The 111403-nt window shown below is 46.4% G+C and overlaps 6 protein-coding genes and 3 long non-coding RNA genes across 15 annotated transcripts; 3 read left to right on the top strand and 6 right to left on the bottom strand.

Moving 5' to 3' along the window:
* Positions 1-7593: 7593 nt before the first annotated feature.
* Positions 7594-9989, top strand: LOC111856305 (forkhead box protein D2-like). The gene has a single exon (XM_023836149.2). It carries the CDS (start codon positions 7991-7993, stop codon positions 8924-8926), a length of 936 nt encoding a protein of 311 aa, XP_023691917.1. The 5' UTR covers positions 7594-7990; the 3' UTR covers positions 8927-9989.
* Positions 9990-22484: 12495 nt separating this feature from the next.
* LOC111856304 (GTPase IMAP family member 1-like) lies at positions 22485-24830 on the bottom strand. The gene is made up of 3 exons (XM_023836148.2): positions 24479-24830; positions 23628-23833; positions 22485-23493 (listed from the first exon to the last, which is right to left on the bottom strand). Exons 1-3 carry the CDS (start codon positions 24501-24503, stop codon positions 22681-22683), a joined length of 1044 nt encoding a protein of 347 aa, XP_023691916.1. The 5' UTR covers positions 24504-24830; the 3' UTR covers positions 22485-22680.
* Positions 24688-34312, top strand: LOC111856308 (uncharacterized). Of its 2 annotated transcripts, none has more exons than XR_002841095.2 (3): positions 24688-24826; positions 25756-25824; positions 32144-34312. It is a non-coding gene; the product is annotated as an uncharacterized lncRNA (long non-coding RNA). The 2 variants fall into 2 exon arrangements; XR_011984664.1 differs by having other exon boundaries at positions 24808-24891.
* On the bottom strand, positions 30795-33604 carry tmem205 (transmembrane protein 205). 3 transcript variants are annotated; one of them, XM_023836150.2, is made up of 4 exons: positions 33464-33604; positions 32749-32849; positions 32190-32353; positions 30795-31414 (listed from the first exon to the last, which is right to left on the bottom strand). In XM_023836150.2, exons 2-4 carry the CDS (start codon positions 32846-32848, stop codon positions 31112-31114), a joined length of 567 nt encoding a protein of 188 aa, XP_023691918.1. In that variant the 5' UTR covers position 32849; positions 33464-33604; the 3' UTR covers positions 30795-31111. The 3 variants fall into 3 exon arrangements, with proteins under 3 accessions (XP_023691918.1, XP_023691922.1, XP_023691921.1); XM_023836154.2 differs by lacking the exon at positions 33464-33604 and adding an exon at positions 33372-33428; XM_023836153.2 differs by lacking the exon at positions 33464-33604 and adding an exon at positions 33271-33401.
* Positions 34313-36956: 2644 nt separating the features above from the next.
* On the bottom strand, positions 36957-44618 carry LOC111856340 (calponin-1-like). Of its 2 annotated transcripts, XR_002841102.2 has the most exons (8): positions 44350-44618; positions 41715-41836; positions 41515-41581; positions 40820-40957; positions 40346-40462; positions 39748-39894; positions 38395-38715; positions 36957-38120 (listed from the first exon to the last, which is right to left on the bottom strand). XR_002841102.2 is itself a non-coding variant. In XM_023836216.2 (7 exons), the coding sequence occupies exons 1-7, from the start codon at positions 44407-44409 to the stop codon at positions 38464-38466; spliced, it is 903 nt and encodes a 300-aa protein (XP_023691984.1). In that variant the 5' UTR covers positions 44410-44618; the 3' UTR covers positions 36957-38463. The 2 variants fall into 2 exon arrangements, 1 of the variants encoding a protein (XP_023691984.1); XM_023836216.2 differs by having other exon boundaries at positions 36957-38715.
* Positions 44619-48867: 4249 nt separating this feature from the next.
* LOC111856349 (TLC domain-containing protein 4-B-like) lies at positions 48868-68696 on the bottom strand. Of its 2 annotated transcripts, XM_023836242.2 has the most exons (8): positions 68641-68696; positions 63920-64162; positions 55766-55915; positions 54266-54355; positions 52580-52638; positions 52340-52434; positions 51803-51876; positions 48868-51545 (listed from the first exon to the last, which is right to left on the bottom strand). In XM_023836242.2, the coding sequence occupies exons 3-8, from the start codon at positions 55909-55911 to the stop codon at positions 51236-51238; spliced, it is 774 nt and encodes a 257-aa protein (XP_023692010.1). In that variant the 5' UTR covers positions 55912-55915; positions 63920-64162; positions 68641-68696; the 3' UTR covers positions 48868-51235. The 2 variants fall into 2 exon arrangements, with proteins under 2 accessions (XP_023692010.1, XP_023692011.1); XM_023836243.2 differs by lacking the exons at positions 63920-64162; positions 68641-68696 and adding an exon at positions 57916-58752.
* A 534-nt stretch (positions 68697-69230) lies between these two features.
* On the bottom strand, positions 69231-70489 carry LOC111856297 (uncharacterized). Its single transcript, XR_002841092.2, has 3 exons — positions 70350-70489; positions 69939-70047; positions 69231-69827 (listed from the first exon to the last, which is right to left on the bottom strand). It is a non-coding gene; the product is annotated as an uncharacterized lncRNA (long non-coding RNA).
* A 221-nt stretch (positions 70490-70710) lies between these two features.
* On the top strand, positions 70711-73263 carry LOC111856296 (uncharacterized). Its single transcript, XR_002841091.2, has 3 exons — positions 70711-70867; positions 72686-72781; positions 73224-73263. It is a non-coding gene; the product is annotated as an uncharacterized lncRNA (long non-coding RNA).
* A 1722-nt stretch (positions 73264-74985) lies between these two features.
* Positions 74986-100891, bottom strand: LOC111856338 (phospholipid phosphatase-related protein type 5-like). 2 transcript variants are annotated; one of them, XM_023836213.2, is made up of 9 exons: positions 100784-100891; positions 99139-99223; positions 88043-88231; positions 80486-80606; positions 80137-80387; positions 78735-78911; positions 78342-78485; positions 77767-77893; positions 74986-77259 (listed from the first exon to the last, which is right to left on the bottom strand). In XM_023836213.2, exons 2-9 carry the CDS (start codon positions 99202-99204, stop codon positions 77003-77005), a joined length of 1332 nt encoding a protein of 443 aa, XP_023691981.1. In that variant the 5' UTR covers positions 99205-99223; positions 100784-100891; the 3' UTR covers positions 74986-77002. The 2 variants fall into 2 exon arrangements, with proteins under 2 accessions (XP_023691981.1, XP_023691980.1); XM_023836212.2 differs by lacking the exon at positions 100784-100891 and adding an exon at positions 99345-99547 and having other exon boundaries at positions 74987-77259.
* Between the last annotated feature and the right edge of the window lie 10512 nt (positions 100892-111403).

Here is a 111403-nt window from a genome sequence, read left to right on the forward strand (position 1 = left end):
TCTTGATGTATCTCTAAAATAGATATATACTATATACACACACATATATGTAGGCATTGGCATGGATACAGCTATAGCTCATCCCTATGACCCTGTAAGGAGCGCCCACTGGTACAGTGCGTTGGCACCCCCCCCTCAGGCATGAGACCCCGAGGTCAGCTGTGCAATGGGTGATACCTCAGCACTGCACTAGTTTTAATGGAAGGGAAGAGCACTACAGGCACTAACAGGCACCAAACACACTTTTCTGGAAGAAGCTTTAATGCACAACAGCGCCTCCTAGTGTCGGGGGAGTCTGAAAGGCCCATGATGGCTCAGCATGGTCATATAAAGGGATAGCAGGCTGATTTACAGGCCCAGCTCCTCCCAGTGCTGCTCCCTGATGACGTCCCTACATTCCAGTATGGGGTGCCAGTGTGTGACTGTGATTTGGAACCTGTACCTGTGTCTAGACAGTCACCAGCTCCAACACTTTGGCCGCTAGATTCATATTATCACCGCTGGGCCCCTGGTCCTTACAAAGGTGCTTACTCCAAATAAAGGGGTGATCATGTGCTCAGAACCAAGGCTTCGCCTGTGTGCTTGAACCAAAAAAAAGAGCATCTTATCTTGATAATGCCCCCATGCGCACTGATAAACAAATTTAAAACTTGTTTCGTGGACACGAGAGTGACGTCAAAAGCTTTCCATGGCCTGTAGAATCAGCCGATCTGGACATCGGCGAACCTTCGGGGGGCGTTTCGGAGCTGTGCACCTACGTCATATTCGGTTCATAATACTAATATATTTTTGTACCAATGAGAACGAAAGTTCCTAAGGCAGAAATTAAATCAAAGCCCACCATCCTTAGCTCATATTAGACTCTAATGACACAATTTAAATGCTACTGTGTGGTTTACATTTTACGTGGCAAACATATTTCAGTACATTCTTCCTTTTAAGGAATTCTAAGGAACCTCTGGCAAAATGTATCTGTTTTACGAGAGCTCCCTCTGCTGTTAAAAAGAGCATTTGCATAGCAAGGTATGGTTTGATAATGAATATAATCGGGTTTTAACTTAATCCAATTTAAAAGAAAACATTTTATTTCAACTATGCTGGTGATAAATTATATTTAGTTGTTAAGGAACTAATAATTTGTAGCTGTAACACTATTCATGGTCAAGGTCGCGGGGGACAAGACATTCCCGTCCATTGCAGGAAACTCTATGCGCTTTTTCATTGGCAACGAGTGCAAGACTGCCAACTGTCCGGCATCTGGCGTGACGCTCAGGCTTTCAGAATCTCACGCAAGAAATCTTACGGCAAATCTACATTATTCCATCATAAACCTAAAATTATCCACATCAAAAGCGTTGGGGTAGTTTGCAAATCCTACAGACAATTTACGATGTAGTAAAACTCTTACATGAATGTGAATGTGTGCGCGTGTGTGCAGACATGTTTTAATTGAAAATTTCACTCCAGCCAAATGGCCGAAATTGGCGACCCCGCATGTGTCTGGGCGGTGAGAGGGAACATGCATAACACGGGGGGGGGTCTTTAAAACCCCACACAAACACACGTGGCTATTCGAACCGATATCCGCAGGAAGCAGCAGTAGCCCGTTCAGGTGAACTGCGCCGGGGAATATGGTGAATATTCTGAGCGGTCCTGTGCCCCGAGGACAGTAAGTATTTCTATTATGATGATATGAATGAGCGTTTAGAATAGTTTTTTTTCCAAATACATATAGGCTATATATGTTTTCTTTGCGCAGCCAATATTTTAGCCGTTTATCCTTTACAAACGTTTTTAATCACGTTAAAATAACCTAGGTTAGACCGACAGTATTTTTATTTGTTTCTTGTTGTGTACAATTATCATGGAGGCAGGGGATTCCGGTCAATTCGGGAGATTACGTTTTAAGTTAAAGTTTATCATCTCATCCAAACAACAGGCTATAAAATCCCGATCGTGCGCCTCCTTCTCGCTTGTTGTTACTATTTTAATTATATTTCCTCTTGTTTCATTTTGGCTTGTTGTACAGTTGTTCTCAATGAATCATACGTAATATTACCTTTCTAATTATGCGTATCAGAGCGGTATAACCTTATACTTTAATCTATAAAATTAAGTCATTATGGTGAAATGCTGTAATATCCCGTCATATCATCAAATGTGTAGGCCTGTAGTTTAAAATGGCAACGTTGTCTGTAGAAGACTACCTGTTTGCACGCGGCAAGTAACGGCCTAAGCTTCCGGACATACTTTACATATCCTTTGGCCATGACGTAGCCTACTTTTGGCGGGTGAAGGTAGGCACGAGCTTAAAGTGTGTTACCATTAGGTGTTACACGGGGAAACATGTTATGTACATTAATTTAAAGTGGCATGAACTACTAGAAATACTATTAAAACCAGCAACTTTCTGATGCTACTTGCCAAACATCCACCTCACACTCATGTACCCAGACCACAATATGCTTATCGCATCTGCCATGTCATATGAGATATCTTGGTTGAGTCTGTGCTATAGCTGGCATTGAGATGACTCTACCAAAGCTGATTTCAGCTGTGTGGGATGCCGTTTGCCCATTCAGCATTGGGGAGGTGGTATAGAATGAGGGTGGGGGTGGAACTTGGTGGATGTTACACTGTCAGAAAAAAAGTACCAATTTGTACCTTTGAGGGTACAATTACTTGTCACTGGGGCTGTACTCTCAAGGGTCTGCCAACTGTACCCTAGGCAAAGGTAAATGTACCTTTAAATGTACAGAAATGGACTGTGAGGAACATTTTTGCACGATTGGGGGTACATTAATGCTGTTTGCATCTTGGGGAACAAAATTGTACCATGGCTGTGCCCTTTTATCTGGCAGTGTGTGCCTTTTGGTAACATGTAAATCCTGTAATGCAATGAACCCACTAGCCCTGGAGGACTGGGAAGGACTGAGACATATTCTCACAGTAATAATGCGGTCTATGTCCGTGAAATGTTCCAGGTCTCATATGAGTCCATATGAGGGGAGGAGAAAGATGAAAGCTGAGCTTGGGGAATGATTCCTCTTGGGTGCGTTAACATCCGCTCATGGCCAGCCTGAACAATTCATCACATGGCTTGGATTGGGGATCATTTCCTCCTTTGTTTGAGGGTGTTTGAGGGGGGGGGGGGGCACTGGACTTCCTGAGGAATGGGAGTAAGGGACAGACCATCTTCAGCCAACAAAGAGTCGCCCACACAGTAGGAGATCAGCCGTCCGGTACCTGTTCCATGAGGTGGAGCTAGAGGAGATGAGGAGATGTGTAACTTTGAGGTCCTGCTTGGGGGGGGGGGTGCTCGGTTCTGGATCCTTCTATGGTCTGATACTGCTTTGAGTATGCATATGAGAATAATAATAATAATAATAACACTTTCTTGATCCCCATGGGGAAATTCTCTTTTCACCTATACAGCCGTGTGTGTGTGTGTGTTGCGGGGGGGGGGGGGGGTTAGCATCCCCCTCGCTAAATTCTGCCAGCCCGCAAACTGGAAAGATGCCCGGCGCCCGCGGGCTGGTCCGGCTCTGCCCAGGGTCTCTTTATGGAGGCTGCTCATATCCTTTATTTGTTCTGCAAATATCAATAACCCCCCCCCCTTGTTTTCTTCTGCTGCATCACAGCCACCTTAAGTCTATCCTCTGTTTTGGAAAGTTCCAAAGCACAAAGTCTCTCTGAACGTTAACTCTTCCCGCACGTCAGAGTCACTCTCTGAGTCGAGTTGCTCAGAAGTGTCACGCGAGGAAAAAGTGAATTCCTTACAAATGGAGAAACTTGACTCTGACTCCTGTTTAGTTATATATAGCTAAATGAGGATAAATTATAACCAGTACAGGGCAAAGCCCGTGTGCCCCCTAGGGGAAGCTTCACCGCCAGCCCCCCCTATCTTAGAAGTAAAATTGGCTTTGTTGAACCCCCCAAGAGGATGGCTCCCAAAGCGATCACCTTTGGGGTTGACTGGTACTGATTATAACTTAGTTATCTTTACTTTTTTCAGATAGTCATCGTTATCATAATGTAAATAGACGTATTACGACATTAAGCCCAGTATAGTAGTTTACTTCAGTCAGCTAATTATAACGTTATACACAGAACTGCCCTTCATATGTAGTTTCGAGTTGATGTACCAAGCGAATCCACTCGTAATGTTTATTACCGCTAGGTGGCGGAGTTTTCTCTTTTGGACCTTATGTTGGTGAAAATTCAATCGACCAAACGAAGTTGTTTAATATCAGTTAATTTATAATACAAGGTTACATATAATCCAGTGATTGCCACGATGTGTGGTATCAGAGAGAGAATCTGAAACGTAAAAAACGCTAAAAAGCCTAATAAGCCGAATTTTCGTGGATGACACACTGTTTAAACAATTAAAAAGAACAGAAAGTTCTGGGGGTCGGCTGAGGTCTTGTTGAGATCGTGCCTGAATTTGAAGCTGTTTTGGTAACTGTACTCTGACCACATGTACTTATGTCTTTCCCGAATTGCCAATAGGGGAGGCCGGCCCTTACATGGTCCTACGATAGGCCTGAATTTTGCTGATAACTGTGCCTAGTGATGCATTTCCCCGACGGGGGGGGGATCCCGCGATAAATTTTGACGGCGCCCCCCGAAAAAATACCTGCTATGCCAAATGACCAGTCCAGCCCGACACCCACCGTTTTTTTCCACTCCTCGTCGATCTTGTACTGGGTATGCTTGATGGATGGACGGTGGTATGCTAGGTATAGTAGGATGGATGCATTTATTTTGTCTTGCTACCTTAAAGAAAAAAATACAAAAATGGTTCTTAACATCCATAATATATATTTAAGATGTTAATGATTAAAGTAAAGCGCTATAAAAAGTTTGTGGACTGTCGTCAGCATTCCTTGAATGTGCACGATTAAAGTACTTTTGGACCAGCTAATGTTCCGTAAAATAACACTTTTTTATTAAACATATTAAACTGATAGACCTAATTGCTAGATTATAATAAAATTTTACCAAATAGTAATAGCTCTTGTATAATGAGCGGTATCGCGTTGGAGATGCAGTACGTAACTAACGTATATTAACCAGTTTCCGAGTCAGCTGCTGCATCCTGTTTCATGGGGATTATTATTCAGCGCCATTTGCGGGGTCTCACACCCGCTGCGACGTGCCAGAATCAGACATCCGTATGATAGATTGTCGCCTTCGACAGCGACATATGGATATATTTTTATAAATCTAGCAATAAGCTCAGTCATAATTTAATACGATCAGTTGTGCCATCACGGAAAATGTATGACGTTGTTACATCTACTTATAAGCTGATTTTAAACCCAAGTTTTACGTAAGTCACTATTACGCACAAATCCGCTCGCGGGATAGGCCTATATGAATTATGTAGTCAACTTGATGTTAAATTGTGAAAATTTAAGACCAAGGTTCTGACATTTTGTAGAACCATTACCCAAGTTAATGAAAAATACATAATTATACGTCTCCGTGTTTTCCGTTGCTGCCAAACTATACGTCACAATAGCTCATCAATACATTTTTATTGCCCATTTTCATTAGCGAAAACGTATCTTTCGATAACGTGCAGCTGTACTCGTCTGTAATGCGTCTGTGGATGTTTCCAATCAGGGACTGCACATGTTAAATTTGGGTAAATCATCTGCTGCTTTTCCAGCATGGGAGGCCACCCACGCGACCCTCGCAGCACGCGCGGCCCACGGGCATCAGCATGATAGCTTGCAGGAAATTTGGGGATTCCCTAAAAATAATTTTGACTTAAACGACCATGCGCTGTGCACAGTGAAAACGGCATTCTCTACCCGCCTATCTGTTTTACCTCTTGGTACCCCGAAAATCCCAAATCCTGCTTTTCCTGTAGTATGACAAGAAAAACATTCTGCACCCTGACGTTTGAGGTAATTTTCTCCGAATTCACGAGCTAACCAAATATCCGGGATAACTGAGTCTTTTGATGTAAAAATAGATGCTATAAAATGCATTTTCCGTAGCATTTGACTGATCTGCACCTATAGAATCTGTTCTGTTCTGCAGTGATTTAACGTGCCTGATGGTTAATGTATCTTGCTTCGTATCTATATAATTCAAAGTTATTTGGGTCAATGCTTTCTAGCGTTTATTGTTTAGGTTTTCTGGAAAACTATATTGTTTTCCACAAAGAGATCGCAATCATTTTAGTATTTCAATTGAATGTAATTGTTAAGTTGTCTTGCTTATTCGGCTGCCAGTTACATACATTTCAAATTATTTTATTTAAATAATATAACTAAATGTATTGCTCGTTTCTTTTAAAATATTTTATATCCCCCTTAATTTATTGTATGTCTAATAAGAAATGTTTATTGTATTTCAAGTTTCAATGCAATTGTCAGTTCATTCTTACATTTGGATCAGCTTTAGCTGCTGTCGATTTAAACGACACAGAAACAAGACCGAAGATGTTTATTTTGGCATCGATTTATATGTGTTTAAAGTACCCCAGCAGTAGGGTTCCAGACTGCAAGCAAAAGACAACAATCACCAATAGCCATAGTTGCTCATCTGTATATGAGGCTAATGCGTCATTAATTACTCTGAGAAGTTATTGTTAATTTTCATTACCCATAATACAGTTTGCGAGATGTGGGATTTTGGCTGAAGAATAATCAAAAAGTAACACGTGAATGTTCTAAAATAGAGAAACCAGGATGTGTGTCTGTATAGACCTATGAATACAGTAGGTATGTAGGGATTAAATATGTGGAAGGGATTAATGGTTCTGTAATTTGAACCAAAACATACAGAATTTGTGTCATAATATCATCACACAATTAAAAAAAAACTAAAATTGTTTCGGCCCAAAAGAATATAGCTGTGTAGCCTGGCTGTGTTGATATTTTAATTAACGTCGAAACATAGTATAGTTTTGGGTAAAGTAAATACCTTATTACCTACGCCTACGTATGTAACACTTTGATCTTAATAAGTATAATTACATTCACTTGGTCTAAGGTTGATAAAGCATATAATTTAAACATTTATGCTGCAGAACTAGTTGTTTTTATCCAAACCATCTTTAACTGATTTGGACAGCTGCATATTTTACCGTGACAAGTTGTAAGTTGTAAGGACGTGTAACTATATGGTGTGAGTCGAACACGGATTTATAATCAAAATGTCTTCCAACAGTGTGTCGGGAAAATGTCAAAATATACCCGAATACGATAGAGTGCTCCCTTGTGAAACGGTGGATGTAGGTTGCTGGTCTTAAGCGGGGTGTGCTTTTGAAGGGGGCTGCTTGCCTTCCAGATGACTATTCGGCTTCCTGCTGACTATTCGGGCACAGCGTGTGCGCGTGACTTTCACCCCGATACTGTGCGACTCAATAGCCAACAAACTGCTCACTTATTGTATATAAATGCAGTAATGTTTCTTCAATTACACATTGAAAATGCGATTGCCAATTTCTATAGTTTTAAACCCATTTTTAAAACATTTTAGAGATTCACGGGACCATATTTATGAAGTGCTTGTCTAAGTTACTTTGCTTTCCTATTGTAGTTTGTACGTGAAAAGGAGTAACATCCTTCTGCACTGCGTGAAATTAATTGGATAATATATTCTCTCTGTGAACTGTACTGTGACATCACGGTCACCTGATCGCATTACAGTTACAGTTGCAAGACAGAAACCGTATTTTTTCCAAGTAGCTGTCCTAGAAGGCGCACTGGTAGACGTATGTCGTGTTTTCTTTTCGCGTGCATTTTTCCTTTTAGGTCTTGTTAAAAACTGGGTTCCCTTCAAGTTTTTGTAAAGTAAAGCTTTTTCTTAACGACGGTGTTTTGGGTGCAGATGAGAAAGTACATTTTTCGTTCTTGGTTTTTGTGAATGGAGATTACAGCTGCTCGCGCTTGAGTGTAAGATTTTTTTCTGCTCCGTATCGCTTCCATCAACCTTTTATTTAAGTACTGTTGAACCACCGTGGATCACTATGACTTGGGACGGGGAATGCATGGAGGATATCCCGATTGACGTGATTTGTGACAAAAGTAGGAACTCCAGAAAACTTCTGTCTTCCACAGAGTCAGGGGTGGGACCTGAGCCTGAACTGGGCCAAGATGGCCCACTGTCCTCAGATATAAATTCCCAGGAGACAAACCAAGATAGGGGCATGTCTGCGTATCTGGAAAAAGCGAGCAAAGGTACATCTTCATCGAAGCCGCCCTATTCATACATCGCCTTAATCACCATGGCCATCCTGCAGAGCCCGAAGAAGCGCCTGACGCTCAGCGAGATCTGCGACTTCATCAGTCACCGATTCGCTTACTATCGGCAGAAGTTCCCGGCTTGGCAGAACTCCATCCGACACAACTTATCGCTGAACGACTGCTTCATCAAAATCCCCCGGGAGCCGGGCAATCCGGGGAAAGGTAACTACTGGACGCTGGACCCCAATTCCGCTGACATGTTCGAAAACGGCAGCTTTTTGCGGCGCCGGAAGCGTTTTAAGCGACAGCATATTAAAACGAGTACAATGAAAGATGTGGAAATGAACAGAATGTCGACTTTTTCTTACGGCTCCTACGGTTTAGGGGCGGCGTGCTTACCGCTGCCAAATCTGGAGCTTTACGGTTTAGGGAACCCGTATTATCCCAATTCCCCATGCGCCGTACCACCTGTTGGCAGCATCCTGCCGGCTCTCTCCACGCTCTTTACCAGGACCTCCTTCCTCGCCAAGGCTCTTTTCCCTTCCCATTCCCTCGTCTTTGAATCCCCCACCGCTAGCAACTGCGAAACCGTCTCTTCGGCCGCAGATCTGAACCCCAGGTTTGTCTGCGGCGCCGCCATCCTTCCATCCGCGTCTCCTCATCTCTTCGGTTTGCAGCAGGAGTATCAGAAACTGCAGACGCTGCCGCCTGGACAGTGAACTGTGATCCAGGCCCGGACCCAGCAGCGCTTGGGCTTCTCACGCAAAATATTCGGGTTGTGTCTCAGGTAACAGACTGTTCCGGATTTAAAATGAGAAAGTGTATTTTGTCGGCGATTTCCTAAATGCTTACCGTATGGTAGGCTATGTAGTTTATGATAATTTTTATAGTATACGTTTTAATATATTACAAATGCTTGCAGGAATATATTTCTTACATGTTTTTTAACCGGACTAAAATTTTACTTTTTTTAAGCTAGTTTAACGGAATATTTAAATGACGAATTTCTTTGGGGCGTTGGAAAGAAATAAACTTTTCAAGATGCATAAATTAGCAGGTATTTTGTTCGTTAAAATAGTAGTTGTGTAATTTCATTCTAAACCTAAATTATTCTTGTATTCATCGTACATAATTTCGTATTAATTTGTTGACTTGGATCTAAACGCTAACTTTGGATTTCTTTTTTGCGTTTTTTTGTCTTTATCTGCCATAGAAAAGCAAAAAAAAAATCAGGATTTTGTATTTGAGATTTTTTATTTCTATTTCACTTAAGGATTTAATTTCTTATTCAAATAAGCCTAAATGTAATATTGCCTTTCGTAATAAATCCTTGCTATTTCATTTGTATCTTTGATTTTGAATGCACCCCGCATTAGCCTAGCCTACATTACAGCGAGCGTATAAGACACGTTATAACGCACGAGGGCAAAATATAGGCCGCTTCTCAGATCTCTTGCATGCTTCGTTTTAAAATGACTCCTCTTTACTAACACGCAAACCGTCCATATTTGTGATAACTAATTATACTTAATCAGAGGTTTGAGATGCTTAATTCTCTAAATAAGATCTCGGTATCATGATAAACTATAATTTTGTATTACATTAACGGGAACGGAGCTTTGTTAAATGGCTAATTAATTAGGGCGTGATTTCTCCTCGTATACAAATGGAAGTGAATATTCGAAATTTAAGTGGTGTCTGCTGTCTTTATGCTGATGTAGGTTATACGTGTAAATGTTGTAATATTTAAATTGCGCGACGTATTTCCCATGTAACCTAATATTTTACTAAGACAATCAAGGTCAACTATTGAAATATATTGCTTACCCGTTTTACAAATTCAATTACTCTGGATTCTTGTTTATAAGTATAAAGTGTAATATTAATATTGTTACAGTGGGAAGATGGATTCTTGCATAATAACAATAACGTTTTGCTATGATACCGGCATCCCGTCCTGGGTTTGCCCCGCCTCCTGCCCTGTCCTGCCTTTGATTGGCTCCTGGTTCCCGCCACCATGTCCAGGTTAGGTTCAGGTTCAGGTTCAAGTTACTTAACTTGTAACTCTTGGTAAATTTGGTGTATAGGAGATGAATCAGCATCCACATAGCCAGCAAACAAACATGCACACCCACCCAAACAAACAAATAAAAAGATGACGTAAGAAGTATTATCATTTAATCACAGGTATCAAATAATACTTGATAAAAAAAAATAACAGGAGGTAAGCACCATCCCTCTATCCCTTGGCCAGTTATAATGTCCTGTTCAGCTGAATGGCTGCTTCTGGAACAAAGCTACTTTTGTATTTCTTAGTTCTGCACTTTGCATCTATAAACCTTCATCCTGAGGGAAGGAACTGGAACTCAATGTGTAAAGGATGGAAAACTGAGCAGTTTATCCGCTGTACCTGTCTAGTATACAGGGATGGAATGTAAAGTTGTTGCTCACCAGTTACTCTGCTTGACCATTTAATAATTTGAATCACTGAGTTTTTGTTTTTTGAGGACAGGTTTTCAAACCATGACGCCAAAGAAAGAGATAAAACCAGTTCTCTAAAAGCACAATGAAATAAGGTCATCATGGTTTTGTCGATGTGTAAGTCAGACAGTTTCCTCAGACGAACGTTGGTGTCCCTGCTAACACGTGGCCTCACAGATTTCTTCCAAACTCAACTTTGAGTGTATAGTTGTCCTTGGGCATTTATAAGCTTCTGCCAGACCTTTGACAGATGTAACTTCTAAGCCGTCTTCTAAGATCAACTATCATATGTTGTACACGGGGTGATGAGTGAATTATGTCACGATTAAATTCACAGTCAGGTCATTTCTGATATTTCATTTTCTCTCTGTGTACCATACTTCGCCATTTTATATGCTTTTTGATGACTGTTTCAGGACCACAGTAAAAGATTTTGATTCTAAAAGAGAATTGGGGATTGTCCAGGAACAGCACTGAGATGTATGAAAGGGGAGGCTATGCCGTTACTTGGGGGGGGTCTGATTTTAATGAAAATAAATGAGAAACCACTATTTAAACTAACTAATTAGTGGACGTTTATTTGGATGGACTAAAGAACAGAAGGACAAAATATTAATATATTGTCTGTAGCAGTTTCCCTTATGGTGCCAAATTCACCTCATAGGGTGAGGGGGGGGGGGGCATTATTTGGCATTAGACAAGGAAGCCCTTTTTGTTGCCAAAACCTTGTTTGGGTGTAAGAGGTGCATCCTGAGATATCCTACTCTTACCATGTGTGTCACGGATTTACAGATGTGCCTTTGCTACTGTATCGCGAAATCCTATTAAATCCATTACGTGAAATCCGAGCTGAGAGTGACAGTGTTACTGTAAGATCTGCCGTATGAACAAATTTCCGAGTGCTGCACTGAATCATTACTGTACGGGATGAAAAATTTTGAAATCGTTCCGCTCCATGGAGCCGGATCACAGAGCTCTTGTCCCACTTTGAAGGCCGGTCTCTGCGCTGAGCCCTTTGCCAGTTTCGCCGTTCCAGGCAGGCCCCTCCCCTTTTGGGGGGGGTTTCCTCCACCATAAATCTTCTCGCTGCTCTTTAGCCTCTGACTCACACATCACCCCCAGGGTCCAGTCAAACACACCGTGTCAGAGCAGCGTTTTGTAAGTCACCGCCAAGGACTCGCTCGGGCTGGAGGTGGGAGGGGCACTGTGCGGGACCCCCCCGGAGCCGGCAGGCAGGCTGGGGTGGGGGTAATAAGGACGAAGAAGGTGGGAAATGAAAGATTGTGATGGATAGAGACTGTTAGAGGAGCCGAGAGAGAGGCGATTAGGGAAAGACGGGGAATCAGTATGTCTGAGACGTCATGAAAGGACGCCAGGAAATAGATGTTTGAACAGAAACTCCTCGTGGGAGAAGCGGGAAGATGGTAGAGGATGAGATATGGGGGTGTGTGTGGATCCACCGAATCCCCCAGGCATTCGCCTGAACCCTCGGTTGCTCCTCTCGCCGCCACACTGTCGGTCGTTAATTCTGCCTCATCTTCCTCTTCTGGTCTCAAAATGTGAAACCAGTACAGACAGACACTGAGGCATGATGCTGAGTGAGGATTTATGCTTTTTGGGTGTGGGGGGTGATTTGGGTTGGGGTTGGGATCTCCCCAGTTCAGAAGCTCAGAGTGCAGAGATCGTGCTGTAAAGCCTCATTCCGCCTGGACATCCTCACTACAGGCTCCTGTTTGCTTGCGTGATGGTTGGAACCCATCAGATACTGGCAGGTTGAGACAATGTGTGGCTCAGCAGGTTAGGTTATACTCAGAAGGTTGCTGGTTCAAATCCCGTGGTCAGCAGAGTGATGTCGCTGTTGAGCCCTTGAGCGAGACCCTTAACCCCCAAGTGCTCCAGCCACTGGGTGACCCTGATCTCTCAGTTGTGTCTCATTTTTGATAAAAATTATCAGTTGGGGGAGGGAGTGTGTGATGAGATAGCAGTGACCACCCCGCTGGACCCATGACCAAACGAGGGGGGGGGGGTCTGAACTGGCTCATGGACCCACAGCAGCCTCTGTGAATGTGCAGCTGTGTAAATGGTGACTGAACTCCGCAGCGTGGTGGCCCCTTGCAGCCTGAAGGGGGCGCCGTACTCTGGCCCGGCCTTCACCCTTCCGAAGGTCCGATACCGATCTACCCTTTGGCCCGAATTCTTGATGAGCAAGCTTACTCTCCTCATCTCCCTTGGTGGTCTTTGGTAGAAATAATGCTTCCCTCTTGTTTTTTCCTTTAATTTTTAATAGCAAATCTTGTTCCCTAATTCTTTGCTACCAAGGGGGTGATTTGTGGCTTTTGGCTGGATGTTGCAGGCTCCAGATTTAAAATTAAAAAAAAAAAAATCTGCTTTTATTGAAGTGTGCTTTTCTGTACAACTTAACTCTACGGTCAAGGTTAGGAATAAAATTTATCACTCTTTAATATATCGAAATGAGGTCAGTTTTATTTTTTCCCTGTATTCAGTGTCTGAAATACAGAGATTTGCACGGACGGAAAGTTATACTCTGCTAAAAGGATCCCATCCATTTTGAAATAAGTTGAACGAAACATCGGAGGTGTTGACATGGATGTCTGCTGTTTGCTTTGTGATAGTGCTAAGATGCACTGGAAGGTGTGCATTTCACTTTTATTAGAAAACCCACCACCTTCCCTGTTGGTGTGACTCACTAATCCCTCCTGTCTGTTTCTCCGCTTTCCACAGCACTACATCATTAGTCAAGTGTTTAAGCACTTAAATACAGTATTTCAAGGATGGGTGGGGGGGGGGGGGGTGGATAGCGATTTGTGTCGTTTCACGAACATAGCACACATGGGGGAGCTGTATGCTAGTCACTCCAGGAGAGTGTATATAATAAGCTAGTCACTCCAGGAGAGTGTATATAATAAGCTAGTCACTCCGGGAGAGTGTATATAATAAGCTAGTCACTCTGGGAGAGTGTATATAATAAGCTAGTCACTCCAGGAGAGTGTATATAATAAGCTAGTCACTCCGGGAGAGTGTATATAATAAGCTAGTCACTCCGGGAGAGTGTATATAATAAGCTAGTCACTCCGGGAGAGTGTATATAATAAGCTAGTCACTCCGGGAGAGTGTATATAATAAGCTAGTCACTCCGGGAGAGTGTATATAATAAGCTAGTCACTCCGGGAGAGTGTATATAATCAATCCCATGGCTGTCGGACGCTTGGCTCAGCCTGGGAAGAGAGAACGGGAGATGTAACAGGAAACGATCTTGTGCTGACGGTAACAGTGACGTGGGGGCGCTTGGCCGCAGGAAAATGGAAATCCCACATATTTCGCATTAAGTGCTAAACGAGCCGACCATTCCCGGGGAAAAGGACAATTTTTTAAAAAATTTAATAGGGATTGACTGGGCATCTGGATGTCTGTTTGTCAGCAGGATGATGGTGACTGGATGTGATGGTCTGAAGAGGTAAATCCAGCCGATGTACGAGGGGCTGCTGTTCCGCCAACTCGCCGCTGCCGTTAACGCAGTGTCCTCTCTCCGGGGCTCAGAAAGCGGGCCAGACGGCACAGAATGCTTTAATGTCGTTCCTCTAAGCTTTTCCCCGATTGCCGCCCCCTTTTCCATTTCCCCATATCCTCTCTGTCCCTGAAAGGAGAACCGACGTAACACTTCATAATTTCACACCAAGCTTTGCTGGTTTTTTTTTTTTCCCTCCCTTTGGCCGCCCAGAAGTTCCATAATTTCTTGACGTGGCTGTGCTCTTCTAGGAGGCTCTCTGGACGAGCTGGGGCTCAGTTGGACCGCCGGTCCTGTAGAAATGATGATGGCAGAGGTGATGCTCCTGGGGGCGGGGGGGGGGGGCAAGGAAAATAGAGTTAGAGAAAAACCCAGACGCTTACAAAGCTCTCCAAGAAAGGCCACTTCATAAATCTCCCCCAACGTTCTGTGACGCTCTGACTTTTGCCCGTGGGGCTCATAAGATGAGATGCAGGTGCTGGATGTAAAAATAGAAAAAGAGGAAAAAGTACATTAAAAAGAAACGAAAAATGGCGGCTGTGATTGGTCCCAGTGTGACACATTTATTTAAATAGACATGCGGTCCTGCCATCGCTGGGGATCCCCAAGATACTTTGTCAGCTGTAGGTAACAGGAGCCATACGGAGGAGCACAAATGGCACCATAACCACAAAGGGAGACTGAAAACGTGAGGCGGAGGAGACGATCAGAGGAAGATTGATGCAACCGAAGCTAATTCATAGCCCTGATGACCAATGTGAACCTGGATGGTATCTGGAGTCTGTGTGTCTGGCGGAGAGCGAACTCTGTTCCCTGTTTGCTCAGACCCTCGGCCACGGCCTTGCCCATGCGGTGAGACTGGTTTGCCTTTCATTTTAGGGTGGGGGCCGGGTCGGTCAGTCCCACACACCGTGCCGGACATGAGACCACCCTGGGTGCCCCCCCGCTGTTCAGCCCAGCTGCCTGCAGATAAAATGGGAAAGTATCCAGTGTGAGGGAGGCCCGACACGTTCTAACAATCCGGAACAATCCATTGGCAACGCTGCAGAATGTAGTAACGCCATAGTAACACCAGGCCGTAGGAGTATGGCAGCCGGTGAGTATTCTCAGATGAGTAACACTCAAGGGGCTTTTCGCTCTGTAGTCCTCTTCCCTCTGATCTGACTCTTTCAAAGCTCAGTACAGTGACTGCGAAGCTGTCAGCACCCTGGGCGGGGGGGCGGGGGGGGGGGGGGGGGGCGGTGCTCGTCTGGCAAACACAGATTTATTAGAAGAGGAAAAACAGCCAAATTTATACGTGCAGAAAAGCCAGATTCTTTCCAAACAAAAAGACAGCAGCAGATCAAAGAAGAGACCTAAGACAGCCATATGGCGGCCATGTTGGTCACAGATTAAGCATCGCGCAGTGCGCGGCTTGTGTGTGTGTGTCTGTGTGTGTGTGGTGTGAGGCTGCGGGGCTGGTTTATTGAGGAGAATCTCCTTTTATTGGAGTCCCATCACCTTGGCGTGGGGGGGGGGGTGGATTCAGCAGACTGAGGTCGACTCTTCTGTCCGACACTGTCTGACTAACCCCCACAGACACTCGTGTTTTTCCGTGTTTATTTTGGACAGAATCTATTCATAGATTCAGGAGCCTCCTGAAGCGCTTCGGAGAGGCTGTGGTCCGTCATCCTCCTCTGGTTTCCTCCTTCCTGTGGAGGCTGCAGCTCGTAGCAGATGAATGACTGTTGCTCTCGCAGACGCATCCATGCCGCGTGTGTTGGAATGTGACACTGGCGAGACTGAACATTCGTTTTCGCTGTCATCACGCAGTCTGTGCCCCAAAGCTTGGGGCTCTTTATGGGGCAGTTTACTGCTCACAGGCTGATTTATTACTTTTATGATTGTATGATTGTGTTTTTTTTATTTTTTATGGGCGTGTAGTGATAACGAGTCAAGCCTTTGTGAGTCGCCAATTCTCTCATTTTGTTATGTCACCGGAAGCAATATCTCACAAGTAAGAAGATCCATCATGTCAAATCCACTCCTTGATCGCCTCCTGCTGGTCAGCTGTGGGTAGTGATGTTTACTGTTCCTGGACCTCAACCTTTGACCTGTATACTTTGCCCCCCCCCCCCCCCGCGCACCCGCCACAACGTTCTCGGGGATCCATGCTACCAAAAGAACCACAGATCGAATCGGGGGGCGGGGGGGGGTGTTTTTTTCCAAGCTCCGGAACATTCCCTTTCATGTTAAGCGCTGGATCTTTTGGGCTTTGCTGTGGCGTCGCTCCGGTGCTGATTCCACCAGTCGGGCCATGGTGAGAGTGAAATGCGAGAGTGTGCCCCAGCTGCCGGAAAATCCGCCGCACCGAGTCCCCCGTTAGCTGAAGGTCGAGCGCACGTCCTTCATCCTGTCCCTCACTCTATATCCAGAGCCGCACGTGGCGGGGCTGTTTCTGCACAGAAAATCTTACGCACTCAGCAAACTGCCGCCATTCTCACTAGTTAATCACAGACATGAGACTCTCCCTAAGAATCCCGGTTTGACTCCGTCGTCGCTGCCGTCTGAGGCTCTGAGAGGCTCCTAAGCTGTTGGATCATGTTCAACCCAATTTTTAATTAAAGTTATATGAATACATTGAAAATAAAATGAGTGGATTTTCTGATTTGCTTTTTCTTCTCTCCTGTGGATTTTTGATACCTTTGTTATTGCTTTGCATTTATTTTATTTAATAATAAACATGATTATGATAAAATATTAAATGGTTTATTTTAGATTGTAATAATGCTGTATATTTTACATATTCGCACATTAAGCTGTTTTGCTTAGCCAGGTTAGCAGGGTTTACCAGGAGGTTACCACGCCCATACCACTCCTGCTTATGACGTCCCAGTGGTGTCCAGATGGTTAAGAACTACCCAGGTGGAAGCCTCCCACCCTGCTGCCTGTCTGGTCCTGCTTCAGCTCACATGACTTCCTCTTAGGGCAGAGTCCCCGGCGAACCTTCAGCTGCTGCGGAAGGCTTTCCAGACACACCCCCCCCCCATCAGGCACTCGGCAAATGTCAGTCCCTGCCAGCTGCACGATTAATCACTGATGGACACTGTATTACCCCCCCCCCCCCACCGCCCCGTAAGTTATTTCAGAGCAATTAGTGTCCAAATTAAACTCCTTTTAATTATGCCAACTCCTTAATGGCTGCCTGTTGCACACGGTACAGCAAGGAGCCACAATCCACTTGGATATGTTTCAAAGTTCATTGCCGCCACCTCCGCCCCCCCCCCCCCCCAAAATTCCCATCTCTGCTCCCCCGACCCCTGAAATTCCTACCACAACTCATAGCTGCGATGTAAATGCACTCTTCCAAAGCTCAGGAGCCATTAATCTGCATCTTCGTGTCCTACATGATGGCTTGGCCCTCACCCTCCTCTGTAATTGCCTCCCATCTGTCAACACCTGAGTCCCCCCCCCCCTCCCCGCCAGCGCCGCGGTAGCTTGCCGATCTCATACCGCATTTTTACGTTTTGCCAAAAGTTCCCTCCCGCCTTCGCCTTTCTGAGTGATGGAGGTAGAATCGTCTGTCTTTGCCTCCATCTTTAGTTCTCTGTTTCTGTTTAATTCCGCTCACCACGCCTAATTAGCGAGATGTGGTGCCCGTCTAGGCGGCCCGGCTTTCCGGGGTAAAGTTTCAGCCCAAAGCCGGAGTTTCAGGGATATCGAATAACAAACAATGGAGGGAAATAAATCTGAAGAACGCAAAACATCAGCAGTAGTAATTAAGACCACGTCCATTAAGATGGAAAGTCCGTCTCTGTGTCCAGGCTGCTGCTCCCTCTGCCACCATGTACCACACACACACACACACACACACACACACACACACAACCATAACCATAACCATAAGTAACCTAACAAAATACAAGAGTTTTTGGATTTTTAGTTTTTTCATAGCAGTCACCGATTTTTATAAAATAGAGTTAACCGGTCCCCATAAGGGAAGAAAAACGGATATTTATCACGTTATGGGGACATTATGTCCCTATAAGGATAGGTAAACCCGCTCACACACACACACACACACACTCTCTCTCTCTCTCTCTCTCTCTCTCTCACTCTTCACAACCCTCATGTGGTTGTTTCAGTCAATTTCCTACCAGCCAGCTTTGAGCTGGAGGAGATGATCTCATCTCTACCCTTAGTCACCAATAGCTGGAACCAAACAGCTGAAACATCATGTGTGAGTGTAACTGGCAATTGGTGATGTGGTAAAAGCTCCTTCCATTTACTTACTGATCCCTAAAACAATGCATTTTATGTCTTTACCTGTCATGCTACCTGCAGACCAGCCTGAGGATGTATCCATGTTCCGTGGCTGTTTCCTGTTCCTCTCGTCTCGCCCTTCTCACAGACCACCCTGAGGATGTATCCATGTTCCGTGGCCGTTTCCTCTTCCTCTCTTTTCTCCCTTCTCACAGACCACCCTGAGGATGTATCCATGTTCCGTGGCCGTTTCCTCTTCCTCTCTTCTCGCCCTTCTCACAGACCACCCTGAGGATGTATTCATGTTCCGTGGCCGTTTCCTCTTCCTCTCTTCTCTCCCTTCTCACAGACCTTCCTGAGGATGTATCCATGTTCCGTGGCCGTTTCCTCTTACTCTCTTCTCGCCCTTCTCACAGACCACCCTGAGGATGTATCCATGTTCCGTGGCCGTTTCCTCTTACTCTCTTCTCGCCCTTCTCACAGACCACCCTGAGGATGTATCCATGTTCCGTGGCCGTTTCCTCTTCCTCTCTTCTCTCCCTTCTCACAGACCACCCTGAGGATGTATCCATGTTCCGTGGCCGTTTCCTCTTCCTCTCTTCTCTCCCTTCTCACAGACCACCCTGAGGATGTATCCATGTTCCGTGGCTGTTTCCTCTTCCTCTCTTCTCTCCTTTCTCACAGACCACCCTGAGGATGTATCCATGTTCCGTGGCTGTTTCCTCTTCCTCTCTTCTCTCCTTTCTCACAGACCACCCTGAGGATGTATCCATGTTCCATGACTGTTTCCTGTTCCTCTCTTCTCGCCCTTCTCACAGCCTACCCTGAACCGGACATCAGGTGACCTCAGCTTCTGCCCATGAAAACACTACTCTGCAATTCCTTGACTTGACACTTTTGTTTTCATCATCTTAATGCTAAGACTTTTGTTTATTTCTTCTTGTTTTGTTTTTTTGCGGCAGAAGTTGTTTTCAGTGAGGGAAGCTTTCACCTGTGAGGTCACACGTGCTCTCTGTAGACCGCAGCACCACACACATGATGATAAAATGTTGGCGTCCATCTTAACGGGCTCCCCCCTTTTGTGTTCACGCGGGTGCCCAGAGCAGCGCCTTGTTTAGAGGAAATTTCTTGACGTGACCATTTTCAAGGAATTTCCCTCACGAGCCTGCAGTTGTGAACTAGAATTTGCGCTGCTCGTCCTGCGTCTCTCAAGAAGGTCGCAATCAGCACTGGACTGGGAATCCAAATGCTTAATCAGCCGCTACTCCCACAGTTGTCTGAACTTGTTCCCTCTTATTAAAATTCAGGGACACTTTATTGGAATGACAGATGCTTGCATCGCCTAAGCACTGAACACTTGAAAAGTGCTGGATCTGTGTCTCTCTCCCTGTCGGCCCTGATCTCCATCCACTCCCCGCATACGTCGGTCGCCCGTCTGCCTCCGCCTGCGCACATGCCCACTGATTCGCAGCAGTATCTGCGCAGGTGCTCTTCTGTGATAGATCGCGTTCAAGATGACGGAAAAACCACCAGAGACAGGAGATTAGGTGTCATCGCTCCACGTGCCCTTATAAAGACTGCCGTGTCGTCTGCTACACCATGACTGCTGTCAACTATAATCTGCAATAAAAATGTCCGGATTATATAGTAATTTATCCTTTTCTGCTTTACTCTTATGAGGACACATCTGGAAGGCAGATGTTTATCCCAGAACAAGTTCTCCGTCTCTGTTTTCCTCTCTGTCTCTTTTTCTCTGTTGCTTCCTTCTCTCTTTCTTTAAAAAAAAAAAAAAAAAAGCCCAACAGCACCACTTATCCTAACTCCCCCCCATCTCTTCTTCTAAGGGGGGGGGACCACCCACATTCGGAAACGCCTCACCACCCTGCCAGCGGGAGCCGTGCCAGTCCTGGGCAGAGGACTGGGGGGAGCGAGGAGCTCTCTGTGTACAGGGATACCAGGAGAAACAGGAGGAGAAAGCACACAGGAGGGAAGGAGGGAGGGAGGGAGGCAGGCAGAGAGATTCCATTTAATGGTATCCCCCCCCCCTTTTTTTTGCTTTTTAAATAGTGAATTCAGAATCGACATTTCAGGACACTTTGTAAAAGTCTGTTTAAAGTTCATGTTCCACTTCGCGTTCCCCCTAAAATTGCCCCCATTAATTCAGCTTTTGCTAGTTATCTTTTAGGCTATAATTTGCCAGGGCTTTTTATAGACCTTACAGTAAGTGGACAGGACTTAAGCTTGGGCAGAACAAGCTTGCCGACGGTGGCACAGCGGGTTTGCAGTGAGACACCTCAGGGGGGGCTGTTTATGACACGCAGCCCCGCCGGGTTATATGCAGTGAGAGAGAGCTTTTGCATGCATTGGATGGATATATGCTTACAGTTAGCCAGAAACCAAAACCATTCAGTTTTTCAATATTTATTCCATCCATCCATCCATCCATTTTCCATACCAGGCGGAATCAGTGGTTCATGATGAGCCTGAATCTGAGCCTGAATTGACATTAGAAATAATCACTTATTTCTATGAATTTACAGTTGCATGAATTATATTAATATGATGAAGTAGCCTTTGCATAATCTTAAGATCTGTCATGTTTTTAATGTGCGAATGCATTTATTCGCGGAAACCTCCGTACTGTCCGTTGTGATTCTCAAATGATTCTCAACCCATGGGTCGCGAACCAAATTTGGGCCGCGGCAAGTTCTGAAAGGATCACGAGGCAAAGTTGGCATTTTTTAAGCATTTTAAAACCAGCAAGATCCACGATCAGATTTCTCAGTCCCAATCCTCGAATTACCCCTATATAAACGGGCAAATGCTTAGTGCAAAACTAGTGAACGCTCAACCAATCCAAGAAGCCAAACCACAGATGCTTAATTTAAAATTCACTGGCACATCCAATCGGATTTGTGCAATAGGCATTGATTGGCGTAAACTGCATAGTGCACTGTGTGTTTGATCATAGCGTTAATTTAAACCTATACTTGATATCGGGTCGCGACTGAAAAGGCATGGTAAAAATTAGGTCGTGGTGCAAAAAGGTTGAGAACCACTGTTATGGAAGTTTACTACCACCTAGTGGAAATTTACACGTATTGCAGAAGGTTTTTTTTAATTCGGTCAGTCTTTGTACGACATGGTCAAAAGCTGTTGATTTTGACGTTTAGTGTACGTGGGCTCCAAAGTCTACGGTAATGCTTTTTACCTCAATATTAATCGCCAGTAGTAGGAGTGTCATCGTCTTTGTCATTGACGCAAGAGAGTAGTTGATTGTGCATCGGCCAGACAGACTGGAAGTCGCTGCCATTGTGGTTTCTGATTGTAGAACGTGTTTGCAGATTGTAAAACTAGGTATTAATTAAAACCACAAAACTGGCTTATCTAAGTAATAATGTTGATAAGAATGTTTTACCATTTTCAAAAAACAAAAGATTAATGTTAATGCAAAGGTATATAAAAATGGCTTATGAATGTAGTTATTGTAGATTCCTTTTGTAAGTAAAATACTTTATGTGACAAGACCATTCTGTTCCTCCAGAGCCATGTCGCAGGAACACTACTAGCCTTTGCACATCACGTTCCCCGAATGCTCTGATTTTGCAATCTGCTGATTTGAACAAATGCCCTAGTTAGTTCTTGCTTTGCTTGGAAAATATTATTTGACTCCTAACCCACGGCTGGGGGCTTCTTATTTGATAAGAAACAGAAGTCGACGTGAAAGTGCGCTCACACCCTGCTTAATATTTAGATGTTTAACTGGTGATGTTCTCCGGTTGGGTTGCAGTGCACGCAGGCCATCTGGCATTCGGGGCGGGCCGATGGGTAGGAATTATGGGGGCATCCCCCCCCCCCAGGTCGGAAAAAATTAGCGTGGAGCCATGCAGGAACCCTGAAGTCCATGTGAAGCGGACGGGACTGAATGCCGGCCTGCTCTTGGAGCGCTTTTATACATGCAGTCACACGGTCTGTCTTTGGTCTGTCTTTGGTGACTCATTACAAGGAGATTACACGATGACGACAGCTGGCTTTTGAAATTGTTTAATCTCTCATATATTACATGTCATATATGCAAACCCATTTTTTTAGCAGCCTGGTAGCACTGGTCACACTTCAGACAATCTGTTCGTGTGGAATAATTTGTTTGAATAACTAAAAAAAAAACACACACAGACAATTCTACATGAGCCTGCTTTTAACCTGCGATTCCTGGGACGAGAATCATTTTTGTTTAGTGTTCTTGCGTTTTCCGACCTCTGTTGCCACGGAGCCCACGGTGGTCCCCAGCATGGAGCCAAAGGGCCCCCCCACGAAAAGGCCGACCAGTCCTCCTAGCAGAGCTTCTCTCCTCACCAGCCCTGGGATGCTCTTCAGGAACCCAAGCAGCGTCTCCCAGAGGAAGCGGATGAACGACACGTCGCGGGAAGTCATGGTGGATGGAGAGATCTCATCCCCACTTTCGTCGTCTTTTTCGCTGGATTTCACCCACTCCTCCTCTTCATCGTCGCCTTCCTCTGTCTTCGCCTCAAGTTCGTCCTTTTTGCCTCCTCTCATCCTCACTGCCTTCTCCTCCTCCCCCTGCGCCTTCGTCTCCCGAGAGGGGGGCCAGGGGTAAAACGTCCCCCCTGCCTTCCTCACCATGTCCTCTATCTTTTCCAGCAGTTCACGTACGCTTGCCCCCCCAGCCTCACCCCCCCTCTCTAGCAGGTGGTGCCGGCCGCCGCAGCGCTCTGTTACCGCCAGCAGGTCTTCACGGCGGGAGACGATATGCTCCTCCACTGCCTCGCTCGTACCCAGCCTGTCACCATGAGTGAAAAGCACCAGCGTGTGACTCTCCACCGCGCCGGCGCCGAAGGCGTGAGCGACGGCCTCCAGCGCCTGCAGCTCAGAGGCCACCGGGCGGTCCACAGGCACACACAGGAGCATGGCGTGGGGCCCTGGAGACGACAGCAACTTGCAGGTGGATATCTGATCCTGAACATCCTCTAGGGGGCGCTCTGAGAAGAACCAGTCCGGTGTGTCAACCACAGACACCTGCAAATGGAATCAAAATACCTTTATTATCCTGGAGAAAATTATTTAAAGGATGGGCAAACTTTGTTTATGGTATGGATAATGACAGCATAGCAGAATAACTATGTGACAAATGATTAAATGGTGACATTTACCTGTCTACCAGCCACTGTGGCTGCTTTTATCTCACATTCCTGAGTGACGGCTGTCCTGCTGTGGTTTAGGGACAGGAATTCCTCCCTGCCAAGGATGATGTTTCCTGCCGAGCTTTTACCTGAGCCTGACAGCCCCAGCAACACTAATCTTAGTTCTGGGGACACAGAGGGGGCAGAGGGGAACAGGGAAGGGGCGTCCTCCTCAGCTGAGGACATACGGTGGCCAATTAGTGAAATAACTGCATTTAAAAAATACAATTAAAGCATGATGAGAAACGAGGATGTAAAAATACGTTTACATGACTATTTTTAATTAACGTTCCCTCACGTGAGACCAGAGGATGCGAGGACCCGGGGAGCTGCTGCCATCCAGTGGCACAAAATGCAATCGCACAAAACATTCTGTAGACTAAGTTCCTCCGCATTTCGTTTGGCAAAAAAAACACGACCGCCGCATCGAACACGTATGATGAAACTACGACACCGTACAAGTATCTAACTTTAGACAAGACAAATTTCAGGATACATACGTATGACATACGTAATACAGATATCTTCAAATTCAGAAAATAAGCAATGCAGTAATTATCATGGGCGTGTTGTAGCCCAATGCAGCTAGTTGTTAGCACGGAAGTACAGAGACGTAAATAAGACCGACGAGCTAAATCTGCCAAAACCTAAAACTAAGAGAGAGAAAATAAAACCGAGCAGTATCTAGTGGTGGAGATAAAAAAACATTAACCCTGATCACCGGATTTCAACTGCAAAAACGACACATTTATATGTAAGAGCCTTTCAAATAATGGTAAATTTATAGCCTTGAACGTACAGATAATACGATACAAATGTACCTGTTTGGATGTTATTTGACGTCATGTTGCTCCTTATTTAGATGCCTTTGCGACTTTTCTGCAGTACAGCTTCGTCCAGCCCGTCTCTCCAGACGAACGCGCCGCAGACTGCCGCTAGGGGGCGTGTCAGCGCTGGGTGTGCCGGAGCCGCCTGGCTCACTCTTCCCTGCCTTCCCGTTTTCGTTTCCCCCCCACTGCGATTTTATTTAAAATGTCTTCGACATTTTTCTCCCTGTGTAAAAACGGCCCTGTGCCATGATTACAGAAACACGCGTAATTTCGTCTTTTATTCTCCAGGTCATACGGATGCAATGCTTTTGTTTATAAACAGGAACTTTCTGGAACGAGGTGAGGTGCACACTGGAACAAGATAAGTTCCTCATTCCACTGCCAGGCTCTCTAGGGTGTATAAGGTGAACTTTTGTCGTGCGAATCCAGATTGGCGTCTTTAGTGAACAGCCGGGTTTTGTAGGTTGTTATTATAGTGCTGGTACATTTAAACCAGATGAATCTGCGTGCACATTCACGTGTATAGATGAGTCAGCGCAAATGTATTTCGGTGTATTGTGATTTATTATGTGTTTCTATGCCTGTAACTATAATAATATAGCCATGGTATAACTCGTGATCATTACTTTGACTCTGTTAGAGAAGATGGACGGCTGGATAGTGAAATTCTATGGTAAATATATATCCTATGGTCCTACTAGATATGTTTCACCGCAGCCCCCTTCTGATGGTCGGGTCCGAGACAAATGCTTACTTTGCCCATGCCAGTGTGGACTGAATGTTTTTTTTTTTTGTCATTTCTAAGTCCATTTCCTAAGTCTTAAAAATTATCCAGCAATTTTACTATGCAGACGACAGACGTGCTGCAGTAACGTTTCAGACTGTGTGGTAGTCTTAAATCCGGCAAACACAAAGAATAAATGTAGAACCTTGTGGTTTGACATTGTTTACATGCCACACCATGAATTTCGGTGTCTTGGATTTTGATTGGCTGTATTAAACATAACTGCAAACCAAAGTACCAATCACAGGACCTTCTGGTCTGTTAAATTGCTGCAGCTGATTGTCCCGTATCTTGTGATCAGCTATGAAGGCAAAATGGAGTGTTGTGATCCTGCTGGGTAATTTTAACTCTGTCTTGTGTACTTGTGGTCATCTGATCTCCCCCAGTGACAGAGCGGTTCTGTTAGAGGGTATTTCCCCAAGGAGAAGGATTTGGCTGTTATCAGACTGGGTGTGACTCACTGCCTTGTTTTGCTGTTTACCAGTGAGGCAAAGCAAATTGGGCTGAGACACAAAGATCATTGGAGAGGTGGTGAGTCACAGAAGCGTTCCAGGTGAGTAAGAGGCAATGCAGCTGAAGAAGGAGAAAGGAGAATCCAGGGTTCGAGGGTTTGTGTACACTGTCAGAAAAAAAGTACCAATTTGTACCTATGAGGGTACAATCACTTATCACTGGGGCTGTACCCTCATGGGTCTGCCAATTGTACCCTAGCTGTAGGTAAATGTACCTTTTCAGGTACAGAATGCTGTCTGACACTCGCAGGCCTGGGCTTGTGTGAAAGTGCACATTCTGCACGGACGTCCTCCCACGGCTCAGTAAGAGGCACACAGGCTGGCCGCGCCCCTGAATGGCGTTTGTCCGGTATGGGGCTGTGCAGGATCTGGAGCCTGTCGCAGGCAGCACAGGGCGGGGGGCACTTTGGATGGATACCAGTCCATCGCAGGGATCTTATTTAAAAATATACATTTTTCTCAATTAGTTCAGTTAAATTATTAATTACAGTTAAATTGGCGTCAGAATAGGGTAAGATACTTTAATACGACATAGCCTGCCTGGAGGCGGGGGGGGGGCAGGTCTTGGTTCCTCTCCTCTCATCTGGCTTTCCTTCCTTCCTTTCATCCTTTCCCTTTCCTTGTTATTGAATCATTCTGCATAAATAATGCAGGAATGTATCACAACACACCCATATAAATCGCCTTGGGGCGACACTGAATGAATATTTCCTCAAAGGATAGGTTCCTCTATTAAAACATTAGAAGTAAATACCACCAGCCACATGATGGCAGTGTTGCAAATTCCAACTGATCAGCAAGAATGTTTTGTCTCGCCAGTGTCCAAAGTATTCATTTGCATATTTGTTTTTTTCTTGTGATGCGTGAAAGTATATATTTCTGCTTTCTGTTGAGTAGAAAAGATGTCAATAATTGGTTTCCCTAAAGCATTCTTACAGTGTGTGTCTGTACCCATGCAAATGCAAGACTGTGGAGAAGAAATTTCTGCAGTTAAGATGTGTCCAAAATGAGCCCCTGCTCTGTGCGATCCTACGTACGTCGCTAAACTGTGATTCAAGGGTGGATTTTGCTGAGCCCATAATATACAGTTAGGAAAAAACAGATTGCCACACTTAGGGCTCCCACCTTATTATTAAAAAAGTGTGAGAGCAGCAAGACTTATAATAATAATACTCAACCCTTAACCGCATCTTTTCCTATAAACCAACAGGCTGCACACACCTGGGCTTGAACCCATGACCTTCTGATCACAAGCACAGACACTTAGCCAGTAAGCCACACAAGCCAGCACAAACACTCCAGAACTTGGTCTCCTAGTTTACCTGAAACAGCACCAGTGCATAACTAATGGTGAGGAAGGAACATCCAGGTAAAATCCAAAACAAAGGACGGGGGTGGCTTGGTAGGGTAGTGGTTAGCAACATTGCCTCACACTCCCAGGACCAGGGTTCAAGCCTCACCATCATGCACAACCACCACCCCAACACCATGTGGTGACCAAGACAGATGACCATCACCCTCAGGAACCCCCCCCCCCCAAATATACAGTTAGGAAGAAACAGATTGCCACACTTAGGGCCCCCACCTTATTATTAAAAAAGTGTGAGAGCAGCAAGACTTATAATAATAATACTCAACCCATAACCACATCTTTTCCTATAAACCAACAGGTTGTCCACACCTGGGCTTGAACCCATGACCTTCTGATCACAAGCACAGACACTTAGCCAGTAAGCCACACAAGCCAGCACAAACACTCCACAACTTGGTCTCCTAGTTTACCTGAAACGGCACCGGTGCAAAACTAATGGTGAGGAAGGAACATCCAGGCAAAATCCAAAATAGAGGAGGGGGTGGCTTGGTAGGGTAGTGGTTATCAACATTGCCTCACACTCCCAGGACCAGGGTTCAAGCCTCACCATCATGCACAACCACCACCCCAACACCATGTGGAGACCAAGACAGATGACCATCACCCTCAGGGATCCCCCCCCCAAATATACAGTTAGGAAGAAACAGATTGCCACACTTAGGGCCCCCACCTTATTATTAAAAAAGTGTGAGAGCAGCAAGACTTATAATAATAATACTCAACCCATAACCACATCTTTTCCTATAAACCAACAGGTTGTCCACACCTGGGCTTGAACCCATGACCTTCTGATCACAAGCACAGACACTTAGCCCAGTAAGCCACACAAGCCAGCACAAACACTCCACAACTTGGTCTCCTAGTTTACCTGAAACGGCACCGGTGCAAAACTAATGGTGAGGAAGGAACATCCAGGCAAAATCCAAAATAGAGGCGGGGGTGGCTTGGTAGGGTAGTGGTTATCAACATTGCCTCACACTCCCAGGACCAGGGTTCAAGCCTCACCATCATGCACAACCACCACCCCAACACCATGTGGAGACCAAGACAGATGACCATCACCCTCAGGGATCCCCCCCCCCAAATATACAGTTAGGAAGAAACAGATTGCCACACTTAGGGCCCCCACCTTATTATTAAAAAAGTGTGAGAGCAGCAAGACTTAAAATAATAATACTCAACCCATAAGCACATCTTTTCCTATAAACCAACAGGCTGTCCACACCTGGGCTTGAACCCATAACCCTCTGATCACAAGCACAGACACTTAGCCCAGTAAGCCACACAAGCCTGCACAAACACTCTACAACTTGGTCTCCTAGTTTACCTGAAACGGCACCGGTGCATAACTAATGGTGAGGAAGGAACATCCAGGCAAAATCCAAAATAGAGGCGGGGGTGGCTTGGTAGGGTAGTGGTTAGCAACATTGCCTCACACTCCCAGGACCAGGGTTCAAGCCTCACCATCATGCACAACCACCACCCCAACACCATGTGGAGACCAAGACAGATGACCATCACCCTCAGGGATCCCCCCCCCAAATATACAGTTAGGAAGAAACAGATTGCCACACTTAGGGCCCCCACCTTATTATTAAAAAAGTGTGAGAGCAGCAAGACTTACAATAATAATACTCAACCCATAACCACATCTTTTCCTATAAACCAACAGGTTGTCCACACCTGGGCTTGAACCCATGACCTTCTGATCACAAGCACAGACACTTAGCCCAGTAAGCCACACAAGCCAGCACAAACACTCCACAACTTGGTCTCCTAGTTTACCTGAAACGGCACCGGTGCAAAACTAATGGTGAGGAAGGAACATCCAGGCAAAATCCAAAATAGAGGCAGGGGTGGCTTGGTAGGGTAGTGGTTATCAACATTGCCTCACACTCCCAGGACCAGGGTTCAAGCCTCACCATCATGCACAACCACCACCCCAACACCATGTGGAGACCAAGACAGATGACCATCACCCTCAGGGATCCCCCCCCCAAATATACAGTTAGGAAGAAACAGATTGCCACACTTAGGGCCCCCACCTTATTATTAAAAAAGTGTGAGAGCAGCAAGACTTAAAATAATAATACTCAACCCATAACCACATCTTTTCCTATAAACCAACAGGCTGTCCACACCTGGGCTTGAACCCATGACCTTCTGATCACAAGTACAGACACTTAGCCAGTAAGCCACACAAGCCAGCACAAACACTCCACAACTTGGTCTCCTAGTTTACCTGAAACGGCACCGGTGCAAAACTAATGGTGAGGAAGGAACATCCAGGTAAAATCCAAAATAAAGGAGGGGGTGGCTTGGTAGGGTAGTGGTTAGCAACATTGCCTCACACTCCCAGGACCAGGGTTCAAGCCTCACCATCATGCACAACCACCAATAAAGGAGGGGGCATCATGCACAACCACCACCCCAACACCATGTGGAGACCAAGACAGATGACCATCACCCTCAGGAACCCCCCCCCAAATATACAGTTAGGAAGAAACAGATTGCCACACTTAGGGCCCCCACCTTCTTATTAAAAAAGAGCAGCAACTTAGCCCAGTAAACCACACAAGCCAGCACAAACACTCTACAACTTGGTCTCCTAGTTTACCTGAAACGGCACCGGTGCATAACTAATGGTGAGGAAGGAACATCCAGGCAAAATCCAAAACAGAGGCAGGGGTGGCTTGGTAGGGTAGTGGTTAGAAACATTGCCTCACACTCCCAGGACCAGGGTTCAAGCCTCACCATCATGCACAACCACCACCCCAACACCATGTGGAGACCAAGACAGATGACCATCACCCTCAGCAACCCCCCCCCCCCCCCAAATATACAGTTAGGAAGAAACAGATTGTCACACTTAGGGCCCCCACCTTATTATTAAAAAAGTGTGAGAGCAGCAAGACTTATAATAATAATATATATATAATAATGTCTTGTAACCCTTATAATGTGCTTATAAATAATGTAAATAATATAAATATAAATGTAAATATAAAATGTAATGTAATGTAATGTAAATATAAAAATATAAATAATTATTTATACATGTGGTATAAATAATGTGCTTATAACCCTTAACCACATCTTTTCCTATAAACCAAGATACAGGTCACTCAGCCCAATAAGCCACACAAGCCAGTACAGATATTCAACAACTTGGTCTCCTAGTTTACCTGAAATAGCAGATGGTAGGAGGGCAAGGAACCCTTAATGAGGCCTTAAAGCAAAGCACCTGGATCTTCACAGACCAACAACCCAACTGGTCTCCCAACAATGCTTAGCCTCACACAAACTACCTGGCCAGAACTACAGGTGCTATGGCTGCTGATAACTCAGCACTACGATCAATGACAATGTGACCATCAGTTAGATGTGTATTTCTCAACCCCCCCCAAAGCCTGAGAAAACAGATGACAAAATTTTAGTTCCCCTTTTTTTCAAAAATATCAACATATCATTTAATATATATATTTTTTACATTCATCAGTTTTAATAGGTTTTGTCTTCTAACATGATTGGCAATATAGACAGCAAGTTAATGTAGGTATTTCTGGTCAGTCTCATTAATTCATGTATGTTTCACACCATCACTGCACTGAACTGTGGCAATAAAATAAAAGCTGAGGCTCACAGCTTACTAATTTATTAAAAACAAGAAATTCAAGAAATCTGTGAAATCACATGGAAATTCCATTTGTAAAAATTAAATAATATTCTTGCCTCTGCTGGAACAATGAAAATCAGCCATTTTAGAAAACATTTTTATCAACGTTGCTGTGTAACACAATCTTTGCTCTTTAACACCATGTAGGGTTTGCACCCTGAACGAAGTGTACGTTTTTTAAGGAAAATTCATGATTAATGACTATATTCACATCTCCATAACGAAACATCTAAAATAAAAAACAGACTTGGAATGATACCCAACACACATCTGTGGTCTGTTAGATGGTGCTGAGATGCAGGGCCGTGTAGACCATGTTCACAGTGGTACACAGGAGGGCCAGAAGATTGCAGAGCGAGGACAGGCCGTGGTACCGGAAGAAGCTGGCTCTGAGGGCCTTGTACTTGGGGTCCTTCTCTCGCAGCTTGGTGTACTCCTCCTTCTTGGTCTTCAGCCCAACCTCACCCCCCAAACTGTGCTCCCGCTCCACCTCCTGCATCTGCAGCATTAATTCTGTGGTGGACGGGCTGAACCATTGTGCGTTCAGGCCCACCAGTAGCAGGGCGCTGAAATACAGGCATACCTGTCACAGGAGACGGCGAGACAATGCAGGCGTGAGCTCCTATCGCACGTGCAGCGTCAACACTTCAGCTTAATTTTATATACTGATGGAATCATATTCCTTTGCCTGCTGCAGCTAAAATATTGTATCAATCAGACAGATAGTACGTGAGTCTTCTTTACAAACTTGTACAGTCAGAAAGAGAGTACAGCCCTGGTACAAACAACATTAATGCACCCCCAATGGTACAAAAATGTTCCTCAGTCCATTTCTGTACCTACAGCTAAGGTACAATTGGCAGACCTTAGAGCAGGGGTGTCAAACTCCAGTCCTGGGGGGCCAAGCCCTACATATTTTTGGGTTCCCCCTCATTTAACACATCCGATTTTCTTTGCAAGTGCTAATTACTACACAGCTCTTGAGCTGAATCATCTGCAGTGGAGCAGGGAAAGAACTAAGCTACACAGGGCTCAGGCCCCCCAGGACTGGAGTTTGACACCCCTGCCTTAAAGGGTGCATCTCCAGTGACAAGTGAGTATACCCACCAAGACACAAAATTAGTACTTTTTTTTCTGACAGTGTAGATGCAGATCATAAAGCTGATGGTCTCTCCACAAATGCTTAAGTACTAAACTAAAAGCAAACAGTAAACATGGGCAGAAAACACAGGAAGAGTGTAGTTACATCACAGTTATTCTGTACTTTAACCAACTTTTCTTTCTTTTTAACCAACCCCTTGCCTAATAAAAGAAAACAATTTTAAAGGAAACAGCTGCCGTCTGATGTCTGCCCCGACCTGCAGCGCCTCGTGCCAGTCCAGCAGCTCGCGGGGGTGGTACACGGCAAACACCGCGAGGCTGAAGAAGTTACTGGCCAGGAGGCTGTAGAAGTAAAAGGGGAAGAGGACTCCCTGCACCTGGCCGAAGGTGTGCCGAGGAACTCGGGCCACCAGCACAAACCCTGTGGCAAAGAGAAACACGCCATGACGAAGAGAAACACATGTGGTAATAATAAATGGGAGCCATCACGGTCCACTACAAAAAGATCGGTTTAATATCGCAGTCTAACCACGGCTGCTGACTCTCCGTCATCTGGCATGATGCTCACGCAAAAAATCTTCTGACAAATCTACATTGTTCAATTATAAGCCTACATCAAACGCGCTATAGGGTAGTTCGCAAACAACAGTCTATTTACAAGGTAATAAAACTCTTACATAGCTACATGTAAACGTTTCTGCAGACTTAACTCGAATTTAAAATCTCACTCCAGCCAGCTGTCCAAAGTTGGCAGCCCTGCTTAAAGCTATTTAATATTGCACCTTAACGTGGTATTAGAGAGAAGCCCCCACTCACCCGCTATGAAGGTAACCCACACCTGTGTGCCCCAGACGAAGGACATCGCCAGCAGGTGCAGCACCTTCACGAAATCCGTAGGCTGCCCCTCCGTAGCCATGCTGACCGTTTGGAAACAATCAATACAGAAATTTCGCAAAATACCACTTCAAGACAAGACTGTTATGCAGAAAATGAACCGACAGCTATCGGGAGCGGCCATCTGTCCTGCCAAATAACCGAAGGGGGTAGTGCGCGGAGATAAGGGCAGCGCTGTGCTGGTCCCGCTAAACCCCTTTGGCCTTGTTGGCGCTCGGCTGTTTAACCTGAGGATTAGTTAAAGCCACCGTTAGCTTATCACAATCGTGCACTGAAAACAGAAAGAGGCTTGATTGTTATGCAGATAGCGGCAGAACTTTTGGTAGCTGAACTGCACCCGTTCTCTTTTTGACATAATTAATGCATTTAATGTTTCCCGAGAAATACCAGATCAGTGAACGACCGACCAGTCAATGTAAGTTATTCCATGACGGCTTCACTCACAGCTCCAACCATGTTGGCTAACTCAATAGCCGGACAGTTTGATAGTTAGCGGATGGTAAATCACGAGATCAGCCATGCCGTTACACAACATGACAACTAACCTTATTCATTTCTTGGTTGTTATGTGTGAATAACTAACGATTTCAGACTGAAGCAATCAAAACACAGATATCGTCAGACCGACCCAACTTACCTGATACAAAATAACAAAGTTCAGAGGCGATCTGCCGTAAACTCGCCGCCTGCCTGAATGATCGGACTACGTGCAATCAGCCCCACCTCCTAAAATAAAGCGCCAGAAACCCGCCTCATTTCCTAAAACATCGGCTTTCTGTTTATTTCATAATCGTTTTTTCTTGTAGTAGTCCTCTATTGTGGGGGCACCGCCCCGCTGTGTGACACGTGATGTTTCCCCTCCGCCAAACGACGACAGAAGAGGTCGCGCGCTGCTTCATACGGTTTTATTCAAGGTCTCCGCACAGAGGCGTCTCGGCGTGATGCCTTCTTCGGTGTCTTACTGACAATGTGCACTTCAGCGTTAGAAAAGACACGTCCCTGCTGGACGACCAGTGATGACACAACAATTGTCATACAGGGCATCACCAGACCCCAAAATAAGCGGCATTACACTAGATTACCGTAATAATATACAAAGCAGGCGCGTAGCCAGTGATGGGCCAGGGCGGCACTGGCCCGCCCACATTACTCCCTGGCCCACCCAGGCAAGTTTGATCAAAATACATTTTTAGTTTATTTTTATTATTCAAATGTATTAAAAAATATATATTCATATAAACCTGATTTATTTCAAACCGTTCTCTGCTGAGAGTTTTCATTATTTTAATTTCTTTTACTTTTAGCCTACTTTATTTTCGGGTGAACTGTCTGCTCTGCACTGCTGACTAACCTGAATAAAATAGACAGGTTATTGTCTATGCTGGTGGTTTGTCCAGCCTTTATTGAGCACTGTTGAACATGATGGTTAGACGGTGTTTTGTTATTGCCTTTGCCGAATATTGCAAAATAAAGGTGTGTTTTTGCAGTTTGTTTGTCTATTATTTTTTCTACTCTCTAAGGTTTAATTATTATTTAAGTAATATTTTTTCTAGGAAAAAATATAGGCCCGCTCACTTTTTCAATGGCCCGCCCAAAATACAATTTCTGCCTATGCCACTGATACAAAGTATAGTATAATCGATCATACGTATACCATGTGACGTATTACAAAAAGCAGACACAGGAGAAGGTCGTTTTGCGGTCCAGCACTATGACACGGTGTTGTGTCATTAGGAGCGAAGCTCGTTTTTCTTTGCTTTGTGTCGCCTCTACCCAAATGGATACAGTATGTCTGGCCCAACCGGCCATAGCCATAGGTAACAGTTCATATTAATAATGCCTTCTTCTAGTATGGGTCATAATATGGTCTTGGTGAATTTGCATTTTTAAAAAAATACTTCTCATTTACCCCTGTGGGAAAATTCTCTTTACACCTTTTCCAGGCTTGGCCATGGAGGGCTGTCACTTGTAGTGGTGCCCATTGTCTTAAAGGGAAAATGTCAGAGCACTTACTGGTTTCAAAGTGAAAGAAACCTTTAGCGGGGCTGTTGCCGTCCATACAGGAGGCATGTGGGAACTAACTGCTATGTTTTCTATGTGTATCTACAGTATATATGTCATTCGTGAATTATATACATATATATGTGGCATTGAGCCAGCGAACTTCATTACACTACATGCTCAGTACAGAGCTGTGCTCTCAACAGCTTGCCCACTAGAAGGGCAACTGAACCCAGAAGGGGAGCTGCAGACACACGTGCCCAATTCAAGACCGCCATTGGCCTCATGGGATATGTAGTCTCATTAACACGCAACAGGCTACATCTGAAAACTTTTTTTTTTTTTTTGTGACCGCTTCCTCGCTTCGTCCCTCGGTGACTTGCTGTCTAAATCTGAAAGTTCATGAAGCTAACTAGGGATGGAACGAGTGAGTGAGTGAGTGAGTGAGGAAGGTGGTGCGGACAAAAAGTGGTATCGGGACACACTTGCATCCTCTATGACACATCGCGCTCTGCCTGTACACCAATTAACTCAGCATGTTTCTAGACTATGGGGGGAATCCCAACAATGACAATATGAATAAATGAATGTTACATTTATGTAGTGCTTTACAGAACCAATGGAGAGCCACTTCAGCCACCCCCACTGTGTGGCCCCCACCTGCATGAGGCGACGGCAGCCGTTCTACTGGCCACACCTATGGTGGCAGTGACCCGGCTTTGTGAGCTGGTCTCCCATCCAAGCACTGGCCAGGCCCAGACCTGCTTCGGATGGATTACCTAGTCTCAGCTGCAGCTGGTATGGTGGCAAGCATGCAGACTCCACACACAAGGAGCCATGGCTGATACTCGAACCCTGGTTCCAGAAGTGTGAGTCGACAGTGCCAACTACTTTTTGGGAACCTCTCATCTTATTCAGGGTTTGGGGGGGGGGTCCAGAGCCTATCCTGGAGGCTACAGGTGCAAGGCAGGGAACAACCCAGGAGGGGGCGCTGACCCATCGCAGGGTACAGTCACCTATCAGTCAGTCACCCACACACACCTATGGGTAATTTGGTAACTGATTAACCTCAGCGTGTTTTTGGACCGGGGGGTGGGGGGACTGGAGTCCCCAGAGGAAATCCCACAATGACACATGGAGCCATGGCGGGGACTCGAACCCTGGTCCCTGAGGTGAGGTGAGAGTGCCCTGCTACAGGCTGATTGGACATTAATCTCTGAGTTATTTTAATATTTACTTTATTGGTCTGTAATTTAAAATACATTACCACGGGTGATTGTAAATACATATAAAATTCATTTTGATTGAAGAGTTTACAGGTATCTGGGATCATGATCACCTGACATTTTTATAGAGTATTATTGGATACTGGGCCTTATAAAATTGATTTTGTAGAATAATCTTGCAATGTGTTGCCATAGCAACAGCAGGTGCCTAATCCAACTTCTCTGAAGAACCCAAATCCAAACATGGGTACAAAGTTCGCATGACCTTTTTGGAACCATGCAAAGTTGTGTGAATGTGTGCGTAATAATGGCCAAGTCACCTAAAGAGTTGGGCCAGAACTGATTGTTCGTAAAAGTGTATAAACTTAGTGGATGTTTATATTAACTCGTGCAGCACTGAGTAATTTCAACTCAACCGAGGAAAATGAAGTGAATCTATTCGTTCTTTTGATGGCTTTGTGCATTTTGACATTGTCATATATATGTCACAGCAGGATGTGACTCAGTGTCAAAATACATGGAAACATAGCTTCTGATCAGTGTTATTGTAAGATTAAAAGGGGTTTGGGTAGACAAATGTTTTCCTTTTGGAGCAGATTAGTACAGATAAGTAGGTATATTCCAGTACTTGTTGCCAGTCAGGTTTTTTTTGGCTTTAGATTTTGTTTGCCAGCCTAAATAAAGGCTTCGTATCTTCCGATTTTGTTCTCGTTCACTAGCAGAATAACGTCTGGGTCCTGGATTTCTGTAACTGTACGGCTCTCGTCACACGTGAGCCTGACAAGCTTCCCCTGCAGACTGCATTACTCTCCAGTGCGCCATTTATGTTCTAAAATTAGACACGTTTAAATATTTTCATTATTAAGGCATCACCCAAAGTAAAAGCTGGAAGGAAATCAATGGTGGCTTCTGCTTCCTTGTTTTATTGGTATTGCACAGTTTTATTCCAAAATACAGACATAATGGAAATGCTTTGCTTTGTCGAGGCCAAGCACAGTTGGCTTTATCCAACCTTTGAAATAATGTGGCCATGATTGTCATTAAAACAAACCCAGCAAATGTAACTGAAGCACACACACCTTGGGTCCAATGTCAAGCAACATTTCACTAGCAGAGAAAAAGCGTTTATATCAGTTGAAAGGGGCTTGAGCTCACATGACCCACACATGCCTGTTTGGCCATTGAAGCATTAGGAAACTGAACATTTCGTGTCCAGCGCAGGTGACTCAGACTAAGGGCACCTTCGGGATTCTGCAGGGTTTACAGAAAGAATTTTTCCCCATTTTGGCAAGACGGTGGACGGATTCTCCCATGAACAAGAAGAGTCTTAGTGTCGAATTCAGTGTAAAACATCCTATATTATTGGTTCCTTTAGTGCAATCATTTCCTCAGTAGCAATAATCATCACTGAAAAGGTATCTGGTGTACCTTGACCTCCAACATACTGTCCCTTTGATGCTGCATACAACATTTCTTGCCCGAAATGTTCACAATCTTAAGTAATTCCACCCACAGGGACCATTAAACCCTTGGTAATGTAGAATTTCTGTAGTTACACATAGACTTACAAGTCTAAAAAAATACAGTGTTAAAAAAGTATTTAAAAGTGAGTCCTTATTTAGGCTGGTAAATTTTGGTATATGGATCCTGTTGCTTTTTTAAATATAGGATCTGACTTTGGAAGAAAAATGGTTTCTGATTTACAATTATAAAACATCTTTTTTGGCACAGATCCAGATAGCTGATATATTGAAAAATAAACACTAGATGGCACACTAACATAGATACATATAAAAGTTATAAACTGGGCTACGTGAGCAGCCCAAAACATTTCTTCATAAATACTTTACAAGATCCAATTTAAATATCTTCTGTCCTGCGAGGCAGAGTAGAAAACTAAGGTCTCCTAGCTGAAAAGATCAAAGGTCACAGGTGAACTACAGCGCAGTGGTGAAGAGCTTCCCGCAGATTAACACTCAAGCTCATTAATGCATGTCATCCCGGGGGTCAAAGGTCAACAATGAGGGAAATGGGGACAAACTGTCATGCACACAAGGGTTTTTCCACCTGTTAAAAAAAAATAATATATATGAGGTTTTGTACCATTAAACTAGGATGAATCTGTTATCTCAATAAATACAAAACCTACATTTAAATAGAGACTTTAAAGACTCCACATGCAGCACCTGGTATCGTTCCTAATAAGAGGCATAACAATTGCTTTTTTATTATATTAAAAGTGTTTGATGATGAATTAAGAAAAAAAGACCCAAAAGATATTTGGAACCAACTGTAAGATGAGGTGCAGATGAGGGACTGGGGGGGGGAATCAAAATCTTACCCCAACTATTAGAGAAGTGAATGAAGTTAGAATGAGAGCAGAGCTGGCTTTGCATGCCGACGGTCTGCCTTAGTCAGAGTAATTCTGGTAGTTGTCGTAGGCGTACTGTCCTCCCCCCTCGCCGTTGTTGAACAGGGTGTCAGGGTTGACGCAGTACTTGCTGTCGTAGACCTGGCGGGGCAGTCCGTACACAGTCATGCCCATCTGAGATGCCACCTTGTTGGTGCCCATCTGCAAGGACACGGTGGACGTGTCACACGGCTCCAGGTCCAGCTTCTTATCGAAGATCTGCCGCTTGGTGCCGGGGGCGGTCATGCCGGACTTTCGGGGCGAGAGCAAACGACAGGAAACCGTTATTAAACATGACCTGGGAAAAACACAAATTGAGCTAAAATGTAACGACGCAACTTGACCGTCTTTTGTTTTTATTTGGCAAAAACTGAACGTAACCCTGCTCAGTTGCAGGTTTACCAAGAAACATGGAGATCCAGCACACAGCTGTAGCAACAAGATGGACGTGCCTTACCAGCAGACCGGAATGTACCGTCGAAATGTATCGTGGGGGGCACCCTGCCCCCCCCCCCTTGGCAAAACTCATTGTACCCATCTCAGAAATTCAGTCCATGGTCAATATTTTTATGTGTGAAGCCCAGCAACCTTTCAAGTCAGGGTTGGAAAAGGGTACTTTTGCCAGCTGGGGGGGGGGGGGCGTGGAGTAATATCCCCACTGGAAATTTTGCAAGATTGTTGGTTATTGCAAATGACCCAGTCCTCTGCACGTGCCTGAACAATGTCAGGACTGAACCAAAGCGTTCCTGCATTCAAAATGGGGTCCAACAGCCATGAGGGCAAGAAACACCCATAATATATTAATATAATAGTACAGAATTATACAGGGTGTCCATAAAGTCTCTTTACAAATTTTAAAAATTTATTACAAAGGCAAATGAAAAGCCATATGTGGAAATTATTACAAAATGTATATATTTAAGTTTTTTTTGCCTCATACACCTCTATATGGGCACCATTAGTTGCACGAAGCACATCAAGATGGTACTGGATTTCCTGCCATGTTCGCTGCGGCCCACCCTCATCAGTGGTGCGAATGGCATCAGTGATCCTCTGCTTTAGATTAGTCATGCCCCGTACCTTTGTTTGCAATGTGATTAAAAACTTTGATAACCACTGAGTACATAGAACAAATCTGATGACGATCTCTCATCAATTGCCTTTGTAATACATTTTTGAAATTGTAAAGAGACTTTATGGACACCCTGTATAAAAAAAAAGTAGAAGAGAGGAAATGTCAGAAAGAGCAGGAAAATGCAGCACAGCAATGCAGCCCCCTCCCACCTGATTGGCTCCCTTGTTGGTGCCCATCTGCAAGCTGATTGTGGATTGGTCCATCGGGCTTTCCATGCCCGTCTTGGGGTCGTAGAGGTGGCGCCGTGTGCCGTACGAGGTCATGCCCTTCTGGCTGGCAAACTTGTTGGTGCCCATCTGAGACAGAGGGGCAGCGGTTTGAGGTGTTCATTACGTCTCTTAGAAATGTCAGGACAGTCAAAGTGTTCTTTCAGGAATGTAAACAATGAATTATACAGTGAAACAGCTGACAAGTGTTTCACTGTATAACTTCCTGTGTACACTGGGTCTCATTCTATGCGACTATAAAGTAACACTGTAAGAATATCTTTCAGTCAATCAGATTAGCACAGATTATGTGATTGTTGCCAATCTAATTATTAAAAAAATTACAATATATAAAAATGCAAATATGGGCATGACTCCAGAATGAGTCAGCATAGGTTGTTAATCCTTCCTATCAAATTTAACCTTAAATTTAATTTTTAAACTTTAAATATTTTATAATGGGTTAGCCTGGCATTGATGAATGAGCTTAGAGTGGATTTGGTGGGCGGCGCCTTTCACTGGGCGCTCCTCGAACCCTGACCTGCAGGCCAATGATGTTGCGACCCTCTTTCAGCTTCTCGGGGTTAAAGCGGCGCTGCTGTTTTTCAGCGTATTTAACTCCAATGTCGTACTTGCACTGAAAACCTTTGGATTTAGCCTGTGGGGGCGGGGGGGGGGGGGGGGAAGGAATGGAAAGAGAAACTCCCTTAGGACTTAGGAAGGAGTGAAAAACTGAAATGGCTGTGGAGAGCCACCATACGCAGGCGTCAAGAAGCAACAGTGCACAGAGGAATCCGCATTATCTGCAGAGTTGCATGCGGGTCACACACACAGACAGACAGACAGACACACATATACTGTATACATGCAGGCACACACGCACACATACACACATGCGCACGCATACACACACAGACAGACACATACATACACACATATACACACACGCGCATTATACACACACGCGCATTATACACACACGCGCACACAGACACCACGATTCGCAGCCGCTCACCATTCCGGCCAGCGTAATGAGTGTGCTCTGAACTTGCGTGTGGTTGACGTTCTCAAACAGGTCGTTGGCTTCAAAGACATCGTGCGGCTTTAGGCCATAATCGGTGATGGCCTTGACAAAGTTGCCGATGTTTTCCAGCTAAACGGAGTATAAAGGAAACAGGCTTAGGGCCCATTTCAGCCAGGAGCTGCTGGAGAGACTCATTCCACTAAAACCACTAACACTTGAAATCCACAGGTGCAGTTTAAGTGCTTGATTGCGTTTGCCGATCTGGAGACTGTCCAAACACTGTACTGGGGGTACATTAGTGCAGCATTTCTCAATGCCGGCCCCAGAGACCCCCACACAGTCCACGTCTTTGGTCCCTCCCAGCTTCCAACACACCTGCACCAGGTTTTCGGTGTTCTTGATTGGCTGGGAGCCGGGAGAAACTAAAACTGTGGACTGTCCGGGGGTCCTGGAGGACTGGGTTGAGAAACACTGCATTAGGGGCTTCTCACTTTGCACCTGAGCTGCAGCCCGATTCTAACCTGGAACCTTTGAATTCTGAGGGGAGCTAATATTCACTTTTTAAAAGATTGATCAGAACAAGTGCTGGATTTAAAGGGGTTAACATACTTAAAAGGAAGAACATATAAGTTTGTCTGCAGAACTGACTGTAGGGCACTGTAGGGCACTGGGCTTTCTTCTCCTACCTGATGCCAGTTCTGTGGCGAGTTGTTGATCTTTTTCACAGATCCAGGCTGGAGCTTGTTGATCAACCTACATGACATAGACATCAAGCAGGAAGTCTGGGTTAAGCTCAATGTAAACAGGTACTCTTCTGGTGTGGGTCCTGAATTTTAGACTCTCCTTCTGTCCACATGAGCAGCTCCCAGTGTGATGTCATACTCACTCGCAGAGGATGACACCGTCTTTCAGCCCCTCCATGAAGTTGTCCGGCACTTTCCGACCAATAACTTCATGGATCCACAGCCTCAGTTCCTCCTCCTTCTGGGGGTCATATTTATGGGCCAGCTGAGGGGGGGAGAATGTCAAAGTTTACACCAAATCAGATCTGCAAACACCATAACTAAATACTTCTTCTTTTAGTATGAGCTATTGGCTGCTGTTTTTGTTTCATACTTCGATGACTGTTGGCATTGACCTGTGCATTCGTGAGTAACAAACATAGATACTAGTTGCGTACTTTTTTTTAAATACTGATTACATTAATACATGATTTAATACAGTGGGAAAGACAAAAATAACAGGAAGAAAACAGAAACACTCCAAGGCATTCCTCTGCAAAGCCGCTTCCTCGTGGACACGAGGCCCCATTCCCGATCCTCAGATGGGAACTGCTCCTCTGCTGGCTACAAAAGGGAAGGAGATGCGGAGCCAAGACAAATAGGTATTCCAAAATGCCGGGCCTCTGCCATTCCAAACTTGGGAGAAACAGCGATCCTCTCCTCCCCTTCCCCATCTGTCCTACTCCTCCTCCCCTCCTGAGACCTGTCCCTTATCCACACACCCCCATCCGCCTTGCTCTTCCTATCCCTGGGATCACTTCTGCTAAATATCTAAAGCTGTCAAACACTACGCTCCCCATCCATGCGCATGTTTTTAAAATGTAGATAGTTTGTGCAGTGTTGCTTGTGCAGTGTTGTTTGTGCAGTGTTGTTTGTGCAGTGTTGTCTCTTTCACTTTTTCTTCCAAGTCATCAAAAATTTGCTTTTAAGACCTACAAGAGCCATGATACATCTGCCAGTCCCACCCCACCCCCAAAGGATAATACTCATATTTAAAACAAAAAAGTAACTTCAGAAAGGGATAACTTGAAAAGCTGTGAGGGGGGGGGGGCGATCTATAATATGTAGGGTTACAGCATAAGGCAAGATTGGAGGATATGATTTATATGATTTGTTTGAGGTGGAAGATTGTTCAAGAACTCCAGAATACAAAGCTAAATATTCCAGTATACTGATTTGCCCATCAAGCAAGAAATAATCCAGAACTTTGTGAGCATACTAAAGCATTCAATTCTGCAGGTTTCCTATTGTATAGTAACATACCACACAGGCACCCCTACTGCCTTCATTAGTGACGGTAACTCTATAAATGTCCCTTCCACTCTGAAATATTTATCAAAGGTTTCCTCCTAAAGCTTCGGGACACGGGTAGTGATTCCTTAAAAGGAGGTTGGCGACGTTTGCTAACCTGTCCTTGTGGTTATCAGATTTGGCAGCATCTGATTTGCCGCTCAGTGAGAGAGAAGCACGACAGGTCCCCAGCTAGCCTTCACAGCATAGGAAACGTCACCGGCACAGATCGTTTGGATAGTGCAGTGACTGTCAGTAACTCAAAGTCAGGCATGAAGGCATGTAAGGAATTAAAACGCAATTCTTCCATGTGTTTTTAATAACAGTGAGTTCCGTGAATACAAACTGCAAAAAAAGAGACACAAACAGCGAAGAAAGCCTGAAACAATGCAGACTGAAAAGTTGATAATAATCCCAGTCCAGTTTGGTTAAAAAGTGTCCTCACATGGGATAAGACCCTTCACTCTTAGCTGACACACGACAGAGAAAGGACCATCACATCACCATAAGGTCCTCTTAGTGTGTCATTGTTCTTAATTCCCTCTCCAGTTAGACAAAAAAAATATGCTTTTATATGATCTGTGTTACACACACTTTTCTGCTCTCAATTTAAAATTCCCATACACATCGGACCCTTCGATAACACTTTCACTGAACAAAGTTCACCTTATTTCTGTGACCTGTGTTCAGATTCTTAAATCACCAAGCTAGTAACTGCAAGCAATTAAAAGAATCAGGCAGGACAGCAGGTTACTGAATGACATTTGGATGCGCGAGTACATCCTGTAAGCCAAGTCTGTGAACTTGAATACTGAACTATGAGTAATTTGTTGAAAACTATTTAAGTCTTTTTCAGGCAGGAAAAAAATGTGCTCAAGTACCTCAAGGTCGATCCTATGTTTATATGCAGTGTTAAGCTTTAACATCATTTCTGATTAAATTGACAAAACATAAATGAGGATTTACAACTATGTATTTACATTACATTAAACTGTTTGGACTTCCTGTGGAAGATGAAAGGGATAGATGTCAGAACCTCATATTAAGGCAGCTCTCCTTACTTGGACAACATCACAGCTTCACTATGCTGTGATCATCAGCTTTTATGCAGAACTGTCACTAGAGTAGGTGCGTCTGTCGAGACTCAAGTCCTCGCTCTTATAAACAGCACCGCTACTTATTACGTACTTCACGCTGACTGGCAAGTCGCGGTTTAACACAGTCGTATCCTATAGTCAAATCTGATAAGCATCTGTGTAAAAAAAATGTCTTGTCACAAATAATATTCCTCACAAAACGCAAAGCCTGTAAATGATAAACCAACAAAGAAGCCGCCTAAAATCCTTTTACCTGCATTTTATTTAAGCAGTTTATTAAAGCGACTGGGACAGCAACAGATGCACAACAGCTTATACAGTTTTCGACGTAAAGAGCGTTTCAGGATCCTACCTTGCTCTTCACCTCGGCTGACAGTCCGAAAGCAGGTCCGCTCCTGAAATGGGTTGTCATTGTGATCTTCGCTAATTCACAGCAGATTTTACGTATTTAAACCAATGAAGAAAAGCGTCGTGGGGAGAAAGGCGAACGTGGTCTATGTGGCTCCTGCGGAGAGCAGCGGAAATTTAAGCGGTACTATAACTGTATTGTTTTGCTGTCTGTTTTTACTCCCCTTGGCGTCGGATTTGAGCACTTCGTAAGGCTTTTCTCAATCTTTTTTAAACTCTTCCCATCTGTGCAGGTCGAAAATCGGTCGCGATTGGCCAGGGACGCCATCCAATCACGACGTTGCCTCTTCCTCTAAGTGATATCACCAGCAAGGCATTAGGCTGTGACCGTGTCAGTTTTTCCACCTTGAATTGAATTACAGGATGCTTTTCATTTCTGTCACGTTTTTATTTCATTCTTACATACAGTAAGACCAACGCGATAAATACTACACCCCGTTTATTATTGCATATAATGTGCATTACATATATTGCAATTTTATTCCGAACTTGGTTATTTATTTTCACTATGTGAAATAAAAGTCACCAAATATGAATAAATGAAAGGCGTTTGTGTGTCACAGGTCATTTGAGAAACTGTATCTTACTCAGTGTGGGATTTTAGTGCCTGTGTGATACCAATGTGTCCTTTTTCACAGGCTGGTCATTACCCCTGTGATAAAAGAGAGTGTAATAATATACTCTGCTGTTCAGTACCTTATAGAGAACATAAATATTAATTTGCAGACTAAATATGTAATAAATACCTATAAAACACCCACTGATTTTTGTATGCAGGGTCACATGGGTCTGGAGTGGATCCCAGAGGCTATGGGCAAAAGGCAGGGAACAACCCAGGATGGGGCGCCAACCCATCACAGGGCACAAGGCAGGGTACAACCCAGGATGGGGCGCCAACCCATCGCAGGGCACAAGGCAGGGAACAACCCGGGATGGGGCGCCAACCCATCGCAGGGCACAAGGCAGGGAACAACCCAGGAAGGGGCGCCAACCCATCGCAGGGCACAAGGCAGGGAACAACCCAGGATGGGGCGCCAACCCATCGCAGGGCACAAGGCAGGGAACAACCCAGGATGGGGCGCCAACCCATCGCAGGGCACAAGGCAGGGAACAACCCAGGATGGGGCGCCAACCCATCGCAGGGCACAAGGCAGGGAACAACCCGGGATGGGGTGCCAACCCATCGCAGGGCACACTCACACCATTCACACCTATGGACAATTTGCTGACTCTAATTAGCCTCAGTATGTTTTGGGACTGTGGGTGGGGGGTGAAGCTGGAGAACCTGTAGGAAACCCCATGACGATGCAGAGAGAACATGCAAACGTAATACATGTCGAGACACGAACCCGGGTCCCAGGGAAGTGAGGCAGAAATGCTGAACACTGCACCACCATTCCACCTCACCATTAAAGAATTTTAATTTAACACAGGAATTTATTGATTGGAATATTATCGGTGTACTTATAATGTTTGGTGAAGGTGTGATTCTGTCCACATGGATTGTCTTATTGCTCCTGTTCAGAAAACCAAAATGTAGCTAACCAGACCACCAGCATCGCTGTGGCATTTCTGTGAGCTCCAGACTGGGGGGCTGATGTCATTGGCGTGGGTGGGGCACTTATGACAATGAGGCCACTTTCCAATTCCACCCCCATGAGCAGCGGTGCCCCCAGGGCCGTGGAATGCGGCACTTCAGGGACAGTGGCCTTCACAGTGGCCTTCACGGGCCCATGGAGCCGATGATTCACGCTCTGAGGGACTCGCTGGACCACAAATGGCAGCAGCAGAGCATCAGATTATGGTTCCTTTGTCCACACAGGGGCCTTTAATCCTGCCTCATCAGAGGCTTCATTGCTGCCATCTTTGCTGATTACCTTTGTCACTTTCATACAGTAAGTGCGCTTAGTGTTACGATTACGGTCTCTGCCTGCCTATCAGCTGCCTTTATTCAAAGCCACCTGCATACTTCATCCCCCCCCCCCCCCCCGCCCTTGGAGTGCAGTGCTAGGCCGCTGAAGATCATTTTCCCGCAGAGCTGGTACTCCAGCTCGCAGCTTGGTGAGCAGGCCCAGACTCTAAAAAGAAAGTTTCTAAAAGAACGAGTGGGAATGAGCGAATGCACACCCACTGTGAGATTCACTAGAGGTTCATTAAATCCATTCCTGGCACAATTTCTACTCTATAAACATTACAGCGGATTACACCGCTGTATTTACTTCACTATCACGTCTAGTGCATTTTCACAGAAGTAAAATTAGAATCAGTTTGCGTTTTATCGTTCACCAGCTGTAACCTTGACAGATCAATCGAAATGAAAGACATTAATAAATGCATCTGGAATCAAATATGAAAATACTGTTTCAAAGATGGCAGTCTGTAATGCTTGGATAAATTGCTTTTAATTGAAGGTATGGAAAGGTGCTTTTTGGCGGTAGAGGTCATGCACACTGAGGGTCACAGCAGTCTGTGTGGCTGAAGGGACGAAGAATCAGCTTTGATTGGAGGAATTTCACAAAAGCAACGAATGCAGCAACGGGGACAGGATTAGGTAATGACCTCGATCGTGGCAATTCAGTAGCGGATGGGGCAGCGCGAGGTAGTCTGCCTGAAAAAAAGCATCGTAGAATGGGGGAGTGGTTCAGCAAAGGTCTTATAAACATCTTAAGGGAGAGAAATGAGGAGGAATGCAAGGGCTTTATTTGGGCATGGTGGAGGCACAAGAAAAGCCGTAGTTGGCTGGAACGGAAACCCCGGCCGTACTGTAGCTTGTTGTTAAAGCTGCACCTACTCCAATGGACCAGCGTGGGAGGAAGTTGGACTAAGCGCCACCTACAGGCCACCGGTGGGCCTGCAACGTATATCACTGCATATGCGAAGAGCGCAAGTCGTAAACCAGCTTATATTTGAGAGAGAGAGACAGAGTGATGTGGGAAATAAAAACTATCTGAAATACTTCATGCTGCCCCTTCTCTAAATCTGCGGCGTAACAATGTCATTTGTGACACTGAAATGCTGAGTGAAGTAACAGTTGTTCACTTTAAAGGATTACTGAATTCTCTTCGCGGAAGACATCCGGCAAAGATGGCACGGTTACAGAAGGTGACGGGTGAAGGAGCCGCGTTTGAGGGCTATGCTGGAAGGGGAGGGCCCGAGAGCCGAAGAATAAGGAAGGAATGGAGGAGCACGAGAGAGGAAAGCCACCCCCCCCCCCCCCCAAACATTCACTGAGCCGCCTGGCTATTTATGGAAGGTTTTCCTGATCTACGCGCCTAGGATCTGGTCTTTGCCGAAGGATTCAGAGTACGGGGCAGTGCTGTCATCCAACGCTCTGTATTTTAATAATACAGGAAGTAGATGTTATAATACATGCATCATATAATATATGGTTTACATGGCTTGCTGCAGACTATTACAAATAAAATGATACTTAAAATCTACTTTGAAAATCTGTTCTCGTACAGCTCTGAAGTGATTTTTAAAAAGTATTTTTTTTAACGTACAGAAACGTTTTTAACAGCCGCCCTGCAGTGTCCATGTCCGTGTACCATCTTCCTTCTAGTTAAAAAAAAATGTCTCGCTTGTCCCAAGAGCGCATAAATGGCAGCGCGGATGGAGGGACAGGCTGTCGGCTCATTAGACGGGTGGAGATGATGGAGTTCCCAGCCCCCTGCATCAGAAGCCGTCTGCAGTGCTTTCAAGTAACAAGCAGCTAGAAGCGTTAGTCAGATCGTACTGCTGCCCCCCCCTCCCCCCACGTTTGATGACCATAAAAAGTTAAACGCCAAAGAGCACCTTATATTAGTTACTGTAAACTACTGTAGCGTGCATGCATAATTCTGCAAAGCGAGCAATCGGGGGCCAGTCATGGCTGACCGCCTGTGGGAGCTTACGGCATGGGGGTGCAGGGGCGGGGGGGGATGGTGGGTTTCGCCTGGACTTAACTTACGTGACCATGTTTAGTCAAAATCACTTTTGGGCACGGTCGCTGAGCCAGACGCTTGTTCGCGAGGCACGGGAGAAAGCGCTGGAATCAATCAGCGAGAGAACAGGAGCTGGCTGCCTTTTAACCCCCCCCCACCACCCACAAGCAGGAGTTGTAGCGTCACTGGTGTCTCCTTAAAGATGAAGCGTAAAACTTAACGATACAAAAAATGCCAAGTGCATTTTGTGACCCTTCTTGTACAAAGCGGGGCTATACTGCCCAATTTATCATTACTTCAGGCATTCTGGACGGCCGTGGTTTTTTGTACATTAATACAGAAGAATAGTTAACGGTGCTGATTTATGGTAAACATCAAACTGCAGATTACAAGAGCAGCTCTCTTCCTCACTTTTCACCAAACGCTTGCAGGTTTGTGTGCCTTAGATTATATAGAGACCCGCTGTTTCCGCAAAGTGCCTATATCAAAACACCGCATCATCCTTAAAACCGCCAGCACGCGTAAGAGAATTCAAAAACTTAACAGAAAATCCTTTATTATAGAAGAAAAAGTTTAATTTACCATCATAGTTAACTATTGAATAACCTGAACTATTTTGCTTTTTCCGCATGAATACCTTCCGTTCTGCTCAGTTGTCGCACACTGTCACGACAGTCTCGCCCGTAGAATAAGACATACCTTAAAAGTGCCAAACACAAACATACATTTGATTTTTCACAAATTTTAATTCATTCTATCATTATACGACTCTGCAAGTCTAAAATGCCACAAAGGGTCACTTGCTGTCCAGATATTGAACTTGACTAGGAGAGTAAGAGCAGAGATGCAGTAAAAAAGCAGTGCATGCTGCATCCCCTGGAAATGACAGATGCAGCACTGCAGCACAAATGCTGCTTCAGACAGTCCCAGATGGGTCTGGATCCCAGACCAACTGGGTCCCACTTTTACTATTTTTGGAAACTGCATCTTCATAATGTCTGCAAGCAACGTTCTATATGAATGTGTTATAAATGTATTACAAAGGTGCAGTTAATATAAAATCTTAGCAGGTCGGCCTGTCTATGTGTTTACAGTTGGAGAAATGCGACCACAAACGGCAAGAGAGGAGAGGAAGAAGCAAACTGGATTCAGACACAGCTGCGTGACACAGTGCGTCATACCCCTGAAGGGGTTCACCTGTCACTGTATTTTTATGCACAGTGTACAAGTAAAACCATGCACCTCTTACCCACACACTGTAATAAGTCATCTGTCATGATCTGTACTGGGCAAAGACACGGGACCTTTGTGTAACAGAAAAAAGAAGACCCAAGATGTTTATACATTAAGTACATTTGAGGTGATGTCACATAACAGACATTTAGTGCTCACAGTGAAGTCAACTTCAGCTTTTTTTTCCCACAAATAATACCAAAGAAGTTTTCATTAAAACTAGCTGAGCTGATTCCTTAGTAAAAACTACCATAATGACAGAAGATTATTGCATAAGAGTTTGAATCCACTTCGAGCCACAAAACTTGTTTGATATTCGCCACAAAGGATATTAAGACGATATAATGAACGATAAATTGAAAGTAATGGAGCAGCATAGAGGTCTGAGTGGATGATGTGGAATCTGTTATTCGTGCACATCTCCAGCATATTCTCCTGTCTTTTCTAGGGCTTGGGAGGAACCATAAGAACCATCAGAACCATCGGCTTCAAGCAGCAAGAACCAGGAAAGTCCCAATATACACCTACAAAGACAAAATATGAGAACAGCAGCCAAGACCCCTGATCTGAAACAGTGTCAGTGCCAGATGAAATCTGATGGCGGGACCCAAGGTATTTATGGGAGGATATGGGGGGTTAAAAGGGAGAGGGGGGAGGACAGACAAGCGCTTTTCCCTGTGGCTCCATAAAGAGAGGAAGCTACCGTACCACAGAAACCCTACTGGTCAAATTAAAAATTACAGTCAAGACTGTCACCAATTTACAGAGATGAAGCAGTTTAGAACAGACAAATATTACACGCCTGTAGGCATGGTGCCCATTACAAAACCACAGCCAGGCTCCCTGCAGCTGACTCTGTCCACATGTCACTGAACTCACAGGTCAAGAGCCCTGGGAACATGCAAAGGTGCCACGACATCCATGTAACCTCAGCCTTTACGTGCTCACAGACACGTCTGGTACCGTGTGTCATAGAAAATTTTCAGGTTTTCTGACAGCTTAAGAACACAACTGCAAAGAAGTGCTTTAGAGAAATCCCAAACTGAACACTTTCCTGCAGGAATGGGGATTAATGGACCATTATAAGAGCAAACCCATTCTGTATCAGCCAATACTGAGCTGTGAAGTCTGAGTTAGACACTCCTAGAACATGACAGGAACTGTCAAGAAACTTTTTGCCAACAAATGCTGGTTGTTCCCAGTTCTGAGGTAAGGGATCACAGACCGTGGAGAGAATCCAAGTCTTCAAAGGAAGCGCCGCTTCACTCGAGGCAGTCAGGCCGCGTTCTCGAGATCCTCACGGGGTCTGGCCCGGGTCCAGACCTCCCAAAACATGTGTGTTGTCCTCAGGGAAAACTGCTCCATCCGATGGCCCCTCCCAGGCAGCCGGGGGACAGGGGCGTCCCCGCAAGGTTCTCCTCCTGCTGACGGGTGACATGGGGTGGCTGTCACTAAGTCCTGCTGGCTTCTTTATGGGGGGGTGCAGAGGTCAGAGGCAAAAAGTCTCGGAACATTATTTTATCTGATGGGGGGGGGGGGGGGGGGGCAGTAATTTACTGGTCATATAATTACCGTCCCGTTAACAATTCCCCTGACGATTAAATCCAGGTTTAACGACACAATATGTCGGCTCTGATTAAAACAGACACCCTAGAGAGACCCCCGCTTCCTCCCTCAGTCATTGTGGTTGTTGGCCTGGTTTCTCTTTGTCTTGTGGGCGGTCAGGACCCGGTAGCAGCCTCGGGCGATTTTGTACATCCAGACGGTGTTGAGGACATCCAGGCAGATGCAGGACAGGATCCAGGCCGTCTGAGCGCCCAGGCCGAGCCGGTGGAACGCCGGAGTGCCGAACGTGGCCACCACCCGCAAATAGTAAGGAGGCATGACGGCGATGCGGACCAGGAAGAAGACCACCGCCATGGCAACGCCGTTGGCCACCACCAGGGTGTCCGAGCGGGGGAAGGACAGAGCCTCGAAGAACCACCTGAAAGAGGAAAAGGGCAGGCTTTTAATGGGGGGGGGGGGGGGGTGATCCATCATCAGAGGTGAATGAGTGGATTACTGAAGAAGTGTTAGGGTTACGAGAGATAAGAAGCGAGAGAGAGACGTGCTTTTAGATTGCTGGGACTGCGCTGCCATCCATCTAATCCAAACATCTACACGTTTCACACAGCAGACAAGACGGTGACAGAGCGAGTGGGGGGGGGGGGGGCACACGGAAACCAGAAAACGAGGTCTTACCTCTGATTCACGAAGGGGGTGGAGAGTTCCGAAATGAGGCGGAAATTGGCGAAATATGGAAGCACCCCCCGCGTCTGCAAAGGCATTGGGGAGGGAAAAGGCAACAGCAACACAGAGGTTAAAACAAATTCAGCAGAAAGACTGATGAGGAAGCTTCCGGAATGACCTATCGAGGTGAACCTACATAAAACACGTGACAGGCAGATACAGTCTGCAGAGAGACTTAAATGGATGCAGACGGCCTGCACAGGGATCTTCGCATCTGTAATTACTTGCAGTAATTATGTAATACGTGTGTTCATTTTAGAACAATAATTACCAAACATGCTACCTGTGCCTTTGAGGGCAGAAACATGTACACGTGTAACAGGCTTTACCTACGAGAAACAGCAGGCAAAAAAAGGACATAATTCATACTTCAAAAGTGCACAACCTCATTGTTTTTATGCATTAGTGTGACCTACATTCCGGCATTAAAACCCTAAAAAATCTCGAATGTTTTGCAATGCAGCTTTCGGGATCGTTCCAGCTTCCTACCAGAACGTATCCATATGCGTAGAGCGCAGCCAAGTGGTGACACACGAAAAATCCATCCCCCAGCGTACTCCAGTAGCACGTCACCGTTACCAGGTCTGCGTTGGACAGAGTGAAGTGGCGTAAGTGCGCCCCCTGCTGCTCAGTCGCAGCAATGACAAGTCACAGCAAACAAGTTTCTATTCATGCCTACAGAGGTATTATAAGGAATGAGAGCCACAGTCTGCATTAGGCAGGACTCACCGTAAAGTAGGTAACCGCAGGCTATAGCTACGTTAATCTGCACCAGCTTGGGGTCTCCCCTGTGTGGCAACGACAACACAGATATTAAAACAAGTAAGACAGCAACTGTGAAAAAAAATCAGGGGCCCCGTTTCACGAAGCAGCACTTCCTGTTCAGCCAGATAACTTGGCAGATTTAAGGTGGTCTGGGCTAAATTAACTTTATCTTCATTCACTTACATCTAGCCCAGACTTCCTTAAATCCAACATAGTTAATTATCTTAATTTTGTAGGTGCTGTATGCTGCTGCGTAGGGATCCGGTGACCCATTGGCTCTGGCTGTCTGTTAGCAGCAGCTGCAATTTCAAATGCAGGTGGACACATGTGTTTGCGCAGGTGTGTAAGCAGACGGAGCGTGACGCTGGTCCTGTCATGACCTCGGGGGACCTCGGCGTCACAGACCAGGCCGCTGATGCGTCGACAGTCCAGTATGCAACACACGCTGCATTCCCAGTTCCCATTTCCACAGTGTCCTGACACAGAAACACACACACACACACACACACATTTGTATTCATATCTTTATGGGGACTCTCCATTAATTTCTATGGGAAAAACCCTAATCCTTAAAATGTCAACCTTAACCCCTACTCAGCCCTAACCTTAAGTAACCAAACAGAATACAAGACTTTTGGACTTTTGGCATTTTTAGTTTTCTGATTGCTCACAGATTTTTATAAAATTGAGTTGCTAAAAAGAGTCAGGTTTGGTCCCCATAATGTAGTGTATACAACCCCCCCCCCCCCCCCCCACACACACACACACACACCCCCCAAATGAACCTATCCAATAAAAGATTATCTTCTCAAAGGAATTGTTCAAATAAACTGTAATTCTGCATGTTTACCTCAATAACCCACAATTATTCTGATAAATCCATTAACAAACATGAGATTAGTCGGAAACAATCCTTGAGGCAGGAAATGCACAGATCAGCGTGATGCTTAGGCGGGTAAATCTGTCACACGGAAAGTTTTAATTTATTAATGCCGTAAATCCCCCAGCTCTCCGAGCTGCTTCCCGCGATGTGACACTTGGCGATGGCAGAGCGGAAACTAACCTTCCAGCCACGTGAGAAGAGAAAGACGACAAAGAAGGAGAGAAGGAGGAGGGAGGAGGGACCTGGGAGAGAAACGCAAATGGGCAGGGGGGGGGGGAGGAAATGCTGAATGGTGATTGGAGGAGCCTGAGAGAGAAACACGAATGGGTGGGCAGAGTGTGGAAATGCTGAATGGTGATTGGAGGAGCCTGAGAGAGAAACACGAATGGGTGGGCATGGTGCAGAATTGCTGAATAGTGACTGGAGAAATCTGGGAGAGAACCACGAATGGGTGGGCAGAGTGAGGAAATGCTGAATGGTGATTGGAGGAGCCTGGAAGAGAAACACAAATGGGTGGGCAGGGTGCGGAAATGCTGAATGGTGTTTGGAGGAGCCTGGGAGAGAACCACGAATGGTTGGGCAGGGAGTGGAAATGCTGAATGGGGATTGGATGAGCCTGTGGAGTTTATTATTCGACTTTCACTAATGATGGTGCATCGGGAAGGGGGGGTCACAGAATGTGCCAACTGTACAGACTGACCACAAAAAGGGGCTGATTCACCCATGACACCCCCTAACCCCCGCCAGTCCTGCCCGGCTGCACTCACCACACTGGATCCACGTTGACGGCGTCATCAAACCACAGGATGTACAGGCAGAAGAAGCCGACGATGAGGGCGTGGATGGTGGACACCACCCTGGAAGGAGAGTGGGACCACCTCTGTTTTTAGTGCTGTATCATATCCCGTTAGCCTGCCGCTAAAGCTGTATCATATCCCGTTAGCCTGCCGCTAAAGCTGTATCATATCCCGTTAGCCTGCCGCTAAAGCTGTATCATATCCCGTTAGCCTGCCGCTAAACCGGCAATGACCCTCTTAAGCAATATGCCCACTATAAATAACCAAGGTGCAGTGACAATTTCACTAGCCTACTTTAACCCGCATAAAATAAACAGATTACCCAGGGCAAAACAATCAGATATTGCATCTACACACTCTCTCACACTTCCTGCAGATTTTGCAATGATTGGTTCCCTTTCCATCGAGGCCCTGCCATTGGGCAGCGCGGGCCAGTCAGGCTGACACTCTGACTTCCCAGATCAGTACCTGAGGTAACTGGAAGCTGTGGGCCCTGATCTCCCTCCCTGTTAGATTGTGTTACACTATCCGACCAGTAAGGGGAAAATATGTATGTTTTATGAGTAAGACGATAAGCCAGCTACACGTCTGCAATATCTAATATCGCTTTTCCGTGAATAATGTATAGTAATAACAACATAGACATTAAGGGGGATGATTAACTTATATAAATGAAGGTAACCCTTACACTCGCCGTCCAGAGACGATGCAAGAACACATTAACCTTTAATATTCAAAGTGTGAGTCTCAGACTCTCTGCGAACGTGGGTGAGGCCTTATTACAGAGTCAGTCATTCAAGAATTAATTAGGGTACGGAGCATGAGCACAGAGTCGTATCAGTCAGTTTCCTCTAACCCCCAAATTAATATGGCAGCTCTGACCTTTACACACTGGCCAGGGTAAGGCCATGTTAAGTGTGAGGTACTATTTACACGGCACTTTAAAATGGTACTGCCAATATTACTTTATTGCTGTTTGTATTAGTGAGAGTTCAAGTACACAGGAATTCTTCAGTCTTCAAATATCCCATCTCACTCTCCTATGAGACACATATAGAGGTGATGGTGGAAGCTCAGCCATTTATTAAGGGCCTTGCTGAAGAGGTCAAAGGTGATACAAGCTGATATATCTGCTGGCCAGGGGATTCAAACCAGTGACCTTCCGGTAACTGGCACAGAGCCACACAAAAGTGTGTATAAAACTCAATAAAGAACTTAAAGTTTTTACATTCAAATGTAACAATGTGACACATTGATTTAGAATTTTTAAATCGTATCTAATTGTCAACCATATGTTTAATTTGCCATTAAAGTGCAGACAGTTAAATAAAAAAAATAAAAAAAAGACCATGCAGGGAAATGTTGTGCATTATGTGACATCATGACGGGAGTCCTGTCGAAGTGCAAAGCCTGCTGAGAGGCGGGCAGACAGGGGCTGCAGCCGTGCTGCCGGGACCGACACGTCCTCACCTGGAGTTCCACTCGGTGAGCTTGCTGGGGGGCAGGCGCCTGTAGGCGGGGGTGACGGCCGAGGAGAGCAGCGGACTGACCACAAAGAAGAGCAGGTGGAAAGACAGGAAGCTGCCGCCCACCACTGCCAGCTCTCTCATCTCCATCCCTCTGCCGGGAGACGGGGGGCGGGGGGGCAGAGGGTAAGGGGTGGGCGTCCCCTTTAACACAACTATCAAATAAAGGCCAGCCTTTCCTCCTCATTTCTCCTCATTTCATTTCCCTGGACATAAAGGGACTGAGGTGTTCAGCTTGGGCTTTTCTTCAAATTTTAGCTTAAATTCATTCATATCTTTGGAGAGGAACAAACAGATTTAAGGAGTCCGAGGGCCCCCTGTCATGCAGTCGCAGCGAGACCCTACAGAGAAAAGCTACGGCTAAACAGCCAAAAGCAGACAAACACGCTGGCGATGTTTCAAACGACAGGCGAAAACAGCGTGTCAGGCAAGTTCTCCTCCTCTGACTCTACTGCCTGTTTTCCAACGAACTCTAACTCTTACCTTCTAACGCCCCCCCCCCTTCTGCTGCAGGTAATTTTATCTTCCCCCCCATCACAGTAAGTGAGAAGCGAAAGTTAATTAAAATTGCATTAATACAGCCAGATGGTCAGAAGCATTTTTAATGATGAATCTGTTTCACAATCTATAACTATAATATCTGCAGTAGCATGTTTGAAACTTATGTCTGATTGAATGCTGGATGCTGATATTCTGAAACCCACTCAGCGCCCAGATTATTAACAAACAGCCAGTGACGGAGGCCGCATAAATGCAGCACATAAACAGGCTCTGTAGGGTCACCGCTTTTTGGCTAAGCATTAGATGCCTGGTGGTTGATTTTGAATCCGGTGTGATTGCTTTGTGCCAGACGAGGTGGTCCCGGTATCTCAGAGTGGGCCACCTACCTGGATTTTCAAATAATAAGGTGTCGGGAGTTTAAAGAGAATACGGTAGCATCCAATCGGGGCAGTTCGGTTGCTGAAAACACCTTGCTAATGACCGAGCTCAAAGGAGAATTACTGCACTGGTTAAAGGTGACTGAAAGGCCACCATCCCCCCTTTAAATATACAGACAATAACTTAATTGCATCTTTGAAATGGGAGCCCCGGCCTCCAGTTACCCGACTCCAGTTCAGCCATTAAGAGTCAGGGTGAGGAGAGAAGCTACGGCAGCGCAGGCGATCCCGTAATGGGAAATCTCACTGGATTATTTACGGCATATTTCCGGAAAAGCGGAGGCTAGATCGGCGTAGCGCTACGTGCAGGTGATCCAGAATCGGGGACGGGTCAGCGACACAGCGCCCTGCGATAACTTCAGAACGCTTGCCAGTGAACGTCTGCTAATTGTACAATTTTACACAGACGAATAACGCCTCGGTGCTCGCGGTCCCCTGAAGGCTGGGATTTAGCCCTAGAAGGGTGTGGGGAATCAGGGTGTGCACTGACAGTCTCCCAAGGGAGGGTCGGGTGTCCACAATTATTAGTAACAGATTCAGTCTCACTTTTCCCTTTACGCTTACAGTTCTGGCTTTTCCGTTTCGTTTGTCTTTACTTGTGTCGCGGCAGCTCAGATCCCCGCTGCTCCCCAAGAAGTAAAAAGCCAATAATCTTGGCCCCAATAAAGCCGTCAATCGCCACACAGATCTCTGTTACGTGGTTCAGATCCAAATCCCAAACCCATGAACTAAAATCACAATCATATGGCCCGACTGCTCACAAGTCGGATTACTGCAAAGTCCCAATGCTTATCGCTCCTACTGCACAATTTGCAATGTTGCAAAACTCACAATGACCCCAATTATGGCTGCACTGTATCTAATCTTCGGTATAAACAGCTGTCAGCGAAGGACAAACACAAAGCTCTGCTGTCAGAGGACAGACGGTAAGTGTTTTCCCGACTGGAGCAAAGAGCGGTCAGTAGATCGACTGACTGAAATCCATTCTTTTTTTGGGACCGCCAAACACAACAAATACAGCACTTTGCAAACGTCTTAGGTAGTCAAAAGAAATGCTGAAAGCTGATTATCTGGATAGTAAGTGTATATTTGCACAGAAGAACACATTTTGACATTAGAATATATGCAAATTGAGAGTAACACAATAAAAACTAACAGGGATTCCTTCTGTCCGCCAAACAGTTACTGATGTAGTTGGACGGCTAGATGAACACCGATTCGGTTCCCAAACACCTCCTCAGGGGCACCTCAGCCATTCCATTTCACCACCTGCAAAGAACCTCAACAGGAGTCCAACAATTCTTATGAGAAACACTAGAAAAGCATTTGGATAAGGGAGGGAGATACTTCATGGTTAAACTTATACTTTGGGCAGAATTTTCACTAAACTTGTGATTTTATCCATTACCGTACATTTAGAAATCGCTGCCTGCCGCACAGTCAGGTTACCACGGACGCCCGCTCCATTCACAATGATAGCTGAACATCTGGTTGCACCAGCTACTAACGTATGTAATTCAAGAGTACAACAGCAGAACCCCTGGCAGGACCAAAGCTGAGAACCTTCAGGTCCATATCCTTCACTACTGTAAGGTGACCAACGAGGAATGGGAGGTGTACTTTGCACGAAGCTCGATTTCCTTCTCTTCGATTTCTGACAGCTTATGTTAATGAGGAAACACTTAATTAAAGAGAATACACAGGCATCCTTATACATGTCACCTCCCAAAGGTCCATAGGACAACTCAGCTCCCAGAAAAACTGCATTTTCAGGGCCAGAAGAACTCAAAGAAAACTTCAGTGAGATGGAAATTTAACAGCAAACATTATCGCCGACATAATAAAGTCCATTTAATGACATATAATATTATCAAGGTCTGATTTTAATTTTAAATCATTCGCGTAATGAAATTAAATGCAGGTAGTGAAAGGTAATGAACGCGTCGTAGCTGTGTTGTACAGCCAAAAACAACAGTAATGGGACCTCCGCCCCCCCCCCCCCCCCCACCCACATACACACACACACACACCAAAAAAAAAAAAAAAAACAACAACAACACAGTATTCATTACTTACAATCGCTTCCTTACTGAAATCAATATGTCGATGAGCATATTAAATAACACAACAGTCTTCTGGTGAATGTTTCCACAGCGAAATTTAGTAGAGTTAGTTTGTAAGTTTCCATTGCGTGCATAGCTACCTGACAATCCAGTCTTAGTCTACGTGTCAACTGCTTTAGTGCATAACAAAGTTACCGAGTCTCCTACAAAGCTTAAGTCCCTGTCTCTAAAAAGAATATTTGCACTCTGCAATCATAACTTCTAAATGCTCTCCTTAAGGTAATTTTAACTGCAAAAAGGAAAAAAATGCCAAATATTTTAAAAATACCTGATGACAGTAGCATAGGTCTATCGATGAGTGTGCTGTCGTCCTTCGACGCCTACAAACTAGCCCTAACTTCGTATAAAACGTACTTTTTCGGATATTTTCTAGCGGTTTTGCAAGATCTTTATATCCGCAGGTTGCCACAGCAGCAGAAGTTGGACACAGAGCAGCGATCGCGGCTCACCGCTCAGAAAGTTCATTGCGCCGTTTTATATTTCGGCACTTTACAAATGAATGGAATTCTGCGTCACGCCGCAGGCTCCGCCCACCGACGTCCCTCCAGATCTCCGCGCCTGCCAAAGCGAAGCTTGAGAAACAGTCAGGTCCCATTCAGCTGCTCTTTGGGTGGCCTCAATCCCACACACAAATGAAACCCGACTTCACTGCAGACTGAAATGCGGGGCACATTTCCCATCCCCATTTTTCTAAGCGGAAGGCATGACATCCATTCCTGTAGGCATCAACCCTGGAAAAAAGGAAAAGATCGTATAGCTGAACACAATTATTTGCTGGAGAGAGAGAAAGAAGGAAAAAAGACAGAACGAGAGAGAAAGACAGCCAAACGTTTTCTTGATAATGCAGTACGTTACCGAAACCTAAATTTCTCACAATATGTTGTTCTACACGAAAGATGATATGGCCCGGGAAGACGTTAGTCAACCTTTAATACCAAACGACAAATTAACATTTTTAAAGCCATTATATTTATTTCTATTGATATACACGTATTTACCACATATTCAACTATTTATACGCTTAAAGTGAATATATGCAGCATAAATTTTAAGATAATATTTAAATGTAATTTAGAAAACTGCAAATAACTCCTGCCACTTACAAAGCAAGTTAAATTGATGCTGAATTTAATTCCTGGTATTTTTAGCGTAATTGTAGATGTCTTGACACATCGAAATCATTTACTGTTCATTATTAGCGACCAGGGGTGTACCTAGAAATTCTGGGGCCCCTGACAAAATGTCGCGTGCTCCCCCGTCCAATTTCATGTATTCCAGGTCCCCTGTCAAACGCTGGGGGCCCTGAATCTGCCTGGGTACCCATGTCCCCTTCGACGCCCCTGTTAGCGACATCCATAGAGGGCATTTTGACTTGTCAAAAATCTTACTGAAATCTAGACGTAAAATGTGCATTTAAAGCCAGCATGTGTAATACCACGGCTGGACAGAAGATGGCAACATTGTCTCGTTGCTGCATTACAGTAGTTTAATATTGATCTTTATTCTAATTGGATATATCACGGACGCGCTCAACGTTCCGATGTAATACACTTAACAGGTATCTAAAAGGGAGTTACCCTACCCTCTCTAACTGCATCCATCTACTGTTCATTAGCATACTGAACACGAAGAATAAAATTATGTTTAGAAGGAAAACAGAGGAGAACTCAGATTTAAAAAGGTAATAGATTTTGACAACAAATAACGTGGAAAAATATTGCCTTATCTCTTTAGGAACATTAAAATAAACGGCAGTGTTACTCTGTAGCGGGAATGAATCACATCAGTAAATATCTATCTAGGCCTATATGAATGGTTGCAATATTAATTTACAAACCACGTTCGTCTGTGGCACAACAGAAAGCACAAAAATGTTCTTTCAGTGTGTTGAACGCCTCCATTCAGTGCTCCTTTCTCTGCACCATTGAGATATCGCTTTAGCGTAGCCTTGCTGCGGTTTAAGCGTGCATGTGCTTGTGTTGGAAAACGGAGCTTTTGACTAGGGCTGGGAAATAGGATTATTTTTATTGAAGACTTTTAAAAAACTAAAGTTAGAGTTAAAAAAAAAACTTTCCCGAACTAGCGCAGCAGACACGACAAACGCACACGTTTTAAAACGAGATTATTGCACCTTTTGCTTGTTACATCCGCAGCCAGATACTGCAGAGGGACCGCGTGCTGCTTATTACCTCCGGCATAGTGATTTTATTTTTCTTTACTCAGATTGAATTTCTACATTGGGTTGGAAAAAACGTGGGCGGCTTTAAATTTCACACAGAAACACACTCACGAAAACAGTTTGGTCACAGAAGAGTAATATGATTTGAACACTTTAAACGACGAATAAGAATGCCCGACTCACACTTTGTGACAACTATTATACATCTGTCAAACGGCAGCATGACACGCCACGCTATCTGAATGGCTGTACGCTATTTTTGACAGCACTGACACATCTGTTGAAAATTGCAACAAGCGATTTAATACTCAGAAGCGCTGCATGATGTCGATGTTGGGAAAAAAAATCTGAAAAAATTGTTACAAGGCAGTTAGATGCTCAGTTGCGTATGAATGTCAACAGCGTTAAAGGTTAACCAGCCGGGACCCGGCAGCCAGCGATCGCTGCGGGAATACTGACACAACCTGGCAGATAAGAGCACTGAAAACAATTATATCCCCATTGTGTGGACAGTCTGTGTATTTCTGTATAGTGCGGACGGAGAGAGAATTATACTGAATGTTTAGTAATGAGATAAATGAATACATTATGAGAATAGTAAGCGCGTTTCATCGAAGTGTTGCATATAATTAAATATACATTTCCGTATTCTGTACCTATCCATGTGGCCCATATTTGGAAATCACCCGCCACCCGCTCCTGCAGTGTCGTTCTTTATCAAATCACGCGGCTAATTAACAAAAGATTACGCAGCAATTAGCGGTCCATTAATTATACACTTATTAATTTAGACCTGCAGAGTGAGGGAGTGGGAATGGATAGAAGAAAGACGTTTTTGTTTGTGTGGCCAGAAGCTGACAAGGTAGTTTCATTTGATAAATTTGAGAATAGACTAAGATGCCAAATGAACATAGCATGTTCATCTTGTGTTTAAGTGTGTGTGTGTGTGTGTGTGTGTCTTTGAGAGACGAAACATCTGACAATTAAAGCTCTTTGCAGAAGAATCAGGAGAGTGATGATTAATATTAAAGTTAATATTAATTAGTTTCCCTCTGTCTTTCCCAATCACCCCACTTTCCATTCCCCCTACTACCCTTTTGTCAAAAACCAGGGTCAAATGTCATTCCTCCTTGTTGTCAGGGTAGCCAATCACCTCATATTCTGCAGCAACCGTTGTCCAGGCAACCAAGGGATTTGGTTGCTAGGTACCAGGAGCTATGCACAGGATTGTTATTTATTTATTTATAATCTTTATTAGTTTATCTATTCTAAATGCGCACAGACCCTGACACACGAAGACACACACACACACACACAATGTGCAGCAATACGTTGTTGCTCCAGCTGTTTACGGGATTGTTAAACCAGCACTACTACACACATAACCCTGGGCTACCAAACGTGTGTAAAAGCACCAGACAGTCAATACTGGTGGCCCTCTAACACTTTAGTCGCTTCTGTTTTTCTGTGCTTATGTGGCCTGTCTCCAGGGACGGACACATATCTTTCGGGTGTTTGGATTCGCATTAACCTAATGAGGGTAGTTTCTTTACAGAGTTAATTACACATCTCTAACTGGCTGAACATGAGCTTTTGTCTGGAAGAAAAAAACGTACGACATAATCATAGCGGAAGACAAAATCAACGGCGATTACTACAACAGCTAGCTAGCGGCCCCCCAAGTCGAATTTCACTGTTATTTTCACATTTTAATGCTAGTTGTAACACTGACAAACGTGGAGGCCAGAAATATCGGACGACACATTTCCTTCGAGTGAAGTTCACCAGATATCGGCGTGTCAGTAGGGTGATTCCTCACTGCCTATACGGTCAAGTGACGTCCATGTGGCTGCAAGCAGCCTTTAGTCACTGTGAAATGCAGTGACACTGAAACAGGCAGAGCGCCATTTCAGCCCTGGAATACTCCATTCTGTTTGAAATGCAGTGCGGAGGGCTGGCCAAAGAGCATTATTAAATTTTCATTTGGGGAGAGTCTTGCGTCATGGATACAATCACCTTTGGAGGTCCTGTGGGTTTACAAACTGGGGACCCTCCCACCCCTGCCCAAATACTATCACCCCATCAGTGCCCCACCCAACGTCTTTGCTAGTGGCAGAGTTCTTTGACTCATGGGGGGTCGAGGAGAAGCTGTCGCCGTGAAAACATGGGATTTACATAATCTTGTTAAATCCCATTTCAAAAGTGCTAAATTATGAACGCTGAAAAAATGAAACGGCGAAGCTGATAAATAATTCGATACCCGCCTTGGGATTTTTCACTCACGCCTACTCTTTGTTCCCTGTAATGCCATGCTGCTTCTTATCCCATAATACTCTGCCACGCACAGTACTGCAAGCTGGCGAGTAACTTACAGCAGCTCGACAGGCGCACGCACACACACACACATACTCACACACACACACTTACACAATCTCACACATACACATACTCACACACACACACCCACACACACATACACACTCACACACACATACTGATACACACACACATACTCACACACACATACTCACACACACATACTCACACACACGGCTCCGCTCTGGCTGCCTGTACATTTCCCCATGCGCGACTCTTCAAGTGAAAGTTTCCTAATTAAACTCTGCAGGTGTTGCAGACTGTGCTCCATGCTGCTGAATTTTAGCAATATGTGACATTTCTTTAGTTTTATTATATTTTCCTTTGTTGGATGTTGAACATTTCGAAGATTAATTAATTTACACAATCCATCCATCCATCCAGTTGTTTATCTATAGATACGAGATAAACAAACAACGATCGACAAGAACATAATTTCAGAAGAGTAATTACAATTTGCTACATTAAACTCAGGTGCTTACCCTGGCAGGGGGGAGGGGGGTCAGTGTTGGAGCCTCTTCCCTACCTTCCAACACCCAAAATGGCAGCTGCAGTTTGCACTGAAGTGCGGGGCCCTTGGAGCCGATGGCTTCCACTCAGCTACGTGTATTCTCAAGCAATAACATCCAAATCCGTATTATCGGCCTAAGAATACCCGTGGTCGAGCCTGGAGCTCTGGGCCGCTACCCCTGCTGCCATCCTCCTCTTCACGGCACACAGAGCGTCTGCGAAGGACCAAAAAAACAGAATAAGAGCATGTTGGGGAAACAGCATTTCTACGAGGCGTGAGAGACCCAAGGAGGCAGACATGTTGGATAACCAGATGCCTGCAGGGAGAGTGATGTTCAAGGACAGGAAGCAGAAAACTACAAAATCCAGACCTTCACCATACCACCAGAAAAGGTGCTTAGACCAAACTGGTGTCCCACTGAGGGCATACCCTGCCTAGTGGGATAGGACCCAGGCCTCTTCCTGGAGAAGCAGGAGGAAGATGGATGGCAGTAATAGTACTGCATTAGCTTCAGCGGCAGACTGTGAGTAGTAATAGTACTGCATTAGCTTCAGAGCCAGACTGAGTATTAATAGTATACTGCATTAGCTTCAGAGGCAAACTGTGAATATTAATAGTACTGCATTAGTTTCAGAGGCAGACTGTGAGTTGTAACAAATACTGCATTAGCTTCAGAGGCAGACTGTGAATATTAATAGTACTGCATTAGCTTCAGAGGCAGACTGTGAGTTGTAACAAGTACTGCATTAGCTTCAGAGGCAGACTGTGAATAGTAATAGTACTGCATTAGTTTCAGAGGCAGACTGAGTTGTAACAAGTACTGCATTAGCTTCAGATGCAGACTGTGAATAGTAATAGTACTGCATTAGCTTCAGAGGCAGACTGAGTTGTAACAAGTACTGCATTAGCTTCAGATGCAGACTGTGAATAGTAATAGTACTGCATTAGTTTCAGAGGCAGACTGAGTTGTAATAAGTACTGCATTAGCTTCAGATGCAGACTGTGAGTAGTAATAGTACTGCATTAGCTTCAGAGGCAGACTGTGAGTAGTAATAGTACTGCATTAGCTTCAGAGGCAGACAGCGTGTAGTAATAGTACTGCTTTAGCTTCAGTGGCAGACTGTGATTAGTAATAGTACTGCATTAGCTACAGTGAGTAGCAGTTGCAAGAATAAATACTAAATACTGTGTAATGTACAAGGTACGCTAGATGGCTCAACATGCAGTGAGGTGCAGAAGGTGGTGGGTGGGTCACAAACAGAGCCATTTAAAGATGCGTTCAATAACTAACACCCATGTTTGGGAGCTCAGTGTAGCGGCTGTCAGGAAGCACAGCCAGAGGCAGAGGGGAGGGCAGCACTGCTGGGGGGCAGCTGGGATCGTTATCACACTGCTTGGCCTCCCAGCACCTCCACAAGCCAATCACGGGGAAGACGGTGAGAGTGTTTAGGGAAGGGGGAGGCGACAGGGCGGGGGTGTTTAGGGAAGGGGGAGGCGACAGGGCGGGGGTGTTTAGGGAAGGGGGAGGCGACAGGGCGGGGGTGTTTAGGGAAAGGGGGGGCGACAGGGCGGGGGTGTTTAGGGAAGGGGGAGGCGACAGGGCGGGGGTGTTTAGGGAAGGGGGAGGCGACAGGGCGGGGGTGTTTAGGGAAGGGGGAGGCGACAGGGCGGGGGTGTTTAGGGAAGGGGGAGGCGACAGGGCGGGGGTGTTTAAGGAAGGGGGGGGCGACAGGGCGGGGGTGTTTAGGGAAAGGGGGGGCGACAGGGCGGGGGTGTTTAGGGAAAGGGGGGGCCACAGGGCGGGGGTGTTTAGGGAAGGGGGGGGCGACAGGGCGAGGGTGTTTAGGGAAAGGGGGGGCGACAGGGCGGGGGTGTTTAGGGAAGGGGGGGGCCACAGGGCAGGGTAGTTTAGGGAAAGGGGGGGCGACAGGGCGGGGTAGTTTAGGGAAAGGGGGGGCCACAGGGCGGGGGTGTTTAGGGAAGGGGGGGTGGGGAGCTAAGGGGCCCCAAACAGTCAGGCACAGGCAGTGCAGTCGGCCGGATAATGACTCCTGTGGAAACCTGGTGCTGATGCCACATTCCAAGCTGAAGATGGACGACACCTCAGAGCGACACGGGAGAGCAAAACGGCAAAGTGAAACGGGAAGAAACGGTTACATCGGGAGCGGGAGGGGTGGGGGGGGGCACAGGCACAACCCCCCCCCCCCACTGAGGAGCCTGAGTGCTGCCCTATGGCTTCATATAATCTGCCCTCACCGTTCATCTAATCAATGCTAATCAGGGACAGTCACCCAATCAGAGCCCATGCTACCTAACCGTATGGCCTCAGAGTGACGCACCAGCCGGACTGACCAGACCCGGCTAATTATGAAAGGGACATCAGCACAGGCGTCCGGCAGCCTGGGATTAATGATCATGGTCCTGTCCTCCAGCTCCCTCGCGGGCGTGGCCTCCTGACCTGTGCGGGGCACTGATCGCCAGGCAGGCCGGGACGGGGGCTGCCTTCTGCACCGTGGACAGCTCTCAGCAGACCCACCCCCCCAGGCTACACCTCCTTCCCAAACAGAAGCCTCCTGGTGTCTCTCACTGCCTACAGCTGGCCATCCACCTCTCCTGTCTCCGTCTCCCCATGCCTTTCAGTCTCCTGTTCCCATTACCACTCACTGCAACATTCTTACTGTCTGTCTTCCTCCATCTGTTTGCTGACTTCTCCCTCCCCTCCTCTCTCTCTCTGTTGCCCCCCCCCCCCTTCAGTTTCTGCTGGTTTGGACTCCATGTCCCACCCCATTTCCTGACTGGGACCATTATAAGCACACACACACACACACACACACACACACACACACACACACACACACAGAAATACTCATCCCCAGTCAACACAAAACAGATGGGATGAAACTTTTCCATTTTTTATGCAGTGTCTCACTCTTGATCAATAAGAATTTCGCCGACAAAAAAATGAGGTGAGCAAGTTCAGCTCCCAGCCCACATGAAATGCGGCGCAAAAGCGCACGAAATCGCTGCAGCAGCTCATAAGGCGTATGCGCACTCACACACACACGCGCACTCACACACACGCCCTGCTCCACATCCAACATGCTGCCACACATAATAAATCTAGGACTATCGTCTCAGCTTTAAGAAACAAAAGCACGCTTGAGAATATGCATTAAAATAAAAGAAAAACAGCGAAAGTGAGGTAAAGCTGTTCTTAGTTAATTAGAGAATTAGATATATGTAACTCCACAACACGGCCGTTGTCAAACTAGCGTTCATTAAACAGAATGCCAGAGAAGTTGTACAATGAGGTTTAAAGGGAAAATGTTCCTCTCGGTCAGTTTCACTGGTTTTACTGGCGTTTTTTTCTTAATGATATTAATGAGAGGAGATGCACGTGCTGCTTACGGTGAGGCCCCGTTTCACGTGCGCGGCGGTGTGTAAACGCGCTGTCAGCGCGTGACTGCAAAAGGGGCCCTTATTTAAAAAGCGCAGATCGGCCTCGAGGGAAGCTAGCATTCCATTCATATAAATATCTAAAGTGCATTAAGTCTGAAATATAATTATATTATCATTTAAGCAACAATTAAAATTTATCAAGTATTAACTTTTTATTTATGGATCTACAGGCCTGTTAAAATTTAAACAACTATATCTTATTTGAAGAATGTGCCGTTTTTGATGAAGGCAAATAATCTTAAACTGTACGCATATTCAATGGCGTTTCGAGCACGGTATTCAGTCATGTTACAGGCCTACTACAATGTTAAGTTATATAGGCTATTATGTATTTGAAATTCGCGTCAAAGCATTACAGATGTTATCTAATCCTATTAAATACAATAAAGCAATGTAACAAGGATATCGCTCTTTGAAAGCTAGGACTAGGCAATTCATTTATATTTTATGCAGCACACACAGTTCATAAAACAACACACGGTTTATTACTTTTTTAACCACAAAACCTAGTCGTGGGTTTTGTCTACGACTTAAAATGTTTATTTCTGCCCTTACCTTCCAGGCTACGTAAGCTTGAAAATGTACACTTCGGAAACACAAAGGTCAGGATTTGCATCAACTCTTTTAACACATAAACGCAACACTGCAATATCGGTAGAAAAGTAACTTGTCAATTAAACGGAAACAGAAAAAAACGTGATATTTTTTCTTTTACACGCGTCACAGTAAAATTGAGGCTTTCTTTATAATTATATAATTTAATTGTACGTTCATCGCAATCATTTAACATTAGCCTACGCTGTCGTGAAACGCAGGCTAATGAAAGTTGCACAAGTTACCAGTATATTATATATTAGGTAAAATAACCAATGAAAGTACACTTTTGTCAGAATTGCTCGCCGTGATGATAAAGCAGCGACACAACGCGCCGACAAACGGAGAGGGACTCGGGCGGCGTGTAGTAACGTGTTTAAAACACCGAAATCGTGACATACTGCAAGGCTCCGGTCGCCGTGGACTTTGAATATTTACGATTTACTCTGGATCCGATTATAAACCCGAAGCGACAACAAAGCCGATTCATGCATAAAGTATAAAGCTTTAAAGCTGTAGCGTATTGCACAAATTAAAGTGGAGCGTCTTCCGTCTCAAGTTATCGGCTGCGTGTTACGGAGCAGCGCATGAAAAGCAGACAGCCTCTTAGTATTTGTATGGTTTATTTTAAGAACTCACCCGTTACCTGCCCTGCCATTGTCTTCAATCACTCAAGCCGGCTCAAAATACTGACCGTGTATTAGAAAAAAATGTAGCAATTATGGCAAAGGGAAACGCCCCCCATCCCGGCAGCTCATCCGACACACACTCAAACACAGACACACACACGCTCCCCCCTCCCATTGCTCATTCAATCGTTCCTTTTAGCAGCAAAAACACAGGTGTGGTGAGCTGCACGCTTACAGGCGCTTATCCAGGGCGAGAATCTGCTCATTCCTTGTTGTTGTCCCTCCTTCCTTTTTCAAATACACAGACACACACGCGTAGACGCGCCCGGTCACGCAGACACGCATGGACACACCGCCTCTAACCTTCTTACATTTGCGTCTGTCCGTCATGGAGAGTCTACGGCGGACGTGGGGCGCGGTGCGATCGATTTGCTTCTATTTGCATATGGAGGGAGGCGTACGAAGGCGACGCAGAAATTGTGGCCCGCTCATTACGATGATGCTCTTCCTACAGATACATCAGTCTCTAATGAAAAGTGATACTAATACAGGCTCATGAAAAAGTTTATCAGTAGAAATAAATGGGGCTCAAAACAAATATTTATACTAGGTTTTAGGCTTTTATTAAGAAGCAATGAATTAGGCTGGTGTTTAAAGTGTTTGCGATCTTCAATCATTCACGATTTACGTGCGTATTTTTTTTTCAACTCATAAAAGACACCAAAGACGATGTTAGTGTCACTCGCCCCAGAAATAATTTATCATTCAGGAAATTCATCATGCTATTTAAACCGATGATAATAGAGGCAGACCTATTTAAAGGCCACCCCAGAAGCCATGGCAGGCAGCAGCAGGAGAGCTGTGGTCCATTTGGGACCGAGATGTTAATTAATGGACCTACTGCATTCAAAATTCATAACGGGAACAGGCCTATTAGCAATTAACGATCAGCCGCACTGCTTCTCAAACAAAGCAAATAAGAATATAACTAAGCCCCCTCCCTTTCCCAGAGCCTGCGAACCGTTCATTTTTCCTGCTGTTATTTTGCCTTGAAGGTCATGGTCATCAATTCCCCAGGAGGCTAGCAGCCTGGGCGGGGCCCCGCATCCATCCCAGGGAAACAGAACCAGGCAGAACCCTCGGCCAGAATCAGGCTGACTTCACCTGCCGTTCCGCATCTGTGCCCAGATCCTTCACCTGGAAGGACGAAATAGCTCAATCATTTACATGACATGCTGTCACCTACCCAGTGCTCTAATCTCTCTCTATCTAGCAATTCACGTTAAGTACTTTGCTCCAGGCACTTACCCACGGTGTCGCCTGGGGCGGAGTGATGCTTGCTGATTCAAGTCCCTGGAAGGGTCCTCCACTGAGATTATTAGCTTGAACAGCTCTGGAAACATTTCCAGGTGTATGACTGAGCAAGACAGTAAGCTGCTTAGCACAATGGAATCATAGGTGGGCTGACAAACACTACAACCACTATGCCTCCTTTTTGTATAATAGAACAGTGTTTCCCAATCCAGTCCTTGGGGACCTGCAGACAGTCCACATTTTTGCTCCCTCCCAACTCCTGGTAGGGAGCAAAAATGTGTACTATCTGGCAGGGAGCTGGGAGGGATCAAAACATGGACCGCCAGATAACACTGCTATTGAGGGTATTATTTGCATAATGCCATAAAACAATCCGTATCAAAGACAGGCTCTGTATATTCTGACCTTAAATTATTAAAGTTCACCGTCTCTGCCCTGTTTCAAATCACCAAAAGCGGACTGCAATACATGCAGTTCCTCAGCTCGTTCTTAAGGCGGCCTCATCGGCATTAAGAATCCACACATCATCCCATCGACTAGAAAAATATATCAGTTATTAATTGGAGGAAAATTGAACTTTTGAAGTGCGTTTTTATTCTGACATCTATCTGTTTTTTTTCACCCAAACTGATTGCTCTCAGTAACATATTAGACAGCTACATCTGAAAGCAATCCAACCGCAATGCAATCTGGGAAATGCAGCATTCAGTCGATTGATTTTCCTCATCTGTCCTCCTTTCTCTCTTCTTTTACTCTAATCCCCACTCATCTCGGCTGTGCCGTACATTCATCCCTGCTGGCTTTTCATTTTGCCGTTTTATGAAGCTCCTGCCTTCTTTGCCTTTGTCTTTTTAATCGTGCGCGCGCACGCACACACCACGCACGCGCGGGCGCTGGAGAAGCAGCACAGCGGTAGAGCGGCAGTAAGTCCCATTGATTCTCTTCATGTTCCTTACTTTTAATTCCCACCCTTCCAATTGACCAGTCCTGAGTCGACTGCGAAATTACTGCGTTGTGCAGCTGGTTAAACTTCACCTCCCTGAATTTGATTATTTCCCTCCCTTATCTGTTTTTTTTTTTTTCCTTGGGGGGGATTTACTTAACCTATTTAATGCTGCTCCAGTTTATCCTGTTGGGACTCGAACCTGTAACCTAACCTTCTGCTTACAGTTACCTAACCAGTGGTTTTATCTGCTGGAAAATATGCATTACGGTGTCTTCATGTATTAAAAATACACAAAAGCGTACTTCATCGTATCACTCGTAGCTGGAATGTTGGCGCTATAAGTTGCAGGAAAGCTACAGGTGTCACTCATTTGAGCAGGACACTCGAACTGAATTCCTCCAGCAAAATATGAAGCTGCACAAATGAGTAAGAATATATGTGTCTTCGGATGAAACTGTCGGCGGAGCAAATGGGGCTGTAAAATGCACAGGAGTGAGACGGCAGGGCTGCTTCGGTACGGCGTCCAGCTGCGTGGCGATTATGTAACCCGCGAGTGTAAATGACTCTGCGTAAATGTGTCGCCCGGGCTCCTCGCCTAGCTGAGTCATTACGGAGTGCCGTGCTGACAGAGAAGCTGTTGCTGCTGCGTAACCGGCTTTCTGAGTTGGGTTTGGTTATTTGCTACCTGTCTGTTAGCCCGAATTACAAAAAAACAACATGATGCGGATAAACTCACACGCCTTTCCTATCCCCCAATGACTTCCGTATGCTGTCATCCATCGTCGCTAGGTGACAGTCGTCTGAAGATTCCAAAATGATGTCACAGATCTGGTCCACCACTGTGTGCTTGGGGTGTGATGTCACGTTTTGGAAAGAAATGCGGTGAAGGGAAGCGGGAGGGCAGGGAGGGACATCATCGGGGTCTAAGAGCGCTAAAAGCCCTTCAGCGTACAAATGAGCCCCCTGGGATGTGAATGAGACAAGACAGCGCGGAGCGGAGCTGGCCTGCTGGGCGATGGCGCAATGTATGATGGGAAGTGAGCAAGAGGAGACGCCAAAGCGCCAAAGCAATTTCAGAAGGATGGCTTTCGATTTCAGTTCCGGGATTTAATGAGCGGTTTTATTTAGGTTGTCACGTTTAGTGTCTTTACATGGTTTCTTAAGTGTGTGGCCTTTAATTTATCATGTGGTTGAGTACTGATGATTTTCGGAGGCTGCATATTTTAACGGAAAAAAAATAAAAACAGACGCCTCTTGAAAGCGGTGGGCAGCATTAAGTAAGAGGTCTGTTAGGGAAGCAGAGGCAATGACGATGTACCTCTGAGTCCAGTACAGGAACAATCCAGCGAGAGGAGGAGGGACCCAAGGTGAGCGGAGGGACAGCAGGTTCTGACCCAGAGATGTCTCTGAGCCTTCCTCTTGCTCAGCATCTTCAGATTTGTCCAGCAACAGCCCCCCCCCCAACCCTTGCAATTGAATTTCATGCCCCCATCCCCCCGCCTGATTGTCTGGCTAGCTCTCATTTCCTTTCCTACATTTCTCCGTAAATTTTGTCTCTTTCTTCCTGTTAACACCCCATAGGCTAAAAATGGCATCCTGTAAGGAGGGGGTAAACCTTTTCGCACGTAAACAGCGGATGTGGCGTTTAGCAGACTGCCTGGAACACCTGAGAAATGCCACATCTGTTGTTTACGTGTGGAGCAGTATACCCGGCCCTTATTATGGGCTGTTGATGACAGATTCCGAGGTGCTGATTACTGGGGTTTTACTGGGGACTATTTTATTTCTCTGGAAGGTGAGATATGGAGTGAAGCAATGACTGGGCTTTGGACTGGGACTGGTCCTCGGCCAGTACTGGTAGACTGTACTGCCATCACCTGACCACTAGAGGGTAAGAGTTCCACCCCCACCATGCACACGCATAAACACATACACACACAGTCACAGATTTTCATTAAATTGAATTTACCCTTGTGGGGACCAAAAAATGGTCCCCACAACATCAAAATAACAGATTTTTATCACATTGTGGGGACATTTGGTCCCCACAATGTAATGTATACCTGGACCACGCTCACACAAACGTGCTCACACACATGTGTGACACACATACACACACACACACTCCTGAGCAAGTCAGCAGGAGAGGAGGCATTTGTGGATAGCAGGGTAATTGGTGTAAAATGCAAATAACATTACAGGGCTTTTAGAGGGGGAGGGGTGAGCGGCTGGGGGCAGGTGCATCACTAATAGCTTTTTAAAAAGGTTACAGCATGTTGCTCCTCTTTTATAACGGGACCCCGGCTGGGCTGGAAATGCAATTTCCGGAAAAGATAAAGCAAGAACGAAGAGGGGCTGTGCATGTTCCTGAAGGTGTGTTTCAGGGTCGCGTGGCCGCTTATTGTCAGTGCGTATTTGTGCATGAATTGCTATGAATGCGTTTGTATGTGTGAATGTATATGTACGTGTTGGTATGTGTGTGTGTTTGTAATTGTTACATTGTGAGGACCAGATTTCCCCCCATTGTGATAAAACCCTGTAATATTTTTTCAGTCCCCACAAGGATAACCTCAAGTTCATAGAAATCTGTGACTGCAATTAAAAACCTAAAAATGCAAAAAAAAAAAGTCTTTATTTTGTATGGTTACTTGTGGTTAGGGCTGGGTAGGTGTTATGGTTGTCCTAGTTGGGATTAGGGTTGTGCCCATAGAAATGAATGGAGAGTCCTCACAAAGACTGTGGACTCTGTGTTCGTGTGTGTGTGTGTATGTGTGTGTGTGTGTGAGAGAGAGAGAGAGAGAGAGAGAGCGCGTGTTCAGCTGCATTGCTGTGGCCATTTAAAGACTCCCGCTCACTGGAACGCATGTCCCCTCATAAATAATGAATGATAGGGTTCCTGTGGACAATTTGCTCAGATGGTGATTAGCGACACTTTTCAAAATAGTGTCGTAACTGAATTAATATGCTTCATACGCGACATACTGTTCTAGTTATTTTAAAGAAACAAATACAGCTTTGTACACCTAATTTTTTTATGACATCGGCCATAAAGGATCATCAGTGACCCACTGGTTCTTTGAGCAACTTGAAAAATACAAACAAAAGATGCATTAAATACGTTTCTGTAAATTTCAAAATGACAGCAGACGTAATTAAATAATTATAGATGAACAAATCTTAGTATATTCTACCACCTAAATGAAACAAGATGATTTTGAATAATGTAACAAATGTTAGGAAAATTAATACAATAGGTGAAATGATTGTCCCAGTGGCCATCTCAAATTTGTGGATAAATATTGTTTAAAGACGCGAGTTGTCCTGTTTCCGTCCCTGTAAGGTCTGCTCTTGGGTAAGATACCCCCGGCGCTACCTGACTGTAGTGTTATTTGGTTGCTAAATCCAGTGTAATCACTGTTATTATGTAACGGTTTTTCATTCAGAGATAAGTCATAACTTACTTGCATATGAAATAAAAGTAGTTTGTTATCATTGGTGGGGGGCGGGAGAAAATGGGGAAAAAATAACGTAGCGATGTCTCCACCTTGTGGACAAAATGCGTTCTATCCTGAAAAAGCGGCTGCAAGTTGGTCATCATTCAGAAAGGTGCCGACTACAAATAAGTAAAACGTTGTGCTAAATTGTGTGCGTGTAACTCATATACACATAAATACACATAAAGTAGACATAGAGTACTAGGTAAATGTTAAATGCATCATCACTTTGACATGAAACATCAGCTGTATCCAAATTTCATGATAATAACACGTATTACATGTTGTTATTACAGCACGTTTGACTCAACAGTACGTTGTTTTACCAACGTTAGTACAGGCCACCGTACCAAATATTACAGAACTGGCGTTAGCACAGGTCTGTTTTCTGTAGTATGGCATGTAGATTGTTGTCTTCTGAGCAGAAAGGGCCGAAGCTTGATATTAGTGGGTGCGTAAGCGTTTAGCTAAGTTTTTAGAGTTATTAGACATTTTTGATCGATATTTAAGCGTCAGCAGACTCATAATAAATCCACCCGCATGGCAAGATATTCTGCATGTGGCCACCAGGGGGAAGTATAAATTCGCTCTATTGCAAAGTAAAACAAATAAGCCATTTTTTATTGCAATATTTATTTTCTTGTCAGACAAATTGTTACAAAAAGAAGGTATATAGGAAGGAAAATAGTGCCTCCGTCAGATCACTTCAAATGACACGGCGCATCAGTCGGTTTTTCCGCTTTAGTGTCATATTTATTCTCATTTTTAAAAAGGACTGGCTGAATAAAAACAGCCAAAAACAGCACCATCATGAGCTACTGATTTGGCACTACCAAATTAAATTCAGTATACCCGCTGAGTTCCCGAGTATGTCAGTTATAGTAAATCAGAAGTTGTCTTGTGGTAAGGCTGTCCTACAGTGCCTCACCAATATTGCCATCTGCTGGTCAAACATATCCACTGCACTTCTTACAACCCAATTAAAGAAGATGCATAGAACCCCTCTTGAACCAAGCCTGATGCGTTTGTTGAACAAGATACCCTTGCAGCTGCTATCCATTTGAATGTTATCAAACTTGATGGAAAATTTAAGAAACCTATTTCAAAAGTAATCCACTTTCAGAGCTCAAGAGATAGTGCTGTATGAAAAAATGTAAACATTTCAATGTAATTTAGGTTATTGAGTAAAAAAAATTGGTCAAACCCACAACGACGTGACCAGCTGTAGAGACCAGTAAAGTAAAAATCTGCTTTAGTCATCTGACTGTAATGTCAGTACACAGCCAGTGTACCAGTGACCATGTCAGTGTATCTTTCAGCCATGATGAGGGTGACACTCTGTGGGGATTACGGCATGTACACGGGTTCGCTTCACCAAACACGACACTTAAGTGAAACGGCTGGTGCTCCTGGTGATCGGAAACAGTGCGCGGTGATCCGGAATGTCTCTCTCGAGTCGCACCTTAATACCACAACAAGGAAAAAAAAAACACCTATGTACAAAAGATGGATTTTGGGAACAAAAACAAGGTCACCCAAAGTTGTAGGGGTGAGATAAAGGAACGTCCAATAAGACAGTTAGCGAGAGATGAATGGAACCCAAGGGGAGAGTGTAGAAGATGGAGAGACAGGCCTTCACGTATGACTAATGTCCATCCATATGTAAGGTATTCATACATAGCATACCAATAAATACCTTCAAAAATAAAATATAATCATGTTACAAATATCACATCTGGGCAGAAGGCAACAGCAAATAAATCTCTCCTGTGCTGTGTGGTTCTATTAAAGCATATTGAGGAGTTTCAGAGGTGGGCAGGTCGATTCCAGACAGTAAAAGCCCAGACCAAGATTTTGTTGAGTACTCTGTGACTCAACTGGTTGGTTGAAACGAAATCTTGGTCTGGACTTTTACTCTCTGGACCCGAGTTATCCACCTCTGACCAGTTTTTGCTGTTCGGTGTTTGATTCCGCTTCTTCATTGCTCTGCCAGAGGGAGGCGGCAGCAGGAGCAGAGGGAAAATCAGACAGCAGCTGCCGTGCGCCCGTGTGCCGTCGCCTGGCGTCCGAAGGCTGTCCGCATACAGAAGCTGAACATCAGTTCCCGTAATTGATATTCCACTAGAAACACAAACCGATTAAAATGCCCTCGAGTGTGAGAACGTGTTCTGCGCAGTGTTCTGTCTGTCTAGGGTAGGGGAGGGGTGGAAGGGGGGGGGCTTCTCCAGCTGGTTACCAGACTTATGGCAAATTTAATTCCATTGGCAGTGTTCACTGGGTCAGGACAGTGGTTTCGCAGTTCTATGATACAGCTCAGCACAGGAGGTCACTGCTGGAGGTCCCTATGCCCACATGTAGCTAGAAAATTGTTAATTTCATAGGTTTAGCCGAAGAATGGATTTATGGTCTAAAATAACAGTAAAAAACTGTAATAAGTGTGGAGAGAACATAGATAGAACATGGACAGAACATTTACAGTACAAAAGAGCAGTGAGGGAATATTTTCTCTATCGAGTCTTTGTTCTTGTTCTTACACAATATAAAAGAAAGCGGGAGAAAAACACAACGTTTCTGTCAGCAGGAATGAGAGCTGAGCAAACCAAGGGAGAAAGTGACGCTCAGCTCAGCATCCAGTGAGGAGGGCGGTTTGGGGGTCTGAGGGGTGTTTGCTGGTGGGGCGAGCGGTTTACACTTGTGTCGAATAGGAGCGTTGGAGGGGTTGGCGTCCGGAGTGGGCGGGGCATCGGTGAGAATGGCCGGGAGGGAGGTCTAGACTTCGCTGGAGATGGAGGGAGAGGGTATGAGAACGTCTGGGGGCATGGGGAACCGGTATGGCTGATGGTCATGTGATCTCGCTGAACGGGGATCCCGGAGCCTGGGGAGGAAGGAGGGAGAGAAGGAGAGGGGTGAGACAGAAAGAGGAGGCGAGGGAGTCAAAGCTGAGGACAGAGGAGAGAGGAGAGGCTAACAGCCAGAAGGAGGAGAATGTGGAGGATGAGGAGAGAATAAGCATATGGAGGAAGAACGGAGGGGCAGACAGAGTGGAAGACGATCTCAGCGAGATATTATCATCCCATAACTGCTCTTCCTACCACAGCCCCTCTATTGCACAACCCCATCTTCCACGTCGTCTCAAATCTTTAATAAAGTTCAGTGACGTTTCCTTGACCTTCTGGGAGTCTCGCTAATGGTTTCCCATATGAGGCCCTGAGGAATTTTGGCAGCCAGTGTTCTATGAGCGTTAAGCCCGTATATCTGAGACGTTCATTATGGCCCTGGATCGACGGCTGGCCTCCTGATGCTTACATCAGAGTGTCAGCCGATGATGGATTAAAAATCAGCCCTGGACTGTCGCCCATACAGGTCCACCACACATACATACCTACGATAAAATTTGACGATCGAGGGGGGGTCCCCCACGACAAATTTTGCCGGCCCACAAGCCCATCGGCACCCCGGGAACATGCCCGGTTTACCGGATGGCCAGACCAGCTCTGATGGTCGGAAATCTGTTTCAAAACAACAAAGACCTTACAGATATGGAGCACTTATTATTGCAGAAAGGCAGCAGACTTCCAGTTCGCTTTATGAAGCACACGGCAAACGGTGACCCAGAGGACTGAGTTAATGACTCACTGGGTCAGTGACTCGGCTACTAGTCACTGGGGGAGCTTCATGGGTTAACCTGCTGCCAGGATTTCCCAGTTTGATATCAACGCAGACCACAAGGCAGGGCTGAGATCGTGGGGAGATGCGTGGCTGTGTCTATGAGCATGCGTGTAGGGATGAGTGCGTCAAGACACATGCATGCGTGTGGAGATCCATTCAGCACTGCAGCGAGAGGAAGTGGTCTCCCGACCACAGTCACGTGAGTGCAGGAATGGGCGTCGGTGCGTGAAGGGGACACATGAGTGGCCTCCCCCAACCCCCAACCCCCGACCCAGCGCCACCTCTTACCTGAGAGCCACTTAGCTTTTCCAGTGGATTCTCCACGCAGGGCAGCACCACCACGGGCATGCCTGGTGCAGAGTCAGGGCGCGGCGGCCGCGAGGGAAGCGCAGCCGGCCTGGTCTGCTGGAAATTGTTGACGACGCAGGTAACCTGGGAGAGGAGGAAGGTCAGACAGACGTGACGCATCGATGGAGACGTGACTGGGACTCCTTTGGGCAGCTCTGCTCTCATAGAGGAACAGCACACCTATAAATGGTGCTCCTACTGGACTGGCCCATGTTTGACCTCTCCTCTAATGGAGGAGGAACATTTTTGAGCTGAACCTAAGACTATTCCACAGAGAGTATCCAAAGTAAAACGTCATTCCAGAAGTCACAGGACCTACTTCCCTGTTCTCACCAGGAAGACGGCGATGGCTCCGCCCGTGAAGTAGCCAGCCAGCACATCTCCCCAGTGGTTTCGGTACTCGGTCACGCGCACCACGCCCACCAGCACGGCCAGTGAGAGCAGCGTGAGGCACACAGTGGGCTTGGCCAGTCTGGTGCCCTTGGTCCGGAACACCACTGTAACATACATCTGACAGACAGACATGCACAGTCTCTGTGAGACATCTGTTGCTGGTTCAGGGTTAATGTGGACATGCACTTTGGTTCCTCAAAGATCAGCAAAGCATGTTGACCCTAAAGGAAAGGAAAGTGATCGCAAGAGCTACTCACTCGCAGACAGATGAGGATAGGCTTACAACTATAGGGTAGTAATTAAGACTGAATGAGAAAGCTAGACAGACAGGCAGGCAGAGAGACAGACAGACAGGCGGAGAGAGAGACAGACTTTATTAATCCTTGAGGGGGAAATAAAACTAAAAACAGTTACACAGATGGGGAAAATGTCCATTCAATGAGTGTGTGAGAATGCATTAGCTGGTAATGCTTCAGAGTGTCACAGAGCACAAAATCATTATCCAGCTGTGCAGGGGAATGAAGGCCGGAACTCTGCTATAGGCTGAGCAAGGAAGGGCAGCACTCTGCTATAGGCTGAGCAAGGAAGGGCAGCACTCTGCTATAGGCTGAGCAAGGAAGGGCAGCACTCTGCTATAGGCTGAGCAGGGAATGGCGGCACTCTGCTATAGGCTGAGCAGGGAATGGCGGCACTCTGCTATAGGCTGAGCAGGGAATGGTGGCACTCTGCTATAGGCTGAGCAGGGGAATGAAGGCCGGAACTCTGCTATAGGCTGAGCAGGGAATGGCGGCACTCTGCTATAGGCTGAGCAGGGAATGGCAGCACTCTGCTATAGGTTGAGCAGGGGAATGAAGGGCGGCACTCTGCTATAGGCTGAGCAGGGGAATGAAGGGCGGCACTCTGCTATAGGCTGAGCAGGGGAATGAAGGGCGGCACTCTGCTATAGGCTGAGCAGGGAATGGCGGCACTCTGCTATAGGCTGAGCAGGGGAATGAAGGGCGGCACTCTGCTATAGGCTGAGCAGGGAATGGCGGCACTCTGCTATAGGCTGAGCAGGGGAATGAAGGGCGGCACTCTGCTATAGGCTGAGCAGGGAATGGCGGCACTCTGCTATAGGCTGAGCAGGGGAATGAAGGGCGGCACTCTGCTATAGGCTGAGCAGGGGAATGAAGGGCGGCACTCTGCTATAGGCTGAGCAGGGGAATGAAGGGCGGCACTCTGCTATAGGCTGAGCAGGGGAATGAAGGGCGGCACTCTGCTATAGGCTGAGCAGGGGAATGAAGGGCGGCACTCTGCTATAGGCTGAGCAGCGGGCTTTGGGCTGTGCATCTGCGATTCATACCACTATGTAGACAGCAGCGTAGAAGCTGAGCGCAGCGTCCTTTGAGGGGAAGGACTTGCGAGCAGAGGCAACGATGAGTGGGTTGCCAGTGCAGGCACGGCGATCCGTGATGTACTGCGTCACTAAATGGCACCCCAGCGCTGTGTAGTTGGGCCGGCAGGCGGACAAGAAGTGGGGAGTCTGGTTTCCTGTTACCACCTGGCCTGCGTTGGCGAAGATCGTGGTGGTGAACAGGCCGAAGGAGTAGACCCCTGGGAGCGAGAAACGTAAAGGGTTTATAACCGGATTAAGTGATTGGATGCTTAAGAGATCATGTGAGTTATTAATCAGCCAGGACTGAAGCGGTTACCGAGAAAGCGGACGATTCTGCGCAGCAGCGGGTTGAAGTAGCAGCAGTCTGCCGTGACGATGGTCTTCTCTTGAGTACCCTCTGGCTTCAGGAAGAAGGATGTCAGCTCTCCGGCCAAGATCTGCAAGCAGCAACGTCCGTAATACATGTATAATCCTGAAGGCTTCATTGTGGATACATCTGCCATCTCATTGCATAAATCATAATCCTTGATCTCTGCTCACATTTTTAAAGCATGAGTAAGACAGAGTCGAAGCCACCTGCTGATCCACCACCACATCAGCCTGACTCTAGATGTTCCTTGCATGGTTCCTCAGTGCTGGACTGAGCTATTCGTAAGTCAGCAGAATCCCTCTCAACCTACCAGAAACATCTCAGGACCCACCATATCCAGGAATACTTCAAACCGCCTCATTCAACCATTGACCTGCTCTGTCTTCATATCTCTTCGTTATGGTCTTTTGCAAAACACTAAATGCTCTTTGCTTTGCATCACGTTCCACGTTCCGGAGCCGAACCAAAAGCAACCAATCAAATCAGTACCACTTGCACATGCTCAGAGTGCTACTTCGCTGTCACACAGCGAGCCATGTCGTCACTACACTTCTCAGTGTTGACTTTCCTCTCCAGGATGGCAGTTCTCAGCGTAACCTGTGCCTCTAGCAGCCCTTCCTGCTGCACCCACGCACCTGTTGGTACCCTGTTCTGTCCTCATCCTGGAAGGTGCGTTTAAAGCTGCAGTGCCATGGATCATGAAGCACTGTCCGTACGCGCGCTGCGGTCACATGACCGGGAGCTCGCTGTCACGGTGGGAAGATGTGGGATACACATTGATAAAATATACATGACAAATTCCAGGTCACCAGGTGACACAAAAGGGACATCACATGGGCACAGAGGAACGTGGGTAAATTTATGGAAGATGGCATTTTCAGCTACACAGACATACAGGACCAGTCAGAAGTCTGGACACGCCAAGCCGCCTAAAAAGGAGAGTGATAGATTGCCGCATCACATGACCTAGTCACCTGACCATGCCGCATCACATGACTTAGTCACCTGACCTAAACAGCAGAAATAGCTTTGGACATCAAACTGCAGCGTGTGTCTGTCGCGCAGCACGAGGGGGGGGCATGCATCAAACTGCAGCGTGTGGCTGTCGCGCAGCACGGGGGGGGCATGCATCAAATTGCAGCGTGTGGCTTTCGCGCAGCACGGGGGGGGGGGCATGCATCAAACTGCAGCATGTGTCTGTCACGCAGCACGGGGGGGGGGGCATGCATCAAACTGCAGCGTGTGTCTGTTGCGCAGCACGGGGGGGGGGCATGCATCAAACTGCAGCGTGTGGCTGTCGCGCAGCACAGGGCAGGGGGGGGGGGGGCGCTCCTGCTTTCAGTACTGCTGACTGCGATTTTAATAAGACCAGACAACAGACATGTCAACAAGAACAAAGATCCCCACAGAAATGGGCTGGGGGGGGTTTAGATGGTTTTACCGGAAGCATTTATGGAAAAGTCTCGCGCTTTAGTCATTTTTCCACACCGTAACCAACACTTTTATCCATGCCTAAGAAGTCCAGCCATCAGGTTTCAGAGCTGCTCTTTTACAAGCCAGTGCAGTCCGTAAGCTCCATAACCGCTCCCACCAGTGTTAGCCTGATACTGTAGGGGGGGCAGGTGCTCGAAGAAGGAACCCCGCATCCTTTCACAGATGAGTGATTAGCGTGTTAATATTTATAACATGATTCGAAAATCAACGATGCAAGTCAGCACGCAGATAAATAATGCAATGGCCCCCAAATGCGAAAATCAAACGGCACAGTGAAATTCACAGGGCAGGTAATCAATCGACTGTTTAAAAAAAAAAGAAGCATTTAAAATGTGCGGCATTTAAACCTATAAAATATATATGTCATTTGAATCGATTTGAAACCCCTTTCCCTTATTTTTCATACTTAATGTACAGAAAAACAGCGACTGATTCTGATCAGCAGTCAGGACGGTGCTAAGGCACAACATGCTGCACACGATGGCGCTGTGAGGCTCGGCAAGATAGGGCTCAGTGCCTGCGATCGGAAGGTCACTGGTTTGAATCCCGGGGTCGGCACACTGGCGACACCACTGGGTACTTGAGCAAGGACCTTAACCCCCCCGCATTACTCAAGGGGTGCTGGATAATTGGCCCCACCCTGCCCTCGAACACCACGCTATACTCTTGGCAGTATGAGTGCGTGTCTCAAAGGAGCAGCCATACCTGCACTCATACTTCTGCAAATGGCAAATACAGCATCATGTCAATGGAGCTTCACATAGACATAAAAACGCACAGACCCAGCCAATGTACTTACCCACGGAAACAAACGCTCGCGATTCGGGATGATGCGTTAATAGGAGTTCAGGTGGCGTGAGCTGTGAGGTCATGTCACTGTAACGCCGACAGCATACAGAACAACAGGGCATTTCATAAACAGAGTGATGGAGCGGGTGGCACCGAGGGGCGGGGGCACAGAAAAGGCAGAACGAGCAGCATAGGCAATAAAAAGAGGAATCAGTGAAAGGAAATTAAAGAAAGAAGGGAAAGGCAAAGGGAGAGGAATCAGGGCACACGGGAGGGAGATCAGGGAGGAAATGGAGGCAGATTCCAGTCACATGACCACTTCCTGTCAAGATGTTGGCTGCTCCTGGGGGCATCACCTACCAGGGGCAGCAAAAGGTCACACAGGACCCCACTTCCTTTCATGCCTTCTGCCTACACTCCTCCTCTAGTGCTCTTTTTCCTTCCCTCCATCTTCCCTCCTCTTCTCACTTTCAGACTGACGAGAACACCTTGGCCGACCATGTGTGAACTGTGGGGGGGCTCTCACAAGGTCCCCCAGCCCCTGTCAAACACCATTTCATGCCCATCCAGTTACCTCCCCACTGCTCTCTCTCTGTGGTGAAAATCCCTCCCGATCCTCTCCCATCATGCACTGGGAGCGGCATGCGGCGTGGTCCTCTCGCTGAGTCCATCTGTCCCTTATCCCGCCGTCTTCCCCCAACCCCATCTTGCCCTCCGTCTCTCTCCTAGCCTCTCCCTCTCCCCCCAGGAAGAATCAAAGGGGCGGCCGGCATATTCTCGGGGAGTGCGGCTGAAAAGGGGCAGCAGGCTGGAGGCAGTGAGAGCAGGTAAATGAGGTAATCGACTGCATCCTCAGTCCCTTTACACTCGTGTTCTGGGAAAGCAGCTCAGAAACTCTCATACAAAGGGCCTTAATCTCATTATGCATCCGTGTCGCATATATTTCAACAACAGCTGTCCTAAGCAGGAGACACACACTGGCATCCTCACACCCTCACCCTCACATATCAATGTCAACCTGAGACTAAATGCTAATCACTAATTTCTAACTGCTAATGGCACATGTGTGTCCCAGTGACCCTGAATTGGCTGGAAGCAGGGATCGTCAACCTGGCCGTACATGGACAAAGCCAACTAGGAGAATTCACTCTCGTCTTCATTCAGAATCAAAAGAACTCATGATACTCATTAGACAGCTCACCAGTTTATTGACAGCACTGGGATTACTACAGACACGTACACTCACCTAAAGGATTATTAGGAACACCTTTTCAATTTCTCATTAATGCAATTATCTAATCAACCAATCACATGGCAGTTGCTTCAATGCATTTAGGGGTGTGGTCCTGGTCAAGACAATCTCCTGAACTCCAAACTGAATGTCAGAATGGGAAAGAAAGGTGATTTAAGCAATTTTGAGCGTGGCATGGTTGTTGGTGCCAGACGGGCCGGTCTGAGTATTTCACAATCTGCTCAGTTACTGGGATTTTCACGAACAACCATTTCTAGGGTTTACAAAGAATGGTGTGCAAAGGGAAAAACATCCAGTATGCGGCAGTCCTGTGGGCGAAAATGCCTTGTTGATGCTAGAGGTCAGAGGAGAATGGGCCGACTGATTCAAGCTGATACACGAGCAACTTTGACTGAAATAACCACTCGTTACAACCGAGGTATACAGCAAAGCATTTGTGAAGCCACAACACGCACAACCTTGAGGCGGATGGGCTACAACAGCAGAAGACCCCACCGGGTACCACTCATCTCCACTACAAATAGGAAAAAGAGGCTACAATTTGCACGAGCTCACCAAAATCGGACAGTTGAAGACTGGAAAAATGTTGCCTGGTCTGATGAGTCTCGATTTCTGTTGAGACATTCAAATGTTAGAGTCAGAATTTGGCGTAAACAGAATGAGAACATGGATCCATCATGCCTTGTTACCACTGTGCAGGCTGGTGGTGGTGGTGTAATGGTGTGGGGTATGTTTTCTTGGCACACTTTAGGCCCCTTAGTGCCAATTGGGCATTGTTTAAATGCCACGGCCTACCTGAGCATTGTTTCTGACCATGTCCATCCCTTTATGACCACCATGTACCCATCCTCTGATGGCTACTTCCAGCAGGATAATGCACCATGTCACAAAGCTCGAATCATTTCAAATTGGTTTCTTGAACATTACAATGAGTTCACTGTACTAAAATGGCCCCCACAGTCACCAGATCTCAACCCAATAGAGCATCCTTGGGATGTGGTGGAACGGGAGCTTCGTGCCCTGGATGTGCATCCCACAAATCTCCATCAGCTGCAAGATGCTATCCTATCAATATGGGCCAACATTTCTAAAGAATGCTTTCAGCACCTTGTTGAATGAATGCCACATAGAATTAAGGCAGTTCTGAAGGTGAAAGGGGGTCAAACACCGTATTAGTATGGTGTTCCTAATAATCCTTTAGGTGAGTGTATAACCGAGTATGATCAGCATAGCTGTGGAAGCCGACTCCAGGATCTGAGATCATTTTACCCAATGGCAGCGTATACAGGGAGCACAGAAGGGGCCCAGCACAGAACCCTGTGGTACACCAGAATGAACATCATATTTTTGATACATGGTCTCCAAAACTAATGAAGTACTACCTTCCATTTACCAACCAGTTAAGCATTCAGGGCGCTGTGAAGACTGACACTCTCTTTTTTGTGTCTCTGCATCTTCCTTGTCCTTTAACCACGGAGAGCACATCTGATACTCATTCATAATCTGCATCTAAGGCCGTACGTCTTCATGTTTACCCACGGCCGACCCTCACTGGGGAAAATGTCAAAGCCGGCTCGAGAAAGTATCACTAAAAAAGAGGAAATGTAGCGTAAATACCAAAGGCTGTCATCTGTGCAGTGTTTAGTCACACAGCGTCAATGAGGGCTCTAATTAAGAGGAGGGAGATTAGGGAACTGATGTAGCGACGATGCGGGCACCGTGGGACCTCTTTCCATGCCGTATCTCATGGCTGTATTGCATCCATTACAGGCCTTTCACCGGCAGCTTCTGCAACTCCATCTGCTAATCAGCTGGTTGTTCATTGAGGTGGAAGCTCAGGTCTTAAGGCAAAGCAAACACGCGAACCCCACCAGCGCGCAAACGCTGTCCCTACCCTGCTCCATTTCCGCGAGTCTCTATGGAAACAGCCTCGGTAATGACTCGATATATTCCAACTGACACAAGACAAGGAAAAAGCAACAAGCAATAAACATGTGGCAAATGGCAAATGTAGCAAAAAATGCGGGAATTAGAATGAATCAAAGCCTTTCTTAAGCAGATAGCGATTTATGTTTGGTTATATTGAGACTGGGTGTGAATGGCGTCCACAAATCTATGAGTCACATGACAACAGAGGTGGACATTTCAGGTCCAGAAAGTGAAAATCCAGACCAAGATTTTGTTTCAACCAACCAGTTGAGCGTAAAGAGCCACAGTCACAGAGTACTCAACTGGTTGGTTGAAACAAAATCTTGGTCTGGATTTTCACTTTCTGGACTAGAAATGTTCACCTCTGATTGAGACAGACTCACAGCCAGAACCACGACTCAAGGAGTCTCTGTTTACAGCCACACCCCTAAAAAAGATGATTAAACGGCTGTTCATACTTCCTGTGCTTTCAGGTGCTGCAATAGTTTTACTACAGTGTTGAAAGTTTTCTTCACTGAGGAATGCGTGTGAAAGTCGGAGTTGACGTCGTGCTGTGTCATACGTATTTTTAGCAGGGATGTGCACTCGTGGGCGAGTGTTTATGTGCTATGTAAAGACCCACTCAGTGCCTCCAGGTAAACGTGGACCGCGCTCCAGCTCAGCTTTAAATATACATAAACACCAGATGGATTTTTAAGTTCATTTGTTCTCTGGAATAATTAATCTGACATGCACCGAAATAGTGCCGGCGAGACAAGCAGCGTCGCGGTTGTTGTTTTTTTTAAAAAAAAACCACCAGAAAGACTTTGAAATTATTGTGCTTTAAGTTTCCCCCTTTTGCATGAGCAGAAGTTTGTCATGACGACCGCATCACCCATTTGCACGGTCTTGTAGTAATTACACGGATTCATTAAGATAAGACGACTTATTATCATAATAGTTTCCGGCACTTGTTTCCTGCAAGGATGAGAAATAATTCAGCTTTTAACCAAACATAATAATTAATAATTTCTATGGAAATGATCTCCTTTGGCCTTATTTCAATATCTTATGCGCAAGGCTGGAAGGACATAGAATAGAAAGTGATTTGGATGATTTTCCTTTTCTAACCATCTGCATTAGGAGCGTTTTTGTCATGAATGAGGCAGGTGACCCAGTGAAAAGGCCTCCAGTCATCCTGCAATGAAAGGCAGCAGGAAAGACTGTCAGTCAGTCCAAGACCAGCAGCGGATACCAAAAGGTGAAAGCATTTCCTAAAACAAAAATCAAATTAGCATAAATAAATAAACCAGAGGCTAGAATAAAAGGTGAGAAAAATGCTCTGGAGACTTAAGAATTTAGTATTCATCCTGGGGGGGGGGCTTCAGGGCCAACGGAAATGGAGCAGAAATGATGGGCTGTATCAAAGATTTCGGCTTTCATTGGGAAGGTCGGAGCGAGGAATCCCGAAACAGAAACTGAGCGCGTCACTCGGCTGTCAGACGTCAGCGGGTCCTGTACCGACATCCGGCCCGCCTCAGCAGCCTCGCGGTCAGGGAGCCCAGCAGCGACTACGGAACCGCAAGCCCGGTTAGGGGGCCTGCCAGCTGACAGGGTGCAGGAAGCGGGTGAGCGACGTAAATGATGCCACGGTTCAGCAAGCCCTCGTCACATGACCTGGGCTCTCGGCGACCCCGCCTGCACACTGGCCTCGGGGCCCATCTGTGCGCCGCCAGCATCTCAGCCTCCCAGTGGGGGCAGCACGCTCGAGTGGCGGCATGGACCCGCTTCGCCGTCACGGCACACTTTTATCAGCCCCCCCCCCCCCCCAGCAAACATGCACATATGCTCCTTATTCTCAGTCTGCCCCCCACGTGATGTCGCACAGCCTTTCTCTATCAGGGCTCGAGGGGATGAGGGGGGCGGTCCCACACAGCTTGTCAATCTGTTCCCTTGGCTCGCCGTCTCACACGCGGAAGCCGTCATAACACGCGGCGAGTCACATGCGACACACACAGAGATGCAAACCGCCCCCAACCCCGACACGGGCACTCTCCTACCGTGAACGTGGGGATGGCGCTGACCATGGAGTAGATCAGCACGGGGGGCACCTTGCTGCCTTCATCCGGCCCCGGGTACGGCTTGGAGAGCGTCCGGTCGTGGCAGAAGAAGCCCTGGACGTACACGGGGAAGGTGTCCGTGTATTCGAAGTAGTATGCCAGAAGCACGGTGCCGGCCATGATCACCAGCTGAAAATAAAACATGATCCCAGGTTCAGGCGACGAACGGGCACCCCGTCCCGGGGCAGGAGTCCTGGGGGGAGGGTGGGGGGGGGGGCTGGGGAGGGGAGGCCGGCCTGCCAGTCAAGTGCCGAGCCGAACGCCAGAGAAGGGCAGAGAGACAGCCGTCAGCGGAGGACAAGGCATGAGGAAGCCGGCAGGGAGGAGGAGAGCGAATGCGTGTGAATCCTGCTATGGAGCATGGAGAAAACGAGGAAGGAGAGAGAGAGAGAGAGAGAGGGAGAGGGAGAGAGAGAGAGGGAGGGAGAGACGGGGGAGAGAGAGGGAGGGAGAGACAAGGGGGGAGAGAGAGATAGGGAGGGAGGGAGGGAGGGAGAGAGAGAGAGAAACGGAAGACAGAAGGAGAGAGAGGGATGGCATAGAAGAGGGAGAGAAAAGGCATGCTGTGAGTGTCGGCACCGGCGTTTGAGAGTCTGCTGTGTGTGAGAGTCTGCTGTGAGTCAGTGTGCATGAGAGTCTGCTGTGAGTCAGTGTGCATGGGAGTCTGCTGTGAGTCAGTGTGCATGAGAGTCTGCTGTGAGTCAGTGTGCATGAGAGTCTGCTGTGAGTGACAGTCTGCTCCGAGTCAGTGTGCTTGAGTGTCTGCTGTGAGTCGATGTGAGTGGGAGTTTGCTGTGAGTGAGAGTCTGTTGCGAGTCAGTAAATGTTAGAGTCTGCTGTGAATGAAAGTCGGCTGTGAATTGATGTGTGAGTCTGCTGTGAACATTCAACACTTACCTAAACTTTAGTGCAGTGCATACTTCAATTAGCCTGTATTTGTGCTAGAATGTATCTTAACGACATGCAAGAGATTTCTGCATCCCGAAACACTGTAAGGATGTTAGAGGATACTTCAGAGGAGCAGAAATGGATACGTTTGTCCTTGACCACTTGGGAGGGGGGGGGTGGTCAGTCAACAGAGGACAATCAAGAAAGACATGAAAGCCATTGTGTTACTGACGGACACTGTCCCGAAGGCATCGCGTTACTGACGGACACTGTCCCGAAGGCATAGCGTTACTGACGGACACTGTCCCGAAGGCATCGCCTTACTGACGGACACTGTCCCGAAGGCATAGCGTTACTGACGGACACTGTCCCGAAGGCATAGCGTTACTGACGGACACTGTCCCGAAGGCATCGCCTTACTGACGGACACTGTCCCGAAGGCATCGCGTTACTGACGGACACTGTCCCGAAGGCATAGCCTTACTGACGGACACTGTCCCGAAGGCATAGCGTTACTGACGGACACTGTCCCGAAGGCATAGCCTTACTGACGGACACTGTCCCGAAGGCATAGCGTTACTGACGGACACTGTCCCGAAGGCATAGCGTTACTGACGGACACTGTCCCGAAGGCATAGCCTTACTGACGGACACTGTCCCGAAGGCATAGCGTTACTGACGGACACTGTCCCGAAGGCATAGCCTTACTGACGGACACTGTCCCGAAGGCATAGCGTTACTGACGGACACTGTCCCGAAGGCATAGCGTTACTGACGGACACTGTCCCGAAGGCATCGCGTTACTGACGGACACTGTCCCGAAGGCATAGCGTTACTGACGGACACTGTCCCGAAGGCATAGCGTTACTGACGGACACTGTCCCGAAGGCATAGCCTTACTGACGGACACTGTCCCGAAGGCATAGCGTTACTGACGGACACTGTCCCGAAGGCATAGCGTTACTGACGGACACTGTCCCGAAGGCATAGCGTTACTGACGGACACTGTCCCGAAGGCATAGCCTTACTGACGGACACTGTCCCGAAGGCATAGCGTTACTGACGGACACTGTCCCGAAGGCATAGCCTTACTGACGGACACTGTCCCGAAGGCATAGCCTTACTGACGGACACTGTCCCGAAGGCATAGCGTTACTGACGGACACTGTCCCGAAGGCATAGCGTTACTGACGGACACTGTCCCGAAGGCATAGCGTTACTGACGGACACTGTCCCGAAGGCATAGCGTTACTGACGGACACTGTCCCGAAGGCATAGCGTTACTGACGGACACTGTCCCGAAGGCATCGCGTTACTGACGGACACTGTCCCGAAGGCATAGCGTTACTGACGGACACTGTCCCGAAGGCATAGCCTTACTGACGGACACTGTCCCGAAGGCATAGCGTTACTGACGGACACTGTCCCGAAGGCATAGCGTTACTGACGGACACTGTCCCGAAGGCATAGCGTTACTGACGGACACTGTCCCGAAGGCATCGCGTTACTGACGGACACTGTCCCGAAGACATCGCGTTACTGACGGACACTGTTCCGAAGACATTGGCCAGTTTTATTTCCTTGGAATGCAGATCATATTCATTCTCCCCACACACTTCTTTTAAGGTTCTCTTTGTCCCCCCTAAAATAAAAAAATTATGGTTAAAAAATAATTTTTAGCCGGAAACGGGTGGTTTGCCCTCTTCGGGTTGGGGAAGATGTACTGCCTCAAGTGGAGGAGTTTAAGTATCTCGGGGTCTTGTTCACGAGTGAGGGTAGGCGGGATCGGGAGTTGGATAGATGGATCGGAGCGGCGTCTGCAGTTCTGCAGGCGCTTAACCGATCCATCGTGGCTAAGAAAGAACTGAGCCAAAAAGCCAAACTCTCGATCTATTGGTCGATCTTTGTCCCTACCCTCACCTATGGTCATGAGCTATGGGTAATGACCGAAAGAACGAGATCGCGAATACAAGCGGCCGAAATGAGGTTTCTCCGCAGGGTGTCTGGGCTCTCCCTTAGGGATAGGGTGAGAAGTTCGGATATCCGGGAGGCCTCAGAGTAGAACCGCTGCTTCTCCACATCGAAAGGAGTCAGTTGAGGTGGTTTGGACATCTGGTGCGGATGCCTCCTGGGCGGCTACCCGGAGAGGTTTTCCGTGCATGTCCTACAGGGAGGAGGCCCCGGGGCAGGCCCAGGACTCGCTGGAGGGATTATATCTCTCGGCTGGCCTGGGAACGCCTCGGTGTCCCCCCCGAGGAGCTGGTGGGGTTAGTTGGGGAGAGGGAGGCCTGGGTGCCTCTACTGAAGCTGCTACCCCCGCGACCCTAACCCCGGACAAGCGGAAGATGATGGATGGATGGATGGATGGATGGTTAAAAAATAAGTTTTCATGGAGGGAATTCTCCGTGGCCCTTTGTGGATTAAAAAGGGGGACATTGTCCCCATTGTCCCCACTCTGGAGCGCCTCCCTTGGCCTCACAGCTCCAGTGGGACACAGCTGCCCTCCGGCTGCCTGACACACCAGCGTGAGATGAATATCATTGTTTGTGACACTTATTCCCAGTGGCTTGCCACAGGCAATGGTCCAGAAGGGGGCAGCGCTGAGCTGAAGGCCTGGGTTGCTCTGGTGTCTGCAGCTTCAGTGGTGCCCTTAAGCACAGGTCTGAAGGCTCAGCGTGTAGGTGAAGCACTGACTTGCTTATTAATATGAAGCCTACAGATGTTTCTGGATATTTTTTTTTGGCTAATCCAGTCAAATGCTGCTTGCCATGACGTAAAAATTGAACTCGGAATCCGGGCTCTGTAAACTTGAATGAAGGATTGTGCAAAAAGAGGGCACCCAGGACTCTGTGAAGCAAACCGTCCATTTCCATCACATACCTTGACATCTTCCTAAGCGCTTTCCTGCCTCTTCTGATTGGCCAGATACTCTGGTGCTCATTGGCACAGCCCTGGATAGTATGAATCATTGGGTGTCAGAACGCACAGCCGTGTCACGGCTGAGGAGTGGGACGTGCCGAGACTCTCATGGCAACCCAGAGGACCTACCTCCATTCCAGTCTCGCTGCTGCCGTGGAAACGGAAAGGATTCCCTGACGTTCGAGAGGATGCTCGGCACCTGCGCGTCCATGATGAATCACAATCTGGAACGTGTGCCGTTACAGCACGCTTTTGGCTTGGAGCCAGCATCCCTCTGCGCTCCGGCTGCGAGGCTCCTGAGTGACAGACGGTCCTCAGCAGATTCCAATTGCAAATTCTCCAGTCAGATTCCAAATTCCACTTCTAGGAGCTAGAAGGCTTCAAATGTAAATTGTAGAACAGACCTCAAAAGCTTAGTACCGGAATCCTCCATTAGATTCTGGAATGCATTTCCGGAAGACATGAGCAACAGGCAGCAGAGAGTGAATTTCATAACAATATAATATGCAGAATATTATTCACTGCCAACTGTGGTCAGATGGTTGGAGTGAGACTGTCAGTTCGAGACAGGTCTGCACACGCATTTACATGTATGTAAGAGTTCTGTTACTTTGTAAATAGTCTGTAAGGTTTACAAACTGCCCCAACGTGTTTGATGTAACTAATTTCTTACGTTCACCCATCTGATCCGTAAGATTTCTTGCGTGAGCGTGAGTCTGAAAGCGTGAGCGTCACGCCAGATGTGTGAGAGCTGGCAGTCCTGCCACTGTTGCACCCTTTATAAAGCTACTGAAATTAAACCGTTTTCAATTCTGGTGCAAGAGCGGCAGCCTGTTTTCAGGTAGCAGCTCCCCCACATCAGCAATGTAGAGAAACGTCAGGGGCTTCATGTCGGGAGGGGGGGAGGGGGGGTAACCTTATGTCAAGATGCGTCAGGATTACCGAGCGCTAGCCAGATTAGCATCTTAGTGAATCACACGGAAGCTGCGGCTCACTTTCCATGGCCTATGGGCCTGAGTCTGCGGGATGAGCAGCGCGCACACGGTCTGAGCGCAGCGTGACGCGCCGATGGGGCGGCAGGATAGAGGGCAGAGAGCAGAGAACCGGGCAGAGAGCAGAGAACCGGGCAGAGAGCAGAGAACCGGGCAGAGCACAAACACGCTTGGACGCTCAACTGGAAGCTCCGCCCCCCCCAGGCCCCATTCCGGCCTATGACATCTACAGGATTGGAACGCCTCTTCCTGCCAGCCGTGCCCATACTCCGAAAATAAATCCGCGCGCCATCTGCCAATCCCCACGAACTGTGTAAATAAATCGGTCACATGTCCAATGGGCCTGCGTTGTTTAAACCACACCGAAACCGATAACGTGCAGCATCTGAGTCCGAGTCCCTCCTTCCTCATCTGTCCCCACTGACTCCTTGCGCCTCTGAAGTCCTGCAAATGAAATAGCCTATTTCCCTTTCAGAAAGAGTGCCTCACTCTGTGAGTATATAAAATTAGTATATAAATTATATATATATTAGTATATAAATATTATGCCCTTAGATGCCTCAGTGGGGCGCCCATGAGCAGGCAGCAGACAGTCCATCACCACCCCACATCCCTGCGGCAGTCAGCTCTTGCAAAGACCACAGCTCATTATGACTACAGTTATTAATACAGCTCTTGTTATGAGTATTTTGCAAACGTGACATTCGAGGTTTCGGTTATCCCCGAGTTGCCCGTGAACGATTAAACGGGAATATTTTTGGATGATGCGAAAGCCAAGTTATAAACAAGACTTGGAAATGATTTGGATTACTTAAAATCATATAATATTAATTTATTAGTATATAAATATAAGTATATAATATTATTATATTAGTATATAAATATTAGCGTAATTGAATATGTTTCGTGTAAGTGAATATTATAATATTAAGTTATTTTTAGTTTAAATAAAATTAAGAACTGGGATCTAGGGGTCTTGCATGGTTTGACGTGCACGGCTGCGCTGCACATCCAGCCTCACTCACATAGCGGTCCCTGCGACCATGCAATCCTGCATTCATCGCCGCAACTTTTTAACGTTTCAGTGTCGTTAATTTTTAATGACGGATACAAGTATTATTTGCGCTGTTGCCGCTAACCCTGACGAATGTTTATGGGTGGCTATCATCCTCACTATGACTGAGGCTCTCTTTATAAACACATTTATCGTTACAGTTCCTGTCACGGCTGCAGTTCTCATTGCAGCTACAGCTACCATCAGGACTACAGTTTGTAGCTACAATTCTCATTATCACTGTAGCTATTATTGTGAATACAGTTATTATTCCTATTGCATTATTATCTATATATACACAGAGGATTTGCATGTGTGTGTATGTGAGTGAGTGTGCGGGAGAGAGAGAGAGAGAGAGAGAGCATTTAATCAGCCATTTCTGAAGTGTGTTATGCAGTTAGACAGCAGCCTCTCCCTATAAGGCTCAACTGGGCCCACAGGGACCTTAGAAGGTTCCCCACAAGAAGAGCAGTTTGATCACTCTGTCCATTAACACCCCCCCCCAAAAAAACAGATGCTCCTCTGCTTCATCCCCAGTCTGCAGAAACATCACCCTGGGGCGGCACTGACGTGGGGCTCAGGGCACTGGGGGAGCCATCAGGCCGTGACAGACAGGTGGCGTCAGCCAGGGAGGGAGGGTGGGAGCCAGAGGAGGCCACATCTCAGCCCAGGCAGCAATATCGGGGAGTTACACATCACATAATCAGCCCACCACCTGCAAGCACCCGGAGTTACACATCACATAGTCACCACCCCCAAGTAACCAGTTACACATTACATAATCACCCCCCAAACACCCAGAGTTACACGTCACACAACCACTCCACCGCCCGAGTACCAGGGGTTGCACATCACATAATCACCCCAAGCACCCGGGGGTTACACATCACATAACCCCCACTCACATGCACCTGGAATTGCACATCACATAAACTTCAGCACCCCATACCTGGAGTTACACATCACATAATCACCCCCAAGCACCCAGAGTTGCACATCACATAAACCCCACCCCTCAAGCACCCTGTAGTGTGGCTTTGACAACCTATATCCCATCCAAGCACAAACAGACACACACGCACACGCATGCACACACACACACGTACATAAACACCTTAACACTTCTTTCAGAGACACAAGGATGAGGTCTGATCCAGGATTCATGACTAACTGCTAAGCTGTACCCATCATACCAATTCTCTGTGTATTTGCCATTTTTCTAAACATTAAAATAAATGTGCTTGAGGAAGGCTGGCACCCCCCCCCCCACCCCCGACCAGAAAAATGATCCTCTGTCTGTCCTGCAAACTACAAACTATTTCATTGTCTGAAAAAAAAGCAGTCAATCACATCTGATCAAGAATCTGTGGCTACTGGGCTCAAAGAAAGAGTAATGATGACTGGGGGGAAAGAAGGGTTAGCAGAAGAACGATCCGGAGAGAGATAGAGAGCGAGAGACAGCAAAGGAGATGGAGGAGGGGAGAGGCCTGGGGGTCAGTTAATGAATTAGAGCTGCGAGGCGGCGGGAATGAGGACAGGCGGGAGACAGAGCTGCAGGGAGCTTTCGACACCTCTGGGGTGTCAAGTAACGAACGGGAGGGAGGCGGCGGACAAACATGAAAACGCGGAGAGCCGCTAATGCGCTAACGGATCGGCCATTTTGTGGTGGAACGAGGGGGCAGCAGGAATGTGGATCTGGTCAGAAAGACAGAGATCGAGAGCCTGGGGCCTGTTTTTGCTCCCTCCCCTGCCCCCCCCCCGCCCTGTCTCCCGAACATCACCCCCCCACCCCACTCTGCCCTCTCTCCCGAACATCACCCCCCCACCCCACTCTGCCCTCTCTCCCGAACATCACCCCCCCACCCCACTCTCCCCAGTCTCCCGAATCTCTCCCCCCCCATCCTGCCTTGTCTCCCGAACGTGTCCCCCGCGCAGTCTCCCGAACACCCCCTACACCCTGCCCTATCTCCCCAAAGCCCCCCCCCACCCTGCCATGTCTTCTGAATGGCCCCCCTGCCCCGTCTCCAAATCCTCCACCTTTATACACCTCCATCACCCTGCATCCACCCATCCTGCCCCGTCACTGGACTGGCAGAGCCTTGCCGCCCCTCTCCCAGTACCCGGGCTACTTATAGAGGGATTACACCGGACTTAAAGTATTACACCATTAATCGGCTAATGGGGTTCACTGTAAGGAGCCATGACACCAGTCGCAGTGGCCTGCAGTGCCTGCATCATAGATTGCTGTAATAACTGCGTCGTCCGTTCCTTGGGGAATTACATCGCATTTAAATGAGACTATAATTTTTGGTTGAAGTTTAATTATGTCCTACATCTGACTCTTAAATGTGTCTCTCAGGAGAAGATATCAAGCTGCACTCAGTGTGAGCTACAGTGTGATCTTCTGTTATACCTTTATTATGATTTTTATGCAGCTTATTTTTGGGTGACTCACTCAGCGTAAGTGCCTGGCCCAAATTACTGCAGGGCACTGTAAGCCTTCAGGGCACCGAGCCACGTCTCTAACCGCCACGCCACCCGCTGTCAGTACAGCGTCATCGCCAGCTTCTGCGGCCCCCTGTCCCCCCTGTGCCGGGTTACAGTGACGGCTGTACAGCTCGAGTCAATCTAAGCAGTGACACAGTAATTGCGGTGTGTCACCTACTTGTTAGTGCATCAGATGGGTGAATGTGCAGTGGTGGTGGTGGGGGGGGGGGGGGTTTGGCTTTGTCCTGCTGCCAATCGGAGTGAAGCAACACCATGTGTTCAAACAGGTGCATACAAACAGGAACAGGAGCTTCGGAGGGTGTCGGTGCGGGGATGGGGCAGTCGGGGCGTCCACTCGTGTATTCTGTGTACGTCTTATCCTTTAGTTAGGGACTGTTGTGGATGTATGCCTGTGTATGTAGGGCTGTGTGTAAGTGCATGTGTGTGTGTGTGTGTGTGTGTGTGTGTGTGTGTGTAAGTGTGAGCGGGTATACCTATCCTTATGGGGACATAATGTCCCCATAACGTGATAAATATCCACAGTTTCCTGGTCCCCATAAGGGAAAACTCTATTTTATAAAAATCGGTGACTGCTATGAAAAAACTAAAAATGCAAAAACTCTTGTATTTTGTTAGGTTACTTATGGTTATGGTTAGGGCTGGGTGGGGGTTAAGGTTGTCATAGTTAGCGTTAGCATTTTCCCCATTGAAATGAATGAGCGGTCCCCATAAGGATATGTTTACCCTACATGTGCGTGTGTGTGTGTGTAAGTGCGTGTGTGTGGGTGTGTGTGTGTGTGTGTATGTGTGCCCGTGTGTGTGTGCAAGTGCGTATGTGTGTAAGTGCATATCTGTGTGTGTGTGTGTGTGTATGTGTGCCCGTGTGTGTGTGTAAGTGCGTGTGTGTGGGTGTGTGTGTGTGTGTGTATGTGTGCCCGTGTGTGTGTGTAAGTGCCCGTGTGTGTGTGTGTAAGTGCGTATGTGTGTAAGTGCATATCTGTGTGTGTGTGTGTGTGTGTGTATGTGTGTGTATAAACACACAAGAAACCGCTCATCTTTTAAACAGAAAGCTGGCAGCTACCCCAGTCTAAACAGGACAACAGTAACCGGATGAGTCCACAGCACCAAGGTGAAGATAAGCTTCAAGATAAGCTAAGATCAGCAGATAACAGAATTAACCACGGTGGTATCTGGAAGTTTGCTGGGCCACGGGCTCCTGCTGTAGCACCCTAGAGCCACGGAAGTTAACTAGGTCAGCTGAATATAAACGATGGCTTCAGATAAAATGTTTCAGCTAAGCTAAGAGATGTATTGTACATTTAGTAAATAAAAGCTTGAAGCAAAAGCAATTTGACTGAACTGGCTGACAAGCAATGAATCTACATTTAGGTGTAGCACTACTGCCCCCTGGTGGTATTCATGACCCATAACGAGTGCTGATTTCTCGTATAAATGCTCCACAACTTGAATTGGCATGTCTTTCAGCTGTAGGAGGAAATCAGAGCACATAGATGAAACCCACGCAGTGCGGGGTAAACATGCGAATACTAAAATCCAACGCCCACAGCTTTGAATAAGCAGTCGGAAGATGGATGAATGGACTGATGAGTGAAAGGATGAATAATGTCGGAAACACCCTGGATGGGATGCCAGTCCATCACAGGGCACGTACACACATGCAAACATGCTCTTTAGGCAATTTAAGCAGCAATTAGCCAAACTTTATATCTACATGGACTGCAGGAGGAACTCCGTGTCAGGAGGTATGCCATGCAACACAGAGAGAACTCCACACATGGGGGGGGGGGGGGGGAGTTAGGGGCTATCCACTGGGCTGTTGTACTTCTCCAAGTCCTCGGGGGGCCCCCAACAGTGCACGTTTTGCTCCCTCCCAGCTCTTGCTCCAAAAATGTGGACAGTCTAGGGCCCCCCCAAGAAGTTTGGAAACACTGATGTATAAACCGTTTGCCATAAATATGTGCCTTTGTAAAATGTACCATTAAAGACATGATTCTAACCTCACTGTTCATGCACTGACTATGACGACACGGACAACTGCAGCACTTAACCTGAAACAGTCAAAAACTACAGACCTGCATGCACCCACACGTCAGCTGGCATCGATGACTTAGGGGGTCTGTAGTTTTTGCCAAATCTTTTTAAAAGTTTCATTACAGATCAAGTAATTCTCTTTCACTCATTTTAATTAATAGCTACTAAATATTAAAATAAGTTTCTTCCACTGCTATGGATTCATCAGGGGTGCAAGGGGCCACAGTTAAAGGAAAAAGTCAAGATTCAAAGTGAGATTAAAAGCTTTTCTGCACCCACAGTAAGAAACCTGTGGGCTAATCAAGCTTTGCAGTCATCACGAGCATTAAATTAGCGACAGGCTGCAAATGTCGCCCGACATCCTGCAAGGTTTAGGGGGAGTTCTGTGAAAAGTCGTGGGAAGCGAGGCTGTAATGTTCACGCCGGCGCCGGAGGGCAACTTGAAAGCTGATGGAAATAAGAGCAGCCTGTGTGTGAAGCGCAGCAGCAGCTGGCGGCGGGAGGAAGCGGGGGACACAGTAGGGCGCTTTCCTACATAACAGACCCATTTACGGTGACCGATGCTACTGACTGACCGAGATCGCACGCACGAAGCGGAGGGTCGCTCCTCACACACGCCCACCCAAGCTGGCCTCGGGACTCACCTCCACGAACAGGAAACAGGGCAGGATGGAGGTGCTGATCTTCACACCCGGCTTCGGCTCCGCCATCCTCTCCTCCTTCACCAAGCTTTGGAAACACGAGGAAGCGGCGGTCAGCGAACGGGAGGCAAACTCCGTAACCGGCCGCCGGCGAAGATTTCCGAGAGGCAGCCGGCAGATCCCGATTTAACCCGAATCTCCGCGGTTACCTGCGTCTCGCCGAGACGGGGCGGGCCGCGGTTTGGACGCTGCATGCCGCCGCCCGGCCCGTCTCTGTCCGGGAAAGAGGGAGAGCGCGCAAGGAGGATGAATAGGACATGAGGCTGAGCCCTGCATGTGCGATTGAAGCGCGCACTGGGCTGCGTTTATAAGCCCAGCTGGCGAGCCGCTTGGCAGGAACATGCTGTAACTGTCATTGCGGAGGAGAAGGCGCCAGCGGAAGCCCGAGCGGACCCCGCCGGGGGGGGGGGCGAGGGGGGTGGGAAGGGAGGGGGGGCGGGCGGCACGCGTGTGGGACGAGGTCGCGGATGTTGGATTTCCAAGATGTCTGAAAAACCCTCTTTCACTCCAGGGCTTTCATTTATTTCAGTAGTGGCTGCACCCCATAATGTCTGATTGGTGATTAGACAAGGGGTGAAACCTAAGTGTTCAATCAAAATGACTATCAATATATAAATTAAGATGACGAAGTCTGGGGTTGCTCTCCATCCTTCACATGGCATCCTTAGGTGCCTCCTGCAAGGCATTGTGGGTCGTGCTTCAATGCGATTATTGAGTATCATTAAAGAAAAGCAGCAGCAATTGGGGAAGACAGGAGTGCAGCAGAGCCATCGGGAAACTGTCAAGCTGACACTGGCAAGGCGTTGGACGAACACTGTGTCGTCCACGAACGTCTCCTCTCGTAAGGAAGATGATAATTGACCAAAGAATGTGGGGAAAGCGGCAGAGAACACAGAGGAAATAAAAACCATGAGTGGGGAGAGAGAAAGAGAGAGAGAGGGAGACCATAGTTGAAACCACTGAAAAGTGCACAGCAACAACGCCACAGAGAGTGATGTCATACAGCAAGAGGGCAACTGGCTCAAGATCCCCCTCGATCTCTGCACTGTAGCATGAAATGAGAAGCCAGCAGCCATATGGGCCGCTTTATTCTTAGCTGGCACACGGGGGTCTTCTTTACTGCTTCCTCGGGGTTTGTGTCCACCCATTCCCCTGACTCCCCCGTCCACTCTGCCCCTTTGTCCTGCACGTCCTGCTGACGCCGGCCCTGCTAGTGCGTTAGCTTTCACACTGCTAACTGGGCCAGATCATGCTCACACCCCCCCCCCCTCCCCCCAGCAAGCGTACACCGGCGCGGTCCACCCCCACGCCTGACACCATCGTGCTGTGGGGAGGGGGGCAGGGAAGTGGGACAGTGATGGGAGAGGTGATTGCTGGGTAATTAGTCAAGCTCTTCAGGGAATCCAACCGCCAACGACTAGGGTGTGGAGGCAGGGGGTGTTTGCCTTGACTGCAGCTCCAGTCCAGCCCCTCAGATCTCCATCAACAGAGCGTCCTGATCTTTGCAGATACAGGGCAGTCCTTAAAAACACATGCTACAGATGATGCCCCAGTATCAGCATCAGCTCCATCCACCCTACACTCTTACCGTACGCGCCTCAGCTCCCCGCTCCGCAGTGGTTCTGCTGGACTCCTATGCCGAAGCCATGTCTGGCTGAGGTGAAGGGAAACAGCTGTTAATTCACACACAGGGTTTCCCGCTCCAGGTGCTCAGGGTTTCTTGCCCTAGGTGCTCAGGGTCTCCCGCTCCAGATGTTCAGGGTCTCCCGCTCCAGGTGCTCAGGGTCTCCCGCTCCGGATGTTCAGGGTCTCCCACTCCAGGTGCTCAGGGTCTCCTGCCCTAGGTGCTCAGGGTCTCCCACCCCTGGTATAGTGTCTCCTTTCCTCTCTGCTGCTTCCTGTCCGCTCAGTCCAAAGAAACCACACTCTACCCTGTCTTACGAGCTGGCAGCTAGGCTGAATCTCTATGGCTGCGAAGTAGCTAAAAACGAAAGCAATTCTTGTTTGCCCCTCCCCTCTCTTGTTGAGCCGGACGATGGACCTTCACCCAACTGCCTGCTTCAAACATCTAACAACAGCCTAATTAAGTGAGTTGCGTGAATCGCTGTCTCTACTGCCTCACAGTACAGCAGCATAGGAGAGGGGAGAGAGAGAGAGAGCCAGAGAGTGAGCAAGCGGGCGAGAGAGCCTGCACGAGTGTCAGAGAGGCAAGAACGATAGTGGTGCATTTGTATTCCAAGCAGGTGCCCCCTCACAGCCAATAGCAGAAGAGAGACATGAAAAAAATTTAAATGGGCGTGTTTCAGAGGATGGAGTAGAAACTGTTATTGATCCAGGAGAGCAAAAACCTTTAATGACAATAAGAACTGAGTTTACAATTAGAGGCAGATTCAGTGTTGCCATGATTTGCAATTTTTTTAAAAAAAAATTGTTAAATGCTGAACTATTAAAACTTATGGAAACCAGTAACAGACAGTGGCTGTTGATACAGGGAAGGAAGGTGTGTCTATGCATGTGTGTATGTGTGTGTTCATATGTGTGTGTTTATGCATGTGTGTGAATATCTATGTTTGTGTATGTGTCCTCTGTGTGTGTGTTTGCATATGTGTGTGTGTGTATGCTTGTGTATGTGTGCTCTGTGTGTGTGTGTATGCATGTATGTGTGCTGTGTGTGTGTGTGTGTATGCGTGTATGTGTACTGTGTGTGTGTATGCGTGTATGTGTACTGTGTGTGTGTATGTGTGTATGTGTGCTGTGTGTGTGTTTATGCGTGTATGTGTGTTGATGGCCTGTTGATTATACACTACTGTTTTGGCAGCCATCTTTTGACACTCGGTTATAGGCTACAAACGCCCTCTCTGTAATTTAAATTCCCCATTAAACCCTGAAAAAACACACACTGGTGCATCTTGTATCCTTAAGGACAGCTCAGCGACTTTGCCATATCGAGAATCATCTGACCACACAGAAGGCTATACAGACAGTTTAGAGAAAACAAAACGACACAGCATGCTAATTTGTCCAATGAAAGCTTGGTATCCTCCTCAGGCATCAGTCCAGCACTGTCCCCTGGTAGAGCAGACAATATCAAAGCCTGAGGAATTACAGTGTTTGGGGCAAGTAGCTCTATAGTCCTGGATATGCACATGCTTGAGCTGCAGTATTATATGGGGAATTGGATTCCTGTTCCCTGCTCAACCAGACAGGGCTGGTTTGTTGAGTCTTGACTGACTGATACAGACACAGGCGGGTGGGGAGGGTTATGATGCTTACATCGGCCATCGCCATGGTAACCCAGTATCCACGCTACGCGCAGATAAACAGAGAGAGGAAAAATGGCACCTCGTACCATGACACATACAGGGGCAGGAGGATACATTCAAATGCAACAGCTTACAGGGAAATGAGCCAGAACACGGTGAAGATGTTGCGACAAGGAAAATAATAAGACACAGACACTACAGTACACTACTAAAGAGACACACACACAACCACACACACATACACACAAACACACACACCAGTGTACAGCCAACACAGATGACTTGGCAGTATGAGAAGCAGTAAGACTGATATAAAGAAATAATCAGTTTTAGTTTTAATCCACAAAGATCTGACTGCTGCCCTTCTAGTCACGGGCTGCAGCCCCATTCATTCCTGAATCGATTCCCGTTTCCAGCTTGTGTTTATTGAGCTGTAAGACAATGGGTGTCTCGTCAGTAACCCCCGCGACTGACGGAGAGCGGAGGAGGCCCCCCCACCCCCCCGTTCTCCTGCCTACACCAGAGCGGCAGTTATCGCGGGAAAAAAAGAGCAAAGCAGCAGACTCTGAACTCCCTGTCAGGGCTCGGCGCAGGCAGATCTGCCGACAAGCTGGGGGGGTGGGGGGGGGACGCCCACACTCTTCAGGTCCAAGAACATGAAGGCAACTCAGCAGGGCTGTTTGATACGCTGATGGTCTGGGATGGCAGATTCCGTGAGGAGCCGCTTCTCACCAGGGCGATAGAGATTGTGCATCCACTGACAAAGACATCCCTCCACTCCAGGAACACCAACCAGTCACTGATAAGCAGTAACATCCATGCTGGCCCTATCATGCCTTCAAGGCAACCAATATCCCACCGCCACAACCACTGTCAGGAGCTATGAGAGGCAAATATCACCCAAAATGCACCCTGCTCCACAGCTCAGTGAGGCTCTAGACTGAGATTTAGAGCAGAGCTGGGCCCCTTCCTAAGACAGAATATGAACGTTCTCCGCATTCCTCTGCAAAGGTGGCACTTGTCTGGACTGCAGCATTAGCATATTTATTAAATAGAATATTTTTAATGTAGCAGTTTATTTTGGGCACATTATTCACCTACTAAGACCTCAACCAGCCAATCCATGAATCATGGCCCCAACTCTTTAATTGCTATCCTAGACATGTATGTGCTTATAAGATGCAATATTCCTTTGGTGCATGTTCAAAGAGGAAAAAGGCAAGCCCCAGTAACAGCCTACGCTCTTTATAATGGAAGACCCCCCCCCCGCCCCACGCTTTGGGATGCAGAGCCTGAGAGGTTATGAAAAGTGGGGCCCCAGCCTCTCCGCTGAGTATTTTTAGTATGAAGGAGCTCATCAGAAACAAGGTCTCTCATCAGCGGGAAGCTAGCGGCTGTTAGAGCAGGCAGGCCTCACGTCCCAGGTGAGCTCGGTTGGCGGCTGTTAGAGCGGGCAGGCCTCGCGTCCCAGGTGAGCTCGGTTGGCGGCTGTTAGAGCGGGCAGGCCTCGCGTCCCAGGTGAGCTCGGTTGGCGGCTGTTAGAGCGGGCAGGCCTCGCGTCCCAGGTGCGCTCGGTTGGCGGCTGTTAGAGCGGGCAGGCCTCCCGTCCCAGGTGAGCTCGGTTGGCGGCTGTTAGAGCGGGCAGGCCTCGCGTCCCAGGTGCGCTCGGTGAGGCATGTTTCAGGGTTCATCTTCATCTTCAGTTCAGGCTGAAATAGTGAAACGGCCCTGAATGAGTTCACCAGTTATATGGGTCAATGACAACAGTATTATTAGCCTGGGCTGTCTGTGAGCAACCAGGATAAACAAGATTACTGCTAATAACTGCCTGTCATAGTGAGCTCAACCTTCAATGCATTGCTTATTAAATGACATTTCTTGAAAGACACTGCTTTATTTTTAGAGTATTTACCTGCAAAACACTTCTAGATTTCCTTGAAAGTTCACTGCATTCGAGTTCTGATTTGAAGGCACCAGGGCTTAGAAATGTCTCCCCGCCTGGTTGTGTTTGAAATATCTTTAGATCCTTTCGGAAACTTCCTGTTAAAACCTTAACAAACACGAACATTACTGCACACACTACTGTGCACGGGCTATTGCACGTGCCAGTGGACATACTAGTGACAGTAGCAGGCATATAGCCATGTAGTAAAATTTGAACACGCCTAAAAAAAAAACTTTTTTGGACAGCCCTTGAAATTCATTTCTAGCTACAGGCCTGCACATTAGTGCACAAATTAGTGCACGCATCAGTGCGCACATCAGTGTGCACATCACTTTCTGAAGAAACACGGGACACCACCCTCCCAAAAGGGCCATGATGGTAATATTTGTCGAGCGCGGTGTGAGGGGGGGGGGGGGGGGGGAATCATGGGGGGAGGGTGCAGGTAACCAGCAGGGATAAATTTGCAAAATATGGGATGTACTGGTTCAAAACAGGACATTTTATTCTTCAATATGGGACGATCCCATTAAAAACAGTGCAGATGGCGACTCTGAAGGTCAGAGATCTGTTTTCTGACCCTGTCCTTTATTTAAAAGACAGCTGTCATTTTGTACAAAATGTTTCCATCTTCCACCTGATTCCCACTCTCCTAGCCGCTGCTCTCCGCTCCACACAGAGGTTTGAGTCGTCTTTTAAAAAGCAATCTTAGCAATCCTGTACAAATGCAGCTAGAAACAACAAGAACAGGATAAAAACACATAGAAAAGGGGAGAAGTGCCTTCAAAAGGCTAAATTATGCTGCCATGGTGGAGAAAATCTCTCTGAGGCTTTGCACACACACACACACACACACACACACACCTACCATTAGCTCCTCATAGCTAAGTTGGACTGGGAGAGTGAGATGGAGAGAGTTACCCCACCTGGGGAGGTATCACTTATGCCTGGGAAAGACAGATGAAACCTGATAGAAGCAGCATTTCTGATATGCTCAGTAAGAGAAAAGGGATTTGTTTTGTAAGAACACCCCCCGGATGTTTATTTTTAACACACGCACTTAGTGTGGGGGCCATCTGCCTTTTATTTCAGAGATTCAGGCAGGCTAAGTGCAGCTTCTGTGTGTAGCAGAGACGCTATTCAAGCCCAGTAAGGCAACACCCGGAGCCTCAGAGACATATAAGTACACAGAACTCTACAAACTCAAGCAATGTGAGGCTCGGGGCATTCTGGGAGTTGTAGTTACTTTGATGGGGGCAGGGCTTTGGTCCTGCATTGATTGGTAGCCATTTGTAGGCAGATATGCAGTAGCAGGTTTTCTTATTCAGTCCCCCAGAAGCAACAATGACTTCACATGATCACAGTCAAATACAACAATAATACTACCACAATACTACCACTGCTAATACTACTACTGTTACTATTACTGCCACTACTACTGCCAAAACTACTATTACTATCACCAATACTATTACTATTTACCTAAGCATGATTTTGGACTGTGAGGGCAAACCAAAAGGACTTCCAAAAGGTAGTCTGGCCTAAACCAAGTAAATGAAGATAAGTTTCATTTAAGCTGAGGCATCTCAAATCCAGCAAGTTGTCTGGCCGAGCAAGAAATCCGGCTCCGCGATGCAGGACCCTGGCCTGTCAGCTTGTCTAATGCTCCTGCCTTTAATCTAATCGAATTCAAATATCTATCCCTGTTACACCCCCCTCAGTCTTCAAAATCCCCTCGCCAAAACGGTAAGTGGAGTATTCAGGTGTTTGACTGTGCAGTCAGTCTTCAGGTTAAGAACTTCCAAGTTACAGACAACTCGTACTTACAAATGGACGGCCATAAAGTTTGCTATATAACAACTTGGGTCAAATATAATGGTTTGTAATAATGGATGCATGCCCTACTTTGCAACTCTCGTGAAAACATTGAATGGCTTGAGGTTCAATACAAGGGTGAGTTTCCCGAAGCCTCCTTAACGCTACTTCGTTCATAAGTTCTATCTTTTAATGCAGAATTTACGAACGGCGTAGCATGAAGGAGGTTTTGGGAAACCCGCCCCAGTACCGTGGGGACACTCAGTCCCTTCTCTCTCCATTAAGCCCCTTAATCCCACCGTTCTGATGGTTTGTGTTTCATAGCTTCATCTTAGCTTGAGGGAGTCTGCTGACTGTCAGCGTGTGCCAAGGCAGATCAATGTGATGTGTCAGCTAACTTTACAGTGTCTAGTGGCAGTTTACCACTCCTCCCACTGGGGTTACCAAGAGCAGAATGACGGAAGAACACGTATTCTCAACGAATTGGGGAGGAATATTCATAAAAACATTTTTAAATATATCTTTCGGGTGTATAATAGTCATGTTACACGTAGGGGGCGCTGAAGGTGCTTCAGGGGCCACTCTGGTTGATGGAGATAATGCAGAGTCAGAATTCTGTTGGGCAGCCTGCCTACACTTACAGTTTTCCTCAAAGAAAAACACAACGTTATACCAATTATATCGCAATTGCTCGCAATATTTCTCCAAAAAGACAACAACCGAACCAGCAGCAAAAACATTTATCTTACTGTTGGCTGTTGATAGTTACCAATGACACAAACAAATTTCAGTAAAGTCTTTTGGCCGTTCTGACTTTCACTACCCTGAGTTCAAAGCGTATTCCCGGGGGTATAGTTATTATTTTTGAGTGACTTTGATAGGCACTCACGACCGAAGATTGCCCCCCCTCCACCCCTACTCTCCACACACGTGAGTCACAGACCCAGAGGACACTTGGGGTGTTCAATGGGGAAAAGCTCAGCTTTCCTCAGTACAATGACCTCTCACTCTCTTCAAGTTTAACCTAGAATTGGGCGCGTGCGTTGGGTAGCTCTGAGTCGTTTTCTTACGTAATCGTCATTTAACCCACTCAAACTCGCAGCGCTACTGATGCCTACGAATGTGCGGGAAACACTGACTACCGCCATGACTCTGTGACGCTGGTGTTTGTAAATGTCATTGCCATTGAGACAAAGCGCAGCACCAGCATCCTGCAATGGTATTTTTGATATAAATTAATATGTGCTGGAATATTTTTCGGTTGTATAACAGACACAAACACACATCTGTGAACTGCAAGTATTTCCACAGAACCCACTTATCAATTCATTAATATAATATATATATTTATGTGAATTTTAAGTAAACAATACAATGATTATGTCATACCCGCTCAAAATATTCTGTTAAGGAAAAGGAGTCACTTTGATTGGCCGGTAGAAGGACACAGAGATTACTCATGTGCTTTTGTTTCCAAGATTCTACATTAAATTTGTTGCACTGTAAAAATGTTAGTCTGACACCCAGTAACACATCGGAAAGCTTTTACTTGTATTACTTGAGGAGGCTCACTGGCGACCTCTTCAGTCAAGAAACAGCACAGCACCCGTGGTTTGCTGGAATTAACGGCATTGGCAGAGATGGGAGCTCAGTAACCTTCTCATCAAACCTTCTCAGTCAAAGGGTGTTATCCTGAAGCCGGTTGAAAAAAAAAGCATTTCCCCACAGTGCACAAACAGGGATAGACACTGGCCCCTACCTGCCATTACAATCCTGTTTGTCTGGCTGCAGAAATGTGTCATTACTGGTCCTTACTGACTTGCCACTTTGCCCTTTGCAAATGCCACAAAGTGGGTGTGGGCTTAAATGTCTTATTAGAGGTCCAATTCAACACAATGTTAAGGGCAAAAGTTGGAATTTGTGACTCAGAGGTTGCAACACAGAATCCCAGGATGTGAACAACTGACGCATCGAAAAGAGGTAAGAAGCATGTAGCGTGAACTGACTGCTGCGCTTTAGGTAAAACAAAATATATGTGTTTCTGTTATCCAGGCAGGCACAGTCCTATAAAGCCTGTGTAATCAAGGGCTTGATCACAAATTAATGCAAATAGCATCGATTTGATGTATCTAATATTAGTTGCCTAATATTATTGGAAAGAAATATATAATATATATATATATATATATATATATATATATATTTATTTTAATCCTGATAAATTATAGATTATAGAGATTCTGTGTAACTCCAGGGTTATACCTGAATGCAGTGGGGTGGATGCTGGCCTGTAGAAGAGCAGCGAGGGCAGTTAAATATAGATACTGTGCTTTTTGGTTCATGTTTCACACATCCCCAGAGGTCCTGCCATGGTGGGGGAGGGGCTGCTGCTGTGGCTCTGCATAGCAGCTGCTTAACACAGTCACATGAACACAGCCGTGATGGCGAATGGCGTTAGCGCAGCGAGACAGGGCCACTGTGAGGATGAGGCCAGGTAGAAGCAGAGAGAAAAAGGTGGTGAAGGGAGAGCAGACGCTTGGGCAGAAACTCGGACAGGCGTGGAGACAGGCTCAGGCAGGAGAATAATCAGCATCATGTCATAGCAAAAAGTCCCCAGTAGAGGGAGCTGCATTACCTACACACAACAGCCGGTTTATAAAATATTGGTAACTACTGTGGTATCGGGTGGTTCCCACTTTTCCCTCCAGTACCTCTTTAGGGGCCGTTGAGAGGAGCCCTTCTGCACACCGCTGATGTACTGAGCTATTATTTTTACACTTCTGCCTTTCTCTTACCTTTAACGAGTCTGGCCAATATCCTCTCACCTCTCTCATTATCAAGGTGTTTTCGGCCATTGAGTGGATGTTTTTGTTCAACACATCATTATTCTGCAAAGCCCAGGCTGTGTGAAGGTCCCAGGAGTGTGTAGCTGTTACCGACACGCTAAAACCATCACGTGCGGCACCAGCGGTCAGACCACATTCATAGGAAGTTTGGTCAGATTTCTTAGTTTTTATAAAACTTAGCTGAGCTGTAAGTAAATATCTTGACCCTGTTTGCATGCTATATCTGTTCAGTGGCAGCCAGATGAATCGCTGTTTGCTAGAGCAGGCTGCTTGGCTTAGCAATCATGTCTAATATACTCGCTACTGAGTATATATTGACTTTTGTTTTACGACAGCAGACATTTGTTGTAGTTCCAGTTTTGCAGTGCCACAATCACATTTAGCAAACATGGTAATGGGTAATGTCCCAGAGCACTGTGCAATGCAAATGCAAACCAGACTTCCTTGTGTTTGAGAGCCAGAAATCATCATCAGTTGATGAGTTAGCAGCCTTTCATGCAAAGGACCTCTGCTTCTGTAAGCAGCATAAGAAAGCAGCTCAGGAAGATGTGAAAAACTGCAAGAGCTTTCAAAAAGATTAAAATAAGCTTTGTCTTGTTACAAAAGCTGCAGCAGTCCTCACTGGACCCTGTCAGGTGAATAGACATTTATCATTTATGCCTGTAGAGATGCATGTGTACACAGCACACTAGAAATGAAGCGATTATAGGGACCAAAACTATCATGGTTACCAGTACTGTTAAAATGTGCTGCAAATGTTCAAAAAACACTAATACGCAAATTGAAATAATTTTGCCAAGTTTTATATTGAAAACCACAAATAAAATGAATAGCACTATGAACTTTTTTGTTTGCATGAACATTAAAATAATAACGTAGCCAATACGTTATGCAAACATATGAAAACCGCATCAAGTGCCTTTCGTCACGTTTTCTCGGAAAAAACAAACCCACGTTGCTGCACTTGAGTTTGGGAGACTGTCACTGTGCTGGACGATATTTAATGTGAGTTTTTCAAAGCCTGGCAATTAGCCACTTTTAATAATAATTAAAATTTCAAACGGTAATACTAACCATCAGGAATTTTACCATGATTTACTATGAATCCAAGTTTGATTAAGCAAAGCTAATGGATTCAAGATCTCTGTTGCAAGCTAAATAAATTAGTATTTGCCACTGCAAAGCTTTGATCCCAAGGTTTCTCTAAAAGCTGTTCAACTTTATGACACAGCCATGAGTCAGAGCAGTGACCGTGACTGGGGAAATAAGCATTTAGAAAAAAACTCTGTTGCTCATTGAATGGTGATTCACGGCTGGCATTTCAAATGATGGGGCACAGTTTCTCACCCACTATGCCTAAAAACAGTTCCTTGGTAAGACCCCACCTAGAATATTGTGCGCAGGTTTGGTCACCATACCTTAAAAAGGACATTGCTGCCTTGGAAAGGGTTCAACGTAGGGCTACGAGAATGATTCCTGGTCTTAGAGGAATGTCTTATGAGGAGAGGTTAGCTAAGCTGAATCTGTTCAGCCTCACACAAAGGAGACTAAGGGGGGACATGATTCAGGTCTATAAGATTCTAACAGGTCTGGATGCTGTTCAGCCAAATGGCTACATTAATATTAGTTTAAATACTAGACCTTGCGGCCATAGGTGGAAATTAGCGGGAGAACATTTTAAACTGAATTTAAGAAAACACTAAATATGTATTTAGCCTTGGGGTGGGGTTTAGAATCCCCCTGAACACACATCTTGAGGTTAACAGCCCAGAGACCTTTCAGTTTTACTACCAGAAGGAACATTTTCTCAAGCATGAGAAAAATCTGACAGTTCATCCCCTGACGTTTTAGCAGACAGCAGCTCAAGTTGCCCGGCTTATTTCCATTACTCTATCTTAATAAAAATGTTAAAGATATTCAAGCACTTCCTGACTGATCAATTTCAGCAGTTTGATTGGTGAATCCTCCTCTGTATTATTAAGTGCATCGTTGTTCTTCTGGGTAATGTGAACATGAGGAAGAGCTTGTACTTTTCAGTGTGATGGGTGATTAGTGGGGTCAACACAAATAACAAGAGTAACTGTAAACCAGGGATTAAATCAAAGGGGGGGGGGGGTTGCTCTGTCAGGTACAGAGTGGGGGGGTCCTGAATAAGTCACTCTGTAGGTTAGTTTATTAATTATTATATGTATTTATCATCACAATCTTAAAGATGCAGTATGTTAATTTGTTATGTTGTTTTATTCTTGCTTATTCATTTGTAATGTCCCTGTGAAGATACATTACAATATTAAATTACTCATGAATTACTTCTCACGCAGGTCTTACCTTTAGCAGAATTT

This window comes from Paramormyrops kingsleyae, chromosome 22 (genome assembly GCF_048594095.1).
Source record: "Paramormyrops kingsleyae isolate MSU_618 chromosome 22, PKINGS_0.4, whole genome shotgun sequence".
In the NCBI taxonomy this organism is placed as follows: domain Eukaryota; kingdom Metazoa; phylum Chordata; class Actinopteri; order Osteoglossiformes; family Mormyridae; genus Paramormyrops; species Paramormyrops kingsleyae.

Coding starts and splice junctions, on each gene's coding strand:
- LOC111856305 (XM_023836149.2), top strand. CDS start 7,991: ATGACTTGGGACGGGGAATGCATGGAGGATATCCCGATTGACGTGATT.
- LOC111856304 (XM_023836148.2), bottom strand. CDS start 24,503: ATGACGTCAAATAACATCCAAACAG. Junction 23,834..24,478: donor GTCAAATAACATCCAAACAG/GTACATTTGTAT, acceptor GTATGTCCTCAG/CTGAGGAGGACGCCCCTTCC. Junction 23,494..23,627: donor CCACAGTGGCTGGTAGACAG/GTAAATGTCACC, acceptor TTCCATTTGCAG/GTGTCTGTGGTTGACACACC.
- tmem205 (XM_023836150.2), bottom strand. CDS start 32,848: ATGGCTACGGAGGGGCAGCCTACGGATTTCGTGAAGGTGCTGCACCTG. Junction 32,354..32,748: donor GTGGGTTACCTTCATAGCGG/GTGAGTGGGGGC, acceptor TCTTTGCCACAG/GGTTTGTGCTGGTGGCCCGA. Junction 31,415..32,189: donor ACTGGCACGAGGCGCTGCAG/GTCGGGGCAGAC, acceptor CTCCTGTGACAG/GTATGCCTGTATTTCAGCGC.
- LOC111856340 (XM_023836216.2), bottom strand. CDS start 44,409: ATGACAACCCATTTCAGGAGCGGACCTGCTTTCGGACTGTCAGCCGAG. Junction 41,837..44,349: donor CAGCCGAGGTGAAGAGCAAG/GTAGGATCCTGA, acceptor TCCCCCCCTCAG/CTGGCCCATAAATATGACCC. Junction 40,958..41,514: donor CGCCACAGAACTGGCATCAG/GTAGGAGAAGAA, acceptor TACTCCGTTTAG/CTGGAAAACATCGGCAACTT.
- LOC111856349 (XM_023836242.2), bottom strand. CDS start 55,911: ATGGAGATGAGAGAGCTGGCAGTGGTGGGCGGCAGCTTCCTGTCTTTC. Junction 52,435..52,579: donor CTGCGGTTACCTACTTTACG/GTGAGTCCTGCC, acceptor TGTCCAACGCAG/ACCTGGTAACGGTGACGTGC. Junction 51,877..52,339: donor ACGCATATGGATACGTTCTG/GTAGGAAGCTGG, acceptor ATGCCTTTGCAG/ACGCGGGGGGTGCTTCCATA.
- LOC111856338 (XM_023836212.2), bottom strand. CDS start 99,454: ATGTCCTATTCATCCTCCTTGCGCGCTCTCCCTCTTTCCCGGACAGAG. Junction 80,607..88,042: donor GCGCCATCCCCACGTTCACG/GTAGGAGAGTGC, acceptor TGCTGCTTGCAG/ATCTTGGCCGGAGAGCTGAC. Junction 78,486..78,734: donor GAGCCATCGCCGTCTTCCTG/GTGAGAACAGGG, acceptor CTCCTCTCCCAG/GTTACCTGCGTCGTCAACAA.